Consider the following 144,179-nt stretch of genomic DNA (forward strand, 5'->3'; position numbering starts at 1 on the left):
TCTCGTTTTTAATATACTGTAGTTTGTCCTAAGTCAGGATTAGTGATGGGCACGAACCTTGGTTCAGAGGTTCATGTTGGTTTGCTTCCTCCCCCCACCCCAGTGCCAGCCATCTCCCCCACTCACCAACTGGTACATGCTACTCTTCTTCTCCTCTTCACATCATCATCCAGTTGTGGCAGGAGCATGGACTTCCCTTCTCTGCTTCCTCCATTAGCTGCCCACTTGGATGAGGACGTGGGGCAGGGATGCCTGCAGCACTTCCTTTGAGTGGGCAGCTGCTGGAGGAGGCAGAGAAGGGACATCTGTGCTCCTGCCACGACTGAACAATTGTGCAAAGAGAAGGAGAAGAACTAGCGTACACCAGCTGATGAAAGGGGGAGCCAGCTGAAGTGGGGGCGGAGAAAAGGAACACATGATACCTGTGGTGCCATACTGATGAACTGACACTAACCTCCAAAGCGAGGTTCATGCTCATCTCCAGTCAGGATACTTTTGCATGGAGGGGTACTAATGCTAACACCTTTGTAGAGCTATGCTGTCTTTCTTTTGTCTTAATGAATTTATTTGGTAAGAAGAAAGACAGGTGAAATGGTGGAGAAACCTGGGAAGGCTACAATTGGAAGACGACAAAATCCATGTGTGAGGGAATGCAATTGCACAATGAATGCCCCATCTAGAAGCATCTTTAGTAAATTTCATTGACCAGAGATTATTGTGATTATTGTGTATGACTACATAACAGACAAAGCCAAGTCAGAACCTAAGCAATATTCCCACAGTGATTTGTTCATCTTAAGGACATTCTCCCAGGAGATCTTTAAGGGATGGGAACTGATTTCCTATGTCACACAAAAGGTTCCCTAGGACTGCTGTAATCATACCCAGAAGTCGAATCAGTTCCTTGGATTGTAAGTCAAGTCCTGAAGTTTCTTTGCCTCTTTTCCTTTACAGGCTTCAACCCTTTGCTTCTCACGTCTGGAGGCTATGAAAGAGGCAGGAGTTTCTCTCCAGTTCTCTCCAGGAAAGGGTATCAGGCTGCCTCAGTCTCAGCCTTCAGTTTGGTTTGGAAAACACCAACCCTCTCATGCCTGCTCATTCCAAATCCCTCTTAGATGGTATCTCCGTTCAACTGCCTCCCATTAAGCTGCTCCTGCAGGAGCCAGAGATAGGCAAGGAACAATGGGTGGAGAGCAGGAAATGCTGCATGGGAAACAGGATTTCATGTCACTGCTCTGCTGTCTACAAGGGCTGTTAGTCTTTCCTCCTCCCCCCCCCCATCCCCATCTCCAGCTTCCAGTTCCACAAGGGAACTGGGACAGCTCATGCCATGCCCAAACCATTCCCTGTATTGCCTGGAAGCTTTCTTTTGTGCTCCTGCTGAGACTCCCCAACCAGCCCTGGAACAAATAGTGGGGCCATATTAGCTCTGTAGCTAGACAACGGCATGGAACACCAAACAGTAAAGGATGGAAAGTATATTTTTGAAGTGCTGTGCTAAACTTTTGGGCACATTTGGAGAAAAACCTGGTTTTCAGGAGCTGGCCTGTGTGGAACTACCTCTTGTTTTTAATTGAGATTCTATACCTGAAGCTGAAATCACACATTCTGTGGAGTGTCTAGAGAAGCTGGGCTGGACAAACAAGAAATGTTTCATCTTTAATCGGAGAGAAAAAAACATTACACTTTGTCCCCCCGTGGTTTTGTGTGGACCTCCTTCTAGCTGCTCTGACTCCTGGAAAGCGATGGAAGACACGGGAGTACCAACCATAGGAAATGTACGATGCGGATAAAGAATCACATGAATAATCCCTATAAAGTTTCCCTCGTCTGAATCAGTGATGTCTGAGTTCTCCTGACAATAGGCACATTAAGGAAAAATGGGATTGGACAGAATTTGCCTTTTAAGCCTCTTTTTGCAGCTGGCAGGTATAGTATTCTCTTATTTACTTGTTTTAATTATATAATGCATATTCATTTATGCCCTGTGGGGATATATGAAAAACTGTCAGGGCAGATAATATAATAAGGTTAAGATTGTGAAAGGCACACAAAAATGCTCATTCTCATTCTCTCTCTCTCTCTCTCTCTCTCTCTCTCTTGTTCATGTGTGTGCATGTGTAAATATATAAAACAAATCAAACAACCCAAGAATAAAACCAAGGACAAAGCAGAAGCAAAGGACAAATTCTTAAACCTGGAAGACTAAAACAACTGGGAAAATAAAAATATTGTCAAAAGGTGTGCAAATTTCCCTGGAGAGGGCATTCCATAGCAAAGTAACACTACTGAAAAGCCCTTGCCCCCCCCCCCAATTAGAGTTCTCTCTAATTGCATTCTGCCACTGGGGGTACTTAGAGAAGATCCTCTGGGAAGGGGGTTTGGTATAGCTTTGGGTGGCAAAGCAAATGGTGCCTTAAGGGGATTCTAGAACTGAGACTGGGTCTAGAGTTCTGTGCCAAGGTAGATCTTATACTGTATTGAGAAGACCTCTAGAACTGAAGACACAGTTTCAGTAAGTTATACTAGCAATTCCAACTGAGAATTTCTTACAAGCTAGAAATATTTATGTATGCCTGTTTTGTCTCTAATTTGGAGCAGGGAGTCCAGCCACCTCTGCATGCTCTTGACTTGGGAAGCTGTGTAGCCACAATGAAAATGCACAAGATTCGTAAGAGGCATTGCGGGGGGGGGGGGCTCACTAAGTGACATTGCAGGGTACAGGTCCTGTTCAAAACATCCTCCTTTGTGGTATTGTTTCTATTCATGTCTAAATTGGCATTTGGTACCCTTGGGACCAGTTTTTTGTTTTGTTTTTTTAAATCCTCCCAACAACCTGAACCGTGCTCAGCTATGTTTGGCTATGCTCTGGATAGGTGTAGATCCAACCCCACGTGCAGGTTTTCAGAGAAGCTCATAACCCCATGTGTTATTTTGGTACATCTTCTTTGTATTTTCCAGCCAGTAACTAATTCATGTAAAGTAGAGCTACACATGAATGGATTAGTAGTTGTCTCTTTCTGGTCTATTTCTCTTTCACACGTATTCCCTAATGAACTTTTCAAAAATCTGTTCAGAAATTTACACTGTTAAATTCACACATTGTATCAGAGGAAGTGGATTGTAACCCACGAACGTTCATACTCAAATGAAGCTATTAGTCTTAAATGTGCCACAATATTTTTGTTTTTGTTATACATTTACATATCAATTTATCTATGTATTTTAAAGTATTTTCTCTCAAAATGCATATGTTTAAATATATTCTGGATGCAGTTATTGAACCAAGGACTGAATTAGAACATTTGGGAAGTTCAGGATCCAATCAGTAACTAATTTCTAATCTAAACTTTAGACCAGACGGTTCCAATTACTTCAGTCCACACTAGAATCCACAAGACGGAACCATGCCAGCCTGACATGGAGCATAGGACATACAGAACAGCAGAAAAACTGCCCAAGTAATGCTAGTCTAAGAACATGCAAAATGTGACCACTTGAGCCATTGATGCAACCCTCAGGCATCCCAACCCAAAATGAATTTGGCCTCTACAAAATGGGACTATTTTCCAGAGGGGTGATCTTAGATGTTTCCTATCCCACAGTAGCTCATTGTTGTTCCATGGGCAATAGGCTACCTAAGAGCATTCTGATGGCTATTTGTGATACAAAGAAAAGACATGTGTGGGTGAAATACAGAATCGCCATATTGCTGAGTACAATTTTAAGAGAATTGAAATCAGGACTCTCTCTCTCTATATATATATATATTATAAAGTTTTGCAACTTTTTGAAACATTATTGTATCCAGTAAATCCCTTCTCCCAATGGAGACAGTGCTATGGATGTACAGTACATCATAAACAACCTATGCAGTGAAAAAAAAGGAGTACATGTGCAACACAAAGAGGGCACAAAGATATGATTTATAGCCCTGCTCCACCTGGGTATTTGAATGCAAGCCTATATGCCTATAAGTGGATCATTAGTTCCCAAACTGGTGTGTGTGTGTGTGTGTGTGTGTGTGTGTGTGTGTGTGTGTGTGTGTGTGTGTGTGTGTCCCACCCCACCCCCTGGAGCAGTGTTTGAAGAATGTCTAAGGATAGTGTGCAACACTATGTGTTTTTAATAACAACACACATTTTTAGCAAATAAAGCAATTATTTCAATATTTATACCACAAAATTAATTTAAAATATTTTACTAGGCTTTTGAGGGTTTTTTTAAATTTTAAATTAACCTTTTATTTGTTGCTATTATAAAGAATTGGATGATGCTAAAGGAGAGCTGAAGGCTTCTCAAAAATCAAAAAGGGGACTTGATGTGGATAAATTGACACATGGCAACTGCACATATTTATTTTAATGCAAGGTGTTCAGAAGGAGGCATGTTTACCATAAAGGAATTTTGTCATATTTGTAGATCATTAGAACTACAGTACCTTCAAAATACCCTCAGAACTCAGAAAAATGCATGGATAAATAGTTTGCTGAGTGAATTAGTTCTATTTCCAAACTAGAGGTTATGTGTACGGAGATAAAAGAATAATATTATTTTTCTGTATTAGATAAGAACTTCCTCTGATACTAGGAGTAAAAAACTCAACAAATCAAGCATCCAGAATAGATTTAGGTGCATTAAATTAAATTTGTAGTCTCTTATTAATAATATAAAATATTCAAAAAGTACAGAATCCAGAACGCTGACATATTTTTGTGGCTGGAATAGATTTATACAGTGTAAAATATTTAAGAGCCAACAAATTGTCATCCTATATTAGATGGTTCAAACTAGATAAAATAAGGTATTTGGTCAAATACAGGTCAGGATGTTAACAGACCCAAAAGCTGCAAAAAGAAGTTCATTTATATAAAGGTATTAAAATCAGTAATCATAATCCCACTGTGCAACACAATGCCTTTTGAAACCAAAAGTAGTTTTTAACCATATATTTCTTTCATACAAGGTAATAGAATGTTTCATTTTTTTCCTCATGACTTGTTTTTTCATGTTCCATGTTGGTGAAGGGTAGGTGGAGTTGGTCTCCCAAAATCTGGCGAGCCATGATTTCCAAAACCTGGTATTGATGGGTTGGGATTTTTGTTTTTCAAGGAAGTGGGGAAAGAATAGAAATGAGTGACGTAATGGAAGTAGTAGAAATTGTTGATATCAATGTTTTTTCCTCTGGTTGTGAGATATATTTCAATTTGCTGTGACTTTATATAGATTTTGTATTATTAGACTGCATGTTGTTCTATCCCTTCAAATGATTTCTCACTAATGCTGACACTATAAATCAATTACATCCATCTGTTCTATTGTTAACAGACCTGCTCATGTCTTACTTCAGAATAAAAGCTGTGGATTCCTTTATTGATACTCAGTCCATCTCAGGCTAGGTTGTCCTCTTTTCCTGCTGCCTTCCAATTTTCTCATTATTTTCTTTTCTTTTCTTGTGTGTCTTGCCTTCTAATGATTTACCCAGGTATGACAGCCTCAGTTCAGTTATTTCAGCTTCTAGTGAGAGTTTATGCTTTCTTGACCCAGAACCATTTTAGTTGTCTTTCTGGCTGTCTATGATGCCCATGTAACTCTTCTCGACCACATTTTGAATGAACCTATTTTTGGTTTTGTCTAAGTGTTATAATTTATAGCCATTGTAAATCATTTGTAATGAGTTTCTAAACTGTGGGAGATAGACTATTATGCGGTTCTTAGAATTTTAAACTATATATTGCTGCTTTAGGTTGTAGATTTCATATGTGCATGGAAACACAGTGAAAGATTTTGGTTGCAATGATTTGATGAGCAATATTTGAGTGTAAATATGAATAACAGTCATAGAGATGTCAACTTGCTAGTCGCTGCAGAATTGGGAGGCAATTGTTTAAACCCTTGCCTTGCTGCACCATTTCATTCATTCTACATTTAGTTTAACACTCACAGCCAGCTGCTCTTACCCTTTCCCCTCTGTACAGCAAATTGCAGAGGATGTATGCATGGAATTAGGGATATATAGGGAAAAGACACAAGAAAAGGGTTTATGCAATTTTACTTTCAGTACTGCCACTAGAATTAAATTAATACCTCTCTGCAGTTTCATCTCAGCAATAATAGTAATAATTTAAAGCAATCTAGTAATAACCATACATCCCCATGTGGACCCAGAAAATTTGAGAGGTTGAGGAATACAGTATTAGATATGTGGCTAGCTGATACATTCTTGTAAAGATGGGAGGGCAAGGGGCATATCTGTAGGTGCTGTGTTTCAATGACTTTGCCTCTTGAAGGAGGACACGCTTGAGTGTGCATGCACACACACATACGCACACAAGCAACACCAGCACTCATCTCTCTCCACAAAGCTTTTCTTCCCCCAAGCCACTTTTTAAATATATATATAAATAGTTTCCCCTGGGTGGTTTGCTGCAAAGCTGCTTTCTCATTTAAAGCTTTTCAGACTACTACATTTCTGAAAAATCTTTCTGCAGAACATTAACATGGAAAGGCACTTCACAGTCTCAGAATACAGAACATCAAATGTTTTAACAGTAATTTTGCAAAATATATCATGATTCACAACTCAAGAATTTTTCAATTCAGGATCAACACTTCCCACCATCCATCTGTTACTCATTTCCCTTTCTATCAAGGAACACATATATGAATTACTGATATCTGGTGACATATCATTTTAAACTAGTTTAATGCCAATATGTATTCCAAGTACCGAGACAGTTGTGGTTCTTCTGGGGCAGGGATCTTCTTCCACATGGAATCCTTCAACCAGGTTCTCTAAGACATTCCCCCCCCCCATGGGAACCCTCCTCTTCCAGCTCCTCCTCCTCCTCAATTATCACACTTGAGAGCAGGTCTCCCATCTGCATGTGCTGCTCCCCCTTCTCTTTTCCTCCACTGGCTGGTATTTGGGTCTCTGCCTTCAGTGCCTCCCTTATATCCTCTTCCTCCCAAGGGCCCCCTTTCCCCTCTAGTGGACGCTCATCCATCACTGGGCATTCAGCCAATGCCACCCCTCCAAGGACTTCAGTCTGGGTCCCTCCTCCTGTTGTTTGGGTTCCCCTGAAGAGTCGGCTAACCCAATGCTCCCCAGATCCACTGGCGAGTTCATGGTCTGGAACTTGGTGGATCCTGGGTGAAGGTGGGATAGCCCACTGACCAGGGCACCTGTGCTGCTGTCACCCTCTCACAGACCCATAATGTACTTATTCAAAGTACAAACCTAGTTGTTGCTATACGAATAAAACATCCACATTAGTTATCATCAAATAATGGATATGATACCAAAGAAAGCCTATAACAGATTTTCCCCCCAAAAAAGAGTGGCTATGTTGTTCTGCTGTGGTAAAAGCAACAGAATTTATTTATTTATTTATTTATTTATTTATTTATTTATTTATTTATTTATTTATTTATTTATTTATTTATTTATTTAATTTATATCCCGCCTATCTGGCCCACCGGACCACTCTAGGCGGCTTCCAAATATAAAATCAAATAATAAAACATAGACAAATACATAATAATCAAACAAGAACAGCAGTAAAGATAAAAAGGAAAAGTAAGAAAAAAATCAAGAGTTGGCTGGAGGGAAGGCCTGAATAAACAGCCATGTTTTTAATTGGGTTTTAAAGGTGCCCAGCGTGGGGGCCGCGCGAATCGCCGGAGGGAGATTGTTCCAGAGGCGAGGAGCCACCGCCGAGAAGGCCCGGTTTCGTGTCTTCTCCTTCCGGGCCTCTCTCGGCGTCAGGCTCCTCAGCCTCACCTCCTGACTCGCGCGGGTGATCCGGGTAGACCTTGGTGGGAGGAGGCGTTCCGCCAAATATCGAGGTCCTAAACCGTTTAGGGCCTTATAAGTAAGCATTAAAACTTTGAAGTTGACACGGAAACAGATGGGCAGCCAATGCAATGCGGCCAGCATTGGAGAGATGTGTTGATATTTTCTCACTCCTGTAAGGAGCCTGGCCGCTGCATTCTGCACCACTTGAAGTTTCCGTGTCAGCCTCAAAGGCAGCCCCACGTAGAGCGCGTTACAGTGATCTAATCTTGAGATTACGAGCGCATGCACCAAGGTAGTGAGCGCCCCCATGTCAAGATAGTGTCGCAGCCGGGCAATCCGCCAAAGATGGAAAAATGCGGTGCGGACTACCGACGCCACCTGAGTTTCCTTGGTGAGCGTCGGGTCCAAATATATGCCGAGGCTGCGGACCCCACTCTTTGCGGCCAAGGTGGTCCCCCCAAATGTGAGAGAGCCACCCAAGCCACCTACCATGGGGGCACCCACCCTCAGAACTTCCGTCTTATCCGGATTCAGCCTCAGTCCGTTCTCCTGCATCCATTGCAGTACGGCCCCCAGGCAACGCTGAAGGGAAAGGACAGCATCACCTACAGTTGGTGAAAAGGAGATATAGAGCTGGGTGTCATCGGCATATTGATGACACGAAGCCCCACATCCCCTAATGACCCCACCCAGCGGCCTCATATAGATGTTAAACAGCATTGGGGAGATAATCGACCCCTGTGGAACCCCACAATTGAGACTCCATGGGGCCGAGACGCTCTCCCCAAGCTGAACTCTCTGGGGACGGTCCCCCAAGAAGGAACGGAGCCAGGCAAGTGCCAAGCCACCAATTCCCAACTCAGAGAGCCTCCCCAGGAGGATACCGTGGTCGACGGTATCAAAGGCCGCCGAGATGTCGAGGAGGACCAGCAGGGAGATTTTGCCACTGTCGGCCTCCCTCAGCAGGTCATCGTACAGGGCAACCAATGCCGTCTCAGCACCGTGGCGCGGCCTGAAGCCCGACTGAAATGGATCCAGGGCATCTGTTTCGTCCAGGTGAGCCTGGAGCTGATCGGCCACCACCCTCTCAACCACTTTGCTCATGAAGGAAACATTGGCGACAGGCCTATAATTGCCAATTTCGTCCGCTGCCAAACTAGGTTTCTTTCTTATGGGCCTAATGAGTGTCTCCTTGAGGGCGGATGGAAATCTACCCTCAAGGAAAGACTCATTTATTATTACTGTGGCCCATTCTATTGTTATCGGCCTGGCTGCTTTGATTAACCAGGCCGGGCAAGGGTCCAAGGAGGAGGTGGTGGCTCGGCAGCGGTCAAGCACCCTGGAGACGGAATCAGGCGTTACAGGCTGAAAAGAATCGAAATTCACTGGGTAAGACGGAGCGCTGGACATCTCTGCTCGACTCACCGTTTTTAAAAATGGAGAGAGCTCCCGGCGGATGGCTTCCACTTTAGATTTTAAAAAGGCTGCAAACTGGTCAGGGGAAAAACTAGGGGGAGGCATATCACCTGAACCAGTTCCAGATAGGTCGCACACTATACGGAATAATTCCGCCTGCTGGTTGGACGCTTCGCTTATCCGGTTAGCGAAGAATGATCTACATGCAGCCTTTACCTTAGTCAGGTAAAGGTTAGTTGCGACCCTGACAGCTGTCCAATTGTAATCCGTCGGGTTCTTCCTCCACCTACGCTCTAGCCATCTCCTATGTCGCTTCATCGCTCGGAGCTCCTGGTTAAACCAGGGCGCAGGCCGAGCTCTGAGCCGGAGAGGGCATTTAGGTGCGATCGTGTCTATAGCCCTAGTGGCAGCGATGGACCAGCTGTCAACCAGAGCCTCGACAGGAGCGCCAGCCAGGTCAGCCGGAACACCTCTCATGGCCTCCTGGAATCCAACAGGGTCCAGTAGCCTTCGAGGTCGGACCATAGAAATAGGTCCTTGCTCCCTGCGAGGGGGGAGTGCCACTGAGAGGTTGCATTTTATTAGGTGGTGATCTGACCATGACAAGGGGACTGACACGAGGTCAGTCACCACCAGACCACACTCGCTCCAGTTGGTGGAAAAAAACAGGTCTAACGTATGGCCACCCACGTGGGTGGGGCTGATGACATGTTGGGACATGTTCAAGGAAGCCATGGTTTCCAAGAACTCAAGAGCTGGCCCTGTGGTCTCTGCCCCCGCATGCACGTTGAAATCACCCAAGACCAAAAGCCTCGGGGATCCCAACAATGCCGTGGAGACAAAGTCGACCAGCTCCGGTAGAGAAGTGGCTGGGTTGCAGGGAGCGGGGTAACCCAGCAAAATCCCGATACCATCCCTAGCCCCTATCGACACGTGGAGTGCCTCTAGACCTGGCTTTACCACTGAGGAGCGCCTAGTAACCTCTAAGTTGGATTTGTAGACAATGGCTACTCCCCCGCCCCCCCCCTCCAGTCTACCCTGGTGCTGGACAGCATAACCGGGCGGGCAGATGAGAGCCAGAGGAGGACCCCCCTCCCCATTAATCCACGTCTCGGTTATGCATGCCAGGTCTGCATCCTCCTCTAGGATAAGGTTGTAAATCACCTGAGGTTTGTTGGCTTCAGACCTGGCATTCAACAGTACCAGATTTAGAGTGGAGGGCTGGCTGATCCGGCTACCTCGATATTGGGGTTTGGTCACAGTCTCAGAACAATGAACAACTTTCAAACAGAGAGACCAATTAACCTAAATTAATAAACCAAACAAACTTAGATACAAAGCAGGTACATGAATCAAATATATGCAATAAAACAGGAAAATTACAAAAAAAAAAATAATCCCAAAATTATGAACCCCCTGTGTAACATTAAAATAAATTATTGAGAAATCACATTCTGGAAAACGGAGGGAGATAGAGCCAAACTCCGGATGGCAGTTGACAACAGCCCAGCCACAGTTCTTACTTTCTCTCACCCAGTGAGATTGTGGCAGGCAGAAGATCTTCCGCTCCCCCAAAGGCAGGAATGTTGGTCCGGTGAGGCCCTGAGAACACCTTCGGCTTAAAAGCCTTCACTCACCCTAAGCCAGGTGGCTGATGTTAGGGGGGGTGAGGCAATCAGTAGTAGCAGGGCCTAGTCCTGGAAAACGGAGGAAGATAGAGCCAAACTCCGGATGGCAGTTGACAACAGCCCAGCCACAGTTCTTACTGTCTCTCACCCAGTGAGATTGTGGCAGGCAGAAGATCTTCCGCTCCCCCAAAGGCAGGAATGTTGGTCCGGTGAATCCTGTGGCACTTTAAAGACTTAACATATTTACTCTACTGTGAGTCTTTGTGGACCATAGACCACCTCATCAAATGTGGGTGTATATGCCATACTGCATCATGATGTGCTAAATCCCATCACTTCTTCCAGTTTTCTTAATAGTCTCCATCATCCCATGATGCTGGGTTCGTAGAGTTCTTCATAATCTGATGGCATGTAGCATTCTATTTGCATGTCTTTATGCTATAGAAATATAATCTCCTCTTTCCTACTTTATCTTCACCATCTGTATTATGACTTTGTCTGCTTAACGTCACCAGTAGAGAATCTCCCCAGGCTTTTCTAAAGAGGATGGCTCACATGCCACATATTTGACTATGCTATGAGATAAACTGACGTAGTTTATGGAATAGCTACTACCCTGGAAGACATAAACTAAATTCAGAATGATCCTGATAGGCTTCAGCACTGGGCTGAAAACAACAGAATGAATTCAACAGGGAAAAAACTGCACCTAGGAAAAAGAAATCAAATGCACAGTTACAAGATGGGAGATACCTGGCTCAGCAATACTACACATGAGAAGGATCTTGGAATTCTTCTAAATCAAAAGCTGAATATGAGCCAACACTGTGATGTTGCTACAAAAAAAGGCAAATGCGATATTAGGCTAGATTAACAGAAGTACAATATAGTTTCCAAATCCAGTGAGGTGCTAGTTCCCCTCTATTCAGCACTGGTTGGGCCTCTCTTTAAGTATTGTGTCCAATTCTGGACACCACACTTCAAGAAAGATGCTGACAAATTGGAACAAATTCAGAGGAGGGCAACAAGATGATCAGGGGGCTGGAAACCTATGAGGAAAGACTGAAAGAATTGGGCATGTTTATCCTTGAGAAAAGAAGACAGAGGGGTGATATGATGGCATTTTTCAAATACATGAATGGCTGCCATACAGAGGAGGGGGAAGATCTTTTCTCGATCATCCCAGAGTGCAAGACATGCAACAATGGGCTCAAGTTACAGGAAACCAGATTTCGGTTGAATATCAGGAAAACATGTTAAAACAGTACGACAGTGGAGCCAGTTGCCTTGAGAGGTGGTGAGTGCTCCAACATTGGAGGCGTTCAAGAGAAATTTAGACAACCACCTGGCAGATACCCTTCAATCTGTATTCCTGCATCAAGCTGGGGGTTGGACTTGATTGCTGATAGGCCCCTTCCAACTTCACTATTCTATGATTCTATGGCTATTACTGGAAAGTTGTGTCCATAAGGTTGTTAAATCACCAGCATTCTGTTCCCTGAGATTTCAGGGCCAACTCCTGAGGTGTGACTCAGCTCCTTGTGTCATAAAGACACTGCAGGAAAGGGTTGAGATGGCCAGAACATTTTAGTCATCAGACTGCAATAGAGTGTGCTGAACCCTATCCGCAAAACAGGTCCACTTATTTTGGATAACTCCTGCATCATGCAAACTAAAACCTAGAGTGGATTCACAGCAGCTCCGAAATTGGAGTCACCAGCTGCTACTTGGTCCAAGTGCATGCAGGCTCTCTCCCCAGTCCTTCCCCCTCCTTCCTAGCTATTTGCTGTACCAACATTGCAAAAGTACAATACACATACCGTGTCTTTCATGCTGACCCAAACAGGCCTAGTGCCACCAAGAAACGTGGAGAGTTGTTTTAAAGCCACCTCATAGAATACATCAACATTATACATTCTTTTCCTCCAGCAATGCTCACCCTACGTTTTTCTTCTTGCCTGAAGACCTGGGGATATGAAACAATTCCCTGAGACATGAGCCAGCATCCTGAGACCTGGTAACTCCACACCATGTATCAATACACAGGCTGATGGTATAAAGTCACTACAGACAAAGAGGAACAGTAACCAGCAATAAGAATTAGTGCTGAACCCAATTTTTCAAACATGACATTTCTGACACTTGGATGTTTGAGAAAGAGACAGCACTTGAAAATGTTATATTATTTAGATGAGACTTCCCTTGATTCCCTCAGTAGCAGGCCATGGCACTAGCTATGCTAGATGGGAGATTCTAGAATGTGTAATCTCAAAAAGTAACTTTTCTTAGTCTTGCTAGGATCTGTTCCACTTAAAAGCAAAATACTTTATCTTTTCTAGGAATGAGCCAAATATTTTTTGTTAGACTCTAGAGCTGAGATTGGCAGTTTTGGGCCTGTATGTATTATTGGAATGCAAAACTCAGAAGGCTCCGTCATTACAGCCAACGATAAGGATTGGATTCTAGCAACTTCTGGAAGGCCTTGGCTCTCCTTCTAGAGCCACTACAGAACCTGCTCAGTATGACTTGTATCAGGTGAATTATGCTCATGTTTGCTCTCCCAATACACAACATCATCCCTTTCCTTCTCTGCTTCTTCTCATGCAGGAGCAATTCTGGATATCACCCTCATTGCCAACGTTCTGAGCCACTCTCACACAAGTTTCTACCTTTCCTGTGTGACAAGTGAGCGGAATGCCAGCCTCCTGGTTGAAAGAGAAAACAGAATTGTCATGACCCATCCCAAATCCAAGTTCCAGGTCTACAAGAACAGCAGCAATGAGGTGCAGATACGAGGCTTCTCCCGGGCAGAACTTGTGGGTATCATATACTGTTTGGGGAAGACCCAATCAGAACAAACCAGAGTGGTGTATGTACACAACAACATTTATGGTAAGTATTTTTTTTAAAAAAAAAGGTGTACATGAAAAGGCATACAGATACAGGGCATCTAAAGGCAAACACCTCCACATCATTCTGTGTAATGGGAGAGACACCTACAGTATTTTGAAATTAGTATGTCTCAGTGCTTACTTTCTCACTGATTGTGATAAGACCAGGGTTGATGCAATCAAGTCCTCCCTCTGTTTCTGCACAAACCCAGATCCAGACTGTGGGATCATTTTGTCAGCCTATTTACATACACACCAGCTCCAGGAACAATATAAAAGGATCAGCCAGTCTTTAATCTTCAGGTCTTCCCTTAATTTTTAACCCTGCAGATTGATTTACAGCTGTCACATGCAAAATCTGGAGCTACTTCAGGCACCATGTTTTAGGAAAGGAGGTCCTGACACAAATATTCTCTCTCTAGCTGCCACGGGTGTCACTGCCCCTTAATTTGCCTCTTTCTCTGGCACCTTCTCCCCTTATACACCATGCGGAGTTCACTGCACATTTGCCTTGCCTTTCTCTCTGCTTGATAACTTGGAAAAAGTAGATGGACACAGAACAAGGAAGATGTACTAGTGGTACAGTATGTCTGAGCCTCATAATGCCAGTCCCTGCCACCATTCATGACATCAGGGCAATTAATCTTACTAGAAAGAGTGGCACGTTCCTTCACTCCCTAAAGCCAACAAATGTTTACCAGTGTCAGACCTGTCCTCAAATACTATAAAGCAGGGATTCACAACTGACAGCCATTGGCTCCTTGACTGTGAATTGTGCAACCTTCACTCCACCCTCCTCAGTTTCTGGCTGATTAGCTGGACTGTATTGGGGTAGGGGAGACCATTGCCGTTTGCAGCCTCTGCTTCCAAGCTAGGATAGGGGAAAAGGCTCTTAGCATCTGCTAAGCAGAAAAGTACTGTATGTTTGTATCTCCAGTCACTGATCAGAATCTTATTAAAGCCATTTACAATTTAATTACCATGAAGAAAATCCTATTCAATTTTTATGCTAGTGCAATGCAGTTGATTTCAATTTCATTGCCAAAGTGTTCAGAGTTAGAAATTTAGCATAGGCATTTGTTGTTGTCCATCAAATCACGTGACTTGGTACAAACAGCAAATGCCCATGCCAACTTTTTCACCGGCAGGTGTAACTAATAGGATTTGGGGACATGAACTTTCAGTATGGCATTTGAACTTTAAGTACCTTCCTCTCTAAATGCCTTTAGTTCCACTTTGCATGTCTCAGACCTGTTGCACCAGGACTTCTGGGTGTAAGGTGGGGATGATGGGATTTGTAGTCAAACACATCTGGAAGGCACTAAATTGGGAAATGGTAACACAAATGAGGGATGTGGTGGTGCTGCGGGCTAAACCACAGAAGCCTCTGTGGTGCAGGGTTAGAAGACCAGCAGTCATAAGACTGAATCCACGTGACAGAGTGAGCTCCTGTCGCTTTGTCCCAGCTCCTCGCCAACCTAGCAGTTTGAAAGCATGCAAATGCAAGTAGATCAATAGGGACCACCTCGGTGGGAAGGTAACTGCATTCCGGGTCTAAGTCGCGCTGGCCACGTGACAAAGGAAACTGTCTTCAGACAAACGCTGGCTCTACAGCTTGGAAACGGGGATGAGCACCATGCCCTAGAGTCGGACACAACTGACTAAATGTCAAGGGGAACCTTTACCTTTTACCTAACACAAATAAATAGAGTGAGCTGGCATTAAGTGGGAGAACTCAAGTTACATGTTTCCTGCACATGTAAGACAGGGTTTTCTATAAAGCAGAGTTTTGAATTTTATGGCTCTGTGATAAAGAATGTTAACTGTGACCTTCTGGATATTACTGGACTGCAATTCCCAGGCCAGTAGAGGAAATGGTGGAAGGTCAAATGACATCTTACACAACCTTGCTCTTTGAATTTTATTCACTTTAAGCATGTGGATGATTCACTTAAGAGAGCCATCACTTGAGTTAATCTTAGCAAAGAACTCAAGAGAAATAAATGACAACAAACACATTTTCCTTTTTTAGCAACCTTTGAAGTAAGGGGATATTGAACTGGTGAGGCAGAACAAAGACGCCATTGGAAATCAAAGCGGTGCATGCCTTGTCAAGGTTACTGGTGCAGTCTAAAGTCTAGATTTGCAAGATATTTTCCTAGGGAGGTTTTTATTATTATTATTATTATTTATTTATTTAATTTATATCCCGCCTATCTGGTCGGTGAAGACCACTCTAGGCGGCTAACAATGAAGAGTAACAATGAATTAATATACAGAATTCTAAAATCACCTCAAATTCTAAAAAGGTAATATCCCAAAAAGCAAGGCTGTTTTCACTTCACATGCACTGCTTCATAAGAGTTCATCCTACCGTTTCTACTTTCCCCTTGGAACATTGGTAGGCCAAATCTATGAACTTGATGGACTTATAGGCCTCTTTCAACTCAATTATTCTATGAATCTATTAGCTATATTATTATTTTAGTTTTACAGTGTGGTAGGGAGAGGTGCTTCTGGGATTTTTCTGTCATGACCCAAAAGTATTAGGGTACTATGCCCTTTGATGGGGAAAGGAGGAGAGGTGTCATGTACTGTTCCTCCTCAGGACACAAAAATGTCTTGGTCAGTCTTATGCATGAGCATTCATACAAATGTCAGAATGAGGTGTTCAGGCATACGCTGAGAGGCCCAGATAGGGATGCAACAGGAGAACTAAGGTATCCTCCCAGCCAAAGGGCAATCCAGAAGAGGATGATCTTCCAATCAGGAAGGAGGAGTAAACATTGGAGGTTCTCCTGTCTAATTCAGTACCAATTTCTGTCCAACTCTGCAGCCAACCTCATCCCAGACAAGGTGACAACGACAGTCAGCCTCTATCAGCCAGCTGCACTTGTCGCCAAGATCAAGTATGCGAAGAATGCAGACATCTGGTGGAAAAGGAATGGCAAGTGCACCCCTCCTTCCAACTTCATGCCCCTGGTGAGATCTGCCCTGCCTCCAGATCTCTGCTTCTCCTTCAGACAATACACAAAGTCTCACATTTCCCATGGACACCCAGCTATCCTCTTGTAGGAGCTGCTGGTCCATTGATGCTGATCTGCTGCACCAGTGGTTCTTGATCTTTCACATCTTATGTCATTTCAGTTACTCTGAAGAGACATAAGTTATGAAATGTGGGTCCCACCATGATAGAAGCAAAAACACACCTTGTTTTTGAGAAAGACATTTGTACATTTGTAGGCACTGCTGCTGTTGTTCAGCTATTATGTTTATCATCTTTCAATATTAGAGTCATAAAAAGGTTACAGTGGTGTTAATGGGACCCATCACAAACAAAAATAGTATTTTAGTGGTAGTTGAAAATTGCAATATGACTGTTGAGTATAAATGTTACTGCTACTGTAGCTGCAACACAAAGATAACAAATGAAAAACAGCATGTCATACATGCAGAAGGACGTGGCAAAAGAAGGAAAGTGAGTAAATTTTGTGTCTTACCTAGACTACTTCTACTTGTCAAATGAAAATATTCAGTCTACACAAAGCCCTCAGAAGCTTGATAGGGGCTGATGTGTACTTCTTGGTACTTCCAGAAAATGGCTAGTTACTTTTTTTTCAACTACAACTCCTAGAATTCTTGGTCGTTATGTTTGTGTTCACTGCAGAATTATGGGAATTGTAGTTCAAGGAGGTATCTTTCACCAAACTCTGTGTTCTCCTGCTCTGATGCAGCAAGCATGGTCCTCTCATTCCATGATATTTAAAAATATTTTATCCCATCTTTCTCTTTAAAAAGGACCCTCTTGCATGCCAAGGCTGGAGTGGATTGAGCCAGAGCCATAAGTAGGGAAGATTGACTGGGGTTTTGACCCAGGACACTAAAATTTAGAGCAGTGGTTCTTAACCTTGGGTAACCCAGGTGTTCTCGGACTGCAGATCCCAGAAGCCCCAACCAGCATAGCTGGTGGTGAAGGCTTCTGGGAATTGCAGTTCAAGAACACCTGGGTTACCCAAGGTTAAGAACCACTGATTTAGAGAGTGCAAACTTTCCTACTGGAAGGACATGAACCTGCCTATTCCAGGTGTGTCTACCACTGCCAGCTGTTCCTCCCCAGGCAGAAAGAAATACAGAACAGGCAAAGTTCATCATAGAACCACTCAGCCCTAGTTACTTTCTAGATACGACTCCGGCTGGAGCTCTCCAACTCAAGGAGGACCTTCCAGAGGTAGGTCTTGAGGTCTCATACTTTTATATTCCCTTTTCTGTTTCTCTTCCAGGGACCTACCATAACATCATGGACCAGTGTGAGGTGAAGGAGGGTCAGTCCACTCTGACCTTGCCATCTGTGACCATTGCCGATGCTGGGATTTATAGTGCAACATTCATAGGGGACAGTCCTTTGTCAAGTGCCTTCTTCAGGCTGATTGTGCGAGGTGAGGCAACACAAAGCTGAAGCAATGACTTAATCCTCTTCCAACATGTCTTCTTGTGTGAACAGAATAGGGTTTTCTCTGAAGAGAAAGTAATAAAGAAAAAGCTCTAATGTTCTCTACAGGGAAGATTAAATGTAGGAGAGGACAAGGCTTTTGTGCCTTCAAGTGCTAAATACGAGAGGAGATTCTCACAGCTGCAGTTTTTTCTACATTTGCATGATGGTCTCCCTCAGATTAAATTCCTGGACAACTAACAAAGATTTTGGGGGTCTTTCTTTTTGTCCAAGGATGCTTCTTGAGAAGTTTCTATTATGCAGTTGTCTTCTTTCACAAAATTGTATGGCTTTTTTTCTCTGGGTTACCATTGACTTCCATTTGTAACCCTCGCATGTTTTCTCATCACTTCCTTCATCTTTTTTACTACATATCCACCAAAATAAAAATAAAACACAGTACAGAAGAAAAGACAAAACAGCTATAGGATTTGACTGGAGAATTCTAGGGGTTCTGGGTTGTTGTTCTTAAAGTAGCTTTTGCCAAGTTCTACATCTCCTAATTGCCTTTTGATTAGTGGCCCAGAAGTACATTTACTGGGACATGTATGGAAGCCAGTGATCAATCTATATCTACCATATGCATCTCTCCAGTCAAGTCTCATACAAGAATTTCATGATGTGATATTATGTCCTTCAACATTGGCCTCACCTTTCAGGTGGTGTCAGCAAACCAAAACAGAGGTGTGCCAAATGCAAGATCTCTATTGTGTGTGTCTTTTATGAGGGAGATGCATGGGGGAGGAGACCAAAGATGTCCCCAAAATGTCTAGTTAAATCCCCTGTTATGGTACATAAGTGTTTCATACTTATGTACCATAAGTGAGTATAACACTTATGTACTCATAAGGACAAGTACAACACTACTTATCTCACCATGGCTGTCTCCTAAATATGTCACCAGCTTTCCTTGAAAACTATTTTCTATTGTGATATGAAAACTTTGTCTGTTCATGCCTGAGGCAGAGAAGCAAATTAGTCCCCTGAGGGACATACACAAGATAAGGTTTCCAAAATCACCCACATCAGTTTAGCACATGAGGCAGAAAATCCAAAAGCATTTTCCCTATTTCTTGCAGTAATAAGAAGCAAAATAACTTCACTAAAAACTTTCTGCCCTTCCATGGCTCCCAAAGTTTTCTGCCTGAAGCAGCTGCCTCAGTGTGCCTAATGTTAGGGCCAATTTAACATATGCAAGTGATCGCTTGAGATTGCTGCCAAAGAGCCATGACTGCACGAGTGTAAATTTGCTCTGAGTCTAATGGCTGTTCAAGTCTGAACATGACTGTGTTGTGGTCATAGCTCCATGATGCCACCTGGGCATTTTTACACGTCTCTCTCTCTCTCTCTCTCTTTCTCCCCCTGGGGCCACCTTTCTCCCTCTGTGTGTCTTTCCAGGTTGCACAGCCAAGAAATGGGGATCCTTTTGTGACAAGGACTGCCCTGACTGCCTGAATGGGGGCATCTGCCACCATGTTGAAGGAGAATGCATCTGCCCACCAGGTTTCATGGGCACCCGTTGCGAGAAAGGTTAGAGATGCCATGCAGTTCATGAGATGGGAGTGACTTTATTGGATGAAGTTGCAGAAATAGTAACTGGAATGGTCACTTGCTGCTACATTCATGCCACCTAAAATGAATGTTGAACTAAGTCTTTGCTTAAACGGGTGTCTTTCAAAGGCCACACCGTCTCGTGTTGATGCCCTACTTGGGTTTTTTCCTGCCATGTTCAGCTCCTGACTTTGGCTTGGACTCCCCTCCCTTAATATCCCAAAATGCTGGGACAGCTCATTTTTAGGGAATTGTCTTTTCACAAAATCCATTTGGCACTGTTGAGTAACATGGGAGGCATGTAAAGTACTTGTGCAAAGTTCTGGAGTCAAAAAGGTCATTTTCCTTCTTCTTTAAAAGTGGAAATCCAATCAGCTCCTTCAAAACCAGTTTCTTTGATACTGGCCATCCAGTCAGCCAATGCTGATACTGGCTAGACCTCTTGTGGTTTGCCCAGGAAATGAAGGGGGGCAGGAGAGGGTCTACACCTTCCTGCTTGTGCAGAACAAGTTCCCAAACTTCAAGTGGATGCGTCTCTTTAGGAAGCAGAGCTGACATTCTGCTCTGTCCTGCTGCTATTCTTGGAACATGGAGAAAGGACCATTTCCGCCAGTTTTCCTTCTTTATGGCCACATTTCCTGGTTTGGCAGGGAAAAAATCAGTACACTCATTTTTATAGCTGATCAACTGTGTCTTAGGGAAAGTACATTGAGGAAGCTATGTTGATTGACTTGTATTTTTCTGTGTAAGCATGAAACGAATGACTAGAATTATAGATGAGATTGCTGGCTTTAGTCTTCTTAAATGTTCAGGAAGGACCTGCCATGAGGTTTGACAGCCACTGCAACTGGGGCAAATCTGCATGTGACAGTGGAGGTCTCCAAGGGTTCCATGTGATCTATGATCTATGGGTGGATCCTTTTTAGCATGTAAGCCTGCACAGCTGTGACTCCCCACCACTACACAGAGAGAGCAACTGAGGTGTTGTTTTTTTTTAATGCGTTGATGCCCCAGGAAGCTTTTTTTGATAGCCTGATCATAGTACCTGTTGTAGATGGTGCTGAAGAGAAGGAGAGATGCGGGATAGATGGGTCTGTGGGCTTAATCCTTCTGATGAGCTGTCAGTTCCACACCCATGCTCTTTGGAATCCTCTGGTGAACGCAGGAAGCATTCTCAGATTTAGACAAGCCTAATGAGATTGTGGGTGGATGGCCTGCAGAGATATCAATTCGTGCTCTTCAAGAAAAGGCACAGTGACTTCGGCTTAAACCCAGAAGTCACAGGGAAAAGCTTGGCATCAAAGCAAAGGGAGCAACCTATTGTGGGAATTATTGTGACACAGCCCTGTGGGAACACAAAGGCACAATCACTGCATGACTCAAACAGATGGCTGTAGTAGAAGCAGATCCCTGACAGGATCCTTTCTGCCTTGCAGCATGTAAGGAAGGCATGTTTGGGCGAAACTGCCAAGAGAGATGCCCTAATGAGCAGGGCTGCAGGGGCTTGGCCTTCTGCCTCCCTGATCCATATGGCTGTTCCTGTGCTGCTGGATGGAGTGGCTTACAATGCAATTCAGGTATGTCTACCTATTGTTTCCTTGCCCTTGCCCTGAGGTCTGACCTTGGAAACATTGCTTATTTGGACTACAACTCCCAAAAAGTTCCCAGTGGCCATACTAGTTAGGGCATTCTGGGAGTTGTAGTCCCAAAGTTCTGATTGTGACCCTTCTGAATGCTAGAACAACATATGAGATCCGGGGTGGAGCTAACATTAAAAAGGAATAACAAGGTAACCTGTGGACACTCCTAGACTGGTCTTCTAACACAATCTACAGTTATCTTGTGCACAGGTATGGGCATATGGTGAAGAGTAGCAGGCTTGTTGGGGTACAGTGCAATATTGCAGAAATAATGGGAACATTCAAACACATTACTGCCCCAATGTATGGAAGTGTTCCTATAGCCAATTGTTATGCAGCACTACCAAATGGTAGAAAGTAAAATGGCAACAGTGCTTTAAAAAAAACAGTATTTCTGGAGGTACTCCTTGTCTTCAGATCTATAGGATTAAAACTCCTTGGTGTCATTTTCTCCCTTTTGCCAATGAAACGTATAAATGCATAGAAACAAACTTTACTGAATTCTTGGCACCGTCAAATATCCATGTCATCATTTTTCAAAATAGTAACAGGGCCTTGCTTTATAAAGGCTCTACAGTGTTGGACAAGATAGTTGGTGTGTAGCTTCTTGACAAAAATGAGTAAAACAAAATGTTAGAAAATGGCCTCAGCATGCAAGCAAGAATTCAAATGAAATATTACCTAAAGGTAAAGGTTCCCTATGACATTTTTAGTCCAGTTGTGTCTGACTCTATGGGGCGGTGCTCATCCCGTTTTTCAAGCCATAGAGCCAGCACTTGTCCGAAGACAGTTTCCATTGTCACGTGGCCAGCGCAACTAGACACAGAACACCATTACCTTCACACCGAGATGGTACCTATTTATTTGCTCGCATTTACATGCTTTTAAACTGCTAGGTTGGCGAGGAGCTGGGACAAAGCGACGGGAGCTCACTCCGTTGCATGGATTCAATCTTATGACTGCTGGTCTTCTGAGCCTTAGGTTTAGCCCACAGCGCCACAATTATTAAATGAAATCACTGAAAGTTTACTGTTATCTAGTAGCTACCCTCTTTCCCTGAAAATAAACCCTAGTATGATTTTTCAGGATGCTCATAATATAAGCCCTACCCCAAAAATAAGCCCCAGTTAACTGAACCCCCACCCTCCACCATTGTGCAGCAACCAGAAGAAGATGACATGACTGTATTTGAATAAATGTTGTACCTGAAAAAAGCATCCCTTGAAAATAAGTCCTAGTGCATTTTTAGAGCAAAAATTAATATAAAACCCTGTCTTATTTTCGGGGAAACACAGTAATAGGACAATTGGACATTTCCAATGTCCAATGAAGGGACTGGCTAAGTCCATGAGAAGAAAGAGTTTGAACGCAAGAGGTGAGAAACAATGCCAACAGGAATTGTGTCAAGAAAAGCAAATTTCACCAAGTTGCCTTTTATTGGTTTTCATGTGAACTTGCAGTTTTGTTTTTATTACCAATTTATTACCAACAGTTGCAACACTTGCATGGTTTCTGAGGAACCTCTATGTGGAAAAACAAACAAACAAACAAACTCAAGAACCCTGTCTCCATCATAGACACACAACCTTGCTTACTATGTTTATCCAGTTTTTGTTGCGTTTCTGTTGGGACTCTGCCTGGCTTGTGGCCAGGAGAGAATAGCTTCCTCCCTTTGTTTCTTTAGAATTGTTTCCCTCCTGCTTGGCCCCAACATACTAACAGAAATCCTGTCACATATCCTTGTGAGCAGGAATTTCCACAGCAAAGGGAATCTTAAATGGAACTCCTTCCTTTCTGTGGCGTCTAGTATTTCATTCTGGCCCTCCCCATCGTTGTGGAGCCTATTCTTGCCCCCTTCCCCCAAAGTGGACAGTGAGATATTCTGAAGTGAATAAGTTATCCCAAAGCCCTGAAAATATGAGATTTGGGAAGCAGACTAGGTGAATCATAGAATTTACAGTACTTTGTTCTTCCTTGAGTCAAAGATAAAATAACAGAGTTTTTTTTAAAAAAAATTACACTTGCATTTTAAATTGGTTCAATTATTCTCTCCCTTCTCCAACCAGCTTTTCTGTGATGTAATAACAGTTCATAAATTATACCTTTCCTCTCCAAAATGTAGGGATGCATCACTCTCTCTTGCACAGAAGGCATTCTGCACTTGCTTTTTATTATTATTATTATTATTATTATTATTATTATTATTATTATTATTATTATTATTATTATTATTATTATTATTATTATTATTATTATTATTATTATTATTATTATTATTATTATTATTATTATTATTATTATTATTATTATTATTTATTTATTTATTTATTTATTTATTTATTTATTTATTTATTTATTTATTTATTTATTTATTTATTTATTTATTTATTTATTTATTTATTTATTTGATTTATACCCTGCCTATCTGGACCACCGGACCACTCTAGACGGTCCAGTGATCTGCATTGGCCTTTGACAGAACCTTGCGATTCTAGATTTGAAAATTAGTTAAAGTTATTCATTAACATGTTAATTAAACACTTGTTTGTGTGTCGTCTCTGTGCAGACACACCCTATCCCCAAAGGGAAAGGGGCCAATACCTCCCTTTCAAAATTAAATATATAGGTAGCCCTAAGAAGACCAAGTGCAGTTTTACAATATGAAAATGAATCAATAGCTGGATTGGTGGGAGGTGAAATTGGGTTAAAGTCACATGATAGTTATATGGTATTTGAGGGTGGGGGAGGGAACTGCTGACAAGAGGGAAAATAAGAGGAATTGACCAAAGATACTGTATTGACAAAGCCCAGCAGCTTCAAGAAGGAGGGAGCACTTTCCCCTTCACAGCTGGCTGCCTTTTTTTTCAAACTAGCATTTTGTTATGTCAGTATTGCAGATGGGAAAATTACCGTATTTTTCGCACCATAAGACGCACTTTTTCCCCACAAAACAGGGGGGTGGAAAGTCTGTGCGTCTTATAGAGTGAAGAAAACAGATTATATTTTCCTGTTTTCTTCTCCTAAAAAATTGGTGCGTCTTATGGAAAGGTGCATCTTATGGAGCGAGTATATTATTTGAAGTAAAACTACAAAGTATCGATTTCTGTGCAAGATAAAGTAAGGATGGTTTGCATGACCTCTCTCTGAAATGTTTCTGTAGATTGGGAGGCAAACCCAGCCTACTGCAGAAGATGTCTTAGGGTTTGTCAAGACAGCCATTTTGTTCCCTCTGTTTAGTGTATCACTAGGGCTGGTTGTTGTGCTCTAGTCTAGTCCATTCCTCTGTGTCTGGTCTTTGCGAACAAACTAAAATCAAGCCTTGCAGCTGTCAGAGCTGCCAAGGCACCTTCCAGTTAGAATGTCTGGTATAGTGATGTGCTTAATGATCAAGCTGCTTCAGAATAGTGGCAGATTAACGATTTAAAAAGCAAAGAAATACCTGTTACTCTTTTCCTTTTTTCTTCCTCTTTTTTTCATGGGGGACAGGTTGCCTGTTTGCATCCAAAAGAGAGGCGAGCATGGCTGGAAAGCAAATTACTCATTTTCTAAAAGATTCAAAAACTTGAAGATATACCTCATTGTATTCACGCGAAGGCTTTCACGGTGGGGATCTAATGGTTGTTGTGGGTTTTTCTGGGCTCTTTGGCTGTGTTCTGAAGGTTGTTCTTCCTAACATTTCACCAGTCTCTGTGGCCAGCATTTTCAGAGGGCAGTGCTGTCCTCTGAAGATGCCGGCCACAGAGACTGGCAAAACATTAGGAAGAACAACCTTCAGAACACAGCCAAAGAGCCCGAAAAACCCACAACAACCATTATACCTCATTGTCTTTCTCTGCTGTACATTTCCCAGTCTTAAAAACTGGAAAAACCTTTCTTATCCCAATGAGACACTTAACATGTTGCAATCTAATTGAGCTACATACAGGACTTCATTTGCTGTGTTCTGAGTTATTTCATCTGGCAATCTACAGTGCAGAATTCTGGACCTTTTTCCTGCTGTGTCCGTAGAGTTTCCATTAGCAATTTTAATTGATCCATCAACCTCACTATCTAGATTTAGGGCTGGGCGAGGGATCCTTCGTGGGTACAGTGTCAGGTATAACCACTATGATCCAGTTATTTTGTGAATTTTGTTTAACGTCGTAGGCCATGAATGCCTTTTGTTTAAACTCGGCTGCCTTGCTGGATTTTTCTTCCTTCCTCTGTTTTTATCAGCGCCTGCATTCTGTTTTCCCACTGATCTGTTCCCCAAAACAGTAGACCTCCCATTGGCTGAACAATTTCATCCTTGAGCAAAAAAAAAAAAAAAAAAAAAAATGCAAGCAAATTGGTGAAAGGGGGACATTTCCACAGCCATAGTGAAACTAACATTTTCCACAATTGTGACAGGAATTCCCTCTGAACTTGTCAGTCCTAACAGAGGGCAGAGACAGGACAGAGGAAATCCACACTGGTGGATCAAACAAGCTTGCCCTCTCCTCCTTCATCTCTGTCTCTCACACATGAACACCCATCTCTACAGTGAGATTAAAATTAGAAGAAGCCATTCTTACATTTGTAGCTCACAATAGGTTGAGTTGGAGGATAAAAATGTTCTTCATACAAACAGTATGTGTTTACAGATGAAACAAAAAATGCAGAAATCCTGAACTACTATTGCAAATTGACCTTCTTGCCTGGCCTTCAGGTCTTTTAAACAAAATCTGAGTCCAAGTGCATTAAAATTTTATTATCTGACTTTTCAATGCCCCAGCACCAACTGTGAGAGAAATATGATAAATCTGTTCCATAGTTTTGAGCAATAAGTACAGTCTCTGCAACAAAGCCTGTTCTTCCCACAGCTTGTTCCCCTGGAATGTATGGACCTGATTGTGCCCTGGAATGTCAATGTCAGAATGGAGGCACCTGTAACCGGTTCAGTGGCTGCATTTGCCCATCTGGTTGGCATGGACAACACTGTGAAAAGTCAGGTAAAACCACCTTGGAGAAGTGTCAATTGTTAGGCATAGTTGGGCACCATGCCAGATGAGTTCCAAATAGGGAGGACCCAAAGGATTGAGGATCTGTTTACTGAATTGTTGTGTACATTACTCCTGCTGGAGAACAGCAATGGGCCACTGCCACATGACAGCCCCCCAGACTTGAAACCTCCCATGTCCCATAATCCTGATACCTCCTTGTCTCCCTGCCTCCCCCCCCCAATCCCTTAAATAATGAAGAGTCCTTTTGTGGTCTTAGGAGGACAATTTGCCATGTTTTTGCTCATGCTCCAAAATATTTTAGGGTGGGAGGGGTTTTTTTTCATACTGAGAAATTACTGGAAGGGTGCATGTGGAAAAACCACTTTTTCTGTGTTCCCAGAGCATGAAATGGGACTTCTAAGCAAAACAGACTGAGGGTGTCAGGGGGGCTGCCACATCTGTGGAGCACATTTTGGTTGCCCAAATATAGTGCTTCTTCACTACATTTCTAATACTGTATCTTTATGTCCTATGTGAAGACCGGATACCCCAAATCATCGACTTGCGCTCTCACTTGGAGTTTAACCTAGGCTCCCAACCCATAGTTACCTGCATAGCAACAGGCAACCCACTCCCTGTACGTGACAACATTGAACTGCGCAAGGCTGATGGAAGAGTGATCACGGTAAGATACTGTTCATATAGCTTTTTTTTCATGTTAATTACACTAAGTGTTGTCAAGTATAGTTTTTTAGCTGCATGTAAGAAGGATAAATAAGGATCAGACTCAGAGTTTGGGAAAATTACATCTTCACAATACAGGTCTCGAAGTCCCCCAGCCAGCGTGGCCATTGGGAGATGTACTGTCTCCAAAAAAGTAACTTTTCCAAGCTTTGTTCCAACTACATGTTACATTAATTGTGTGAGCACCCTTGGATTCTTAAGAATCACTGCTTAATGAACTGTCCTGGCCTGACTGAAGCTTGAGGTGAACAATATGCTACCCAAAGCTTGCTGCTATTCAAAATAAGTTCTTGTCAAGGTGAAATTTAGCGAAGCAATCAATATCCAGGATTCTTTGGGTCCTGCTGCCCTAGCGTAATAATTGTTTCCCATGCACTGGACCTAGCAAAGATGGGGCGGAAGCCAACTCTGACATGTCCCAGGAAAACAACTATGCCCCTGATAAATGTTCCTAAACAGGAGACTTTTATAGGATGTCATCATGTCTTCTCTCCTGTCTAGCCTACAAAAGCCATTATGGAAAAGGACAAGACGACCTGTGAATTTCAAGTGCTACCACTCACCCTCTTGGACACAGGCCTCTGGGAATGCCGTGTCTCTACTAGTGGGGGACAGGACAGTGGCAAATTCAAGGTCACTGTGAAAGGTGAGACCTCATTGTGAGAGGTATTAATGCTGTGCTTCTGTGAACTGCAAAATCACCAGGATGGGTTTTGTTAGTTTCACAGGATTGGGGTTCTAATGTATTCCTGCAGAACCAGGAATTATCCAGTCTATCATTTAGTGTATCTGTCAAAATAATCCATTTTTGCTAGTTCCAAAATCTTCTCAATAAATCCCTCCTTTTCCTTTCCATAGTGCCTCCTGTGCCACTAAGCCCTCCTAGGCTCCTGGCCAAGCAGAGTCAGCAGCTTTTGATCTCCCCTGTTGGGCAAGCCTCAGGTGACGGACCCATTGTCTCCACCAAGGTTCTGTACAAACCCCAAATGGGTCCTTCTCCCTGGTCATCCATTGTAGGTAAGCGGTTGTTGGGTGCTTATGCCATTGCCTTTCCACTCTGTCTGCTTCCTCTAGGAGTCTTCTAACTCTGTGGGTTGGGTCCTGGTTAGCTGTTCCAAGTAAAAAAAAGGGGTTCATTCTGTCCAAGGAAGGCACTGGGAGGTGAGCAGGGCAGCCATCTTTGTCATTTCGGTCTCCCCCTGAAGTTCCTTGCATTGTTTTTCATGCTGCTCCAGAGGGTCCCTAGCCCTGCAAAGCAGCTTTTCAAAGGGTTGTGAGGGAAGATGAAATTGCAAAGTTCACTTTTCTCCTCTTTTGTTGTACTGCAGTGAGAACTTCACTAAATTCTACTTTTGTTTTAACTCTGTGCCTGGTTTTAGTTGGCTAATCAATTTACCAATATCCGAAGGATGGAAGGCTGAGAACCTTGAGCCAGCTACCTAGGACTGAACCTGGGTCATGAGCAGAGTTTTGGTTGCAGTACTGCAGTTTAACCACTGCGTAACCAAGGTTGCATACATTGGCTCCTGGAGTCCTGAATGAAGAGATATATTTCATCCCCCTTTTATAATCTCACTGCTCCTCCATACACCTCTGGAATTAGTTATTCATCAGTTTCGTACACACCAGACTGGCCTTATAACACAGTTGTGCAATTATCTATGCATGAAAATGTTCCTCTCTTGGAACTTGACATTATTCATTCAAAGGGAGCTGGACTCAGATTTAATAAACAGAAAGCCTTTATAAACAGAGCTAACAAAAGTGCAATACTCACAGTCTGTATTTTGATCTCATGATAACATGTAATGAAGTTTTATTCTTAATATGGAATGTGCTGTTTACATGTTTACATTTTATATGTGTGTGAATTTATTTGACTAGAGGTTGTACAATATAATAATTCAACTGTATGAAATGCTTAAAATGTTGTCCCTAGAAAAAATGATGCTATAAATATTTTCTTTCTGTTCTATTTCATGTGATATAGTCCTTGAAGAAGGCTGAAAAGGCTAATCCAAAACATGTTGGGCTTTTAATTTGGAATAAAGTGCATACTATAATTTTTACATCATGGGACCACAGTCTCTTCTTGCCTAAGAGCTTTGGTGGATGTAGCAGCCCCTTTTCATTATTGTTCTGAAACAATTTTGAGAATATTTATTTATACAGCTAATGTTATACAGAATGGAATTATTAAAGAAGTTCTGATAAGAGTCTTGTGCATAGCAGAAAATGTGTGGTTCAAGGTCCCTCTCACGAGAGTAATGGATGTTAATCTGATCAACAGTTGAGAATATCCAGAACATCACCCTGGTGAATCTGCGACCTGTCACGGCCTATCTTGTAAAGGTTCAACTAACACGCCCTGGAGACAACGGGGAAGGTGTACCTGGCCCTGAAGCTGTCATGGTAACAGAGTGCCAAGGTGAGTCTTTGATGCCTAGTGAGCCTAAACTGGATTGTACAATTTGGTCAAGAGAAGATAGAAAGAAAAGAAAAGGGGGAAAAAGAGGGAGAAGGCTCCACTGTAAGCCTCCACAGGGTGTGGGTACTATTTGCTATACATCTCACAGCAGATTATATATCTCATAGTTTGGTCTTTAGGAGCAGCTGTTTCCAGGATGCAGAGAAGGAAATGGATCAACTGTATTTAGTATGGCCTGAATCCAATCAGGATATGGTCCTTACAGAGCCATCTTCCCAGGTGGAGAAGCTATACTCAGAGCTCTGTATATATCTGGTGCTTGCCTTCTATAAACCATACACACAGACACACTATTGTTTAACAATCGCAGCAACTTAAAAGCTTTCCCTAGTTCCCTAAACTAAATTGCTGAAGAAGAATTCTTAGCAGGAAGCCAGGAGGAGATTTTCATGTTCACATTCTTTTGAATTGGATTCCGGTGCTACTGATCACAAATTCCCTTGGCTGGTTGTGTACTCTGAGGCATCTCCCGGGCAGATCAGTTTCCTGCCTGACTATTTTGCAGCATACTCTGATGGGTGGACCTGAGAATCTACTTAAAAGAACAAAGGAAAAGAGGTCCAACAAGGCAGATCTTTCTTGCAACATCTGACTTATTATTGTCACTAAATGTTAAGGAGCAAGACTAGTCTCCAGGTGCTGCTGGCAACAGAGCCAAGCTGATGAGTTCCCTGTTTCACACAGAGCCAACGGCCAAGCCTGTGATTGAAGGTTCGTTTGATGAAGGCAGCAACAATCTGCGTGTGAATTGGAATTTGCCAAATAGTAACACTGTGGGCTCCGGTTTTCTTGTCCGGCTCTATGATGCAGCCAAAGAGCTTGTACATCAGGAGAACATCACTTCCATGATTGTGCAGTCTGCCTATATTCCAAATCTTAAGTTTAAAAAGGAGTATTACCTGGAAGTGGTGGTCTACCACTGTTCCAGTCTGGGGCCACCGTCTGATCTCCACATGGTCAAGATCAACAGCAAAGGTGAGCAAGTAGGATATGCCATTGTTTGGGAGAAAATTTGCCTCTGAGATAGAAACATTCAGCACCCTTCTATTTGAAGATGAATATCTACCATACTTGGAAAGTTCCAGTTGGATCTGGGTTCTTCAATGCTTTGTAATGCCCTGGTTAGCCCCTTTGTTGTGTGATGGGTGGATCTAAAACCTCAGCTTCCCCATTGTATTACATAATTTACTATTAACTCCAAATGCTCCCTACTATGCAGATTTTATCTCCACCAGGAGCATGTCTTTTGTAAAGCTAATGGGTCTTAACTGCTCATTAAGGAGCAAGTGGTCACAAGTATCTTGGATTACAACAGAGACTGCTGGGTAACTCAGTGGTTTAGGTCTCTGGCTGTGGAGCCAGATGTTGGGAGTCCAGCTCCCCACTGTGCCTTCTTCACAGAGGCTGGACTCCATGATCCACAGGATCCCTTCCAGTTCTGCAGTATTAAAATAAGGAAGAGGAGAAGGAGAAGGAGGTATTGGTCAAAACAATATGTAGCTGTTTATGGTAACTTTTCCTTCAGCTACAAAAAAAAATACTGTAAATTAAACTCAAAAAAGGATAGGAAAGCTTATGATGGCAGATATTTTCAGTGTCCCTGCTAATCCAATCAGTTCTGGCTCTACTACAACACCGCTTACTGTTCTTCTTTTCAAATTGTTGTCACTGTTGTTGCATACAGCCAAGTCAACTCCATCTTATGGTGACCCTCTTCAGGGTTTTTTAAGGTACAGAATACACAGAAGCAGCTTACATTCCCTTCCTCTGGGGTCACCTGGAACCGTGTGGTGCTGAATTTCTCTAAGCTCCCAAGGAAGGATTGGTAGCATGTGCTGCAGGGGAAGCTAAGCAACTTACCTTCAATTCCTCGATTTTTCCAAACAACGTGATAGGCCTGAGAAAGAACAACAGGATGTGGTGTGCTTCAGAAGTCCCAGAATACTTTGTCCACCTTGGTGTAGTCTACCTTCCAGGTAGCGATTTGAAACCTAACAGTGCTAAACGCCTTGCCCCACAGGCCCGTCTTCCCCACGTTCCCTCTCTGTGGAACCACTCTCTGACAACACCATCCGGCTGGTGTGGCTGCCCCCTGAATATCCCAACGGTGGCATCATCAAGTACATTGTAGAAGTGCAGCAGTTGGGAGGGAACAATGAACCACAGTGGATGGACACAGAAAATGGCAGGGATACCACAAAGATCATCTCTGGGCTCAACGGCAGCACATCTTACCAGTTCCGGGTGCGAGCCAACTCATACGTACCCGGCGAGTGGAGCAAACCCGTGAAAGCCGAGATCCTGGGTGATGGTGAGTGAACACCAAGTGGGTGCTGCCAGGAGCGCGGAATCAAGTGACGGGATTCGCTGTCAAGTCAGACTTAAGTCACACTGGAGACTTGACCTGGACTCAACTCAGTTTCCCCCCCCCCCAATGACTCAGACTCAACTTGTAACTCAGAACCCACCCACCCCTCCCTTTTTTTCTGGGGGAAAAAGCTTGTTTGTAATAGGGACTCAGGCTTGGGATGTGGGACTTGGTACCAAAGACTTGGATTCAGACTTGGAACTTGGGCCCAAAAACTGAGTCAAGCCCAAGTCAAGTAGCCAGTGTGATTTAAAACCGACTTTACAGCGAGTCGCACAACTCGAGTCCCCATCCCTGGCAGCAAAGATTTGCCAACATCCCTGAGTGCTGCAGTAGTGGCTGATGCCCATTCTGGTTGGTGGGGTGAAAGACAGAGTAAACATCAGTGGGCATTGCTGGGGCAAAAGGCTAATATTCATACACATGCATAGGCATACATGTGCCAAAATGTAGACAAACAAGCAGGCAGACATTCATCCATGAACACATATAGAAGTCTTCTTCTTCTGATAAGGAGGCAGATAGGAGTGAGATGTCTGAGTCAGTGTGGTGGGTAGGGTGCACAGGAGAAGCAGAAAGGCGGTGGCATGAATTAGCCATCCTCTCTCTGACAGCACAGTGTACTATCAACACATAGGATAACCAGGACGCAGGCAGAAGCAGCAACTGCTGGGGCCATCAATCCATCCTGTGGCGTCCACCCATCCTGGAGGTAGAAAAGCTAGAGTTGATGCCGGTGGTTCTGCAGGTGCTGTGAAATGGCTGGCTGTGTTATCAACCAAGAGCCATTGTAGGACGGTGGCATCTTTCTCTACTTAACAGGGTTAAGCAGAGCTTAAGGAAATTCCTTTTTGGGATTGCAGCTCCCAGAATCTCCAGGCAACATGATCACCAGAGGATTCTGGGAGATGTTGTCATAAAAAAAATAACACTTTGAAGCTCTAGAAGAGGTAGGAAAGTACAGGAAGGCTAAGAATTGAATAAGTCACCATCTGGACCCCAATACAACTCCATAAATGAGGCAGGATGACTGCACAAAAAAGGCAGGAAGCACCCCATGCCTCTTGTGCCCTGTGCATTTCCCATCTCCTCCTACTTTTTTCTTCCCCTGCAGGAGCCCTGATTCAAGTGCCCACCCTGGACAGCAAGAATTTGCCTCCATCCAATGTGGACCAGCAGCTGCTCTTGGCCATTGTGGGTTCTGTCTCTGTCACCTGCGTGACTATCTTGCTTGCCCTCCTGGCCCTTTTCCTCATCAAGAAGAACTTCTTTCACCGGCGCCGCACATTCACCTACCAGTCCGGCTCTGTGAGTGATGGTGCCCCTGACCCAGCCCATCGCTGCTTCTCCTCTCCTCTTGGTTCTCTACCTTCTGCATCCCCGCCTTTCAGCAGGCACCTTTTGGCACTGCCAGTGCCCAGTGCTGCTGCCAAACCTCCTCTCCACAAAACCTCTCTCTTACAGGGTGAAGAGACCATCCTACAGTTCAACTCAGGCACACTAACCCTGACACGCCGACCCAAGCCACAGCCTGAGCACCTCAGCTATCCTATCCTGGAGTGGGAAGACATCAAGTTTGAGGACATGATAGGGGAAGGAAACTTCGGGCAAGTCATCCGGGCCATGATCAAGAAAGACGGGCTCAGAATGAATGCAGCCATCAAGATGCTGAAAGGTGGGATGTCCCACATAAATACCAAACCAGCAGTTTCAAAGTTCCAGGCCTGGGAGCTGTCACATAACAGAAATTGCTATGCTACAGCTTCCAGAATCCTTCACCCTTGGCCTTGCTGGTTAGAGCTTTTGGGAACCTAAGTCCAGCAGCATCTAGGTTGGGAAGCACTGAAGTGGCCCAAATTGACACAGAGGCTAGGCCCAGGCAAACCATCATCCTTTTCCTCCCTGGTCCAGCTGCAGGGACAACTCCTGCTCTCCTCCCTCCTGGTGATGGTGAAGCCTGCACAGACCAGCAGATGCACACACACACATACTTTCTTTAGTGTCCAAGACAATTAACTATTACTCAGGGTGTGTAGTGGATGCCCCAGTGCCAAATATATATACTGTATATATTTGGAGAGGGAAACCATGTCATAACAGAACTGATGATGTTTGTAGTGAGAACATGCCTCTTAGAAGAAAGTCACAGAGGAAAGTCCATTCACCTGCATCCAATAAAAAAGTTAGAATGTCATTTCCAAGCAATTGCTTTCCATTTTTTTTGCCACGCATTCGGTGCTGTGTGATGTCCAAAACTTGAATGTACTGAATCATTGAAACCGACACTCCCTAAACCTTTTTTGTGTTTATAATGTCAAGGCCATCTTCTAGTCCAGCCTTCAGGATTAAAGAGGAAAAAATGGTAGGCAGGATAAGATAAGAAGGTGCTTTCTAACATGTCAGGTGGCAGATACTGTTAGTTTGGTTCAGCATTATTCGCTCTGACCAACAGTGGCTTTCATACATGAGTTTTCCTGTCAGAGGTTAAATCTAGGATTTGTATCACACAGTAGCCCTGTCTCTGAGCTATGGTTAAAGATACTCACTGTCACTTCGTGCCTTACAGTATTTTTGATATGCTTATATCCTTTATTGTTACAGGCTTACACATTCATAAAATGTGTTGCATAATGCTAGAAAAAAATTGAAAATGACAGGAAAAAAGAAGATCTAACATGAGGTAGACTTAGTTTATAAAAGAAGCTACAGTACAGCCTGTAGTTTGCAAGACCTGAGCTGTTAACGACAGGGTCTTTTGGAGGCTACTAATTTATAATGGCATCAAAAGCTGGAAGTGACTTGAAAACACATCACAACAGCAAACCTGTAACATATGCAGCAATGTGTGTTTTCCGTTACATCTAGAATGATGCACACATACATAACCACACAGCAGAATGTTAGACTGGCTTGCATGTCCTCATCATGCACAACAGCAACTGAGCTGACATCGGCTTGCCACCAACAAATATGTGAAGAGCAGACAGCACCTGTCCCTCATTTCTGCTCTGGAATGTTTCCCTGCTGGGTTCCTCCCTGACCTCCCTTTCCTGGCCAAGTGCTACAGCTCTGGCATCCCCATCTGTATTTCAGAATTTGCCTCTGAGAATGATCACCGGGACTTTGCTGGAGAGCTGGAGGTTCTCTGCAAGCTGGGCCACCATCCCAATATCATCAACTTGCTGGGTGCCTGTGAGAACAAAGGTGAGAGCTAGTGATGCACGGTCATTTATCCACGGTTGCTCTGCCTCTTCCACACCTCATTCTCCACCTCAACATTCTGAGTCCGAAATAGATGCTAGAGACAGCCCGTGACTGGGAGAGAGGCGTGCATAACTATTATGAGCATCTCAGTGTCATAGGATTTTTTTTGACTTCTCAAATTGTGCAAATTAGTTAGTTTTGTTCTGCTATTGGTCTTTGGAATGTAAACATGGGATTCCTGTTTAGTCTGATTTCACAAACATGGAAAGACTGCCTCAGTCACCTCTCTACAACACCAACGTGCTTTCAGCTTTAATTACAGGCTATCTTTACCGTCTCTTTCTGGGCTTGTATGCTGGTCAAATGCTGGCACCACCTGGTGGCGGACATAACCTAAAACATGGCAATGTGCATTTCACTTTCTCTGTCAGCACTTGCAGAGAGAAGCAATATCACATGCCTTACCATCTTTCCATAATTGAGGGTTTTCACGTCTCTATTCCTTTTCTCCACTTTCATCAGCACTTCACTGTTACGTGGAGCTGACAGTTAGCCCACCTGACAGTTTCTCTCCCAATCTACCAGGCTACTTGTACATTGCTATTGAATATGCACCCTATGGGAACTTGCTGGATTTCCTGCGCAAGAGTCGAGTCCTAGAAACAGATCCTGCCTTTGCCAGAGAGCATGGAACAGCCTCAACCCTCACATCCCAGCAGCTCTTGCAGTTTGCCTCTGATGTGGCCAAAGGCATGCAGTATTTGAGTGAAAAACAGGTCCGTATATTCACCTTGCCTTGTTTTCTCATTGGCTGGGCCCACACATTGTCTTTTTTGTAGGGATCAGCAAGAAAGTCTGGAAAGGGAAGAGCTCAAAACATTGTGCATTTGGTATTATTCAGCTGCATTTACAAAAACTGCAGTTCTGTCATCACGCTAAAGACTGATTCCCCAGGGCTATAACACTAAGAGTGACTCTGGAATTACAGGCATATAGGTAGAGCTGGGAGCAACCAGATTTCAATATGATTCAGAGTATGGCTACAATAGCAGCAGGAAGCCAGCTAGCGGGGCCCCTTGGGAATAGTCAGGCTTGATTAGAATGTGCTAATCAAGCCTAACCACAAAGAAACGGCTCCTGCTAATATTGTGAAGTGGCTTAATAAGTGAACCATTTCAGGATATTGGCTAAATGACTGGTTCTTAACCTTGGGTTACTCAGGAGTTTTGGACTGCAACTCCCAGAAGCCATCACCACCAACTGTGCTGGCTGGGGTTTCTGGGAGTTGCAGTTCAAAAACATCCGAGTAACAAAGGTTAAGAACCACTGGGCTAAACAATCACTTCTCCTGTCTTGCAGAGGTCAGGGGAAGTGTAAAAATGTTTTTTAACTGTATATAAACTATTGTTGATGTGCTGCATCAGTGATGATGATGATGCCTTCTTTGAAAGGGCTGGTCAAGAAACTGCCTGCAGCTGAAACCATTGCCATGGATTCAACTGTGGGTGTTTTCTCAACCAGCCCTGCAAGGCAAGGCAAGGCAAAGATTTCTCTTTGATTTTTTTTTAAACTGACGCAGTGCATCAGCAATACTCTACATACAATCCAATATTTTTTTCACTTTCCCTGCCCTCTGCTGAGTAGGAGAAGTAATTAATCTGCCAATATCCTAAAATGGCTTGCTTATTAAACCACTTCACAATATTGGCAAATTGAAAGATGAAGGCTTACTTTGGGTTGGTTCCAATGATCACATGTGCTGGAACTGATCCAAACCAGAATGATCCTACCCACAAAAAAAGTAGAAGCCCCTTGCCAGGGGCCAGAATGTTGAGGGTGGCCACACTCTGGTGCGCTCTAGCAAAGACATCATCTGATTGCCATCTTCAAGCGAGCACCATTCCCTCCCTGCAGTGCTCCAAACAACAGGCTAAGTAGCCCATGTCACCAGCCTCTGAGTCAGGAGCAGGGTTTTAAAAAGTGACTTCTTGGATTATTACTCCAAGTACCTACCAGTGGCCTATGTTGACTGCAGGATTCTGGGAACTGTAGTCCAACACAACACCTTTTTCAGGTTTTAGTAAAGTCCACTCAATACTGAAGCACTATAGGAGATGGAATATAAGTTGCTATTTGGAGTTTACAGATGATTTTGATTTGCCAAAGTAGCTCATGAGACATTTCTGGCTCAGATGTCACATGGATACTATATTTTTTGCATGGTAGTAACATGGCTGTCAGTGATTGGATTGGTTGAGAGCCTTGAGGTCATCACTTCCACTAGTTGAGTTGCTCTCTTTTTTCTTTCTAGTTTATCCATAGAGACCTGGCTGCCAGAAATATCCTAGTGGGGGAAAACTTGACTTCAAAGATTGCTGATTTTGGCTTGTCCAGAGGGGAGGAGGTATATGTAAAGAAGACTATGGTAGGTCTGGATGAAGAGTCACTCCAGAATCAAATTGGGCCTCTTAAAGTATCTCTGTACATGCCTTCCCCATGTTTTTCATATTTCATTGAGTAGTATAATGCTCTAGCTTGTTTTCTGTTCAACCCCAAATGGGTTTCTGTTCATTTAATGGTGTCTCTTATTGTTGTTGTTTTTCCCAGGGCCGCTTGCCAGTTCGGTGGATGGCCATCGAATCCTTGAATTACAGTGTATACACAACCAAGAGTGATGTGTGAGTGACTCATGTACATGATTGAGGGAGCAATGCCTGGTATTTTGGTCCTTTACACAACTGCTTACCCCTTTTCCAGATTAGCAACAAAGAAAAACAACATAACAAGAAATGTCCACAGAAAAGCAGTTAGCTGTGTTTTGCCTTTTTAAACAGTCTATTAAACTAAACTAAATGTGAATAATGCCAGAAAATAAAACCTGAAGTCTTTTGAGATATTGAAGTAAGTATAAAATAACAGTTAATAAGCATAAGCTACTGACTTGAAAATTTCCTTTTCATATGGCATTAGAGAAACAGGACAGAACCCAAAATAACCTTCAAAAATCAACATGTCCTAAAGCAGAGTTGAGTGCATTGATGGACCTCAACCCACATCCTGACTTATCTTTTTCTTGCAGGTGGTCATTTGGGGTCCTCTTGTGGGAAATTGTCAGCCTGGGTAAGTTCCTATCTAGCGGGAACAGACTGGACTTCTTGTCCTCATTGTCCTTTATTACATTGCAACCCATTTGGGCCTCACATTGTTTTGTACTATTTGTTGTTCTCTCTAAGTCCACCTCTATTTTCTGCCTGTGGCATCAGAGTGACCTAACACTTGTTTTGTTACAGCAACAGGAACATCTCTGAGCCCAGCAAGCCTAGCAGAATAGTAAAGATAAGAACCTTCACTGGTGGTCAGGACAGAACTTTGAATAGTTACTTTCTTGAATTACAGCTGTTAGAATCCCCGAATTAGCATAGTAATTCTGGGAAAACCTATTCAGTGCACTTCAGGCATGCTAGCATCCCACTTCCGATCTAGCTACATCTTTCACTAAAGGAGAGGGAGGGTGTGGAGAGACACATTGGATCCTAGTGAGTGTGGTGCTCTTTCATCTGATGTGGTTTCCAATTGCTTAGGGGGAACACCGTACTGTGGCATGACATGTGCTGAACTCTATGAAAAGCTGCCCCAAGGATACCGCATGGAAAAGCCCCTCAACTGTGATGATGAAGTGTAAGTACAAGCTCATAGTTCAAGGAAGAGGGTGGGTGCCTCATTCCGACCTTGTAGGATTAGGAGGAACCCCACCACCACCATCACCATATGTCTCTGCCTCCTAAGAGTCTATAAAGGAAGTCCTATAGAATCAGGGCACAGAACTACCTTATCCAGCATTCTGTTTGCACAGCCAGTTGCCTATGAGAAGCCTATAAACTGCACAAGAGTGAAACAAGTCTCTTTACCACTCGTGTTCCTCAGCAGGTACAGAGGCACAATGCCTCAAATGCTAGGCGTGACATATTGCTATCATAACTCATATTCATTAATGGCTTGCTTATTTATTTATTTATTTATTTATTTATTTATTTATTTATTTATTTGTTTGTTTGTTTGTTTGTTTGTTTGTTTGTTTGTTCGTTCGTACGTTCGTACGTACGTACGTACGTACGTACGTACATACATACATACATACATACATACATACATACATACATACATACATACATACATACATACATACATACATACCCTGCCCATCTAGACCAAAGTCTTCTCCTCCTTGAATTGGTCTGATTTCTTTTAACGATACCCAAGCAGGTGAGCACTGGTGCATTTGAATGTCATATGTGAAGAAGTGCATCCTTTTCTTCATCCACTCTTTCCTCTCCTGAAAGAGGTAAAGGGATGTGAATAAGTAGGCCCTTTTCCTATGTTCCTGGCAACTTCTCTGCCCTCCTATGTTTGCTTGCCTCTGACTTCTTGTCTTCTCATGCAGGTATGAGCTAATGCGACAGTGCTGGCGGGACCGGCCCTATGAGCGTCCACCCTTTGCTCAGATCTCCGTGCAACTCATTCGCATGTTGGAGGCTAGGAAGGTACCATTGTAGGGGACAATGCCTGATGTGCTTTGTGTATACGCAAAACCATTCCTCATCTTAGATTCTGTGTTTATATAACCAGTCAACATAGGCCAGGATTACTACTAGGATGCCTTCATTTGTGCCCTATCGCTAAGGAAGACGCTTGGTTTGGCTGCAGGGTCTCCAGTTCCCTCACTAAAGCAGGATGCAGGTGGTCCTTAGAGATTATAAAGAGCTGGGTCCTATGCCAGGAAATTCTTTTGAGATATTACAATGGAACTTTCTCTGGGCAAGGTCATGGTGGTAGGCTGAAATATGGGCTTGCATTACTTTCCCTTTTCTAATCAGAGCACAGAGGGAAAATGTGCACAAAAAGGAAAGGAGGTGGAAAGGGAGCCAAATATTTATTAGGTCTGAAACTTCATTCTGGTTTTCTTTTTCTTTTGACAGGCCTATGTGAACATGGCATTGTTTGAAAACTTCACCTATGCAGGGATCGATGCCACAGCAGAGGAGGCATGACAGGCCAGAGCATTGAACCTTTCCACCTCTAGGCACAAGTAGGATCCACAGGAGACAGGAGCTTTCTGTACATATTCCACTATCTTATTATGCAGACTGTGCTGAGCATAGAGCATACCTGGAAACTGCTAATCTAGAGGATCTCACATGAACATAGCTCTCGTGCCAACTACTCCTTCCCTAACCACAATGAAAGGACTGTTTGCATGATGAATAACCAAGACTGTCTTGTGTTGAAAGGAGGCGAAAGGATCACCGAGGTGGCACACGGTTATGAAATGTGCTAGGATCTGATCTGCATTGTGTCCTCCCATTCTGTAGCATTGACTGACCCATATTACTGCTCCCACCCTCTGTCTACAAACAGCATGGAGAGCCTTCAAGCTGCCCATGCAATCTCCAACCTCCCCTCAAGATGGACAACATGGGATGTGCATGAATGGAGCAAACGAGCTGGACGTGTACAGTATCTTCAACTCATACGGAGACCAAAGTGCCTGTTGGTCTCAGAATTCAGCACAGAGATGAGCTGAGAAGAACCAGGCAGTGCCTTGTTCAGGAAATGAAGAATCCCCATTTTCTGTGGCATGTACATAATACATACATAATACATTCTGCCATTAGGCAGAATGAGTTATCTTTCCCAGGCAGCAAACGTTGGGGAAAGTGGAGAATTGTGGCAAGGAGGACAGAACACTGTGGACCATGTGATCTGCCCTATGTCTCCCATTGAACTGCTCTCAAGGGGATTCTCTCCCACTGAAAAACAATGCTAAACTGGCTTGGAGTTACAGTTCAGAAAAGTAACTTTTCATACAGTGGTTTTGAGCTGTAATTCCTCTTGAATGTTCTTCTGCCTGAGAAGTAAATTCCCCTCTTTCCCTTCTCTTCTTTTTCTTCCTGTTATGTAGTTTCTCCCTGATGCCTTTTCAGCAGGCTATTAGGTATATGTCATGTATTCACACAAATGGAACATAGTACCAGACAAGATGAACCGATAGTCTAACCCCTTAGGGCTCTGCTTAGGCTCTCATGTACAGTACAGGCAAACAGCTTGTTACAGTACCAGAGAGAGTACAGCTCAGCAGGCTCATTGCGTAGGCCCTAGGTTCAGTCTGTAGCTTGATCTTCAGTCAAAAGGATGAGCTAACAAGTGATGGGAAAGACTTGGGAAAGCAGCTGCCTGCCAGAGTGCACAATACTGCGCAATACTGAACAAATACTTTGACTTAGTACAAAGCAGTTCCCTAACAACACAGGAATATCTTGCCAAACTGAGGCTTTCGCACCAAGATCACAACAAAATTATAATTCCCTTGCCAGGCAGAACACTAGACAGGGATTGCCATGGGATAGCCTGTAGATTTAAAGCCTCTGATTTTTTGAGAATGATACTGAACAAGCATGAGTGGTTGGTGGGAAAGAAGGAACGTGGCAGTCAGAAATCAAAATGATGAAATGGATGCTGCCTTGGAGGGAACTATGGCCATTGTATTAAAATAAGAAACCTTAGGAGAAGAGCCACAGAACAAGTGCTGTTGCAGTTTCTCCCTTGGGATCATTTCTTCTGTTGTATCAAGATTTTGCTAGGATTACCGTACATCTCATATAATATATGCTACAGAGAGAGATGCAAAAGTGGACTATATGTGACTGTTTATGCCTCTAGCAATTCTAAGCTGGTTTTGTCTCAGATTTCTGCCTAATAAAAGAAGTGTAAAAAGCTTTGTGAAATGGAGTAATGGACCCAATTAGAAGTTACCACATCCATGCAGAAACTATAGCAACAACATGAGCTCCATGGATCAAGTAAGCAAGCCTCCAAAACCACACGTGCTAACTTAGCCCACCTCTTGACTTCTATGCATACAGCATGAACTGCTGGAAGAACAGTTGGTGCCCACATATATAGGCAGACACAAAAAGGCATTGTGCTCCATGGCATAGGTATTCATGGTGCATGTGCAGATGCTGTGGGTGGAAAAAGCAGTCAGCAGACATGATGTCAAGAATGTGACTACTAAGCTTTCGTGGACCAGTCCACTTCCTCAGACATACGATTGTAATATGTTACACTAATCAATAGGAATTTGGTGAGCCAATTCCTCCATAAGTTCCATTAATTCAAATGTGCCTACTCTAGTCATGACTTACTTCTGTGTAGTAAGTTACAGATAGAGTAGACCCACTTGAATCAATGGAATACAGAGAAGATGACTCACTAAATCCCAGTTGATTAGTGGGTCTACTCTAGTGTGACTTCACCAAGCAAAGCATTTCAGCCAGAGTTTTTGAAAATGACTTTTTTCTCTTTAATTTTTTGAATGAAACTATGGACTAAATATTTGCCTTTGGTAAGGCCTTGGGCCCCAGAGAACTGCCTCATGAAATCCCATCATAAAAACGAAACCACAGGCTCTGATCCATTGGCAGGGGTGATGATAATAATACTGCTGCCTGTCCCTCTTCCCGTAAATTGCAAGGCCGTTGTCTTAGTGCTTTTATAAATGTTTGCTATTTGTTTTGTTCTTGACTTGTCTATGATTTCTTCATGCTTGGTATCAAAATCTGCCATGCATTTCCTCATACCCGGGAAACTTGCATTAAAAATGCTTCGGTCTCCCATTCACACCATTATTTGCACCGACACAGGTCTCCTAGGTTTGATCTTTAGTTTGTCACCTAGCTCCGTCACACCTGGTGAGAGTTTGCAATCAACCCCTTCTTTGGTTAGCAACCTTAGCAATTATTGTCCTCCTAGCAGCCCTGCCTATAGCAACAGGTGGACTTTACTCTAAGAAGGGGAGATGAGCTGTGAGCTGCTTATTAAGTGTGCATAACCTACTCATTTTATTTTAGTCAGAAGAAGGAAATGCAATCCACACCCCTAACTTTAGCAATCAGTTCCTTCAGTTATCTCTTGTGGTGGAATACTTAAAGGATGGTCCTCCCAGCTGCCATCTACTGCCCATGGGTTAGGGCTGAGAAGATATTAAGCTCATGGAATTTCCTTTGCTTTGTATTAGAACTGTGAGATCTGGTACCAGCTAGTTTCAGAAGCAAATGGTATGTAGAATGAAGGAATTCTTAGCTTCTAAATCTATTATCATAGCTAAGCAATGCTTGTCGTTGTTCCTCTTAAAAATCCACTCAGGGTTGCCCCAAACTTTCTTCAGTTCAGCAATATACTGTAGTTTAAGGCAAAGGATGAGGGCAAGCTAGGGGTGTAAATGGTGTTTGCTGGTCTTGTTAAAAAAACCAGGAACTAAAAATCCTTTCTAATTCCCTGCAACTTATCAAAAGAAACGTAACACTTGATCTAGATTTACTTTCTTCCTATTCCTGCTGAATTTATTTTATTTATTTATTTATTTATTTATTGGACTTATATACCGCCCCATAGCGCTACAAGCACTCTCCGGGCGGTTTACAATTTTAATTATACAGGCTACACATTGCCCCCCCAGCAAGCTGGGTACTCATTTTACCGACCTCGGAAGGATGGAAGGCTGAGTCAACCTTGAGCCGGCTACCTGGAATTTGAACCCCAGGTCGTGAGCACAGTTTTAGCTGCAGTACAGCGTTTTAACCACTGCGCCACGAGGCTCTGAATCTGGATCTAGAGCTACCTTCTGTCTACTCCTCTTTGCAGGAGATTGGTAACTCGTCCCTCCAGATCATATTAATAGTTATGGATATACAGTATGTCAATGTCATTTTAATCTTTTATCTTGAACTTCCAGGAACAACTGCCTAGGAATTCTCTTGAGAACTTGGCTGCAGACTCTCTACAGAGCAAGTACAAACAGAACCATCTCTGCTTGCTTCACTTCACATTTGAACTCCTGATAATAAGAGAAGAAGCTCTGGAAAACCCCTCTCTCTCTCTCTCTTTGTACTATGGCTCCCAAAATCCGCCAAGACAGATGGCCACGCTGTCTGGGGATTCTGGGAGCCATCGTCCAAAAAAAGAGAACCTTCCCATGCCGTTGGCTATCTTGACAAAGACGTCAGTATATCAGGGCAAGGGAAAACAACACCCTTCCTCCACCAATACAAAATTAGGCCTGCCATCAGCCCTTCAGACTGTTTATGGACTGCATCTGTTTTTAAGAACAGCCCCTGCCCCTAGAGCCTCTGCACCACCCTCCACAGGGACAGGGATGTTTGCTTCCTGACCAAAGGCTTTGTCCTCCAAGACACCACCACAAGGGCAGGACATTCTGCCTATCTGATCAAAGCAGCCTTCAGGCAAGGGTCTCCCACCCGCACAGACCATGGCTTAGTGGTTTAGAGCTGGGGAAGTGGTGGGGCTGGGGCTGGAGGAGGTTTTTAGTCAGGCTTCCTGAGCAGCTGCTGGGCTGGCATTTTCCAGATTAGTTTTCCCTGCAGAGGTCCAGTAACAAAGTTTCGGAGCTGGAGGGCTGGTTGCTTCCTTCATGGGCACCCAAAGCGGGCAGTCTGCTGCTGCCGCCTTGCAAGAGTCCACTCTTCTGCCAGTCCATGTCATCAGCACCACCTGTTCAAAGGTACAAACCTCTGACCCAGCTCTAGTCCTGGAGGTACTCTAGCCCCAATAGGATGGTGATACGTCCGTGCTCAGTGAGGCCATTTCCCCTGCTTGTTCTGTTCGTCCTCTTACCCACATTCAGCTTTGTCCTCATCTCAGATGAAGGTAAGATAACTACATTTCATGATGGCCATAATGGTATGAGTTGGGGGGGGCGGGCGGTGAAGAATAGACAGGCAGAAACACAGGTATTGCTGACTTTTCCACAACTCTGAAAAATCTGTATTTTATGTTTGGGTCAAACAAAGTTAGCAAGTCATTAGAAATGGCGCTCTTTAGAAAGTTGAATGCATTTGTTTATCTTAGTGCAAGGTTGCTCAGCTCCACAAGTTGCAAATTAGCTTGCTTCTATTCTGTGGTTAGTTGCTAGGAAGTATATACAGGCTTCATTTGCAAGCATGGTTGCTGAGGCACAAGTGTTTGCCAGAATGAAGCCTCTGATGGGAAAAATTTTACCTCCTATCTGTGATGCTGGATGCTGGCACCTTGTCTAATTCTGCCATTTGTTTGTTTTGTTTCTCACCTTTCCTCATCCAGGTTCAGGGAGGCAGACTTGGTTCACCTCCTTTTCATTTTATCTTTACAACAACCCTATGAGATACATAAGGGTACCCAGTGTAGTATAGAGCAATACATTAGGACTCAGGTAGGTCTTCGTTCAAATTCTCACTCAGGCATGGAGACTCACTGGGGGAGAGGGATCAGCAAAGCCACTCCTTATATATCTCACTTACCTTGACAGCCCTCTTGGGTCACTCTAAGTCATCACGTTGTTTTTCAATTTGGCGACACATATCAACAACAAATGGGGCTGAAAAGAGCCTAATAATTGGCTTGGCCTAATAAAAGTATTGCTTTAATAGGGATTTTTAAAATTTTGATCCCATAAAAATTATCCCTAGGCTATGACTTGAGGATAATTGGTTCTATTCTGTGATTTGGAAGATGATTATCTTCCTCTATATTTACTGCACTCCGCATGATGCAATCTTCTGTCATTCCGAGTCAAATTCTCTCCCACAGACTCCCTTTCTTCTGGTTAAACCAGTGGAACAGCTCATGGCAAAGTTACATACATAAATGAACCCATGAAATCTCTGGCCCAAAAATACTATAGCCCAAGAGTGAAGACAGCCGATGTGCTCCAAAAATTGGAGCTGTCAATAAATATAGGTTTATTTAGAAAATATTTACATGGCTTCTAGCCCCATGGCCTTCATATAATCAGATGATTTTGAGATGGAATTCCATCTCTTTCCAAAACCTCTGTACTCCAAAACCAGACAAATATAGTCACTTGAATTATGCTGATGGATGCTCTAAAGTCAGGAATGATGGAAGGACTGAGAAGACAACTAGATATATATATTTTCTTGACTGAATATGACACTGAACCTTAAATGAAAGTCTACCATGGGTAAGACATGAAATTATTGTTTTAATTGCATGTACTATCCAGATTTCACAGATCCCATATGTTCTGCAATGGTATTCCTCAGACCTTATTTGCTTTTAATATTTTGCTGTGGTTGATCCTTTGATTTTTTTAATTGCCATGCCAAACTAATAATTCCACCCTTTCTCTTTGACATTATAATCCTTGGCTTTGCTTAGTGGGAATCTTTGTAAATTCTCTCCTTAGTAAGGAGAACATGGGCATGGAGAGAGATGTCCCCTCTGGGGTTTGGTGTTAAAGATGAAACTAGATTGTATCACTTCAGAAGGGATTATCCTAGAAAAGCCAGTTTGCCATCCTTGTAATTAGCGATGAGCCAAATGAACCTACCTGCTCAAATACTAAGAAGCTTTTGTCAGTTTGAGATGGGCTGTGGCAAAGCTACAAAGTTGCACCCAAAGACCTTGGGCTAATGACTTCTTTGAACAGCTTTTACCACTGGCTGTTCTGGCCGGTGCTTCTGGGGCATCCAAAACATCTGGAAGACCAAACCAACAAAACAAAACAAAAAGTATTGTATCTTTGAAACTAAAACATTTTCACTGTGAATGTTTGTGGATATAATGTACAGTACTTGAGTTGTTTTTTTGTTGTTCTGTTTCTGCTGCTGCAGAAACAGACTGATCTACCTATGTCTCTAGAAAGTGGAAGCGGAAGTCCAAAGGTTTCTACCTCGGTGTTAGGAAACACTCCTCCTTCCTTGCTTGAGATTGGGGTAGAAAACTGCTTGGGCCATGTTCAGGAAAGACACGTTGAGAATGAATGTAATGGTCATGATAGTGAAAGGTGGTGTGTCCACAGAAACACCAAGCCAGTGGTTCCAAAGATTTGGTCTCCTGGATGTTGTTATAACACAGTCTCTAGAAAACTTTCACACATGGCTTGACCCATTATCATACTTCCCCCTTTTTAAAAAAATTACTTTTATTAGCCATAATCCTGTTGGTGCTTGCATAAGGTTAGTGAAAACTGCCATGGCTTGCAAAGGTAAAGGTTCCCCTTGACATTTAGTCCAGTTGTGTCCGATTCTAGGGTGTGGTGCTCATCCCTGTTTCCAAGCCATAGAGCCAGCGTTAGTCCATAGACAATTTCCGTGGTCATGTGGCCAACGCGACTAGACACGGAACGCTGTTACCTTCCCACCGTGGTAGTATCTATTTATCTACTCACATTTTTACATGCTTTCGAACTGCTAGGTTGACAGGAGCTGGGACAAGCGACAGGAGCTCACTCCGGCACATGGATTCGATCTTACGACTGTTGGTCTTTTGACCTTGCAGCACAGAGGCTTCTGTGGTTTAACCCGCAGCGCCACCATGTCCCTTTTTATGGTGCTTGCATAAGGTTAGTGAAAACTGCCATGGCCAATGATAGCTAATTGACAAGGTACCATTGTACATCATGATTGCATAATCAGTTATATGGCCAAGCACATGACCAAGACTTAACCTGGAACATTGACAGTTAGCCACAAGTAGCTGTGACAAATTATACAAATCTTATGCGAAAACCAGCTGGATCCTGGCCATTGTTTCTGTAGGCTCATCAAGATGCCTGGAGCTTTATGCTGCAAAAGACAAGTCTCTGCTCAGAAAACCTACCCTCTTAATGTCGGTAGGGTAGAGAACAAGAAATCAAGGGTTGAGTTGTGCAGAGGTAAATTTATTGAGAAAAATACTAACAAATGTTATAAAAAGTTTGAAATTTTGCAGTTCATTACTATGAAAGCTGTAATTAAAGAAAACCTTTCCCCTGGTTTTCACAGGCAACTAAAATATTTACTTTTAGTTACTGCTTTCCTTTCAAAGAATGCCACAGGTTTTGGGCCTGCGATTCAATGTACAATCTCCTTTGTCTGTCTGCCTGTTTGTTAGCTGAACACCTGCAACAGAAGGTGAGACACTATACAAGCCAATACTATAACTATGTGACATTCCTCCTTTGCCTACTAGGAACGCCACAAACCATAATGAAAAACACATCCTGTTTCATCCATGGAATTTTTATATGAGTTTCAAATGATAACATCTTCCATTTGTAACTCCTCCTGTTTTCCCACTACTGTATGTCTTCTAAACAATAAAGTTATTTACACATCAGCCTTTTTTCATGTTAGAACACATGGGTATGTTTCATTTTTTCTAACACACAAAATCACCAGTGGCTTCTCTTTTCCACTGGAGTTTCCCAATGCATTATTTACCTTTATAAAATATGTATCTGGAAAGCAATTTGAGGATGAGCAAGAAAATAATCCTTAGGGGAATAATCAATTCTCTCATATGTCATACCTTTACTCAAAAGCACAACCTCCTGAGATTGCTTTTCATTTTTTTTCCTAAATAGATTTTTGTTAGGTGCATTTGTATGTAACATGTAGTTTGCCCTGTTATCTTCCTTCCTCTCACTCTCAACTGGAAGCTCTATCTTCCAGGAGCAGGAAGCTTCCCAAGTTTGCCACAAAGCCACATGGTTATTTTAGAATGTTTGTTTGTTGAAAAAAAAGGGCCCTCCCACTTTCTGGAGGCAGAGAAAATGGAGATGGGAGCTAATCATTAGACCCCCCCTTCCTTTACCTAATTGTCTCCAGAGTCATTATCACAATTGCTGACAAAATAGAGTTATTTACCTCAGTGTTCAAAGGAGTGATCAAACTCGCTGTTCACATATGTGGCTTATGGGCATCAATAAAGGAACTAAAATGTATGACACAGCAAGGCTCTACTGCTCTGCTTTAGTCTCATAAGTATACTGTGGGGTAACCAGGATGAGGAAAACCTGAGGCATTGTGTGAGATTCATGGCTCAGTAGGGCTTATGCCAAAAACTGACACAGCACCTGCTTGCTGACAAACTGTTGTGATCTGCTGGTTGAAATGCTACAAGATAGGGAATGGGGATAAGATGTGATTGAATAATTGAACATTGTTCTATTGCCATATAATAACTATAAATGTATGAATAAAGACTGTAAATGATCCTGAAAGGGCAAGATCATCCAGACCACCACCATCTCACACACACATAACAATATGGAAGGAGTGAGTGCTTTGGGGTATATGCTTGACACCTTGCTCACCAAATTTGCAAATGACACCAACTAAGAGAGATAGTTAATGTTTCAGAAGACAGAATTAGGATTCAAGATGGCCATAACAGGTTGGAAAACTGAGCTAAAGCAAAACAAAATAAATTTCAACAAAGGTATATTTAGGCAGGAAAGAAGAAATGCTTAAGACTGGGTGGGTGGCAACTGACCTGGCAATGTTACATGTGAAAAGGATTTATTTATTTATTTATTTATTTATTTTATTTTTGGACTTATATATCGCCCCATAGTGCTACAAGCACTCTCCGTGCAGTTTACAATTTAATTATACAGGCTACACATTGCCCCCCCCCCAGCAAGCTGGGTACTCATTTTACCGACCTCGGAAGGACGGAAGGCTGAGTCAACCTTGAGCCGGCTACCTGGGATTTGAACCCCAGGTCGTGAGCACAGTTTTAGCTGCAGTACAGCGTTTTAACCACTGCGCCACGAGGCAGAGCATAAGCTAAAGTCAAAGCTATGGTTTTTCCTGTAGTGATGTATGGAAGTGAGAGCTGGACCATAAAGAAAGCTGACTGCAGAAGAACTGATGCTTTTGAATTGTGGTGCTGGAGGAGGCTCTTCAGAGTCCCCTGGACTGCAAGGAGAACAAGCATATCCATTTTGAAGGAAATCAACCCTGAGTGCTCACTGGAAGGACAGATCCTGAAGCTGAAGCTCCAATACTCCGGCCATCTCATGAGAACAGAAGACTCCCTGGAAAAGACCCTGATGTTGGGGAAGTGTGAAGGCAGGAAGAGAAGGGGACGACAAAGGATGAGATGGTTAGACAGTGTAATCAAAGCGAACATCATGAATATGACCCAACTCTGGGAGGCAGTGGAAGACAGGAGGGTCTGACATGCTCTGGTCCATGGGATCACGAAGAGTCAGACATGACTAAACGACTAAACAACAACAACAAGCTGAAGAGCACAAGGCAAACATAAGCCAGCAGTTCCATGCAGTAGCCCCCCTCAAAAGAAAGAAAGAAAGAAAGAAAGAAAGAAAGAAAGAAAGAAAGAAAGAAAGAAAGAAAGAAAGAAAGAAAGAAAGAAAGAAAGAAAGAAAGAAAGAAAGAACTAGTACACTTGGAGGCTGTATCAACGTTAGTGAAATGTCCAGATTAAGCAACGTATACATAATTTTTAATTATTATAATTATAAATCATTTTTATTATGAGCTATCATGGCAATTCTGACCATTCTTTCCAGGGGTTACAAAGAAGTACCTGACTATTCTCTTTCTTTGAGTGTGTTCTGGGACTGTGTCACTTGCCCATGACTACACAGGCAGGCTCTTTTCCTTGGATGCCCAGTAAAGAATCAAACTGCCAGCACCTAGCTGCACAGTTAGGTATCTCAACCACTGAGCTATCCAACCAACAAAGTATTGATCTGGTCAGCTCAAGACCTGGACATCACAGTTCAAAAAGGACATCAACAGGTGTGAACATATCTAGGGGAGGGTGACAAAGGTACTAACAGGTCTGGAAACTAAGCCCTATGAGGAATAGCTGAGGGAGCTGAGTTTGTTTTGCTTGGAGAAGAGAAGATTGAGAAGGTCATATGATATTCATCTTTAGGTATCGAATAGCTATCATATGGAAGAAGAAACAAGCTTGTTTTCTACTGATCCAGAAGGCAGAATGTGAACCAGTGGGTTCAAATGGGAAGAAAGGGGATTTAGACTCAACATTAGGAAGAACATTATGATGTTGGGAGTTGTTTGACTGTGGAATGGACTATCTTGAACAGTGGCAGACTCTCCTTCACTGGAGGTTTTTAAATGAAGCTTGGATAGTCATTTGCTGAGGATGCTATCTAATCTTTGGGGTATCTTGCAATTACAGTTCTTTTATACCATGATTCACCTCTGAGGCAATGTCCTGCACTTGCATAGGATCAGGTGTTCTGACAATGTTTCGAGGTTTGCAAGTCACATGCATTCTACCTTGCTGATCTACACCTAGTTCCATGGCAGAAGGGGATCATAACAGAGTCCCCAAATCTCTTCTGAATGTTAAGATACATCACTGGGGGACATGGGGTTGTTTTTAGTGTTAATATTCCTTACACAGTTGGCCTATAGTCTAATTGGAAAGGATATCACCCTGAGATTGTAGAACAAGACACCCCTTGCTTGAACCACAAGCTGCCACTATTTTTATTTATCACCGTAAAGGGGGAAAAGATTTGAAGGTGCATGGCATGACATTTTTTACAATGTTAGCTGCCAAGGTGGACACAAGCATAACTGGCAACACATTCAGTATCATGGATCAGATTTCCACCTGTGTTATATGAAGAACATGACTGTATTTCTTTTTCACAATCTGTTATATCCATAAAACTTTCTTTCAAACCCACACTCTATTTCCTCTCTCAGCTGTCTTTCTTTTACAACATGCACATCCATGCTATGAATATCATAGTCTAGAATGAACTTAAATTTGGTTTCAGTGACACACCCCTACACTATAGGATCTTTTCTGTTCCTTCCTGGCTGCCCTTTCAAATCTCAACCTCAATCTTGATAGCTGTCTCCATTTTGGTTAATACCTGAATCAGGGCACAGTAAATCTTTAACATCAATTTCTCCATTGTCAACATTAATAATAATGTTATTATTATTACAATAAATACTGCTACATATTGTCAAGATGACTCCAGCTTATGCCAATTCTCTCAGAGTTTTCTAGGTATAAAATACTCAGAAGGGGTTCACCAGTCCCTCCATTGGCTAGCTAGAGCACTTGCCCAGAGAACAGGATAATCAGGATAATCAAATGTTTTGCTGAGCTATAACAGTCCAAAGCTTCTTCATGCAGACAAGGGATTAGTGTCATTTATAAGATACAAATTGATTTTCTCCTGAAATTCTTTAGCACGCGCCATTGGACAATATGGCTGTTTTGGAACATTTTGCAAGAAATGAGTCAGATTTCCTGGGGATGAGACATGGATGTACTGTTATGATCCTGAGACAAAGGAACAGTCTAAGGAATGGAGGCACAGTGGTTCCCCCAGGCCAAAGAAGTTCCGAGTGCAAAGGTTGGTGTAGAAGCAAATGGCAGCAGTTTTTTGGGCTATGAAGGGTGTTCTTCTGGTGGACTACCTCCAACAGGGTTCAACCGTCAATGCAAAATATTACTGTGCTTTATTGACGAAGTTGAGGTAAAACATCAAGGAAAAATGTCAAGGAAAGCTCTCCAAATGTGTCATCCTGTTGCATAACAACGCCTCGTCACACACTGCAGGTGAAACAATGACAAAACCGACATCCTTAGGCTTTCAAGTGATGCCTTATCCACCCTATTCTCCTGACCTGGCTCCTTTTGACTATTATCTGTTCCCCAAACTCAAAAAACACCTAAAGGGACAAGGATTTGGGAGTGTTCTGGAGGCAACTAATGCTGCAAATGAGTGGTTACACCAGCAGTCGGAAGAATTTTGTTTGCAGGGACTTAAGAAGCTGCAGGATAGATGTCGCAAGTGCATTTACTTCCTGGGGGAATATGTAGAATCGTGTGGCAGTTACAGCTTCCTAACTCAATTTTTTCTGGGAAAGGCTCAATACTTATCAGCACCCCCTCGTATGATATCCAGCATGTCTTCCTTCTCTGAATCCCAGCTTGAACATTTAGCATTTCTCACTCCTTACACAGTGAAAGTCTTCATTGCAAAACCTTCAGCATCACTTTCCTTTCATGGGAAATCAATGCAATGGCCCAACAGTTGCTGCAATCTTTGACGTCTCCTTTTTTTTTGAGAGCACAGTTTATATTAAATGTTCCCTGTCTCCAAGCCTTTCTGCTGATTTCCATATGTCCAGGCAGGTTATTTTCAGGATTTTCATAGACTTAGTTTCTACAGCTGGAAACAACTCTGCTGCCATCCCATCTGCTCTGGGTGCATTATTCGTTTGAATCCGTATTTTTCGCACTATAAGACACACTTTCCCCCCACAAAACAGGGGGATGGAAAGTCTGTGCGTCGTATGGAGCGAAGAAAACAGATTATTTTTTCCTATTTTCTTCTCCTAAAAATTTGGTGTGTCTTATGGAGAGGTGCGTCTTATGGAGCAAAAAATACGGTACTTTAAATGCAGGTTCCACGTTAATTTCTAAAATTAAAGGTTCTTCCTGAGGAGAATCCTCTTTGGGGGAATCTGTTATCTTTATATATCTTCCATATACTTCTTTAACATATTGTTTCCATATTCTCTTTGCTTTATACAGTTCAGATAAAATATTACCATTCTGACCATATACCATCTCTGTGCCTCATTTAATTTTCCCTTTGTTTTCTTGATTCTTATGAAATACATCTCTTGATATTCATTTTTTGTTGTTGTTGTTGGCATCTTATTTATTTGAAATGATTATTATGTTCTTTTTGTCACTAGGTATTGGCCACTGAAAAGTTGCATTTAGAACTCTGACTCCATTTCTATCAATTTTCACTTTTAGTATAAACTGAGAAGAGTGTAATTGCTGCAGATTAGCTGCAAACAGGCACAATTCTGGTAGTAACCCACACCTAAGTTGTAGTGCTTTTTGGTTTTGATCTGGTGTGGGTAGGTGTGCACACTGTTGTTGTGGGCATGACAGGGCTGGTACAATGTTTTAAAACATGAATGTTTACCCCTCCCATCAGCTCCCCCTTTTTATTTTTATTTAAAAAGCTGTTTATGCACATGGGCAGCCAATTAATCTCATTTGTTTTTGCCTTCAAGCCTATGTATCTGCCTGCATACATTAGAATAAACAAATTAATTTAGGATTACATTTTAATCTTAGACCTGAAGAGCTGAAAGGATCCCCATGGATCATGGAGTTCAGCCCTTGTCAAGGAGTCACGTTGGGGAGTTGAACTTCCAAACTTTGGGTCCACAGCTAGATACCTAAACGACTGAGTTAGGTGAGAGGCACCACTTCCTTTTCAACCACAGCAGAAACCCACATAATAAATACATCACAAATAGCTTAAATTGCTTATTGATTGTGGTTCTTCCAACACTGCACTTCCTGTCACTGCAACTGTGTACACAAGATTTCTCTACCAGTGTCATCTCCCAATACTGCTGCCAGGTAGCTAGTCCTCAGGATTTTTTTTCCTCCATTGCTACTGCAACTATCAGTTTTCTTCTGCTGATGAACCATTACTACCTGTAGAGTGGATCAATGTGTTTTGGTCCGATATCTCAGCTTTGATCATTTCATTTCGGGCAACCCTGTGAGAAGCCAGACTCTAAAGACAGTGATGCCTCCATATTTCTTTGATAGAAAAATCCACACTCCCAGAAGGTGCCAACAGTAGTGATTCTCTAAAACAGGGAACAGCGCCTTACCTGTACGTTTTTTAAATCCAGAAGTAAAGTCCTGGATAGTTCCAATTTTGGGGAGGAAAGGGGAAAAGTTGCTTGCTTGTATGCGATGTGGCCTGTGAAGGATTTCCAGGACTTGTTCAACTCTACCCTAAAGACTGGCTTTAATTATTCTGAATGAGGTGGTGGACTTAGGGAGATGTGTGCTCTGGAGTTTCTTAAAACTCCTATCACCCTACTACACATAGAGTGTGATCAGATAGGCATTTGTCTTACAACTCAGGTCCAGGCTGGTTTGCTCCTTATCCTGACGACCACATGACATATGTGCTGCCATGAACCAGCCCTCCCAGTCAATGCCTACCCACACTTTTTGGGGTCTCTTGCCACTTGCCTTTGAAGGGAAAGGGAAGTTTTCCACTTCATTTTTATTGTTATTCAGCAAAACAATGTATCAACTATGCTTTCAAAGCAACAATTAAGCATCTTTCTACTCCATGCCTTGCTTAAGCTACTTAATGATTTTAAGAAATTGAAAGCTGTAGGGGAAAAAAGCTTGACCTTACTAAACAGCATCACTTGCATTGTGGTGTGATTGATCTTTGAATGTGAATGGGAAATTGCCTCAAATGACATACCACATGTCACTGTGACTTTGTTTGGACTGACTCAGGGCAGGATTGTGGGGGAATGCCCCTCCCAAAAGTTGCTACAGTAGTAGAATCAGCCAACAGTTTAGCAACTTTGGGGAGGGGCATTCCCACACACAGGATAATTTGGCCTTCTTGTCACACCCATAGTTGCATCTGCATAAGAAGGAATGTGAAATGGACAGCTTTTACCTTCCCTTCCTCCAAGAAGATCCTGGCCCCTGTCATATAATGCTATGACCCAGAAACCTTAGTACTCCTTGTGCCCAGGATACCTGAGGGCATGTTTTCTCCTGTAAAAGCTTGTGTGGGCTTCAAGAGGTTTCAGGGAGAACCTTCTCTCTGTCCTGCCACCCCCACAGCTATACCTGAACAGAAAGACAGGAGAGAGTTCTTTCTGAATGGCTGCTCCCAGGCTATTGGAATTCCCTATGAAGGATGGAAGGACCCCTTCTCCTCCTGTGTCTTTATCCTGGCAGACAAAGAATTTTAAATCTTTTCATTTCCTTCTGAGCTTGCTTGCTGAAAAAAGAGCTTTTGAATGAACGGTTACTATGTTGGCTTCTATAGGTGTCTTCCTCCTTGTACTGGACCAATACCCTGTTGGGAACTCATTCCTTGCCAATCTTTCTTTTTTAAACTCTCTCTACGCAGAGGCTGCTGTTCTGGCCAAAACTGAGCAGGAGAATCTCTTCTGCTTTTCTCGAACCTTTGAGGATCTCACCTGCTTCTGGGATGAACCAATTCATGTAAAAGGGTCATATCACTTCTTCTACACATATGAAGGGTAGGAAGTCCTTCTTTATATTATTATGCCCAGAAGATAGATTGGGTTCTAATCCTAGATCTCTGGGTGATTTGTCATAGTCTGGCATGCATTTCTGACACTTCATGGTTTGACAGCAATAACAGAATGATTCACCCCTACCTTAATTATACTGTTGAAATGAAAAGAAAAGTGGGTGGTAACAAATAAGCCACAAGATCCAGTGGAGTGGAGTGGGTAGAGTATTGGACAAGGACTCAGGAGACCTGGTTTCAAATCTCCACTGCACCATGGAAACTTACGGGGGAATGGCAATGATAATCCATTTCTTGAACATCACACACACACAAATAGATTTTGCATGCTTGAAGTGTGTTCCCTTATACTTCTGGCCTGGACCCATTGCCTGGGATGGAAGTCCTGGAAAAGCATCTATCAGCTTGATGCTCCTTCTGAAGAGATGATTAGGGAGTCTGGGAGTAGAAAGTTGCTTGCAGATAGTTGGGATGCTCACTGGAAGCTGAGGCTCTAATACTTTGGCCATCTCATGAGAAGAGAAGACTCCCTCGAAAAGACCCTGATGTTGGGAAAGTGTGAAGGCAAGAGGATAAGGGGACGACAGAGGACGAGATGGTTGGACAGTGTCATCGAAGCTACCAACATGAATTTGACCCAACTCTGGGAGGCAGTGGAAGACAGGAGAGCCTGGCATGCTCTGGTCCATGGGGTCACGAAGAGTCGGACACAACTTAACGACTAAACAACAACAACAGTTGGGATGGGATTTGAAACTTGATCTCCTTCAAGCTAGGACCAGCCTAAAAAATTTCATGGTCTGAAGCAGAACAGCAAATGACAACCCTTTCCAGACATACATACACTCAAATCAAGGTATACTGTATCCAAAACCAGACATGTTATTTTGATATATGGGGCAGAAAATCCATAAATACATCTCACAATCCTTGGCAATTAAAATACATTAACAACAAATTAATTAGCTGGCAGCTTGCTTCCTTGCCCCAAAGACAGTTGCCTCATAGGTACGTAAGCCCAATCAGGGTAAGGAGATGTTGAAGTGGAGAAATACTATAGCACTGTTCTTTCCCACAGAGATGTAAAACGAGAATGTAACCTGACCACAGGCAAAAGCACTGATGGAAGGTGGCGCCATGTCTGCATCTTCCCCAATGACCATCACAGCATTCAGGTCTTCAGTGAACTCTTCATTGAAGTGCTAGACACCATCACCAATCACACCACCCTTTCGCAGAAACTGTCAGTGGAGAATGTTGGTAAGTCTGCTTCCCAGACTTGGAAGGGAATATGTGGAGAACTTTTTGGTCAGGCTGGAGATTACGCAGGATCTTGAAATACACTGATGCCATCTGTGGCCAAATCCTCTACTGGCATATGATTTTCTGTGTAATAATTCTCATGTTTCATGGTTTGGAGTGCACCAGCTCCTGGACCTCATAGACTCCATTGCCATCTGGAAAACATTCTTTTTTCCCCCTTCCATATTCTGCCTAGCAGTAACCTTTTGTCTAGAACAGGCTTGTCCAACCTGCGGCCCAAGGGCCGCATGCGGCCCAGGTCAGCTCATAATGTGGCCCAGTGTAATTTTTTATTTCTAAAGAAATTCCAAAGTTTCAAGTTACACTGCCGGCGCTTGCGCCTGGAATGTGGCCGGGGCATGTCACAACAGTAAAGGGGGAAAGAGGGAAGGAAGGAAGGAGTGGGAGGGGCACAGGACAGAGGGGCTGCATGACTGCATTGCGCCATCCCCGTCAATAGGTGGACCCCCTCCCAGCCCCATAAGGCCACAGGAGTCGAAGCTGGCAGCCTCTGCTGTCTGAGATCACAGCTGCCAGTAAGCGTGCTTGGAGTGGGGCTGCGGAGGATGGCTAGGGCTGCACCCCCATGCGGCCCAAACCAAATGTATGTGCGGCACAAACCAAATTTTCATCTTCTAATGTGGCCCAGGGGAGGTGAAAGGTTGGACACCCCTGGTCTAGAGCATGTAGATTAGCCAACAAGATGATCACATGTTATGGTAATTCTTTTAGAACAATCCATAAATTTTCATCATCTGTACAGTACAGTCAAAGGTTTTATTGTAAGACACAAATTGATTCCCCCCCCCCAAAAAAATTATATTCCAGTAGTCAATGTATATTTAGAATATGATCTCTAAGACTTTTTCGTTCACTGAATCCAACTTAAATATCTAGCATTTCTCACTCAAAATATGGTAAATGCATGGCTAATATGTTTGATTTGACCAAACTTGGGGAGGCAGTGGAAGACAGGAGGGCCTGGTGTGCTCTGGTCCATGGGGTCACAAAGAGTTGGACACAACTTGACAACTAAACAACAACAATGTGTTTGATAACCCACCTGTACCAGAATAGGATTTAACGTACTCTTGCACTCCATTTATTCTGGGTCTGAGTTAGTGAGGGTAGAGAAGAACAGATGAGGGGTTTGGACATTGAGAATGTGATCCAAGTGTTGAACTGGCATTATAACTAAAAATAGAGCAAAATGAAAATGTGAAAATATTATTTCAAATAGTAATTACAGACATGATGTGTCAAATTTAACGTCCTATATTGAGTTAAATATATTGAACTCAAAATATTTAATAACAAATGATTCCAAAATTTACTCATTACATTGAGAGTGGGAAGCAAATTCAATTCAGATGGTGGCATTCCAGACAAGGTGGTAAAACATGGGCTGTTCTGCTTCTTTGATATTATCTGCATTCTAGATGGAAATTCAGTTGAATTTTGTCCTGATCTGTAAAGAGACTGTCTGGGAAAATCAGAAACTGACAGGCTAGGCCTAAACACCAGATTTTGGGGTTTCCTTATTTTCTATACTATTAATCTACAAATTTTGAAATCAGATTGAAATAAGGTCAATGAGCTCTTTCGAAAGCTGCCCAGCCCAGTTCAAAACTCAAAGTGCAATGCCACCGTTAAATTGCCCTGGTGGAGGTGACTAACCCAAAGGAAATTACATAGTTCTAAGGGCAAACTAAGGATCCTATTAAGTGTATTGCATGCACAGCTTAAGAAAGAAAGACAGGAAGAAAGCAAACAATTGCTGGGAGGACTGGAGCACTGTCATGTGAACAAGTTCTATGAGGCCTGGATTGTTGAGGGGCACTGTATAATGCCATATAATGATCTTTGCCAGAAGGAGAGAGTCGGGATCATTCACCAGAGAGCAATGACATAGCCATATAACCACAACGTTTGTTTGCTAGCTAGGCTGCGGCCACACATGCGCACATCAAGAGGGACTAAGGTGTGCTTTGCATGTAGGCAGGATTTTAAAACTGACCCAGAATAAAATGGCATCCTTGATTTATCTTTTTCTATGTCGCAATGCAAGCTGTTCTCATGAACCACAACTCAGCTGAGGCCTCTTTTGCACTATGTACAAACATCTACATTTGCAATTAAAGGACATTATGCCATAGAAATTGTCCTGAAAACAGGCTTTTCTGATATAACTGTTTTTTTCTACGATACTGCATTCCCAGTTTTGTCTGTGTTGTTATCACGAAAAAGGGGGGGGGGGAGCTATGCAGTCTTTGCATATAATTCAAAGGTAAAGGTAGGTGAACCTGAATTAGATTGCTAAAATATCGTCAGTGAATGCTAGCTTTTGGCCTGTATGAGCCTTGATTAGGCTGGGCAGCACTTATCTTTGGATAGTGCAGAAAAAAAAACACAAGAGTTCCCAAAATCATAGCTAGATTTCTATGCCAGTTTAAAATGAGAGCTGTAAAGTTGATCCAGGAGTGTTGGTTTTAAATTTCACCTCTGGTAATATGGATTGAATTCACCAGACAGAAGGAGTCTAAAACCAACATCCAGGGCTTGACTTTGCAACCCTCATTTTGAAACAGGGATAGACATCTAGCCATGATTCTGGGAACTCTTGTGTTTTATCTTTACCATCAACAGAAAGATGGTGCCCAGCCAGATGAAGGCCCACATGGCTGACATTTGCCTGTGATTTTGGGTGGTCTGACAGAGGTATCACCTATCCTTGCCTTTGGATTTTGTTCTTATGGTCTTAGATGTGAAGACCATAATTGGGGAATGCTTCTGACAACAGTGCTGTGCCATCAGTCAACAAGGAAGCACATGTTCATTACCACACCTTATCTCTCAGATTTCAGCTCCAGCAGTTTGTGAAACCTAGCCATCAGAATCCTTTGTAATCAGTTCACAAGGTCACAAAGGATACGCCCCAGTGCAGTCTTCTCCCCATGGCTGGTAAACAGAAATGAACAAGAGCTTAGGGTTTTCTGTGTATTTAAAAATATATATGTTTTTCTTTTTAGGTCTCATTGCTCCACCAGTGAATGTATCAGTTGAGTGGCCTGGGTTGGCCAGACAATTGTGTGTGACCTGGGTTCCCCCACCTATCTACCATGTGGATGTCTTGATCTATGAGGTTCTTTATGGTGTTGAAGCTTCCACCGAGCCACCATCCAGGGTATGGCTTTTGATGGGATGGACGGCTTTTGCATGCTGTCTCTTTCTCTCTCAACAGAAAACTTGGGAGATTCTTTTGCTATCAAGAACCAGTGGGCTATTGAGAAAAATTGCTTCCCCAAATCTTTATGTTTGCCTGTCTCTTTCTCCTATAGATAGAAGTGAAGAATAGCCACACATGTCTCCATGATCTGCTTCCTGGGCAGTGGTATCGCATCCAAATCCGCACCAAGCCTGATGGCATCTCTCTTAATGGGTTCTGGGGACCCTGGTCTCCAGCAGTGTTAGCAGAGATGCCCCATCTCCCAGGTGAGTGTGTCTGACAGATTTGACAGCTGATCTCAGTGGACCTATTTTGTTCTTACATAGAAAATGGAACAGCAACATCATGCTTGTGGAGTGCGCCACATGCAGCTGTTGTGATTTGTGCAGTTGTGTTCGCACAACACTACAGTTGCATGTAAAAAGGGTAGAAAGAGCAAAACAGTTACAGGTCTGACTTTGTGAGGCCCTTCTCAAATTAAATTCTCCCTACACAGAAGGCCTTTCAAGGTAAGAAAACACATGGGAAAAATATATAAAATACTTCATTTGATAACCGTGTGTATTTTCACAAAATGTGTATTTTCACTGCACATTGGGCCCTTTCTACATAATGCTGCTTAAAAGGGTACTGTGGGCAAATACTACAATACAAATGCTTAGAACTGGTCTGGGAAGGATGATGGGTACAATGAAATTATGTAAGACAACATGATCTTTTAAAAAATGAACTGGAACTACAGTATTGCTTAATAATACTGTATATCCTAATACGTAATTCAGTGATTTCTTGGGCTTTTGCAGTGTTAGAGCATTTTTGTATCTGGAAGGACACATGCTACAAAACGGCTCCCTATTTTATAGCTGGAGTGCGACTTCTAGAATCTTCCAGTCGTCCCAGATGTATTGTAGCCCTTTTCCTAACTTTGTATTCTGGAAGGCAAGCCCCTGTTCCAAGCCCTAGTGAAACAACATGTTAGTTCTTTTCCACAGCACAGTTCAGCTCCCAGCTTTATAGCAGCTGGCTGCTTGGGCATGGAGAACAGGCTGTACTATTTCCTCTTGTGAATACATTTAATGTTGGCATCAGAGTAGCTATTAATTCAGGTTAATGGGACATACATTTCATCTGAACAAAAACAAAGTGATAAGTGGAATGCATTATTAATTAACTATGCAATCTGAAAGTAACCTAGATCCAACTTCTGATGTTATCTGTTCTCATAATCTACATTTTCCTCGCTAACCCATTTATAAAACTGAGTGAAGATTTTTTTTAACTTAAAAGAAAATGTAAAGCCATTAAAAAAAATTTCCAGGGCCTAAAACTCCTGTAAGAAAACATATGGGCCCCTCTGGCTATTTGGGTGGTAGACTGCTAAGCCTCCCATTTACCTAAAAACATTAATGATTTGCCATCCATTTCATTAAAAATTCATCGTAAGCATCTGTTTATATACGCCAACATGAATTAACATTTGAAAAATTGGAAATCACCTTCTCTTTCAGTATGGGAAGCGAAGCATTTGATCTTTATCAGGACAGGAGGAACTGATCCTGGCCTTGGAAGGAACAGATATCTGAGCCATAAGGAGCAGGCCAAAAAGAACAGCCCATATTTTAGGGAAGGAAGCTGCAGACCTGAGTTTTCCATGAGGCAGAAGGCAGTTACCTCAGACAGCAGGTGCTGGCAGGGCAGGGAGACACAACAGCCTTCTGGCTGTTTCTCCTAGACTCCTCAGCTGGTGACTTCTGAAACATAACTTTTTGTGAGTTTTCAAATTAGCCTAATGAACCCAAGTCAAGTCTAGCTGAAAGTACTCTCCCACCACCATTGTTGAATTTAAATTGAACTGCCAGTTCAACTGGCTTCTGCATATGGAATTGAATGAGACTTCCTTCCTTCCTTCCTTCCACATATATACCACCTCATATTGTTAGAACAGTTTACAACATAATTAACCAAGGAATACTTTGACCCCCGGCAAGCTCGGTGCTCATTTTACCAATCTCAGAAGGATGGAAGGCTGAGTCAACCTTAAGCCAGTCACCTGAACCAGTCAGGATTGAACTCAGGTTGTGTGCAGAGGCTTAACTGCAGTACTGCAGTTTAACCACTGTGCCACAGGTCTTAAGTGTGAGGGTGCCAAAGTTCCCTTGTGAGAGTCTGGGAAGACAGAATATATTAAAAAAATTAGGTTTGGCCTATATGGTCCAGTGCTGGGTTCAAGAAGCTGCTGCCTTGCTCTCATAACTGCACTTTTCTCTTCTGGCCAGGGGAAATCAACTTGCATTGCTTCACTCCTGACCTGCGACAACTGCATTGCCAGTGGGAGTGGATGTCCATGGAACCTGACACCTACTCTAGCTGTTTGTACTGGGCGGAATACAACAGCATCAGTACAAGGTAACAGAAGGGATTAGTGGTGGGTGAATTGTATGCACACAAAGAATCCTGGTTTGCTGTGCTCCGATATTTCTGATCTTTGCTCCAATAGCAAACCCCTAAAAGTGCCCTCTTATTCTCCCAATATTCTCCTGCACACATGAGGCAAGACTTTGAATTACCATTCAGGAAGTATCTGTAGAGATGAAACCTTGGTAGATACAAATATTGTATATCTGCCCATTAATATTTTTATTTTAAAAATATTATCTCACATTTTCTCCAAAAAAAGAGCACAAGGTGGCATATGTTGTTCCCACCCACATTTTTTTTTATCATCACAGAACTGTGACATGAAGTAGGCTGAAATGTAACAATTGGCTGAAGCCAGTGAGCCTTAGTAGGAATTTGAAGCTACCTGGATCTCCTCAAGTCCTAGTTCATTACCACCCCCACAGTGTTCTCTTCCTGTATTAGAAATGGAAGATTCTGATCTTTCTGATCTCCTCAAGCTGCCTCTTACTTCTTGAGTCTTTGATAAGGTCTTCAAAAATCTCCTGACTATCATGAGCTTGTCATTATTGCTGCACAAGTATTCAGCAACAGATATTGTGCTACCGCCCAATTCAGCATTCAATAAAGCAATTTAAAAACTAGGAGGACTCCAAACAAGAAATTATGACTTTGAAACTAGACCTCAGATCAACACCAAACTGGGCAAAGACGTAGCAGATAGTCTGCTCTTATTCTCTGCCAAATCTGGGGATGTTTGGGCATATGGTTTGCAAGTTATGATTTTTTTAAAATAGTAAAACCGGCCCACTGTGCAGGCAACAGCAGCAGATTTAAACAAATCAAATACATTGAAAAGACCAAATTTGCTCATCTTGACAGAGAGTGGTTAGTCCTAGCTCCCCTTTTTTTTATTTGGAAGGAATCCGGGCATCCATGACTCTAATACTGATTTTGAAAATAGCCATTTCAAGCAGAGAAAAAGTCTTGAGTTTCTGAGTTTCTTATACATGCCAACATTGTAAACATAAATATAAACACTGTATCACCAGGATGAAACTTTTGACCCTGCTAGTCAGGACCAAATTAAATGACTCTGAGAAAGAAAACACTAAACTTTCATCCTGGCTAAACAGACATTTCAAAGAGTTTCTATTTCTGATATAAAAATATGTTTAAAATGTTTTTTTTAATGGAGAATAAATATTTGGAAGCTCACTTCCTTCAGCTGTAAAATTATTGGTTTTTTGCTTTGTGGCTGGCGATCGTCTGCCTCGGTGTTAGCAGAGCTTGCATGCTTATTTCACCCATCTTGTCACTATACCATTGTTTGGTATTAAGAAATCATTAAGGGAAAAATTCCAAATATGCTATGTGTCATCAAGTCATTTTTGTGTGTGTGTGGTGACTACATGAGTTACTGATTTCCAAAATATCTTATCATTAACAGTTCTGCTCACGTCTTGCAAACCAAGAACAACTCGTATTAGGTTGTTTTCTCTTCCTACTGTACGTCCTTCCTCTCAATATTGTCATTTCTATGAAGTTCTGCTCAGATCTTACAAACTAACAGCGGTGACATCCTTTATTAAGTCAACCTATCTCATGTTCAATCTTTCTCCTTTTGTGCTGCTCACTTCCATTCACACTTGTTGAAAAACAGCCCTGGCAATTGCTTTGTGTTTGGGTGAGAAGTGGTTAACTGATGAAAAGAGGAGTCAACTTCTAGGATTTTCCCTAGTGTTATGTCACTTTGTGAATGGTAGCAAGGAGCAGAGGGTATCCTATATACCAGGGGTCCCCAACCCCCGTTCCGTGGCCTGGTGCCGTTCCGTGGCCATGGCAGGACTGGGCCGCAGAGACAGATCTCCCGCCCCCCTGCATGCACTCCACCCAACCACCCCACCCGCATGCACGGCCCACCACCTGCACGCATGGGTGCCCCTCCGCACATGCACACCCCTCCCCCCCACACATGTGCGTGAGTGCATTCCGCCCTTCCGTGCATGCGTGCAAGAGCGGTCCACCCCTCTGCTCATGTGCACACATGTGCTTAACCCCTCTGCGAGCACACCCCAGCCCCCAACCGGTCTGCAACTCAGAAAAGGTTGGGTACCACGGCTATATACCATCTTGATTGCTGCCATTGGTGTTGTCAACATTCAAGCTGCCCTTTGCTATGTAAGGCTTGTCATATTTCATTCTTCTGGCAATGCGGGCACAATATCGTGCAGCAATATTGAGCCATTTCCTGGCTTTTTGAATCATGAGTACAGAAGCACAATATTCCTCATACATAAACCAGTGTTTTGTTGTTGTTGTTTTGAAGAACGGAATTAAATTTCCAGATCATTGGCAAATAATCGAAATTGGAGCAGGCAAAGTGCAGCCCTCCAGATTTCGTTGGACAGCAACTTCTAGCTTTCCTTACCACTGTCTCTGCTGGATAGGGCTGACAGAAGTTGTACTCCAAGGACTTTTGGAGTATTACTCTTTGCCTACCCTTGTTCTTAATGCTTAGGCTGACTTCTGTAACTACGGTCTTACACTGCCCTGGCTGAGGAGAGTGTATTGCATGCCTTCAAGCCATAATGTCTGTGTCTTGGCTGAGGGAATAAGTCTTTTTAGCAACTATATCCCTATTGCCAAGATTCACAAAATACCACGTGACTGTCAGTGTTGACATTGATTGTTATTCTTGAAAATGGTCTGTCGTCAAGATGGGATTTACCTCTTACTGTTCAGAACTGAACCCTTGGAGGCATAACTGAGGTTACCTTTCACATCTGAGAAATCAGATCTGAATGCTCTTACTATGTCCCAAAGACCTATCACAAAATAGAACAAACTAATTTGCAAATTATGGAAAGTGAGAAAGGCACCACACACATTCAATACTTAAGGGATCCCCTCTTCTGTTGATGGGTTGTTTATAATGTACAATTTGGGTTGCAGTGATCAGTTCGAGTCTCATTAAAGAAGACTGCTTCTAATCATTCAATAAGCAAACTCGATATATCTGACTTCATCCTGATTTTTAATTCCCAGACCACATGTCTGGCATAAATGTGAGGAGAAAGAAGAGAGAAGCAGGCCAGACTATAACTCCTATTCTTATGTCTGCACCTTCTGTCCTAAGAACACTAGCTACATATCTGTTCTGGTGACTGTTACCCAAGGTCAGCAAAAACAAAACTACTTTGAAGAACCATTTCAACTGCACCACATGGGTAAGAATCTCCAATATGTGTAAACCATACTGTTTTGGTAAGAACAGAAGTTTGTATTATATAAAGTAGCAAATTTTTCATTCTGCTTTTCTTCCCTGAAAAACTGCATGTATGAATCATGTTTTTACATGTTCTGACTTGTTGCTGAACCTTTATGGGAAACTGTTTTTTTTTTCTAACATTTCTTATTTAAGCTACCACCTGTGAATAAAGTGCCTGGTTTTAAAATAGTGCTAGAAATTTTAATATAGCATTTAAAAAAATTGAACTGCAGTGATAAACATTAATGAATCAAATTTGTGTAATAGTCTGCATTTCTGTACCATCAAACTGTCTCTGGAGAGTTTGGCAGCATTATTGGGTTTGTAGTGTTGTAGGCTGATGCGGAGACTTCAACTGGTCCAGACTTCGGCGGCCAGATTAATAACTGGGGTGAAGAAATTCCAGCACATCTCCCCCACTCTTGCCGTCCTTCGTTGGTTACTGGTTCTTTTCCGCATCGACTTCAAGGTTCTGATGATAACATTCAAAGCCCTAAATGGTCTAGGACCTAGGTACCTATCAGAACACCTGCTCCCAGCCAGATCTGTCCGTAATACTCATTCTTCACAGGCAGGGCGGTTCAGGGCCTTGACCCCGAAGGAGGCCCAGAGGGAAAGAACAAGAAACCGGGCCTTCTTGGTGGTTGCCCCCCACCTATGGAACAGCCTGCCTACCAAGATCCGCCTGGCACCCTCGCTGGATGGATTCAAAAGAGCATTGAAGATCTGGCTCTTCCACCAGGCTTTCCCGGAGCACTAGGATCTTGCCCTCCCTTTTTACCATTCTTTTTGCCATCCTCTCCATCACCCTTTTTACCACTTTTGCTGCCATCTGTTTTAATTTCCCTATTTGTTATTTATTAATTTATTTTCAAATATAATTCAATTTATTTTTATTGTGTTTTAATTCTTTTCCTTATATTGTTGTTAGCCACCCAGAGTGGCCTGGTTGCCAGATGGTGCTGGATATAAATTCAAATAATAAACAAATAATAAATAAGTCATGTATTTAGACCACGATGAGCCCCAAATGCCATAGGAAGCTGACCTGACTTGACTAATCCAATCTCTGTCTTTCTGTGTGTATGTGTGTGTATGTATGCGTATAGTGCTTACTGCTCCACCAAAGATTTTGCAAGCTACGGTAGACAGAGGGATTCTAAAGATGGAGTGGAACCCACCATTGGAAGAGTTAGCTGAACATATGGTGTATCAAATACAATATGGAGCAAAAGACACCTTGAAATGGAAGGTAAAACATGGTGTGGAAAGGATGCATAAAAGCATTAGGATACATTTTGTACCTGCTACTACTTCTTAAATTTGGCACTTCAGACCACTACCAGCAATATAAGAGCAGTAAAATATAAGCTTTCCCAGTGAACTTATTAATGACATAAATGAACATGTTAATACGATTTTATCTTGCATCAGGACAACTATAGTTTCCAAGTAACAAGAAGTATAGTTATATTTTCTGCAGTACTGTTTCCCCTTGCATGTGTTGCACCTTCTGCAAAGGATATAGATAAAGTGGAACAGGGAGGTTTAAATTAACATATGAGCTCTACTGGATCAGACCTAAGGCCTGTCTAGTCTAACATTTATTCACAAACTGGCCAGCTGATTGCCTTTGGGGAGCAGAATATGAATGTAACTGCACCTTGATTTTGTGTTCCCCACCATCTGATATGCAGAGACACTGTTACTGAAGAGAAATTCATAGATACTTTATTGAATAAGACCATTTCAATTTCGAATATAAACACAAACTAATAACAAAAATAACAGCAAATGTTCAACTCACCAAGGGTTAAAATGACACAATACAAACATTATGTGTACAGTTGAGCTAGTTGATTAATCATAAAACAATATACATCTTTTATTTCAACAGACCCTCACTAGGAATAGAAACATTAATCATCATCATGTGCTGTCAAGTCAATTCCGACCTCTGGTGACCCTTTTCGGGGTTTTCCAGGTAGTGAATACACAGAAGTGGTTTCCCATTCACTTCTTCTGGGGACATCCTGGGACTGTGCAGCTTGCCCAAGGCCACACAGGCTGCCTCTGCTCGCTGGCGGCACGGTGGGAATTGAACTCCCAATCTCTGGCTCTAGACGCTTAAATCACTGGGCTAGCCTGCCATAACTGGTCAAGCTTTCTTCTTTTTTTTCCCCCTGAGAGTAGCCACTTCAACTGCAAAGAGGGTAACTCTCTGTGTCACAAGTTCAGTTTGTTCTCAACTTCCCAGTCTTTCATGCTGAGGACGAAAGAGGCTATATAAGGTTCTCTGATGCTGGAATATAGCTGGCAATGTAGTAAATTGTAGGCTAGGTCTTCTACTGTGGCTGCTCCACATATGCAGTCTATCTAGTAAAGGCTGCATGTAAATTGTTTTTTAATGGGAAAGCAAGCATTTTTTCCATCTGAATTTGGGTTTTAGTCCTTGCCAGCCATTTTATAAGTCTTGCAGATGACAGGTCAGCTCTGTGCAACTGTGTTCTGATATCTAATACTCATTGTCTGAAAGCATTTCTCATACTGAAATGGAACACACTTACAGCCTCAACACTAAGCTATAATTTGAAAGCAATTCTGAAAAATTAAAGGACCAAGTTTTTTCTGGTGTTTTAATCACCTGTTCATTTAAATATAGCTTGGGAAGCCTGGCATTACTCATTTGAACTAGCTTATTCCAATACAGTAATTAAATATCCTAAGAAGGCAAAGATCTGGCACAGAAGCCATTCCCAGACTCAGCTCTAATCGCTTGGGCTGGGGAGTTTCTTGACACTCTTCTGTTACTGAAGAGAATATACATCCATCCTGACTGGTGGCTATGGACAGCCTTCCCTTCCACGAATTTGTCCAATCCCCTTTTCAAAAACATTTAAGCTGGCGACCCTTCTTGTAGTAGCAAATTGCCAGTTTGACTCTGTCAAGTATAAAGAAATATTTCCTTTCTTTTGTCCTGAACTTCCCAGTCCTCCGTTTCAATAGGCAAACCCAGGTTCTAATACGGTGAGACATAACAGAACGTTCCTCCCTATGCCCTTCCTCTGTACCATGTACAACTTCATGACACTCTATCATGTCTTTCCTGACACGTCATTTCTCCTCGTTGGGGAGTTGCTCCACTCCACTCTGCTCATTTTGATTGCCCATTCCTGAACAACTTCCTAGTTCCACAATGTCCTTTTCCAGGTGCAAGAAACAGTACTATGCACAGTTTTCCAGATGTGATTGCCTAATAGTAGTATGAGAATCAGCAGATTTATTTTAGTTCCCCCCCCCCTTTCAACCTTTCTCTTTCTCAACCTCTCTTTTTTACAGCCACATAGTGGAAACACATTTTCATTATCTACCAAATCCAAGGTCCCTTTCTTGATCAGTTGCTACCAGCTCAAATTACATCAGAGTATATCTGAAACTGGAGTTTTGAGGAGGGCCCATATGCATGACTTTACACTTGCTTACATTTAGCATCCTTTGCCATGTCAAGTTCTGAGAGATCCTATTGAATCTCTCCACAGTCTGCTTTTGTTCTCAACATCATAAATAATGTGGTGATACCAGCGAACATGATCACCTCACCCTCAACTTTAGGCCATCCGTGAACAGTCTCAATATAAATACTGAAGAACAACATGGCTAGGGGTTGCATCCTTCAAGTGAAGTCTGAAAGGCTTTGTCCCACAATTTTGTCTAGATTGGAGATGGGCTGGTTTGTTCCTTTTCCCAGTGACCACGTATCATACATACCATGACAAACCAGCCCAACCCTGATCTGCACATTTTTGGGTCCCTGTCAGGAACTACTAATGCCACCTTCTCAGCAGTTTCAAAGAATTAAAAAAAAAGTTAATGGGACAGGACTTTGGAGGCCTGTGTATACTTTTTCAGCATGGCTTGCACTTCTGCATGTTTGCAAGTTTTTTCTTAATAACACTTTCTGCCAATTAACATGGGAGAAATAAATTGTTAAATAAAGTATCTTGTTTGTTCCTAGATTTTTCTTAGATTTCCTGTTTAAAAACTAGTATTATTTTGGCATGTCTCCAGTCCTCTAATCCAGAGACTGCTAGTAGGGACATGTGACATGTCATGCCATACTGCCTTTTTCTGGTTATTGAAGGATTTTAGCAGCCAGGAATGTAAAGAGTGTCCGGTAAATAAAGAGACTTTTAAAAAGCTAAAGGACCCTCCATTTCTTCAAAGCAAAGTGGAGAGGTGCTACATGTTTCTGCTGGGCCCAGGTAAATAAGCTGAGACATTGCTGCGTACGAATGAGAAGACTTGAAACTCTCTGATCAAATAGCACAATGCTTGAAATCCAGTAAGAAGTCTCCACTACAAGAGGTCCATTGAATCAATGAAACTTCCAGAGGAGTTGGCTCATCAAACACCTACCAATTCAATGGGCCTTCTCTAGTTGTAACTTCCTACTGGATTTCAGCAATTGGTGCCCAGCGCTCTGCTTTAAGTTTTTGGATATGAATCCCAGGAATCTTATGATGGGCCATTCTCTGGGCAGGCTCTGCAGGTGCAGTATTCAAACAACAGTGAAATCCATCTGGCCACTGGGGATCACTACTGTCTTCAGCTGCGTACTCAGCCAGATGGACAGAAGTTCCGAGGGCACTGGAGTGCCTGGTCAGAATGTGTATGTGTTGAAATCCCACCTGACACAGGTAAGCTAGGCCATCAGTATAAGAGCAAGAATGTAGGAGTGGGTTGATAGAGATGTCAGATGTGGCTGATGAGGCACAAAGAATGTTGAGCCCCAGATAGTCATTCAGAAAAAAACTGGTTTAATTTGAACCATAACCTCACCTTGTGTCTTTTCCCCCTAGATTCAACCATCATGAACATGGCAATTGCACTGCTGCTCTGTGCAGCGCTTGTGTTAGGGTTGAGCTGTACCTGCCTTTCCACTTTCAGGTAACTGAACTCTTAGTGCAAGTAAGCAAAAAAATAATAAATAAATAAATAAATAAATAAATAAATAAATAAATAAATAAATAAATAAATAAATAAATAAATAAATAAATAAATAAATAAGTAAATAAATAAGTAAATAAGTAAATAAGTAAATAAGTAAATAAGTAAATAAACCAACCAACCTCTAGCATTTGGGAGGGGAGGATGGAGGATCTGTGGTAAAGGCAGATGTCTACTTGTTAGTAGGATCCATGCCAAATACTGTACTGCAGAGAACCATGGTTACACTTTGAAAGTCACAGTCCATGTTTTCATTGTTAAGCAGTGTGAAACAAAAGCTCTGGCCGCCCATCCCAGACCTTCACCGTATTCTGGATGCATTCCTTGAAGACAACAGCAAGCAACACCAACAGGAGCAGGAGAATGTGAGGCCTCTTTCTTCCCTACAAATATTAATTTAGTGCAGGATCTGAGTGGGAGAGTAATATTTTCTACAAGCAGGGTGAGGGAGAAAAAGTGTCTGTGTGTGCGCGTGTGCACACATGCGTGCACCACACACAATGTGTAGATTGCCATTTTGTGTTTCTGATATGGCTCTTTTCTATCTTCTAGGTGAATGCTTTATTCTGTGACAAAAGTTTGGAGGACACGCCTTTAACTTGCCTGCTAGAAGTGTTGCCTGAAATGCCTCAGGAAACACCAATTTATGAGAGCCTTCTAGATACTATCCCACTGGAGCAGGCAGAATGGGACAGCGAGCCTTCTTCCCACCAACACTACATGGTGCTGAGCCCCAATGATCCTCAAGGGAGCCATAATGGGAATGAGTATTTTGATAGCAACGGTAATGGGTGTGACACCCTCCCACTGCCCTTGGAACATGATCAACACATAACTCCAGAGCATAAGAGCCGGCTAAGTTCCTTCACCTTGTTTGATCCTCCACATTTGGGCCCTGAATTAAAAGAGGAAAGAAAATGGGAAGATTCTGCAAACCAGTCTACATCTGCCACCCATATTTCAAACCAGTCTTATCTGCTGATGGGTTAATCATACAGGTGTATTAGTGGACATTAGAAAATTAAATAGTGGAGAGGGCTGTAACATTTTACTTTATGAAAGATAACTACGTGTAGTGTTATTCCAGAGAAACTATCTCTTTATTAGTTTACCTCCATCCATAGACTTTGCATTCTGAGGGCCAAAGACTCATAAAACATGCCCTTTAAAGCTTTTTTTCAACATGAAGGAGAAAGGCAACCTGGTTAGTGGTATGGGTTGATAAGGAAAGAGCCGGTTGCAAGAATAAGCACATAGCTTTACAGCATGTCCACAGTAGGAGCCATGTGGTAAACATGTGGTCAAAAGCATAACACAATTAGCATGTGAGAGAATTAATTCTTTTCATGATACGTATCTACCCATCTGGATCAAGCCTCACCATATGTCTTTCTTTCTTCTACCTCTAGTAATTTTAAAGTCATGGTAAGCACTTTTGCATGCTATTGCATACAGATATTCATGTAGTGCAATTTCTGTGCAAAGACACTCTCAGTGGTCAGTTCAATACTTGTGATTTTGCAAATTTTTTAATGTTTAAGTGAATAACAGAACAAATCTATGTTGTGGAGGGATGAAGTAGGGAATGATCTGCCACTTTCAAATCCCTGCTGGCTCAGTCCAGTGAAAGTAGAAGGGGGTATCTCCCCCATTAGCTTCATGGAAAGGGGGATTAACAATGCCAGTCCAGGTTGGCAAAGTTAATGGACTTGATCCTGTCACCAGTAGCACTTTGGGATATTTGGGTCCAGCAGATCTAAGGTTACCCTGTTATTCCAACAGCTGGTATTTGCAGATCAGTCTTAAAAGTTATCAGGTCAGCACTATCCCATTCCTGGAAATTCAGGACCAAACACAGAAGTGGATCCTTTTAATGACGCTGGCTGAGGCCTTATGATGTGACAGAGGGGGACTAGGGTGGCCAGTCTCCCAGTAAGTTTCCTTGGCCAAGCAAGGAAAGCAGGGGTTTGGATTGGTAAATGTATCTAAGCATCCGTCTCTCATTTCTTAAGTAAAATGGTTAGGGGGAAGTGGCATTCTGTAAGAAAAGATGGAAATTCTGTTAGGAGATCTCTTAGCAGAGCAAACAACAAGTGTCCCTGTGAGTTTTTAAACTCACATTGTTCTATTCTCTGGACAATAAACTAGGTAGAAGGTTAAACTTAAACAAAAGTCATTAGGTTTATTTAGAAAAAAAACATTTGCTAGAAAAGCCTATCCTAAACTCGATTGAAGTCCACGTCTCAAGGCCTGATCATATGGCTTAAAGAGGGCTTTAGCCCACTCTCTGAAAAGAAATGGTTGCATGGGAGTTAGAAAGCACTGAAAGGAGGAGATAGGAGGTGGTGAATCTTTAACTCTATAGGAAGGACAATAGGACAGTGAGAGATAGCCAACAAAAGGACACCAATGTAAGCATAGGGTGATACCTTTATTGGACCGCTAAAAAAAATCAAACAAATTGCAAGCTTTTGTGGAGGAAATTCCCTTCAAAAGGCTGGGCACCACCACTTCATGGATAGCACAGAAAAACTGTGGAGAAGATTCCCAAAAATTCACAGCAGAGGTCTATGCCAGGTCTGCCTGGGTGAGGTAAGTTTAGACGCAGGTTGCAAATGTGGTTCAAATTTCCTGTCCTAATCACCAGACAACAAGTTTGCTAATTGCAGTACTCTGTTTCCCTCAGTCCCACAGTCAAAAAGAAACTTCGTGTTCCTGAAGCAAGCAACGTTTTTGCCCAAGAGGGGTACACAGTACAGTAATTAGCAAATGAAAGCTTGCAATTTGTTTGAATTTTTTAGTGGCCAAATAAAGGTACACCCTACTCTTATGTTTGTGTAATCATAAGCACCACAAGGCTCTGTCCTAATTCCAATTAAAAGAGTAGTTACAGCCTACTGTTACATCCAGAATGCACCTATTGGACATCCACAGGGAGGGGTGCAAAAGAGGAGATGTTCTGGAACACCTTGAAAGTCTTACTAGTGTATATGCACAAACACATAAACACACTTGTGTAGCAGTTTCCCGCTAGCAGATCAAAAGATGTGATTGCAAGAGTGTAATAAATGCTGCCCACAGCTAGAATTGCTTAGAAGTCAAATTCCATTTCCCTGTGTTCTCACTGGAGCCGTTCTCACTGGTGTGTAGGCCAAGTCCACAAGTAGAAAAACAACATTTATTCTTTTTCTAATCGGACCTGCATTTCTTGCTTTTCAATTATGTTTGGCATCACAGGATTACATTGACTAAATAAGGATAATGTACTTACATCCAATATTTTTGCCTCCATGATCCTTATATAGAGGTAATTGTAATCACACTGTGCCACTCTAGTTATTTGCTAGAATGCGAACTACACCCCAATAAAATCAGGATAAGAATGTAGACAATCACTACAAATTTTCCCAGGGGACATTTTTGTATTTGAGGTATAAGAGAAAAAAATTGCAAAATGGTCATAAGAGTAGGTATGTTACCCTCAAATTTAAGTTTGGATCTCCAGCAAAGACAGGCAGGCTAAGACGTATCAACAGCTGATACAAAGCCAATCTTTATTGAAAAGTACAGCTGGGCCTTTCCTCTTAAAAGCAGAGGACTGGCCCCGGGCAACAAGAGAATAGACATTTTAATACATTTCTACACAAAGAGCAATAAAGCAAGCATTCCTTATTGGTTCCCTGAACCCCAACTTTGGATACCGTTTCTTATTGGATAGAAGATGATAAAAGATGCCAATAAAATGCAGCTATTGGCTATACGTGAATATCCATATTGTGCCCCCATGTTCACTTGACCTAAGGTCAGAATGTACCCAGGATGTGCATGGATGTTGCCTGAATGTCTGAAGAGATATTTTCTCTGTTCCCCTTATCTCATTGAGATGTTGATGTTACTCCTTCCTGGGCCCTGGTATATGGCCTTCATGCCTTATAATTTGCCCCCCTAACAGGTAAAAAGTTACAAAATACTAGGGGAGAGAGTGAGAAGAGGGCATTGCAGGGAAGGTAATGTATACTATTTCCCATAGCAACCCTTCTCAAAGTCTTACTGAAATAAGATGGACCATAGGAACCTTCCTTCAAAATGCCTGCTGTCTATACAGTACAGTACTAGCTTTTTATAGCTCTTCCCTCTATATATAGCCCTGTGTTTTTAGTGATATTGTTGAACAATGGTAAAGTTCCATCAGCTGGCATAGGCTAACTTTGTTGGTTTGTGATATAAATGAGTATAATAATAATCTTAGATCTGCAGAGGTGAAGGGGCCATATGCATCATCAAGTCCTGCCCCTGTCAAGGAAGCACAGTTAGAAACTGAACTCCCGGCCTCCAGCTCCACAGCCAGATACTTAAACGAAAGCAGCAGTGACGAAATCAATCCTGTCAAGAGGAATTAATCTATTTCAGCCCCTGGGAAAACTGAAGGAAGGGCCCTGAGATTTAATAAAATCATTTTATGGATACAATCCTATAAACATCTCCCTGGAAATAATTCTTATTGGACTCATTAGGGATGTATATGAGATTGCTTTTCACAATGATTTGATAAAACAGTGCGAGCCATCTGTATCAAGCATAAAGTAGCCTTTGGTTTGGCATTCTAGGCATAAGCCGTCCAGTACATAGGAATGATGGAGTGGGAGCAAAAAGAATGCAGTGAGTGTAGCCAATTATCAGGGAGATGGGATTAAATGCTGGTGAAGGAAGAGGGAGATCAGTTACAGTGGACAGTAGGAGAGAAAGAAGGGGAATGAGAGGTTCAGAGAAAATTTATGTGATTTATGTAGCTGTTCTTACAGAGTCCAGATACCGTATACTGTATTTCATTTACTATAAATATTTTTATTCTGTTATTTGTAAAATAAAACCTTTTCTTGAATTGAAAAAAGAACCAGGAGGCACTCTTTCTCAGACATAACTTATTTTATTTATTTATTTATTGAATTTATATGCTGCCCACTCTACCCAGAGGTCTCTGGGCGGCTTAACTGATGTAATTAGGATTTGGCGAAGCTTCACACAAAAATATTTTAAATTTAAGGGACTGCCAGTGATGGGATCTCTTTGGAGGAACAAATTACTGTTAAAATATCAGTCCAGGTATGTATTTCAAATTATTTTACTGGCAAATGCTTCAGCATTATGAGTTGTAAGAATCCCTATATTGGAATTGTTCCAAAGGCAATTTAGCAGCCTGTATTTAATTCCTGTCCCTCTAATAATAAATAGTGTATTTGGACTGATTGGTGGCCAATCACTGGTATAAATGGTAGCACTCAGGTCATCAAACAAAATTATTGGCCTTGTTGAGGAACAGGAAAGCTTGTGAGGCTTATTTGAAGAGAGTGAGTCGTCTCCTCAAACATCCACTGTGGAGGGATACGAGACCGTTTACACCATGTTGCCAGTCATGGCCCAATTAGAAGTACAGGAGGAAAAGAGCGGGAAAGGAGAAAAAGGCGAAGGAAAAGGGGGAGGAGCCAATAGTAGAGGGGTATCTGATGACTGAGGTGGAAGAGAGGAAGGAGAGAGAGTTAGACTGGGAGACAGGGGTAGCATGGAGGAAGAAGAGAAAAAGAAAAAGAAGAGTGAGAAGGAAGAAGAGATTCCTATAGGATGGGGATGGTTAGAGATGGAAGATCCCTGGACCTGGGAAAAGGTCAGAATGAAACTGCCAAATGAGGAAATTGAGGGAAGGCAGCAATACCATATACCTCAGTCAGAGGTCAAGAGAAAAATATAGCGGTACATTTGGGGGTCTGAAGCTCAACATCAAAAAAACTAAGATCATGGCCACTGGTCCCATCACCTCCTGGCAAATACGGAGGCAGTGACAAATTTCACTTTCTTGGATTCCATGATCACTGTAGATGGTGACAGCAGCCATGAAATCAAAAGACACCTGCTTCTTGGGAGGAAAGCAATGACAAACCTAGACAGCATCTTAAAAAAAACAGAGACATCACCATGGCGACAAAGGTCTGCATAGTCAAAGCTATGTTTTTTTCAGTAGCGATGTACGGAAGTGAGAGCTGGACCATAGAGAGGAAGGATGACCACCAAAGAATTGATGCTTTTGAATTGTGGTGCTGGAGGAGATTCTTGAGAGTCCCCGGAACTGCAAGGAGAACAAACCTATCCATTCTAAAGGAAATCAACCCTGAGTTCTCACTGGAAGGATAGATCCTGAAGCTGAAGCTCCAATACTTTGGCCATCTCATGAGAAGAGAAGACTCCCTGGAAAAGATCCTGATGCTGGGAAAAAGTGAAGGCAAGAGAAGGGGACGACAGAGGATGAGATGGTTGGAGGCAGTGGAAGACAGGAGGGCCTGGTGTGCTCTGGTCCCTGGGATCACGAAGAGTTGGACACGACTTAATGATTAAACAACAACAAAACCGTTGGGGGAGGCAGAGTCCATAGAATGGATTTTATATGTGTATCCGAAGGGAGATCTCTGGAGGAAGGCAGTAACACCGACTCCAACCAATCGACCCACGACACCCACAGGAGAGTGGACTCAGCATCCCCATTGTGGCACCATATGTCCCAACCTGAGGAACCCGACAAGAACATCAACTGATCGCGAGTGCTTTGAAGTGAACCCCCACTGGTGAACTCTTTCATCACACCTGAGTTAAAAGACAGTAATATAAAATAAAATGTGTTAGAAGGACCAGTTGGTCCCTCGGACGTTGTTGTTCATAGTTCTCCTATGTTAGAAAATAAAAAAAGCCTTTTGTCAAAAAGAGTTGTCACCAGTTTTTGGGGAACAAAATGGAGGATGGAGATTGCCCAAGCTTGAACCCACTCACAATTACGGAAAAAAATATTATAGAGCCAATAGGTAAGGTAAAGGTTCCTCTTAACATTTAGTCCAGTCATGGACTAGGGCGCAGTGCTCATCCCCATCTCCATGCCATAGAACCAGCGTTTGTCCGTAGACAGTTTCTGTGATCACGTGGCCAGTGCGACTAGACACGGAATGCTCTTACCTTCCCACCAAGGTGGTACCTATTTATCAACTCACATTTGCATGCTTTCAAACTGATAGGTTGGCAGGTGCTGGGACAAGCGATGGGAGCTCACTCCGTTGCATGGATTCGATCTTACGACTGCTGGTCTTCTGACCTTGCAGCAACGAGGCTTCTGTGGTTTAAACCACAGCGCCACCACGTCCCTTAAATGAGCCAATAGCATCATTTAAATGGTACTGTACTAGTCTATCTTACTGAACCATGAACAGAAAACAGAAAAAAGAGTGACTCACTTTGCTATTCTGATAGTGCTTTAGGACAGTTGGATGCTGGCAGCCTATCCAGATGTCAAATCAACTTATTTTTAATTGTTTTGGCATGCATCAACCCCTCTGTCAATGTCAATTATGTCTGTAGGGTTTGCCACTCACTGGTGTGCCTTCCATGCTCCTTTTCCTTTTCCACTCTGTATGTATATGTGTGTCCCTACTCAATGCCCCCCTTACATGACTAAAGTTTGAACACCAGCTGGGTGTCTTCACAAGTCCAATATTTGCTTGCACCTTCACCTTTTCCTTTTCAGCAGCAGCAGATGAGCTGGTAAGAAGTGGGCTCCAACACTGGCAGCAGTGTAGAGCAGATGAGTGGGCAGGAGAGCCCTCCAGACAGCTGAGTGGCACACCCCCTGAACACTAATCATCACACAGTAGGAGGGAGCAAGCAGCGGGGGGGGGGGGGCGAGACTACTAAACAGCTGATGGAAATTTCACAGAGGGAATGAGGAGCTAGTGCTAGGTGCTGCAAAGACCAGGCAACTGGGCAGGCAAGCCTGCTAAACAGCTGATCAGCACACTGTGGTACAGCTGACCAGCACACAATACAAGCTGCAGAGCAGATCTTGCCCAGTAGTGGAAACCTAGATCCTCTGGGAGGGCTGAGCAATGGTGGCGCTGACAGAAAACAGGACATGAGGGATCTCCTGGCCTTGATAGTAATGGAGACCCCATGGCAGAACAGCTGGAACAGCTATATACACAGCCTGGGTGGGCCAGCTGAAGACTCAGCCAACATAAGCCAACCTGGGTTCAGCTGGGCTCCATTTCTCCTCCTCGTCTCTCTCTCTCTGTGTATCTCCATATATGCTGAGCTCTGTTTTATTTATTTTTTCATTCCCTTTTAGCACTATTTCAGATTGCAAGGAACAAAAAGAAAAAGAAAACATGAAAAATCACAGCAGCAATGGCTAGTGGCTGTGAGAAGCAGCCAGTGTGAGGGTGGGCAGGTGCAGGAAAAGCCTCAAATGCAACAATTCTACAAGCTCATGTAGCCCCCTTGACCAATGTACAGTAATACAGTTTAGAAACAGATTTAAAGTTTTCCCAAGAGGACCCAAAACCATGTGACTTTAAACAAAATTCAAAAGTCCTGATCCCCCACCTCCTCACTTTCTGCCATCAGAAAGTGAGGAGGAATTAAGGAACCTTGTAATGAGGGTGAAAGAGGAGAGTGCAAAAAACAGTCTGAAGCTCAACATCAAAAAAACAAAGATCATAGCCACTGGTCCCATCATCACCTTGCAAACTGAAGGGGAAGATATGGAAGCAGTGCCAGATTTTACTTTCTTGGGCTCCATGATCACTGCAGATGGAGACAGCAGCCACGAAATTAAAAGATGCCTGCTTCTTGGGAGGAAACCAATGACAAACCTTGATAGCATCTTAAAAAGCAGAGACATCACCTTGCCAACAAAGGTCCGCATAGTCAAAGTTATGGTTTTTCCTGTAGTGATGTATGGAAGTGAGAGCTGGACCATAAGGAAAGCTGACCGCCGAAGAATTGATGCTTTTGAAGGACCCACACAGCATCACCTACGGCTGAAGAGGAGAGACAGAGCTGTGTGTATTAATAACAAACAATGTACAGTATTGATAACAACAAACTCCAAATTTCTCAATGACTTCTCTCAGTAGCTTCATATAGATATTTAAAATCATTTGGGAGATGTCTGATACTTTTGGGACTGCGTAATGGAGGTCCGAAGTGGTGGACAATACTTCTCCAAGCTGTACCATCTAGGATCAGACCTCGAGAAAGGACTAAAACCATTGAAAAACAAATCCTCCAGGTTGCAAACTCAATAGCCATCTCTGTTCTGCCTGATCAATATCCAGAAGGATATTGTAGCTGATGGTATCAAAGACTGCAGAAAGATCCAGAAGGACCAGCAGAGACCTTTGGGTAGTGTGGGCGGCATATAAATAAAATAAAATAAAATAAAATAAAATAAATATTTCCCCTGTCTGCCTCCCTCAAGAGATTGTCTTGCAGGGCAAACAGTACTGTGTGGCATAGCTTGAACCCCAAATGAAATGGATCTAGGCTCCCCATTTCCTTTGGGAATGCCTATAACTGGTCAGACACCACTCTAACAATCAACTTGCCCAGGAATGGAAAGTTGGCAATGGGCTTATCATTGTTAAGATCATCCATTGCTAAATCAGATTTATTTGGAATGGGCCTTGCAATAATTTGCTTTAGATAGGAAGATAATGCACAGGGGTGCGTTAATTATGTAAATAGCCCATCCCACAGTAATTTCCTTTCCTGGTTTTAAGAGCACCTCCTCTAAATAGGAGGCGTTCGCTTTGCAGCATGCAAGTGACTCATCCACAACCTCAGGCCATACTAGCTGAAACTGATCCAATTTAACCTGAATAGGTGGTGCATTGGACATATCCATCAGATCTTCTGATATCAACAAGGAGTCAAGGTCCTGACAAATGCTTTCAAAACTGAGATCAAAAGGGGGCTGATTATGCCACCAGTGGCGGCAATTTTTCAGAAGTTAATCTCTTCCCACTTCAGTCCCAAGGCTCCAACAGCCTTTGTGTAATCCTCATCATCATCAAGAACAAGAGAAGGAAATCTTTAATTTCAAAATATTACTGCAGCAGCATAACATTATGATTAGCAGCAATCTTCCGTAATTATAAAGGCTTCCTACCATCTTGCAGATGCCATGGCTACCTGATGATGAATAAGGATCCATTTAACTAGTTAATCTGGCAATTTAGAGTCAGGGTGGATATAATTTTTGGCAGTTGGCCAGGCATCAAAATACATCTGCAGGAGTTGCCACCAAAAACACAGTGGTAAACACTAGTCCTGCTAAGGCTTCCATCCTGCATGGCCTTACCTATGGAACATATGACACATGCAGAGTTTTTCAAGGCCCTGTGCTGCTACTCCCAAGGGAAAAAAAACAGGAAGTTTTCTTCTAGGCCCTGTGCCAGTGCTGACAAGGTTTGTGCAACAAGAAGCCTTACAAGACATGATGCTGGCACTTGCTCCAAATGCCACTTCTACTTATTAACATTCCCAGTCCACTCCTCTCACTTTTGGTTTTTTGGTGTGTTGACTCTGTAGAAATGCAATACACATAGAAACAACTTTGTGCTGATCCAGTGAAGTCTGATGCCAGCTAAGAATTGGGAAGATGGACACCCAGGCTTTAAAGCCATTTTACATATAAAAATCAGTCCTTCTTTTGCTCCAATGCTACTCATTTCGAGCTGTGTCTCCTTGCCTAGAAATCTAGGAAAGCAAAGCAATTCTCTAAGATTTCAGCCAGCTCCTTGAGACCTAACAACACTGGAACTGTGTTGGTACATGTGATCATTCTCCCAAGAATGGAAATGAGTTCATGGGAATTTGAAAAGAGGAAGTCCAGGATGAGCAGGTGGTGCTTCTGGATGCTTAACTTTACAAGCAGAAATGGGAGACTTGGCAAACGAGGCACTTCAAGGATATGGCCAATCCCTAAGATTTTAACAGGTGAACAAACTATACATTACAGATAACCCACCATGAGAAGAGGGAAATTCTTAAGTACTGGTTGGGTAACAGATTGTGACAGCATGATTTTTTCCCTCAGTTCCCATAGTCTGCAAATTATCCTGTTTTGTTTTTCTTGTTCAGCACATAAGAATGTTTTTCATTTACAAGTCTGATTTTTCAAACACAAATGTCCTCACCTGTATCATATCTCAGGAAGGGGGCAGAGAAAAAAGGAGAAACAAGCAGCTTTGCAATTAGAAACATAGCTGGTTTACGCAGTAAAGTATGTCTGGTCATCCTCAACTGGCTTTCACAGCTTTGGAACCTGCAAATGAGTTTACTTTCATTTGACAATTGATCATCAGGACAAATGGACTCTATCAGTGTGTTGTTTTTGCAAACACGACAGCTTTGAAAATGAGTCACTAGTAGTGTATAGGCCTTGAAATCAGGCATTTTCTAGTACTTGTTTCTTACAAAAGTGATTTCATCTGTGGAAGGATTTACAGTGTAGCCAGTGCTCTCTCTGTTCTGCCTGATCAAAAACTGTGATGAGATCTTTTGGATCTCACCAAAATCTGTCCTTGTTTGGCATATGTGGATTCAGCATTACCTCTATACCAGTGGCAGATACCAGCAAAGTCAGCATTGAACTTGTTTTATAAGGCTGAAGTACAAGGAATTGTGAAATATTAATCATATTATACACCATACAGGCTCTAGGCCCTATATTTAAAAGAATTAAGAGCAACACTTTATTTTGTAGCATTAGACACATTTTCCTCCACAACTTGTGCTTTTTAATCTCAACTGCTCCTTTTTTTCTCAGTCTTTATTCAAATGATTTACACCTCCCCTTAAATCCTTTGCAATTAAATAGGAATTAGCTTGTCAAATAACCTTTATCACTATGGGATAAACTGCTCAGATTGCAGTCTCTTCAGCAGCACAATGATGATTCAGACTATTTTATTTATTTAATTTATTTATTTATTGCATTTATATGCCGCCCATCTAGACATAGTCTACTCTGGGCGGCTCACAACATGCAAGATAAAAACAATTTAAAATATACACGATTTTACATTTTAAAAAAATGATATAAAAATAATATCGTAAATTTACAATTACCAATGCATTTTAAGAAATTGGAAATGTTAATGTCATTTATAATCTTGGGCTGTGGCCACTATGTCTCAGTTAAGAAAAAAAGAAGGAATTAAAATTTGATGAATTAAGTTTAATGAATAGTTTATTAATTTCTTGTAGTCTGGCATAGTGATGGAACAGGATGACAGATATAAAAAAATTAAAGCAGGTTTCCCTGTAGTCTGGCACACAGGCAGAAAGGCAGACATATATACAGAGGGGGTGGAGTAGGAGAGAAAGTAAGGGAGCCAAGGGTGAAAGTGATCAAAGACATTTTGAGTAGGTTTGCAAAGCAGGGAGACACAGAGCAGGGATGAAACTGACCAGAGGCATTTTGACTAGATCAACTAGGCCTGCCAAGGAGGGATCCCGAGCAGTGCTGAAATTGACCAGATATTGATTAGGATTGCAAAGAAGTGGGGGAAAACACAAACACAAGGATGAAGAAAGAGAGGGAGGTCAGAACCATCAGCCAGGGCTGAAACTGACCAGAGACATTTTGACTAGGTTGGCATTCCTAGGTTTGTGAAGGAAGGAGCATGGAAGGCACACCAATGAGTGGCAAACCACATGGACACAATTTACACTGATAGAGGCATTAATGTAAGCCAAAACGATCAAAAATAAATCAATTTCAGAAGCAATCTAAAATAAACATCCCCCTAACAGTCAAGTAAATATCTCACTTTCAAACAACCCCCCGCCACATTTCCCAGGCAAAAATATCGGTGCTTCCATGTGCGTCCTATAGTCACCTTTTTAAAAACCGATTTCAGTCATACTAAACCCAATCCAAATACAATTTTTCTACATGTAACCATATTCTGCTTGAAGCAATTGTTGCAACATGTCTGTCCCACTGTGCTAAGACACTGAAAATGCTGAAGCTCCTGACATTTGAGGGGCAGTATAAATGCCCCTTCATGAATTGCTGCCTTGTCATGGCAAAGGGGCTTCAGTAATTCAGAGAAGCTATGGGCTATGCTGTGCAGGGACACCCAAGACAGAAAGGTCATCGCGGAGACTTCTGACTAAACATGATCCACCTGGAGCAGGAACTGGAAAGCCACTTCAGTATCTTTGCCAAGAAAACTCCATGGACAGAAACAAAAGGCTAAAAATATGATACTGGAAGATGAGCCCCTCATGTCAGAAAGCGTCCAATATACTACTGAGGAAGAGCGGAAGACAAGTACAAGTAGCTCCAGAGCTAATGAAGTGGTTAGGCCAAAGTCGAAAGGACGCTCAGCTGTGGACGTGCCTGGAAGTGAAAGGACAGTCCGATGCTGCAAAGAAAAATACTGCGTAGGAACCTAGACTGTAAGATCTATGAACCTTGGTAAGCTGGATGTGGTCAAACAGGAGATGGCAAGAATAAACATTGACATCCTGGGCGTCAGGGAACTAAAATGAATAGGAATGGGTGAATTTAATTCAGACGATTATCATACCTCCTATTGTGAGCAAGAATCCCGTAGAAGAAATGGAGTAACCCTCATAGTCTGCAAAAGAGTGGGAAAAGTTGTACTGGGATACAATCTCAAAAATGATAAAATGATTTCAATATGAATCCAAGGCAGACCTTTCAACATGACAGTCATCCAAGTTTATGCACCAACCACTGATGTTGAAGAGGCTGAAATCTGCCAATTCTATGAAGAATTACAACTCAACTTAAACTGAAGAAAGTAGGAAAAACCACTGGGCTACTCAGGTATAATCTAAACCAAATCCCTTATGAATACACAGTGGAAGTGAAGAACACATTTAAGGAACTAGATTTGGTGGGCAGAGTGCCTGAAGAACTATGGATGGAGGCTCGTAGCATTGTACACGAGGCAGCAATAAAAAACATCCCAAAGAAAAGGAAATGCAAGAAAGCAAAGTGGCTGTCCAATGAGGCCTTACAAATAGCAGAGAAGAGAAGAGAAACAAAATGCAAGGGAGCTAGGGAAAGTTACAGAAAACTGAGTGCAGGCTTCCAAAGAATAGCAAGGAGAGACAAGAGGGCCTTCTTAAATTAACACTGCAAAGATATAGAGGAAAATAATAGAAAGGGAAAAACCAGAGATCTGTTCAAGAAAATTGGAGATATTAAAGGAACATTTTGTGCAAAGATGGACATGATAAAGGACAAAAATGGGAGGGACCTAACAGAAGCAGAAGACATCAAGAAGAGGTGGTGAGAATACACAGAGGAATTATACCAGAAGGATTTGGATATCCCGGACAACCCAGATAGTATGTTTGTCAAGTGCAAAGTAGTGGCACTGTTAGAAAAAAAAGTGTGAGAACTGGAGCAGCAAGAAGCCACACTCAAGGCTATAATGGAAGATGAAGCATACATTGACAGAACTCTTGAGCAACAGCAGCTGTAAGAGATGGCACCGGAGATGGAAGAAAAGAAAAGAAAAGCAGTGGAGGAGGGTGTTGAGGAGAGTACAAACATAGTGGAGAACCCACTATGGAAAAGAGTCACAGTTAGGAACCCTCTGTGATCCTCACACCCTTTCCCGGCTGCCTTTCCCACTTTCTAAGCCCTGCAGAGTTTAGGAAATGGCTAATGCAGCCATGAAAAGGCGGCATGTGCGCACCCCTTCAGGATCAAAGGGGTCCAAGTGTGCTGCCCTTTCACGGCTGCTTTACTCTGTAGCTTCGCAAAAGGCAGGGAAAGCGGCTACCCTATATAAAACAACCCTCAATTTTTGGTCCAATTATTTAAGTAAAAAGTCTTGTCTTATACATGGAAAAATACGGTAATCTGATCTCATTTTTTGAGGAGGTAACCTCCCTGATAGACAGAGGGAATGCTGTAGCCATCATATATCTTGACTTCAGCAAAGCTTTTGACAGTGCCCCATATTATGCTGATTACCACGCTAACTAGATGTGGGCTGAGTAGATGAAGTGTCAAGTGAATACATAATTGGCAACACAGTCATACTCAGAGGATGATGATTAATGGCTTCTTCTCCAACTGGAAATAGGTAACAAGTGAGGCACTTCAAGACTCAGCCCTGGGTCTGGTGCTCTTCAATATTTTAATTATTTTAATTATTGACTTGGATGAGGGAGTGCAGGAAATGCTTGCCAGATCTGCAGATGACACAAAATTGGGTGGAACAGATAATAAACTGGAAGACAGAAACAAAATTCAAAATGATCTAGATAGGCTTCTGCACTGGATTGAAAACAACAGAATGGCATTCATCAAGAATAAGTGCAGAGTACTGCACATCAGTACTCTGATTGGAACAACTGATTGGTTCAAAATTGGGAAAGGAGTACGACAAGGCTGTATATTGTCTCCCTGCTTATTTAACTTATATGCAGAATACATCATGCTGAAGGCTGGACTGGAGGAATCCCAAGCCGGAATTAAGATTGCCGGAAGAAATGTCAACAACCTCCGATATGCAGATGATACCACTCTGATGGCAGAAAGTGAGGAGGAATTAAAGAACCTTGTAATGAGGGTGAAAGAGGAGAGTGCAAAAAACGGTCTGAAACTCAACATCAAAAAAATTAAGATCATGGCCACTGGTCCCATCACCTCCTGGGAAATAGAAGGGGAAGATATGGAGGCAGTGTCAGATTTTATCTTCCTGGGCTCCATGATCACTGCAGATGGAGACAGCAGCCACGAAATTAAAAGACGGCTGCTTCTTGGGAGGAAAGCGATGACAAATCTTGACAGTATCTTAAAAAGCAGAGACATCACCTTGCCAACGAAAGTCCGAATAGTCAAAGCTATGGTTTTTCCAGTAGCGATGTATGGAAGTGAGAGCTGGACCATAAAGAAAGCAGACCGCCGAAGAATTGATGCCTTTGAATTGTGGTGCTGGAGGAGGCTCTTGAGAATCCCCTGGACTGCAAGGAGAACAAACCTATCGATTCTAAAGGAAATCAACTCTGAGTGCTCACTGGAAGGACAGATCCTGAAGCTGAGGCTCCAGTACTTCGGCCATCTCATGAGAAGAGAAGATTCCTTGGGAAAGACCTTGATGTTAGGAAAGTGCGACGGCAAGAGGAGAAGGGGACGACCGAAGATGAGATGGCTGGACAGTGTCTGCGAAGCAACCAACATGAATTTGACCCAGCTGCGGGAGGCAGTGGAAGATAGGAGGTCCTGGCGTGCTCTGTTCCATGGGGTCACAAAGAGTCGGACACAACTAAACGACGACTGCACATCAGGAAAAAAAAATACAGTTACAAGATGGGGGGGGGGGATATCTGGCTCAACAATACAAGCGATAAGGATCTTGGAATTGTGGTAGATCACAAGCTGAATATGAGGCAACAGTGTGATATGGCTACCAAAAAGGCAAATGCTATATTAGGCTGCGTAAACAGAAAAGTATAGTTTCCAAATCCCGTGATGTACTAGTTCCCCTCTATCTGGCACTGGTTAGGCCTCGCCCTGAGTATTGTGTCCAATTCTAGACACCACATTTCAAGAAGGATCGGATTCAAATTGAAACAAGTTCAGAGGAGGGCAACAAGAATGATCAGGGGGCTGGAAACCATTCCCTATAGGGAAAGACTGAAAGAATTAGGCATGTTTATCCTTGAGAAAAGAAGACAGAAGGGTGATATGATAACACTTTTCAAATACTTGAAAGGCTGTCTGTCATACAGAGGAGCAGCAGAGTCTGTACTTGATCATCCCAGAGTGCAGGACACATAATAATGGGCTCAAGTTAGAGCAAGCCAGGTTTCGATTGAATACCAGAAAAAACATCCTGTTAGAGAAGTAAGACATGGAACCAATTATCTCAAGAGGTGGTGAGTGCTCCAACACTGGAGGCATTCAAGAGAAACTTAAGACAACCACCTAGCAGATATTCATTGATCTATATTCCTGCATCCAACAGGGGGTTGGATCTGAGGGTCTTATAAGCCCCTTCCAACTTCACTATTCCATATCTCTCCATCTTTGTTCTCATATTATTGTTTAGATTTATATACAGTAGTAGATGTGGGAGTTCCTCATCTATTCCTGGCAGTTCACTTCTTCCCATGACTTTGACCGCAGCTTTCACTTCACTTGCCAAAACTGTAGGTTCTATCTGCAAATTGTCCTTTGTAGAGACAGTAATTTTTAAATGTGCACCATATTTTGCACCTTTTCTACCAGTCTAATAACATTACCGCCCTGTGTTTTTTTGTTTGGTGTTTCTTTTTAACCACTCTTCCCAGAACTCCCAGTTACTGGCCATACCAGCTAGGAGATTTTACAGGTTTCAGTCCCCAAAAAGCATCTTTCCTACACTCTGGCCTCTGTCAGCCACACTTCCACGCTCTGTCTAACGCTCATAGCTCTCTTCCGACGCGCTTGCAAGGTTCGTCGCGCAAACAGCGCCATGGAAACGACTCCCTTCCTGGCAAGGAGTTCGGAAAAGCACGCGCGCGCTTATTCTATCACTAGGCCAACAGGCGGGGGGAGGGAGCCGCCCCGGTCTTTCCGCACACGCCCCTCCCAGCTCTTCCCGTGAGAAAAGTCCCGCCTCCTTCGCGCAGGAAAACCAATGAGCGTGACGAATGAGGGTGGGCCGCTGCGGGAGCCAACGGCTGTTATGTTCGAAATGACCAATAGTTGATCAAAGTGGCGAGTTTAAATCTTGAATGGCGGAAGTGGCCGGAAAAGTTGCAGCCAAAGTGAGACAAACGGTGAGTAGGAACCGTTTGTACAGCCAAACTTTTGGGTCACTGCCGGGGCCCCCGCAGGTCCTCTATTTCCATTGATGCGCTCTTGTCTTCTTCGGGTTTTCCGCTTCATCACCGCAGCGTTTTCCGACGTATAGCTAGCTATCCGGGGCTGATAGTTTGTGGTGCACAAGGTAATCCTCAACAATCCAGTAATGTAACCAGAAACCGCCTTACGAGGCACATTTAGCAGAGGGGCGAGCGGGTGGGAATTAGCATTTCCCTTGAAATTAGGTGTTTGTTGCTTAGAGAGTTGTGCCTTTAATTCCATGCCCTTCGTCTGACTGAAATGGAGAGGCCACGTGTGCGCGTAGCTTTAGGGTCTTGGGTTTGCTAGCTTTTCTTCCTTGCATACTAATGTATCTACTTTCTTTTGCTGTGCTTATTCATTCAGCGCCCCATCCCCATGGCGCAGTTCCTTTTTGAAAGTGACTTGCACGGCCTTTTGAAACTCGATGCTCCCATACCCAATGCACCCCCTGCCCGATGGCAGCGTAAAGCTAAGGAGGCAGTTGGTGTAAGTTCTGGACCTCCCTCAGATGCCACAGCTCCCTCACCCATGAAGCCAGCTAACAGGCCCCGGAGTACCAGCAAGACTCCCTCCAAAACGCCAGGTAAGGCCCAGGTCTGTCTAGTATACGGAGACTATGCAACTTGGGTTTTAGGTTCAACAAGAAGTACCTACTCCTTGTTTTGATTCTAGCATTTTTTTTTCCAAGGGGATCTTTGCATTAGCGAGGTATATCTATTTTTGTTGCATCCTTGTCCTGTAGGCAAGTCTGCCTCCAAAGCACAAAATACTCCAAACAAAACTGGAGGGGATAGATACATCCCCAATCGCAGTGCTATGCAAATGGATGTGGCCAATTTTCTTTTGACCAAAGAGGACTCATCTGATGACACACCTACCAAAAAGGTAAGGAGCAAGTTTGTACACACAATCTTCAAGCATTTTTGTTCAAGGAAATTTCTCCTGCCTCTGGCCAGGTAAAAGTGGTCCATAGCAAGGCTTTGAACCCCTAAAAATTCGCAGAGAAGGCTTTTTGATGGTGAGCTAGTAATCAGTAGATATCTTATACACACATACCTATTGGCTCAAATCCTCTTGTACAACTTTATGTCACTCAAGTAGGATGATGTCATCATCTCGCAATGGGAATATTTATTTTAAATAGAAAGTTGCCCTCCCCTCATTCTGGTTCAGACGCTCTCTAGGGCTCCCTTTTGCCCTGTGGAAAATTCTGGGAGACTTGGGACAGGAAAGAGTGAGCCTTTAATAGCCAAAAATCACTGCTGGTGGGACCAGGACTTCTGGTGGTGATGCAGTGGTGATTTGGGGCTATTAAAGTCCCCTGTTGTCTCCCAAGGCTCCCAAAAGTTTCCTCAGGGCAAAAAGGGAGCCTAGGGAGCTTTGGAACCTGAAAAAGGGAGATAGGAAGCTTTCAATTAATTTTAAATATTCCTATTGCCAGATGACAATGTTTAGACGGTATCAATTATGCCAAGAGGATTTAGGTCATAATTTATACATGTGCAACTATGGAAATATCCTACAGCAAGGTTTCTCAGCCTTTGCTTTCTAGAAATCATAGACTGATGCTCTGATCATCTCTCACCATTGGCAATGATGGCTAAGGCATCTGTGATTTGAACTCCAAAATCATCTGTTCTACAAACACTGTATTCACTTCCTGTTATGATACATATTTTGTGTCGATTGAGTGAGGAGATGGGCTAGATCAGTGATGGTGAACCTATGGCACATGTGCCACAGCTGACACATGGAGCCCTTTCTGCTGGCACGCGAGCCATAGGTTGCCAGATCGCTGCTCCCCCCCCGCCCCCCCTCCGCACAGCCAAATCTCAGGAGGCGGCTGCAGCCGTGGTGCTAGCACTTCGGCAGGCGGATCGGGAGCAACTGGTGCTGGCAGCGGAGAGGTATTGAGGCACCTCCATGCCAGGATTCCTCCTGCTGCCACTTCCAGTTCCGGGTCCACACTTCCGGTTCCGCTGGCACACCGCCCGCTGTTTTTTGTTTTTCCCCAGTTTGGGCACGCGAGCCCAAAAAGGTTCGCCACCACTGGACTAGATGAGCTTACATGCCTTTCCAACTGTGACACAGTCTTTGTCTCACATGGAAATGTAGGCTTAGAGCTGCTGCGCTCCTTGTTCTGTACAGCTACCTACCACTGATCTTTTACTGTCCTGTTTCTCCTCCCACTCCAGGAGCATCAGAAAGCCTGGGCAATGAATCTTAATGGCTATGATGTAGAAGAGGCAAAAATCCTGCGGCTGAGTGGCAAGCGTCTGAATGCCCCAGAAGGTAGGTCTGCACTGGGCAAATTCAGCATAAGGTTGTTTGGAAAGTATGTTGATGAGCTACAATTATTTATCTCAGAAATGATATTCTGCCATAAATGTTCCCAGAGCAGGGTATAAAGATCATCAGTATGACAGTTCCTGCCTTAGCATTACAATCTAAATTTAAGATACAAAAATTAAGCTTGGGGGAAGCAGGAATAAAAAAACAACTTTGGGCCACAGTTATTACGATAGGCAGCTGGGGTAGAAATCGATCAAATCAGTTGCTTGAATGGTTGTTGTTAAGTGCCTGGCAAGAAACAATGGAAAGCATCTGCACTCTTGTCAGATATGCTTAGCAGAGGCACTGGAATAGCATTCATAACGTGTGCTGCTTAAATACTGCCCCATAGCACTTAAAGCACTTTTTGGGCAGTTCACAAATTAATTATGCAGGCTACATATCCCCCATCTCTAGTGATCTGGGTACTCACTTTGCCAACCTTGAAAGAATGGAAAGCTGAGCCAGTATCAAGCTGGCTACCTGAGCCTGTCAGGATTGAGCTCAGGTTGTGAGCAGAGTCTTGACTGCAGTACTGCAGAGTCTTGACTGCAGTTTAATCATTGCACCACAAGGCTCTGTCTCCCTTTTGTGTCAATCACTCCCGTAAGGTATTTAGACTAGCCTGTTCAAGACCGAAGGCTCTTGCATTATTAGTATTGTGTAAATAATTAATAATGATCTAGCCACCTATAGATGTCATTCTCTTACCTACTGTGTTACTATACCTTTAAGTCAGAAATGGTTCAGGGAAATGATAGTGTCATCTTGGGTGGCAGACAAGTGAGTCTTTGCCTTGTCAATTATCTGTGGATTGGTGAATATCTTCAGCAGAATCATGGAGGGGATGGATAAAGTGTTAGGAGAGTGAGAACAGACAAAGGAAAATATTTCTTTACCCAGCATGTTGTTAGTCTGTGGAACTCCTTAGCATTGGATGTGGTGATGGCATCTGGTCTAGATGCCTTTAAAGGGGGATTGGACAGATTCCGGGAGGAAAAGTCCAACACAGGTTACAAGCCATGATGGGGATGTATAATCTCTCCAGGCTTAAAAAGGAAGGTACCTCCAAAGGCCAGGTGCAGGAGAGGAGTATCAAGAGACAGGTATCTAGTTGTCTCGTGTGCTCCCAGAGGCATCTGTTGGGGCCACTGTGAGATACAGGAAGCTGGACTAGATGGGTCCTTGGCCTGATCCAGCAGGGCTCTTCTTATTTTCCAAGCTTATAGGCTTCTCATGTAGCTATCTTAGGCCAATACTTCCCAAGACTGGATGTCCACCTCGACTCCTCAACTCCATCAGGTCCTTTCACAAGGAAATGAAGGGCACTGTAGTTTTTGATGGCTCAGCATCAGATTGCTTTGACATCTGAAGCGGAGTGAAACAGAGCTGTGTCCTTGTGCCAACCCTGTTTGGGAACTTCTTTGCTGTCATGCTGGAACTGCAACAGAAGGTGTCTATCTCCAGACTAGATCAGATGGAAAGCTCTTTAATCTCTCTAGATTGAGAGTGAAGACCAAAGTCTAGCTGAAATGCATTGCAGGACTTCCTCTTCGCTGATGATGCAGCTGTTGTTGCCCATTCTGCTGAAGGCCTCCAACAACTCATGAATTGTTTTAGCAAGGCCTGCCAAAGACTTTGGATTGACAATCAGTCTGAAGAAAACACAAGTCATGGGCCAGGGTGTGGACTCACCTCCCTCTATTACCATCTCCACACAAGAATTGGAGGTTGTTCATGACTTTGTGTACTTTGGCTCAACAATCTCTGACGTTCTTTCCCTAGATGTCGAGCTGGATAAACGCATTGGCAAAGCAGCTACCATGTTCTCTAGACTCACAAAGAGAGTATGGCTTAATAAGAAGCTGACAGCATATACCAAGATCCAGGTCTATAGAGCCTGTGTCCTGAGCACACTCCTGTACTCCAGTGAGTCCTGGACCCTTTGTGCACAGCAGGAGAGGAAGCTGAACACGTTCCATATGCATTGTCTCTGACACATTTTTGGTATCACCTGGCAGGACAAAGTTCCAAATAGAGTAGTCCTAGAACGAGCTGGAATTTTTAGCATGTATACATTACTGAAACAGCGACGTCTACGTTGGCTTGGGCACGTCGTGAGAATGGCTGACTGTTGGATTCTGAAAGATCTCCTGTATGGAGTATTAGTGCAGGGAAATTGCCCCAGAAGGGAGACCACAGCTGCAGTACAAGGATATCTGCAAGCGGGATCTGAAGGCCCTAGGAATGGACCTCAGCAGATGGGAAACCTTGACATCTGAGTGTTCAGCCTGGAGGCAGGCGGTGCATCATGGCCTCTCCCATTTTGAAGAGACACTTGTCCAGCAGGCCGAGGTAAAGAGGCAGTCCTGAAAGCAGCAAAATCAGGGAGCTGGACAGGGGAGAAGACTGTATTTGTCTTCAGCATGGAAGGGATTGCCACTCTCGAATTGGCCTTCTCAGCTACACTAGATGCTGTTCCAGGTCCTCCATTCAGAGCATGTTACCATAGTCTCTCGAGACTGAAAAATGCCTAATTTAATCCTAGGCCAATAAAACAATGTTGGCTGTTTCCTTTTTGCTCCAGTGGGAGCTACTTAGCACTGCCTTGGCTGAGGGCACTAATTGGGGCCCTGGGGGAAGTTTTTTTTGTGTGTGTGTGTAAATGGCATTGGCTCATTTGGATTAGTCTCTGCTCTATCACTTGAAAAAACAAAGATTTGAACTATAGTGCAGTTTTGTGTATGATAAATTGGAAGGAAATCCTATGAATTAGTAAGTATAGCACTGCAGCCTTTGTTGAGATAGCAGTATAGTTGGATTTTTAAGTGCAAAGCAACTTTCACATATAGTTAGATCCAAGTCTGATGGGGCTACAACAGGTAACTGTTAGGCAAGGAGAGACTACGGTCCCAGGATCTATAAATTATAGTATGCACTTTACTCCAAATTCAAAGTCTGATGAGTTTCAGCTTAGCCTTTTCAGCCTTCTTGAATGGCTCTATCACATGAAATGGAACAGGGGAAAACATTTATATTACCATTTTTTTCTAAGGACAACATTTTAAGCATTTAATACAGTTGAATTATTGTACAATCTCTTAGATGTTCTTTTCCCTACGTATTATGAGAAGTATTTGCTTAGAAAAGAGGTAGTTTGGATAATAAGATTGCATACATTGGCTCCTGGAGGCCTCAATGAAGAGATAGATTTCATTCCCCTTTTATAGTCTGACTGCTGCTCCCCCACATTGCTGAAGTTAGTTAATCAGCAGTTTCATGAATACCAGTCTGGCCTTGTAACACAGCTGTGCAATTTATCTGTGCATAAAAATACACCAAAAAAAAACCCCCTCTCTCACAACCTGACTGTTACATACAGCACTGATGTTACCTGTCTGTCATGGGTTTGGAGGGAAAGTTCCATCCTATGGGGAGTGGAAGGCGGGACATCAGGAGGAGGGGCTGTACTGTATATATATGTGGAGCTTGTGTGAAGAGAAGCTGGGAAAGAAGCTGAGGAGAAGAAGCTGGTGTGGGAGTCTGTGTGTCAGACAGGGTACTACTGTGTGTCAGTCAGTACCTACCTGATAGGTTCAGGTGTATGTATGGGTAGCCAGAACTGATAGGTTCAGGGTCTGTGCTTTATTGAAAGGTGTTCTGGGTGAACCAAACTGGTGTATGTATGATTGAGACTAAGCCACGTTACTGTATCTTATTCACTTGTTCATTTTATTTTCCCTGTGTGTGATTTAAATAAACCTTATTCTTTTATTTGTTAAAAATCCATCCCTGGTCTGTGTGACTTCTTATAGGGAATGGTTGGTGGCAGCTTAGTGAAACTGTGGCATCTCCCAGTAGGTCTGGGTTTGTCACATTATGAGAAGTATTTGCTTAGAAAAGAGGTAGTTTGGATAATAAGATTGCATACATTGGCTCCTGGAGGCCTCAATGAAGAGATAGATTTCATTCCCCTTTTATAGTCTGACTGCTGCTCCCCCACATTGCTGAAGTTAGTTAATCAGCAGTTTCATGAATACCAGTCTGGCCTTGTAACACAGCTGTGCAATTTATCTGTGCATAAAAATACACCAAAAAAAAAACCCCTCTCTCACAACCTGACATTATTCATTCAAAACAAACTGGACCTAATAAACAAAAAGTATTTCTTAACACAGCTAACAAAAATGTGATGTTCACTATGTAGATTGATCTCATGCTAACACATGACATTTTATTCTTAATATGCAATATGCTATGCTAATGAAATTGGATAAATTATACTGTACATGTGCAAATATGTTTATTTGTCTAGAGGTTGTATAATATAATTCAACTCTGATTTGCTTTAAATGTCCCTAGAAAAAATGATGCTGTAAATGGGTTTTTTTCGTTCTATTTCATCTGATAGAGCCTCAAAGAAGGCTGAAAAGGCTAAGCCAGAATGTGTTGGGCTTTGAATTTGGAATAATGTCCATATTATAATTTTTACATCCTGGGACCATGGTCTCTTCTTGCCTAATAACTTTCGCGGATGTACCAGTTCCTTTTCGTTATTGTGCTACAATAGGTAGCTCTGATTGCTTTGCATTCGGGTAGACCTGGCTGAAAGTCCAAATGTGGAAGATAGTATATCAAAATTTGGCAGAGAAGCAAAGAAAGACTTTGACTTTGTGATCAATAATTCTCTTTCAGGATACCAGAACAACCTCAAAGTACTTTATAGCCAGAAGAGCACACCAGGTTCCACTCGAAAGAATGGTAGATACATTGCCTCTATGTCAGACCGCATACTGGATGCTCCTGATATCCGCAATGACTACTGTAAGGAAACCATGGACACAGGATATAAGTTGAAGTGTGCAAAAGTATATGTTGTCCCATGTCAGGTTCTGCCATGCTGTAGCTTACTTTAAAATAGCTGTGTGTGTGCTTTGCATTAAAGCTGGCCATTGGGAGGTGGGGAAACTTTGCTGGACTTTACCCGACATTGCCTGGTTTCCATTTTATGTTATGTGTTGGGTGGATCGGGGCAAGGGGACAAAATACTGCCATAAGTGAATATTGTGTCTTTTATTTAGATCTGAATCTCATTGACTGGAGCTCCCTCAACTTCCTGGCTGTTGTTCTGGATAAAACTGTGTATCTCTGGAACTATGACTCCCGAGAAATAATACAGCTCATGCAGATGGAACACCCAGATGACTATATATCCTCTGTGTCATGGATCAAAGAGGGAAACTATCTGGCAGTTGGCACAAGTAATGCTGAAGTCCAGGTGAGAAGAGGGGCTGTAACTTAGTGATAAGGCAGGTATTTTGCATGCAGAAGATGCCAGGTATACCATCCAGCATCTTCAGCTAGGACTGAGGGCAGAGGAGGAAAGAATTCTGAAAAGCTACTGCCAGTGTCAATAATGCTTATGGACCAGTCATCTGACTTATGGGTTATCATAACTTGAGTAGGCCCATTGAATCAGTGAAACGTACAGAGGAGTTGTCTCATCAGATCTCTGCTGATTCGGTGGGCCTATGCTAGTTGCAACTTAATTTTGGATTTTAGCCAATGCAAAATACTTCCGTTTCCCTAATGAGCCCAGGTGGTGGTGGTGGTAGAGCAGTGGTATGTATTTTGGCCTTGATTCCTTGACAGTGGAATGAGGAAGGATAGAGAAAAGTAAGTATAGATTGTTTTAATACAGTATAGTATTCAGAATGTTTAATGTAGATGTGCATTTTGTGAGGTGAAGGCTTCCAGCAGAGTCCTCTACTTTCTAATTGCTGCCATGGGATAAAGTCTAGTGAAGCATGGTGTATTCAGAGTTGAACTTTGACTAACAGGCTTCACTTTATTGCTCTTCTGATGTTGTTTGATACCCTTTTCTCATCCATTTAATTTTAAATGCATCAGGGTCATGTGGCTAGCCTTTGCATGTTCTCCTGTACCATATGGTGTCTAAAGCACTGGTTCTTAACCTTGGGTTACTCAGGAGTTTTGGACTGCAAATCCCAGAAGCCTTCACCACCAGCTGTCCTGACTGGGGTTTCTGGGAGTTGCAGTTCAAAAGCATCCGAGTAACAAAGGTTAAGAACCACTGGTCTAAAGCACACTAGAGACTAGTAACTGAGTGTGCTAACTCTTTGATTGTGATGGTGGTTTTAGTTATGGGACATTCAGCAGAAGAAACGTCTACGAAATATGGTCAGTCAGTCATCCCGTGTGAGTTCTCTGAGCTGGAACAACTACATCCTGTCCAGGTAAGAACAAAGGAGCTATCAAATGTTATTTCTGAGGAGTATTAGAAGACAACGACAAAATGAGAAAGTTTCTCTAGACCACTTGATGGGGAGAAGTGGGTATTACATGGCCTTTGGCTGTATGTACTTCGCTAAAGGAGTATACTAATCTTCCCCCTTAACAGTGGATCTCGGACTGGTCACATCCATCACCATGATGTTCGTGTGGCAGAGCACCATGTGGCAACCCTCACTGGCCATACGCAAGAAGTGTGTGGACTCAAGTGGGCACCTGATGGCCGTTATCTGGCTAGTGGAGGGAATGACAACCTGGTAAATATCTGGCCAGCCACTCAAGGAGATAGTGTATCCCTGCGTCCTGTGCAGACCTTCACACAACATCAGGGAGCAGTTAAGGTGAGTAGATCGTTGTATTATTCTGATATTATATGTTTTGCTGACAGTTGGATATGTGACATACTATTAATACCTTTCCTTAGGCTGTGGCTTGGAGTCCATGGCAGTCTAATGTGCTGGCAACAGGAGGCGGAACAAGTGACCGACACATCAGGATCTGGAATGTGTGCTCTGGTACCTGCCTAAATGCTGTGGATGCACAGTCCCAGGTATATTTCAATAACACGGTGAAAGCAAAACAAGGAGCATTTCACCTTGACCAAATATCTGGGCTGTTTCTGTTTTATTTACTGCAGGCTTTCCCTTGTCCCAACAGGTGTGTGCAGTACTTTGGTCTACAAATTACAAAGAACTTGTGTCCGGTCATGGCTTTGCTCAGAACCAGCTTGTTGTGTGGAAATACCCATCCATGTCTAAGGTCACTGAGCTGAAAGGTGAGTTGAAGAGATATGAAACGGTTCAGGGGCGAAGGATACATTACAATTTTAATCAAGCATGCATCAACTATTTGTTTAGTGTTGTCTGTAGTTAAATATGCACACTGAGTGCATCTTGGGTTTTTTTTATTTTTTGTTAGGTCACACTGCTAGAGTACTGAGTTTAACAATGAGCCCAGATGGATCCACAGTGGCATCAGCAGCAGCAGATGAAACTTTGAGACTTTGGCGATGCTTTGAGCTGGACCCAGCGCGGAAGAAAGAGAAAGAGAGCAGCACAAAGAGCAGCATTATCCACCAAGGCATCCGTTAAGCTCATTCAGCTCCTTCCCAAAGTTTTGCTTTATGTACAGAATTTTAAATAATTAATAAATATTTCACATTCCGTGTACAAATGGTATTGGTATATGGTATTGGTGTTTGGAATGGAGGATGAATTATAAGGTGATGGGGAACATGCCTTTAATTTATGCTCATTTTCTGCAAGATCATGGTTTATATGCAACTGTAATAGGATATAAATAAAGCAAAAATTATTGATGGAAAGTTAAGATCAGTGTTCATTTTGAATCTAGTGTTCCAGTGGTTTCTAAACCAAACTTACAGCTCAACCTGCAGGCAATATGAAACTTGCTGGTTTCAGTAAACTGTCCTTTTGCATGGTAGTTTTTAAAACTTATTATATGAAATGAGCATATTATTTATTTATTTATTCTATTTGTACCTCACCTATCTGGTCAAATAACCACTCTAGGCAGCTTCCAGACAGATAAAAATACAAACACATATACATATAACAAAAAATAAAAATATCCAGGAATAGACAATTAATAAGGAATAAACAATAAGCAAATTCTTCAAGATGGCGAAAATAACAAGGAATAGATAAAGAAGGAAAATTTATTGTTGTCTCGAGGGAAGGTCTGCTTAAACATCCGTTAGATGGGTCTTAAAAATACCCAGCAACGGGGCCTCACGAATCTCTGGAGGCAAGTTGTTCCAGAGGCGAGGAGCCACCGCCGAGAAGGCCCGATTTCTTGTTTTTTCCTTTCGGGCCTCCCTCGGCGTCAGGCTCACCTCCTGACTTGATTGAGTGATATGGGTAGTTCTTGGTGCAAAAAAAAGGGGGGGATCTAGACTTGCTCTGTAGGGGACTGCATAATGTAAGCTAACTCGATTGAATAGGTCCAGAGATGCAAAAGTGTTTGCAAATGATATACTAATTTTGGATTTTTGTATGCCATTTTTCAAATCATAGGCCTCCCAAAGTAGCTTGCCTGGAACTGGTATCAGGGAGTGGAAGATTTTTTTCTCTATATGCACATATGGTGGGGGAGCAGTAATAGTGCAAGGGGCTATATTGCATCACTAGAATTGAGAGCAAGAATTAGGATTGAGGTAGCCAGGCCTGCTTTCCCACTTCCTCCTATAGATGTGCTTATCCAACACAAACTGTAGGAAACAGTTATCACATGGGACTTCTAAGGTGTGCCTCTGCTTCCATCTGTGCAGCTTTTATACTCCTCCATGCAGTGATAATTTTCAGCTCCTCTGGTTCCTGTCATAACGGAATCCTGCAAAGAACGGGGTTGAGTCACGTGCAAGAGAGAGAGAGGGTATGTTGGTTTGTACATAATTGTAGACCGATTCCTGCTCTTGAATGAGCAGGGATACTATAGCAGTAGGTGATCTGCAAAGAATTTACAACTGAAAATTCCATGTATTCCATCTGTTTTACTACATACATGCCTGGATCCAGACTTTATCTTCACTAACAAGCTCCTGTCCATAGAAGACTTGATTTAGTGGAGGGATCTTGCTGGTGGAAACAGGAAAGTGTTTAACTTCCAGCACCAATGCCAGGTTATTTTCCTTCTTAGTAGTATTTAGGTTATGTTAGGATTAAGTATTATAGCTTGTCAGTGGTGCAAGCACAATGCAGTCACAAATGGCAGAGTCCTATTCTTATATGACAATTGTGAAGTGAGAAAATATCATGAAGACTCAGACATAATAGCTATATCTGCAGAAAACAAACGGTGTAACTCTCAGTGATTTCTTACTGCTCATTAATAAATTCCTACTTGATTGGCATGCACCCAAAAATCCAAGTAGGAACTCATTAGTTGCCAGTCAGAAGCCTCCCAGGTATACTGTTTGTTTTTCCACAGATATAACCACATAATAGAATTTTAGCCAATGACTTGGAAAAGTTGAATCAAATTTTGCATTTCAAGTTTCACTGCATATTCCTAGGATGTCTTAATGCATTCACAGGGTATATAATATTTTGTCTACCAGTCATATTTTGTTGCAGAATGCATACAGCTGTAATCCTACAGTGTATGTGCTCCATGACATTGTCAAGATTATTCCGACAAATTCATTCAGTGGTTTGTCCTAACCATTATATAAGAACGTGGGGTTTTTGTTTTAGCAAATAATGATGCTGCAAACCAGAAGTGATATGATCTTATTGTCAGTTCTATTGTGAGTATGAGGACACTGAAATTCTCACTGAGTTTACAAAACTAAGGGCATGTAATTTAAACTCTAACCACAACTTCAACTCTGTCTTTAATATTTCAAAATTCTTCAAAATTTTCTGACTCATGGAGTCAGAAAATATGCCAGAATTCACGCCATGCAAAGGTTTGGATCTGGGTGGATGAAGATTAAAACTGCTGCAATGGAAGGGATCAAGATATGAACATATTTGATCTGTTGTGTTTTTTTTTTTTTTGGTTCATCTCTACAGTAGTTTAATAGTCCATGAGAAAACAGGCAAACTAACTGCTTAAGCCATATTAAAGCGGAAACTATCCAGTTCATGTAAATCTGCTCCAGTGTTTTTTTAAGCAGGGATATATAAAATAAGATAGCTGTCCAGTTAGAACCAGCTAAACCTGTGTATGTATTCCAGCCTGTAATCATGATTTCATCTAATATGATTTCGGCATGCTGGACATTTTACCCCTTAAGAGTTGTTAGACCACCACTGGGAACTTGTGGCCCTCCAGCTGTTCGATTAATACTCCCATCTAGAGTTAGCATGCTAAGTGACCATGGATGATGAGAGTTGTAGTCTACTAAAGGGACAGCCACATATTCCATATTCCTGCTTTAGACCGCACCATGTGGTTTGTTTTTATAGTTTAAATAGTTTATCTGCCATCAGATTTGCAGAAGGAGGGTCTGTGAAAAGATGTGTAATGAAGGACATTTAGCAGTGGAAAAATATATACTTTCCAGATCTTCTGTATAACCGAAGTATAGGGAGATCAATTCTGATGGTAGCCATGTAGTGAGTATAAGAATGCACATGTGTTTGAAATAGATCACAAACCTAGGCCCTATAATATGTGAGTTCTGTGTAATCCACGTATGTCTCTAGCTTTCTGTGGCATGGTATTATTATTATTATTTATTGTATTTATACCCCACCTATCTAGTCATTTCAACCACTCTAGGCGGCTATGCAACCTACATGACAAAATACTGGGAGAAAAACAAGTACAGTGGTGCCTTGACTTACGAACGTTCCGACTTGCGTCCAATTTGACTTATGACCAGCTCCAGCCGCAAAATTTTGCTTCAACTTGCAACCGGAGCTTTGAATTATGATCAGAGAAAAGGTGGGGAATTTAAATTGCTAACCATTCGTTGGTGAAGAGCTCTTTCGCCCCAACGGTTAGTGTGTGCATTCGGAGGAAGCTTCAGACTGCCTGGTGCCGCTTTCTGCTTCTGAGTGAGTACATACAGGGTTTTGCAGCATGGGTTTGGGGTGGGAGGGGGTTACGTTTCTGTGCTGTGATGGTTTGAGTTTTTTGTGTGTGTATGTGTGGTTTCCCCTAGCACATTCCGATGGGGCTTGCAATATTGTGTATTTTTTGGTGATTTCCCCCCCCCCGGCCCCAGTGCGTTACAGTGGGGCTTGCTGTGCTGTTGTGGGGTTTTTGGTGATTCCCCCCCCCAGCCAGAACGGATTAATGAGGTTTTAATACATTCCTATGGGAAATGGTGTTTCAACTTACGACCAATTCGAGTTACGGCCATCTTCGGGAATGGATTAAGTTCACAAGTCGAGGCACCACTGTAATTACCTGATATTGCTTCCTTATGACAATGCTGTTTCTCATGTTGAATCTCAAGAATCACCTCTTGAGATACAACATGTGAAAGTGCAGTTTATAGAATTGCACAATAATGACTAGAATATACTTTGTATACAGTTGTAGATAGAGAATACTAAATTAATTTGTAGTATTCTATTTGTGCTATAACTTCCACTATTATGAAGAAGCTATGTCATGATAGAGACTGTTGCTGTTGTAACCTGTTACTGCAATACATGATGGAATTTTGAACTTCTTCAAAAGGCTGACAGCATAGATAATGAATGCCTGTTCTGTTTATTGAATGGGATAAGAAATAGTGTCAGAAGAGAATCTTTGAAAACTCTTGTCTCTTCTGTCTGTGGAAGACACAATCATTGATCTAGTTCATTGGAATTCAAAGCATGAGTTTAAGTACGGAATTGCTATTAGCACTATACACTTGTCAAGATGCAATTTCCAAAGATCTTGACACACACATGCCCATCCTTGGACCTTGGAAGGCTGCACCTTTTCCATGAACTATACATGTAATGTGTTTTTAACAATTAAAAAGGAACCTGAAAAAGCCTCCTTATGGACTCCAGTTGCAAAAGAAAATTTTAAAGTATGTTGGGACATTTGGGGGCTTATAAAACATGGCATAAATGCCCTCCATACTCCCTATACGGCACAAAGAGACTTTCTGTGCTTAAAAAGGAATTCCAACATTTTTTTAAAAATGGAGAGGGAGGGGTACTGGAGGCCCTGGAGTTTGGCGTGTGACCTGCATGCCACATACAGTGGTGCCTCGACTTCTGAACAACCCTAGTTACGACCAGCTCCGGCTGCAAAATTTTGCTTCTACAGCAATATGAAGAGCTGTGTACCTGATAGTTCATTATGTGTGCATCTAATAATGCAACCAGCATCTTGTTTGTGGCAGATCACCTGAGCAAGTCAATGCAATTTAACTTACATATATGTAAATCACCAACAGAATCCTGCCCAAATAATTTTTGTTTTAAGTAAGTGTAAGGTCTGACAATAAATTAATGAAAATTGACTGCCAAATAGTGGTCAATGTTTTATTTCAATCTAGAGTTTCATGGGAAGAGGAATAGATGTTTTCCTAGTGAAAAGCAAACAGCCTATAAGTGAGTCAAGTGGAAGTTCACTAATGACTGAATTGTCCTACAGGCTGATGTCTGCAATTATTTGTGAGAAAGTTGTTCCATTACACTTTGCAAAAAACAGAACTACAAAAACTACAGGGCTATGCATGCCACTTTTAAAATGTTATCCCACAGGAACTTGCACTCTTAACCATTCTGAAGATTGAAGTTCGGGTTACAATGGGCTTGTACAACAGGTAATTTGGATCAAGAATCATGAGCAGCATAAACTGAAGAGTTGGTTATTAATGCTTTCAATGGGGAAAATATTACTAATGTTGTGAATGAGCATCCCTCCACACACAAACTTTTCATGCAGAATCTTTAGGATTTCAATGAGCAGCTTGTGACCCTTGTTACCCACAGATTTCCCTAGTGACTTTTTTATGTGTGTTTCAACCATATATTGCAGTACTGCAACATACTAATAAAGCTCTGATACACAGCCTCCATCAGCTCATGAAAACATTATGCTTTTCCAAATACGCTTAGCCATTTATAGAGAAGCAGTTAGCTACATATCATAATTAGAGTAGCTGTTTCATATTTATAACTCTGAGGAGGTAGCATATCAGGAATCTGAGGAACACCAGCAGGATATGAGGCCAAAGCTTTTAAACTAATACTATCTGACTCATTTGAGCTACAATGAGAACTTGCAATAAGATATGATAAATATTAAATAAACTAAAAACAATGCATGTAAAATTGTTCAATAGGGTCTTGATCAGATGATGCCTGGCCCACTTCTCCAGCTGTCCAAATAAAAAAGACATTCCTGAGTAGACAAGGTGAAATAATTCTAGTGCAAAGTGACACCGGTAAAACCTCATTTAGAATACATGTTTATTCTTTAGTACTCCTGCATGGTGGGTGATCTGAGGTTAACGTTTTAAAACACAATCAAAAATGTTGAGAACAGGAATGCAAAGGAGAACAAGTAAACTTCTTTGTTATTTCAAATTGTACCCCTAAGTATCCCTAGCACAAGATTTTCATTCAAAACAGGTGTATCTATTTGGAAGGCTACTCTAAGCATTAAATTAGGGTTTCTCAGGAATGGATTGGAAGTGGAGAGAACAAGACAGTATATAAAAAGATAAGTGGGAGTAGAAAGATATTAAGTAAGGTTATAAAAGCTGCTATTTCAACTTAACAACTTTGCTAAAAGGCTTTAATACAGGATTGCCATATTTGACAAACAGTAAATATGTTATCAAAATATTGTGGTGGTAAAATTTCTCCAGCAGTGCACCTTGTATTGTTTTATGTAAAATAATCCAGGCTGTGTTTAGTCTGTCCCAGGACAAGATTGATTCCAACAAAAGACAGGTGTTCTACAGTACTTTAGATTACCACATCTAACAAGATGTACTCAGATACATTCAGCATTCTACGCACAGAATACAGAGTAAATCTAGGATGTGATATGAATATTACCTTTCTAAATATTTTTAACCACAGGCTCGTTCCTTGTGCCATATACAGTTACAGTAGTCACATCCAACCAGAGTACTCAAAACAGAACCAAAGAAGAGGGTTTCTTTAGACTCAGCAGTTGAAGCTTGGGTAAAAAAAAAGGAACCAGTGCAAGAGAGAAAAGTTGCTGGCCTCAAAATAACTTCCATATAAGGAAAGATTGGGGATAAACATTCTTGTGACTGAACTGGCAGTCGGGAAAGACAGGAGTCTAGGAAATAAACAGTGCACAGAACTTTTGAGCAAATATACTCTGCACACTGAGAAGACATTACTAAAGATTTGATGTTTAATTACTAGGTTCTCAAGCAGAAGCCATCCAAGGTGTGCCACTATACACTGTGGACAAACAGAATTCAGGTCACCAACACTACTCTGACACTTCATGGGATTTCCATCTGAGTTTTTCAACTCTTCCCTGCCCAAACAACTTAAATCTCAGCTAAGGCTCACTACAAGACAACACTAGTAGTTGGAACTGAAAGTCAACATCTGTTTGGCAAGTAACATAGTTATTTGTGGCCCATGGAAATGTTCACTTTGCTTCTCAGACAGGCCTGACCAGTATTAGGTTCTAAGCCTTGAAATCAAGAAAAGAGCCACTATTCTTTCTGTCCATTTATTTCTGCATATACAAGTGGGGAATTCAGGTAGAATGAAAGCATATCCCCCTGATGACTTCTTCCCAAGCTTTACATTACAGGGAGATTTGGCTCCAATAGTAATATATTGGATCAAATCCAATAATAATAATGATAAAAAGGCACACAGAGCAACAGCATGCAAAACAGACAACAGAGTCCTATTTTTTTTTCTCCCTCGGCCTCAGTGCAGCAGGAACCTGTGGTCATCAACCCGTAGGGAGCAAAGTCCAGAGTTATTGCTAAGGTCTGGGAAACAGAGCAATCAAAGGTTGGGGAGTTATGTGAAGGGAAGGCAGCAAAAGTTAAACCTTTGACCTATAGCACCCCACCTGCATAAAAAGCAGGAAAACATCTCTCTGGGAGATTCAGACCCTACAGCAACAAGGGACCACTGACTTTCTGGTTGAAAATGGCAGGCCACAAGTTGGTGAAAGAAGATGAAGGGAATACAGGGCAAAATAAACCTGGAGGCGAGGACCAAAAATTCCCACTTGGATTGCATGGAGTACATAGAACTAAATGGATAGATGTGCCCAATCTGGCAAGGTTCTGCTTTGGTCCAGCTCTGGAGGGAGCCCAGCCCAGGGCAGACACAGGCACTTTGGAGACCTTGGGCTGGATCCAGCACCAACAGCACAGGCAGTCTCTCTCTCCCCTGGGACAGGTGAAGACCAGACAATGAGGGATATAGGGCAGTTGGGAAGGTGGTTTGGAATTGCAAGACAACAGTCTGTAGGCACTTGGTCTGGTTAACAGGCCCAGATATGGCGCCAGTTGGTCCACCCCCTAGTTGATTTTGGCTTTGCCATTAGCAACGACACCATTCTCATGTAAGCCATTCTGCTGGGGTTGTGTCATAACCTTGGGCAGACGCTTGCCTTTGGTATACGACTGGTACCAGAAGTTGGAGAAAAGTATGAAGAAGATAACGCCATACATCCAGATGAGATGGATGAAGATTGGAAACTGGTAGTTGCAGGTGGGCATGAAGTAGTACTGGGAGATGTGGATGGAGACAAGCACAAACTGCAGCTGAGAGAAGAAACAAAGGAGAGGTTAAAGGAGTGAAAATGACAGCCGCAGCCCCTTCCCAATCCACCCACAAAACTGCACAAACAGATCTAGTGACAGCTGAAGATGGGAAAAGCTAAGACAAGCACAGACATCTAACACCACATTAAGTCCCATCATTCTCAGTCATTCACAAGCCAAAAGACCAGGAATAAGACAGTGTGCCAGACTAGTGGCCCAGTCCTTTGTAGCATTTGTTCCAGTTTAGAGATGGCAGCCTAGCTGGCCTGGTCCATCCTCATTACTCACCAGCTGAATGGCAGTGATGTGCTTCTTCCACCACAGGTACTTGTGGTAGGCAGGCCCTAAAGCTGAGAGTCCATAGTAAAAGTACATCACAACATGTACTAAAGAGTTTACCATAGCATGGAAGGAGCCCATTCCTCCTGAAAGGCAAGACAAAGAAAGAAAGGTTAAATACACACATAAAACACACATTAAAAAGAAGCGGTTCATCTGGAGCATTAGAGAATATAAATGTCATGTTATCAATGTAAACCATTTCAAAAGTTCCTATTACAAACTTATACAATTCACTCAATCCATATCAATTAAAATCTGAGATTTTAAGTAACTGGAGTAAAGCTATCTCAAAATATTTTATGGCATGAACCTGGAGTATTAATAATAAAGACAATATGAGTTTCTATACATATTTAAAAAGTTTAAATACTAGTTTTAAAGCAGACTTTATAACTACACATTTTGCAGACAAAAATGAGAACAAGTAGAAAGCAAAGCTAACATTTCAAAATAGTGCCATTATAAAGTAAAGTGGCTGGATACATTTCAGTCAAATAAAAAATAAAGCCTGCAAAAATAACTTATACCACTTCTTAATTTCCACCATACTCAAAGCTTTGAACACAGTCCAGAAATTACCAATGTCTAAATACAATTATATATTATTAGAACTACAGTGGTGCCTTGCTTAACAGGTGCTCCGTTTAGCGATGAAATTGCTTAGCGACGACTTTTTTGGAGCATTTTTGTGCTTCGTTTAGCGATGGTCCCTATGGGCGATTTTCGCTTAGCGATGGTTGGGACCATGCTTCGCATAGCGATTAAATTTTGGGTCCCCTGTTTCGCTTAACGATGGTTTAAACAGCCTCATGTTTGCTGTTTTTAAAATGTTTTTCTGTTATTTATAAAGTTAAAGTTTACTGTTTAAAATGTTTGAAATCATAAAGAGCACTTATTAACCAAATTTGACTTTGTTCTAACTCTTTTTGAATTTGTTGTTGTATTTTTTCCCCCATTGAGATGCATTGAATAGGTTTCAATGCATTTCAATTGGGGAACCGCGTTTCGCTTAGCAATGTTTCCTATGGCGATTTTCGCTTAAGGAGAGCAATTCGTTCCTACTGGAACGGATTATCCGGTTTTCAATACATTTCAATGGGAAACTGTGTTTCGCTTAGCGATGAAATCGCTTAGCAGCGATTTTTTCGGAACGAATTAACGTTGCTAAGCTAGGCACCACTGTACATTCCTCTACATTGGCAGGCTTCTGCTTTGTTACATGTAGATCAATTATGGATGCAGTGCCCACAGCAGATACAGTAAAAGCTATTCTGTGTCACTCATCCACCCCACATCTGTGGAACTTCTTTATCTGAGACTTGTATTTTGCATTATTTCCTGTTCGTTTAAATGTACTTCTGCGAGTTTATGCATGTGCTCTGAGATCATACTGATAACAATACATGCACATGACAGAGATTGTTTTAGAGAGCCAAGCACTTGGGAACAGCAATATGCATCTGGTTGTCGGAATATGGAGCAAAGGACCATAGTATAGCCCTTCCCTGTATCTCACCTGGGCCAAACTTCACACCCCACCACCAGCTCCATGGCAGTACTGAATGATGGAACACATGGAGGAAAGTTACTTGTTCATTCTTCTTTCTTAAGATAAAGATCACCTGGAAGCAACAGAGCATTATGTGAGATAAGGTTTCTGTATATGGCCATTTGTTTGGCTACAAGCCTGTTTCTACCTCAAGATGTCTGAACTAGAGAGAAAAATCATCATGGCAGAGAAACAAATAACTGACAGTCAAATCATCCCCAAGAGGCATCTTACACTTCAGCTATATTTATTAGAAAATATGTACAATATGCCATCCTGTTTCTTCTAAAATAATTTAATGTATTACTGTCATCAGCCACTATTTATTATAGTAATCCGTATCATGAGGAAAACTAGAGCAAATTGACTATTACCCTCTCAATGAGAAAGGTATACTATCTGTGCTACAGTTAAAATATGTGAAGCCTGACAGGAGCCAGTGTTAATGAAACATAGTCACTTACTGTGTCCATCAGTTCAATGAATTTGGAGAAGATAAAGATCCATGCCACACAAACCATCTACCAAGAGACAGAGCAGAAGTCAGAGGTCATAGTCACCAAACCATCAATTTGAATCTCTCCCTCCATTATTCTGCCTAGCTTCTGTACCCCTGGGTCATCAATCCTCTTAGACAAACCCAACCACAGGATTATGATAAACACTATGCTAAGATAATGCTTCAATTAAAAAAAAGTAAACACAACACACAGGAATTAAGGCATGAAAGGCACAACTTATTATGAATTGTGGGGAGGGAGAGAAACAGGATGGAACATACCCGAAGAGCCTTAGGATCCTGGGATGTGTCCACAGGGTCACACCTCCAGGTGTAACCATTCAACCAGCCTGACATGAGGAACTGCAAGAAGAAGCCAGTTAGAGCACACAATTCATGCATTTTCCCAATTAATGCACCTTGCCAATGATACCACGTTCACCCAGCTGCATGTCATACTGCCTTTCTGTCACACAATATGTCCTCCAGGCAGTCTTCCCATGAGTATAAGCACAAGCAAGACAAAACCTTGTGGAATTTTTAGCCATGTAACTGCTTACTGACCACTAGGAGCCTCGTGGCACAGTGGTTAAAACGCTGTACTGCAGCTAAAATTGTTCACGACCTGGGGTTCAAATCCCAGGTAGCCGGCTCAAGGTTGACTCAGCCTTCCATCCTTCCGAGGTTGGTAAAATGAGTACCCAGCTTACTGGGGGGGGGGGGCGCAATGTGTAGGCTGTATAATGAAATTGTAAACCGCCCGGAGAGTGCTTGTAGCACTATGGGGCGGTATATAAGTCCAAAAATAAATAAAATAAATAAAAATAAAATATCTGCCTTGTTCCCTTGAGGTTTTCACCGATATATTTTTAACGAAGGAATGCTCTAATACACCCAGTTTCTGCAGTGCCAACTGTTTTAGCATTATAGAATGCTAAACAATGCTATAATACTAAAGCAGCAGCAGCTTTTAAGATGCAGTTTCCTTAACTGACTCCTTGAACTTTGATAACATTGCCTGGTGTAAGTTTGTGAAATGAAAGCCAGTAAGAATGTTGCATTCCCGTACCCAAAAAATGAAACAACAAATTTACAACCAGACACACAAGTACAGTGGTGTCTCGCATAGCGATCGCTCTGCATAGCGAAGAAATCGCTTTGCGACACTGTTTTTGCGATCACAAAAGTGATTGCTTTGCGATGGCCCCTATGGGGAAAATTCGCTTTGTGATGATCATGGGGAAGCGATCATCGCAAAGCCCCCATTTTCGGCCAACTGATCGGCGGTTCCAAAATGGCCGCCCGCTGTTTTGCCTCACTTTAGAGGCACCGAAAATGGCCACCGAAATGGAGGATTTTCACTTAAGGTGAGTTTTGGAGCCCATAGGAACACATTGAAGGGGTTTCTGGAGTCTTGGTGCAGGTTTAGACATTCTGGAAAATGTGCAAGGGCACACAGAAACAACTGATACTCCTATCTCATGCTTACAGGTCCTTTAGAGTCAGAAGGGTGAAAAGAGACAAATATCTCTTTTACACGTTTACTCTTTATCCACATAGAACAGGGGTCTCAAACATGCGGCCCGCCAGACGATAGTTTGTGGCCCCCGCCTTGCCTGCCCCTCTGAAGCACGCACACGTCCTCTGCTGTCAAGAGTTTAAAAAAAAGCCCAGCCTCGCTCGCCGGCTCTCTCCGAAAGGAGGGTGCAAGAGGCGCTGTCTTGGCAGAGAGCTGGCGAGTGAGGTGCGCTGCCAGCCCTTTTCCCCTGAGCCGCCACCAAGCGATGCCCGAGAGCGGAGCTCGCTCCTGGCCCTTTCTCGAAGAATGCCTCCAACAGCACCGCCAACAGCAGCTGCCACCGCTGCCTCTTTCAGGGAAGGGACCCTCTGGCTCTCTTTCTCTCTCAGCACCCCCCAGCACCAGCCCAGCCAGCAGCCGCTTCAGCGCCCAGTGGTGCTTCTTCTTCCTCCTCCTCCTCGGAGCACCAGCTGGGCTAAGGTAACTCCTAGGTGGCTTCCTCTGGCTCTTGCTCCGCTTGGCGGAAAAATCAGATGCAGCCCAGCCTCACCCAGACTCTGCCTCCAGCGGCCCCCAGGTAAATTGAGTTTGAGACCCCTGACATAGAAGAACATCCCTTCCATCTAAACTACAGAGTCAATTCTTCCTGTCATTAGAACGTAAATTGCTCAGAAAGTTGCAGAACCTCTCCTGAAGGTTTTTTGGGAAGCATTTACATGCACATTCCAAATGTCAAACAACATTTAAGAAATAATGATTACAGTCCAAACCATTTACAGACAGATGAACTTTTTTGGAGTTTAAGGTACACCACCACCATCCCGCCTTCTGCAGAAGCTCAACAACTGCTTCTGTATCCACAATGTTTTCAGAGATTAGAAAAACACTACAAGTAACGATGTCCATGCCACATCACTAGCAGTTAGATCCAACAAGGAAAGAAGAAGCTCACCTCATAGACTATGTAGATTGATAGTGCTACCATGGAGAAGTTGTAAACAACCATGAATGTCTTGAGGTTCATGGGTTTTCGGTTGGCCATGAGCCGTGGTCCCAGAGACAGTACGAAGTAAGCATAGCTCAGCAAGATGCCAGTCATTAGCCATGGAGAGCCCATAAGTGGATATGAGGCTACCCGAGGATCTGCAGAAAAACATGGATTGTTCACCAGGTAGGCAGGCAGACACAAAGGCTAACCATTGCCTCCACTGTACTATTATCGGCAACTCTGTACCAGGACTGAGATGTGATTCAAATGTTTTGAATGACAAGTACTTAAGATACCACAAGGAAAAAGATAGCAATCATGAGGCAACCATAGACTTGCCTTCATTAGGAGGGGGAGGGGGAGAGGAAAAGTAGGTAAGGCCTGCATCACTTAGTTCTTTGGTTGAATAACCTAAGCTTACCTGCTCCCTTCATGAATTCTCGATACATATTCACCAGTGACTCCATGGCTCCTTTATTGGCACCTGTTCTGTACAAAAAGGACCTGTGTTAGTCAACCCATTAGGAATGGGACAACCTGCAAGTTATGCTTTAGCCCTCTGCAACATCACCCATTCCCATATAGAATGCTATCAACTATTCTGACTTCCTGTCTTCTCAGTTCTTGCACCTACATATCATTTGTCTGGACAGCAACACATCATAGGAAACTTCAACTACAAACATGTTGCTCCTGCTAATAGCTAGGAAGGCAAAAAAGGTAGGGCTTAAGTGCTGCGAAAAAGTGCTGTGCCATATCATCAGAATAACTTTGAAAAAATAATAACTTTTAAAAAACAAATCAAATTTATATAATTAAGCAGAAGCATCATAGTTTTATTCTCTACAAAACACAGCTCTGTGGATGCCATTTGTTTCATGTTCAAGGGGAGGGGAAGGGGGATCACCAGCAGCACATGCCTTCTTAAGAGGGAAAAGACAGATATCATGTTTCCCCGAAAATAAGCCCTACCCTGAAAATAAGCCCTAGTTAAGTGAAGCCCTGCCCTCCACCAGGGACTCGCTGGGATCCTCCCAAGACCTCAAAAGAGACTTAAAACGTCTTCCCCATCTCTCCCACTTCCCTCGCTTGCAGAGGGGCTGGGCAGCCAGGGAGGAAGGAGCTACGTGCCACCAGGAACTTGCTTCTTGGTTGGAATTTGCTTCTTGAAAAAAATAAAACATCCCCCGAAAATAAGCCCTAATGCATTCTTTTTAGCAAAAATTAATATAAGACCCTATCTCATTTTCGGGGAAACACGGTACTAGTATATACTCTACAAGAAACTGCCAAGTAGCAACAATTAGCATTTGGCCCATTCATTTTCTCCAAAAGAAAACACTTTCTTCTGTCACCTGCAAATAAAGGGCAACCTCTCCCTTAAGGTCTAGAAGATGAAGGAAAGATCGCATACTAGCTATATGCAAAAGGAAATGGGACCAGTTCTGCCATATTCTTCAAGCCAGGCATGGAGCACAGATATATCTGGAGCCCTCCAGATATTATTGGACTGCAAGTCTCATCAGCCCTAGCTTGCAAAGTCACAATGGAAGCTGGAGCTGAACAACTTATGAAGTATGGAATGTTCTCCCACCCCAGCCCTAAGGTTTGGCAGCTCCCAATAATTCACTTTGAGATGGTATATCCCATATTCTCTTGCTCCTGATCCCACATAAGTGATGTTTGGTCTTTGCACGCCAAGATAGTTCTAGATCTCCATGGCTGACAGTGCAGCATCAGTTCTTACAAAATGGAAGGTCTTACAAAGTTTACTTGTCAGGATTTCAGCTAGGCATGTATAAATAATTCAGACAGACTAAGTAGGGCTGATTCAGATTCGATCCAAAGGTGAGTAGATTGGTCCCAATCTCTTCATTCATTCAGACACTAACACCAGGGTATGTGATAAAGAGGAGATCAGGACTTTCTTCATGGACAACTTTGGTTTGGAATTTCTGACAAAAATCTCACGAGCCCTTTCCAGTCACAGTGTTTGCAGTTGGACTGTGTGCAGTCACTGAAATTACCATGTTTCCCCCAAAATAAGACAAGGCCTTACATTAATTTTTGCTCAAAAAAGCGCATTAGGACTTATTTTCAGGGGATGTTTTATTTTTTTCACATACAACAATCTACATTTATTCAAATACACCCATATCTTCTGGTTGCTGCACAATGGTGGAGAGTGGGGTTTCATTTAACTGGGGCTTATTTTTGGAGCACGACTTATATTACGAACATCCTGAAAAATCATACTAGGGCTTATTTTCAGGTTAGATCTTATTTTTGAGAAAACAGGGTATATACAGTATTTTGTTCTCTCATGCACCTCTTCATTTTGTTTTTCTTCAGCTGTTAGAAGCATATAATTAAAAAACTGCTATCAAAACATTGTTGATTATCAGTAGTTTATTATCCTGATTATCACGAGCCTTTGCCTCTTCACTTCCAAACCTTTTGCATTGTTAATCTACATGGCCCACACTAATTCTCTTTTGCCTTTTCTTCTGTTACTTTGCCTATTTCAGTAGTAAACCTTAGCTTGTTAGTAGTCATATTTACCCTTCCCCTACATATCATCTACTTTCACTTTGGGCTGGGCAAGACTCTCTCATAGTTTTAAAAATAATTTTATTGGAGTTTTGAAGGTAGTTTTTTTTTTATTACTGTAGCCTGTATTTCACCTTCATTCATCCTATTAGTACCTACCCATCACTTATTTCTTATTTCTCTTCCAAACCAATTTTCTTATTTATTTCTGTTGCTTATTTGAGTGAATCTGTTATGTTGTTCTCAGTGTTATTTCAGAAATAAATCATAGACACAATCATACTGTATGTAGAAAATCAGCACTCATAATGAGCAAAATTTGCAAGCTAAAGCAAATTTTAAAGGTGGATGAACAAAAATATTGGACTTCTCTGTATGAAACACTTCAGGAATCATCAACTCAGAAGAAACAGGAATATCTCTGAATTCCATAGACTAAACCAAAAAGGTTACAACCTTTTAAATACTTAATGGAAATCAAATTGAGGTGTGAAAATTCAGTTTACTGAATTTTGATTTCGATCTGAATTGGATCAGGTCCAAATCAACCCAAACCAAACCAGGCCTGAACCTGAATCATATCCCAAAATCGGAGAACTCTTGCATAGCCCTAATTTCAGCATTCTGTAGATACTTACATGCATGCACATGCAAAGCTTGCCCTCCCTAAAGCCCATAGCAGATTTAAAGACAGCAAGGAAGATCGCCAAACCAGATAGCAAAGCTCAGACAACTGATGTAATTTGTAATGGTAGTATTTTTTTTCCAGGCCGCCTGGTATCTACAATAGTTTCCTGCTGTTCATAATAGCTGCCTACAGATACAAGATATTCAATACAATTAATTCATTCATATTACAAAGACAAGGGAGAGCAACAACCAAACAAACCTAAGAATTAAAAAAAAATTCCAATAGAAATTTCATATCTTCTCTTGCACAAACAGGAGAGTTTCCATGTTTTCCATAAATCTTGTTTTTAAAAAAATTCAAACTATTAAGGAAAACACAGAAAAAGAACAGGAATAACCTTACATTGTTATAACATAGTCTGTACAGCCTAGAAGATATAAAGAAGTCAAAATTATAAGCAAAATCAGAGGAAAAATTAACGTTAGATGGATGACAATCAGTACACCAATAGGGGGCACATTTAATAAAGATATTTCCTCAGTCAAAAATAAATAGATCATTGTCTAGTATGTATGGTTTGATTAAACTTCTAGAAAAGAGTGTATTCAGGGCATGCATTTTAATATATCAACTTCTCAGACACCAAGCCACTGGACTTAGATGTCTTTTATAGTACTGAGTAACTACACTAACAACCAGAAAAATAATTAATTCTTTAGGAATCAAGTTCTGCAAGATCTCTAAAAAGGTAAGTTAAGAGCCTTAGAAACAAGATAAATAGAATAAGAGATGTCACTAATCATGATTAGAGACAGACACAAACCAGGATGTTTGTCAAAATTTGCTGGTTCGAGTTAGTTTGAGTTCATCAAAAGTGATGAATCAAAACAACAAACTTTTAAAGCGATTTTTGTTTTGTTCAGTTGATTTTTCCCATTTTTCTCTCCCCCTGCTCCCCACAACCTGCTCCTGTCACTCAGAAGCACTAGGCCAGTGGTTCTTAACGTGGGCGATAATGCCCCCCAGGGGGCGATTTCATTTTTCAGGGGGGCGGTAGAACAAAAAGGGGCGGTGTGGGGGCGGTAGGGGGGCGCTGGAGCAAGCCAAACCTGTGAAGATGGCTGCAGCCTTTTTACAATGTGCATGAATATATATTTTCCTCCAATCTTAATTTAGTTTCAGATTTTTCGTCTTGAAATTTTTAGTTCCTGCATTGTGGTTTGTTTTTATGCCCTTTTTATATTTCTTTTTGAGGCTTAAAATTCGCTTGCAACTAAATCATTAAATGTTACTTTTGGGGGGCATTTCATTTTCTTGGAATTGAATTTTGTTTTCAGGGGTCATTGGATTTAAGTGTCTTAAATAAATAAATAAATAAATAAATAAATAAATAAATAAATAAATAAATAAATAAATAAATAAATAAATAAATAAATACGATATCACCGCGGGGAGGGGGGCGATGATAACTTCCTCAATGGCTCAAGGGGGCGTTTCTTTCAAAAAGGTTAAGAACCACTGCACTAGGCAACCCTGCGAAGGACCTAGAGACTACTGGATTGGCAGAGCAGCCAGCCAAACATGCAGCTCAAAGGGTTCTGAGGGAGTTGTTTGTTTTTATTTATAAAACCAATTCACACGAGCCATTTTACCCTCAGAGCCAATTCTGCCATTCAGAGGAACCCATCTAACTCAGAACCAGGTTAACTCAGATCTCCAGTGGTACGCTGCTTCCTTGCCAGGCAGCCTGTCTCTCCCACCACCACCACTGACCACACAACAACCTCTGTACCTCAGCTCAGACCTCCAGTGTGGCATTGTCCACAGTTTTACTCCCCTTGTGAACAGTGCCTCAGGTTTTAAAGGTTCAAAACAGGCTGAGTATATGTTAAGAACTACTGTACACAGTAAAAAGGCTATCAGTCCACCTGAGAATAAGCCTCAGCATTTTACTTGTTTGTAGGAGGCACCAAGATCCACATGCAACTGGAACAGAAAGGAATTAAACACAGAATCACTCTGAGCGAGTGATGGCCCATTGTTCTTTCCAGAAACTGTAAAGGAGTAAGCAGAGAAAACCCAGAAGAAAGAGGAAGAGACAATAACTACAGCATGCTAGGAATCCAGTGACAACAAACTGTCAATTCTGTTCCTGGTTCCCAAATTTAATAAATAAATCAAGGAGGCTGGAAAAAGAGAAGAGTCCAACAGTCATAGGACAGCCAGGGATATTATAGTAAGAATATTATACCCAATACATTTAGTTCTTGAAGATGCCCATAAAAATGAAGTGCTTAAGGAAACACAAAGAAAGATAATGGTCTGCCTTCTCCAACCTGATGTTCTTGAAATGTGCTCGTAATTCCCTTCATTTTCAGTATCCAATGGCCACTAACATTTTCTCTGTGTCAGTCCACTTTTGGGAACACTTCTGAAAGTGCTATCACTAAACATCTCATACAAGACTACAACTCAGCTCAAACCAGAAACACCATGTTCACAGAGGAAACACACTATTGATTCTGGCAGGTAGTCTTACGTATGCTTGGCCATTTGACTACTGAGCAAGCCTGTAAGGACTCTCAGCACCGTGTCTGCCAATGACAAAGGGCCCCAACATCTAGTTGTCCACAGTATACGAGAAAATTAAACTGTAAAAAGCTATATTTTCATACTTAATTATCACATGAACCAGTATGAGCCTCAAGTCTAGAGGGGCAGCACTGCTCTTTTCATGCAAAACACACACAAATGCATGTAGCATTTTGTGTGTTTTGCATGAAAGGAGCTACTTTGCTGAAACAACACTGCACTGAGACAGATTAACAACTCCATCCCAACCTGCTTAGCCTGTTTGGAAGCAGGAGGGCATTCCACATGCTGCTACAATACAGCCCAGCCCAACTTTTAGCCATTCAGACACTCAGGCCACATACCCAGAGTAGTCTTCCATGTTCCACAAACAGACCTGTAAGGACCAGAAGTCTACTCTCATACAAATGGATCATATCTATACTGCCTAACTACCATCCTCTTCATAACATAATACATAACAAGATGTCAAACTGGAGCAGCCGTTTTAGAAGGAATCTTTCCCAGACACATCCTGTGCTCAAATGGCTGTGAAAACTGGATCCCAGCCTAAAAGAGGAAACTAAACCATTATCCATGCATCAAAACTGGGGTTCCAAAGAATCTCAAAGCAAATTATGTACAGTATTAACCTACTGGTACTTAATCAATGAAAAAAGTGACGGTCAGGACAGCATCCAAGAATCAAAGAATGCATTATGGAGCCAGGAAAAAACTTCCTGAGATATGAAGAGGTCAAAGTTGTGTATCTCAATAGGAACCCATGAGCGTGCTTCTCAGTTAGCCCTCAAAAAGAGATTATGTACACATGCATATAGGGATTAACCTGAGTGTCTCTACTTCTGCTACTGCAATCTTTTATCCCTGAATTCCAGCCCTGCAAAACAGGGTCTCAGCAATATCACAGCAGGACGTATCAGGCTCCTAGCTCTGTCGCATCACTAACCCACAGACGTTCCAAAGCCAACAACACAAAGCCTCACACCCACATGAGTGGCCTGCATAGAAATGTTGTGCCTGGTACTGCCACCCACATGGGAGCTGGGAGGAATCTCTCAATAGCATATTGATGCACAGGATGGAGGAGGGGATTGGAATGCTTTAATGACTGGCTTTCCAGGGAGCTGTATGGAATATCCAAAGAAATTGATGGTTGATCACATTGGTATATCAATTCAAAAAGAAAAAAATTATTATAAAGAGACTACAGTGGTGCCCCGCATGACGACGATAATCTGTCCCGGGAAAATCGCTGTTTAGCGAAATCGTCATCATACGAAAACCCTTTCCCCATTGGAATGCATTGAAACTCAGTTTACTATGTTCCAATGGGGAAAATACCTCGTTGTCCAGTGAAGATCGCTCATAGGGAAGCCATTTTGCGAGCGCCGATCAGCTGTAAAAATGGCTGCTCTGTGAAGCATGGGTCCGGAAAACACAGGGCAGCCAATTTAGGAGCTGAAAAAATCATCGTCTTGAGAACAAACAGTTTGCGAAGCACAGACCAAATTGATGTCCAGTGAAAATCCCCCCATAGGAATGACTGTTTTGTGAATCGCTATAGCGATCGCAAAAAGTCGTTATGTGGATTTGTCATTTAGCGGGGTCGTCGTCTTGTGAGGTACCACTGTATGTGGAAGATCTTGAAGCTTGTACGGCAGTTGTAGTTTCCTGTTTCAGACACTTGCTTCTCTGGGTCCTAAACTATCACTGCTTCTAAAAAAGCTCTCCACTCTGTATATTGACTGGTTAGGTGAGCTTTATGGATTTAGAAGGGTGTATCTTCTAAAGGACCTATCTGGCTCACACTTGTGGCATCTGGACAGACAGGCTCAAGAACTACATCCATAAATTGTCCTTGCAAATGAGACAGAAATGCCTTTTTTAGTTCTCCAGTAACCCACCCCCATCCTTATATTTTGTCTTAAGAAAAATCTCAAATCCTTCAGCTCAAGGCTTAGGCAACTTTACCTCATATGTGACATTCTCTGTGGGACTATTGTACTTAAAGTTAACCTATATATTTATAGAAGGAGAGCAGAGCTTGGCAATAATTCCTCAAAGAGCTACCATACAGCATTCTCATACTCCAGTCATGTAAAAGAGCCACTCTCTTTTTTCCAACTCAGTGAAAGGTGGCAGTAACTGTGCTACAATTATCAGGACAATATTCCTTGTCCTCTATTGGCCTCCAATAAAGGCCAAACTACTTACAAAGAGAAGTACGTAGTTTGACCTCTATTGGCAGTAACCAAACATGGTTGATTTCCCTTCAGAAATTCTAAATAACTGCTTTACTAGCTCTACCATGGTATGGCAGCCACTTGGGGTTACACCCTCTCTCTTCCTCCCAGCTGCAACTCATGGAGACTGTGTCTATAAAGAAAATCATATGCATTCCCTGAGTAATAATCCTGGCTTGATCTAGATAGGGCAATTCTGCCTAACCCAAGGCAACAGATATTTCACAACAGCCTGCAGTCAAAATGCTAAGTTTACTATGTGCTAAACTGTACATAGTCAACATAATGTAGTTCAGTAATGCTAGCAACAGAGAAAGACAGCCAGCAGCCAAAGGCCTTGTACACCACCTATAAACTGGGCAGCTAGTTTATGTATCAAATAGGAATACCTAAAGTATTTCACCAGGACTCCAGTATGCAAAAGGATGGCTAAAAGGTAGGTAGATGATTACAGTGCTCAGGAACATTTACTACTCCTGTTGCCTCTACAACAAATAATCTAGACTGACTGGGCGAGATGACTCATCCATGAGAGGGCTTAGCAAGAATATTTGCTCCTGGTGACCAGATCCACCAGTCACTTGTTAATGGAATGGGGGCAAGGAACATATTAGAGGGGTATGTATAGGACTGTATTCAAGCTCAATATAGAGCAGTATAAGCCAGCATTAGTATGAGACAGATGAGGAATAACTTCTTCCACAAAATCTGGAGAGGGTGGGAACACCTGAAACTAAAAAAATCATTACTTGTGAACAGAAGTAATGCGTACTTAACTGAAGCATTGAGACATTCTCTGGGTGACAATTAAAGTTTATTTAGAATGCAAATATTATTTTATCTTCACTCAAATGTGTGCACTGATCTTGCTACACAATCGCAAAGCTTCTCTGATCTGAGCAAAGTATTGATCTAGTGCAACTATGTGCCAGGAACAGCAGTCTCCCTCATAGGTACATTCCACACACTTGGCTCTAGTACAGAATACAGTGTACAGGCGGACAGACTTTATGCTATTTAGAGGGAAAAGCTTCTGTTCTACCTTTCAGAAGGATAACTATTAGTATGTTGCAGGAAAAACAACAACAAATCATCTGGCACTTTAAAGACCAATGTTTATGCCATTATGAATCTGTTAATTTTTAATATGCCAAAACAGTTTCTATTATAATTACAGTAGTTTGTTTCTAGCTGTACAAATGAGTAGGGTTATTATGCTGCCACAGTGCTGACAACTTCCATGCAACCCTCGGCTCAGGCCAGAGATATGTAAAGGCATAATCTATTTTGATGGCTTAGTCAGATCTTTCATTTTCAGCACCAATATGGAATATGGTTTTTCCACACTGACTGTCCCAATAGTATGTAAAAAAAAATAACCTGTCAGAATGATGCCATAATATGAAAATACATATAAATCCGTTGTCTAGAGGGGCGGGGTAAAAATCAAATAAATAAATAAATAAATAAATTCAAAATAATATAAGCCCTACTATTGATTTCACATAATAATTTAATGTGTAAATCCAAATTCCACACTACACAATGGATATTTAATCCCTGCTGAATTAATAGACTTTCTTCCACATGTTATGAGTCCCAATTGAATAGAACAGACATTCTCAATGGGGGCCATATGGCCCCCTGAGTGGCCCTGGCACATTTGAAGGGGACCACAGACTGAAAAATGTAAGACGTTTCTGAAATAAATGTGTTTGTGTTGTATCCTTGTTCAATGGGGGAGGGTTTAAATCTGAGAAGAGCTCCTAAGAGGGCCATGGCCAAAAAAAGGTTGAGAATACACAGGATTTTGAAAAGTTACTTTTATGGACTACAAGTCCAAAAAAATCACCAGCCAAAAAGCTGCAGTCCAGTAGGGGGCACCCCTTTTCCAAGCTCTGTTTCTGCACAGAGTGAGCCTGGTTTGGCCCTGCATTTGAAGTTGGTCTTAAGACTTCAGGGAGAAAATTAGATTATGGGTGACTGTCAGGTTTCCCGCATGGTTTCTGGCAGGTTTTTTCTTAGTTGACTTGTCCAACATCAAAGAAGTATCTTTCTGCAGATTATAGTATCACTGTAGGGTAAAAAGTCACAATCCTAGCACTTGCGGTACAACTGATGCCATAAAGTGCATGCATTTCACCAAACAGTCATCTCCAAACAAGATTATGGCATAGACTAAAAACAACTTGTAGTCACATGCATCTTTACCAATTTTTAAATCCACCAACTACCCTCTGGTGTTTTTAAACCCCTACAATTGCTTGACAGCTATAGAAGCCTTCAGTCTTCTCCTGCAGGTACAACTAGTTGCACATTAAAGGGGAAAGCGGAGGAGGAGATGTTAAACTCCTTCTTTTCTAGCTGTTTTTCACCAATCAGCATCATGCACACACCCAACTATTTGCTGGCTCTCATTTCCACTATTCCTATCTGCAAATACAGTCACTGTTTTTTGAGATGGTGCCCCTCCTAGACAAATGACAAGGCAATTGTGAAAGAGAAAAAAATGCAGCAGAGAAAGAATTCAGCAACCTAGTTTTCCTTTGCTTAAAAATGGCATTGAAAAACCATGAAACAAACGTCATACAGAAAGGCACCAGTGATAAAGTGCAACATCTAATCTAAACCCAAGACCTCAGCTATTGCAGGAGACATTTTAAAATATTAAGGTGGAGAAATAATATATACATGATGGATAAAAGTCCATCTCCAGAAGAGACCAGTTAAGAAATCACAGATGGCAAGACTCCTAGAGATTTGATGTGGGCACCTGTGATTTCAACTATTTTTAAGACCCCAATCTCTTTTGTAGGTCACCCTCCCAAGATGGCAGCCACTGCAGAGCAGCATTATACTTTTTAACAATTACGAGAAATAGCCATGTCTGTTGTTTTTGCTGCAGTACAACTCAGACTGGCACATTAAAGATGAATATGTTTATTACAGTACAATGTGGGTTTTATTTAAACAATACATTTATTTAGAACAGCATAATCTCTGTGTTTGTCTCTCTCTGTGTGTGATGTGCTGTCAAGCTGGAACCAACTTATAGCAATACTAAAAAGGCTTTCAAGTTAGTTAGATATTTAACGGTGGTTTTTCCAGTTCCACCTGGCCCCAGTGAGTTTCCATAGCCAAGTAGAGATTTGAACCCTGGGCTCCTGAGTCACAGCCTGTCACTGTATCCACTTACACCATGGTAGGTATCACAGAATAGCCACCTATAGTGGTCCTTGCTTGACCAGATAGGCGGGATATAAAATAAACAAACAAACAAACAACATGATAAACTTTTACTGATTAGGCTCTGCATCTAATGCAAGGCTTATGATATCATGAATTTGTTCCTCTTTAAGGTGCCCCAAAACTGTTGGTCCTTATGGAACAAGTTGTCTGTTGACTGCCAATGAATTAAAGGCAGTTATTAGTACTAAGGTTGTAAAAATTATTAATGTGTCAATCTCCACAAATAGAAATGCATTTAAAAATCTTAAAAGACCTTGGGAACAGAGGTTTAGGTCGTTTTTCTAGGTTCACTCTAAAACAATACACAGTAGAGCAGAAGACTTGGCTTTTCTTTTTCTTTCCATAGTGAGTGGGATAGTATCAGTTGCTAATCATACCTTACTGTTATTCCCATTCCTACCTTACACAGCCTGCTATTAAACTCTTTGCGCAACAAGATCACAACTGAATGGCATGGATTTGTGGTTTGACTGGTTTGTCTTATAAAACAGGCCTTCAGCCCTTGCCTGCAGGTACAACTAATTTTATCCTCTGCAGAAACAAATTTGCTAAAAAAGGGTGCCTCACAGAACTGAAAAGATGTGAGGGGAATAAAGGAGGGAAGTAAAGATGCATCAGCCGGTATTGACTAAATTCCAGCATTGACAGAAACCAAAGGAACTCCACAAGGCTAAGCGTAGCCTGTGCGTAACTGGGAAATGGAAGTTATCTGTGAATGATTTTCCTCATCACTACATCTCGGTATTACGAAAAACGTCACCTGTTGAGATTCTGCCTGTCACATTAACGACAGACAGAGACTGGGAGGGGAAGGTAACTCTGTCCCCACTCAGTCTTACCCATACCTTTGGGCGAGGTAAAATGATTCCTTCTGTTCCCCTGTGTAATACCTTAATTTAAGTTTTGTCTCCCAGAAAACCGTAACGAAGGGGAGCACTCCCTCAAACTCCCGTTTTAGTCTCTGTAATCTAGTCTCACCATCTAGTCTCGACTCTTTCTAGGCCGTGTGTGTTTTCCCCTCGTGATTTTCCACTCCACCCGGTCACAGGGCTCGCACGACACCATGACCGCACAAGTCTGTCCCTGGCAAGGGGTGGGGGGGGGAGAGAGACTCTCCACAGCCGCCACCCCCATGGCTCTGTTAGAGGGCACCGGCCTCTGAGGCCCGCGAACTGGTTCCTGTCAAGCTGGCGCGCAAGGTTACCTCGGCGGCCTGCGCCCGGCGTTCCCGCCGGGGGAATGAAACCATTTCCCCGTGGGTTGAGCGAAAGCCCTGAAAGACAGGCCGCCGGGCGCGGCTCGCCTCCTAACCCGAGGCAGGAAAGCAGAAATGGGGCCCAGGCAAAGCGTCCGACAGGGCGTGGCAGGCAGGACCGAGCGAAGCCCCACGCTGCGCCGCGACCCCTTGGCGGGCCCAGAGGCGCCGCTTCTCGCGACCACCGCCAACAGCCACCCGCTCGCCCAACCTTCCCCCCCCCCCGCAGGACTCTCCTCCCAGCGGCGGCCACGCTCACTCACCCGCCCGACAAATGAGGGGGAAGAACTCAACGCGTCCCTGAGAAGGTGCCAAAGCCCTCACTTCCTCCTCTGCGGACCCGCTTCGGACTCACCCCAGAGTTAAAGGGGACCGCCCCGAGCGCTCCGCTGGCGGTGATTGGCAGAGCGGCGCTGAGTAGAAGTTACCTCACTGAGGTGGAGCCAGTTGTCTTTTTCACCCCCATAGAAAACGCGCTCGGTGGGTTGAGAGGCCAGCAGTCGGCGGGGGGCGGGGGCACGGCGGTGCCCTCCCTCCCTCCGTCCCTCCCTCCCTCCGATGTCCTGTGGTGCGTGGTGCCAGCCTACGAGCGCCGCCGCTTGGGCTTCTTCGTGACGGCCCAGAGAAGGAGGACCTTGTTGCAGACAGACGGGCAAAGAGCCGCCCGACTCTGGCGTGTTTTCAGACGCGGGATACCGGCCGCGCCAGATCTTTTCTTCAGCCGCCCGATCGCGTGCGCGGTTGATTAATTGGTACGCTTTCCCTGGGCTGAGCGGCCACCCAAGACCGCGACGCGTGCACTAGATGTGTGTCAGGATTTAAAAGTGGAAGGAGCAGTGGAAATGGTCTTATCGTGATCGGAGGGTGAGGAAAGGGGGGGGCCGATGCTTTCCCTCCAGCTGCTCCCCACTCCGTTATTATTTCTTGACCCGGCAGATTCCAGTGGGGGCGACTTACTCCTAAGTAAGTGTGCAAAGTTTTGTACACTCCGACGTGTTTTCTCGACGCTGCTTTATCCCGAGGCTTCGAAAGTGAAGTTTATGATCCGTTTTTAGATCGTACAGTACTGGACTTTTCCTTCGGGTGTCGGACGGATAGGATTGAAATTTTTTGCGCACGCATGCACGCCTTTGGAGTACACTAGTTTTCAGGGCCTTTTTGTTCATCCATTTGAAAAGGCGATTGAAACTATGCAACCTGATTCTGTTTGCCACCGTTATTAAAATATAGTAATCATGACTGAAAATGTTTTTTCCTTATTTTTACCACGTAAATTACTTAAGGATATAGCACAAATAGATAGTTTGCAATTGATTTGTGAAAGCAAAAAACGAAGTATTGTGAAACACTTTACTAACCAATTAATTTCACTGTGAGTTTTTGAAATGGTTTGTGATATATGAAAGTTCACACTGATGTACGTTTATTAAGTTAAGGGTGCCACAGTACTTTAGTTTTATTTTCCATTGGCTTTTTTAATGTTTTAAAATAGTTGAATCCAGCCAGAATCCTGTTGATTATTTATACTGAAGAGCTCCACAAAGGGAGTTTAAGTGAAGGACAATCTAAATACTGTACGATATAGTGAATGTCTTCTTGATATGTTCAGCTGCCCAGTAAATCACAACTCTTCTTAAAGGATAGGTGGGATTCAACCAATCATAAAATATATAATAATGTTGTTATTGAGAGGGCACTTGGAAAACCTATCCATATCATGTGGAAGGTCATCTATAAGTCATCTTACAGCATAAAAGCAATAGTTTATTGAAGCCTCTTTGTTTTAAAGTTCCTCAAGCTCCTACTGAAATTAAGGTACCATGAACACTGCTTTTCTACACTGTGTTGGCTCAGGGAACATCTAATTTTATGCCTTAAACATAAAGCAATGCATTTTCTTACCTTCATTTTTACTTGTAATGTGCCAGTTACAAACTATAGTAGAAAAATGCTTCCTAAAACAGTTGAGATAATTGCTTATATTGAACTCTTTTTATTTAAACAGTGGTCATTTTTGCCACCTTTAACAAAATGAGAACAGTTTTACTTAGACTGAGACTGCAACTTAACTCTATCTTATTACACCCATTTTATTTGGTGGGATTGGGGAGTTAGTAATGTGCAACATCCATGCAGTTTAACCTAGTTCACTATTGCTATCCAATTTCCTGGTATGTTGGCTTTTTGTCAGGAATACAGTGAGTGAGCCATTAGTGTGGAGTTTATCTCATTAGAGGAGTACACTTCATGACTTTGCTTTTTATCCGCTCCCTCGTTTTTATAATACTTTGCCTGATAAATAAATCTAGTGATCTCAAACCCTTGTACATTTTTGTGACCCCTAAGGTCTAAGAAATATACTGTAATTTTTTAAAATTTTGTTTTCTTAAAGCTAACACATTGGGAACATGCCCTGAATCCTTTGGGTATTGTTTGGAGAGCACAGCCTACAGATAGACTGGAAACTGAGAGGGTAACTTCACTTCTTAATCTATTAACTACTCCTAAGGGCCATCACAGCAGTGAAATTAACCTGGCAAAGGAATTAGGGCTTTAAGGCAGTCACGTAGAACGGCACTGGGTGTCCGCTGTGAACCACAAACGGTAAATCTACTATATACAGTTAATTTGTCAGAGGATGGATCTGTCTGTCTTTGGAAAATCAGTGCCCAGGCCTTGTTGCTGCTCAGTTACTACAGCTGCCAAAAATGATAAACCTGTTCTGTGATGCTATCAAGATTTTTAGAATATGTGCTATCACATATTCAGAAATTTGTCCAATGTTTAAAGAACATCAGTGTGCAACTCAAACTTTGAGTAATGCATATGTGTTGGCCAAGAAAGAAGGTGGCAGGCAATAATATGAAAAATAAAGTGAGCATGCTGTTTAGGTTACAAACTGAATCTCAGATCTTGATCAAGTATGCCCGTTTCTCTTTCCCCTGCCAGTAACCCCCTGCAGACTCTGCAGAGTATCCACCAGTATCTTCAAGATGGAGAGGAATCATTATAGACATAAGGATCTGTTTTCTAAGAGGTCATGTGAAATAGTTGTTACAGTAAGCATAGCAATGCCAGAATATATCCAACGTGACATTCATAAGAAGCTATACTGTGTGTATGTGAATCTATTTTTATCATTGCTTGTTCTTTAGAGTTTTTTTCATTTGTGACTCCAAATAAAGTTTCATTAACATTCATGGTACTTCTGAAACTTGAATACTGTATAACACTATTCTGCATTACATGTGTCAAATTCCCAGGATTTTCTACTAAACTACAGATTTCTAAGATTTTTAAAATGCAGCTCAATGCACACAAACAAGTACATGCAAGTGTCCCATTGTGCAACTTTACTTGCTCAGTGGAAAAATTCTTCTGGCCATCCATATTTAAAAACATTGAAAACCAGCCTGGTTTTATTTGCTTTTAATTAAAGTGTTTTATTAGTGGTGTTGCTGTTTTATTTATGGTCCTGAATTTTTAAAATATATACATATACATTACATTACATTACATAACATACATACATACATACATACATACATACATATGCATGTATGTATATGTATGTATATGTGTATATGTATATATTTTATATACATACATATATATACATATATATACATATATATATATACATATACATATACATATATATATATATATATATATATATATATATATATATATATATATATATATATATATATATATATATATATATATATATATATATATATATATACACATACACACACACACACATATATACCTATATATATATATACCTCTGTGTGTGTGTATGCATGTATGTATGTATGTATGTATGTATGTACACACAGTATTAATGTTTTGAGGGGTTTTAGTTCAGTCTTTGAGATTTTAATTATATTATTAAATTTCTGTGTTTTCATTTGAATTTTACCTTGGCTAGACTTGGTTCACAAAAACAGCTTGTAGATATTTAATTAAATAAGGTAAAAGTCCAAACATGCAAGCAGTTTTCTGCTGATTTCAAGGAAAAGAAATGTTTCAGGCCTTTTATACAACTTTACTTGCTATCACAGAATCACATATAAGAAAGAAGGCGGAATGCTCCTTGGCTGTTTTCTACATTACAAAGGAACAGTAATTCAAGTGTACAACAGCCAGCTTATCACTGTGTCAGTACTGTAATCATATGCCTTCTACAGTAAAACCTCAGTGCAACTTAATGCAAGTTTAGTATGAACTTTATATATTACTTTCTTCTCAGTGTCCAGAGGCTCGTCATGCTGATACACATCCTGCCCATCTTTGCATTTATACAGAGAAAGAAAACAACATGAATGCCTTACAATACACAATTGTCTCCTAACACTGCAGTTAGAAGAAATGAGGAGTTCACAATTGCTGCAGTTTGTCTATGTGGGTGGAACTGGGAATGCTAGTGGAAGGAGGAATGAAAAACTTACACCATTGTTCTCTTATCAGTAGAACAGAGGTTCTCTCAATTCACTTGAATGTCCATGTAAGAATTACATAGAAACTGTTGAGCCCATTAGTGTCTCGCTTGACGACATTGATTCGTTCCAGCAAAATCACTGTAGAGCGAAAACGTCATCAAACGAAATTTAAAAACCCATTGAATGCATTGAAAACCGTTCAGTGTGTTCCAATGGGCTGAATACCTGCTCGTCCAGCAAAGATCCTCCATAGGGTGGCCATTTTCCGGTGCCTGTAGTGCGAAAAATCAGTCCTAAAAACAGCGGGGGCCATTTTCTTCAGCCGGCAGCCATTTTGAAACCCAATGACCAGCTGTTTGCTGATCGTCGTAAAGCGAAAATCGGTTCCCGAATCAGGGAACCGATCATCGCACAGCGAAAAAATCCCATTTAAACCATCGTTTGTGATCGCAAAAGCGATTGCAAAAACGTCAACATTAAGCGGATTGATCATTAAATGAGGTAATCGTCCACTGGGGCACAACTGTACTTATATGAACTGAAGCTCAGTTCAGCCAAAACCTGAGTGTCCCTAAGCATGGCTTGAACACAAACTAGAAGCTTGCACAGAATCATAGAACTGTGGAGTTGAAAGGAAATTCAAGACCCACCTACTCCAACCTGTTGCCAATCCAGGAACTGATTGACAGGTGGCCATCCAGCCTCTAATTATAACCACCTAATGAAAGCAATCTGTCACTTTCCAAGGTGCTCTAAGCCAGTGGTCCCCAACCTTGGGCCTCCAGATGTTCTTGGACTACAACTCCCAGAAGCCTTCAGCAACACTTCTGCTGGCCAGAATTTTTGGGAGTTGAAATTCAAAAACATCTGGAGGCCCAAGGTTGGGGACTGCTCTAAGCCATTGTTGAACAGCAGTTTAATATCAAGGTTGCTTAGTGCTGCAGCATATGAAGTCAAAATAGCAGTGATGATTCCCAATATTTGATAAGAATTGAAAGACTATTCTTCTAGCATCCATGGAACACTGCCAGTGTGCATGATCAGACTGTGCTGAGGATAATCAACTCATGTTAGGTCATGTCCTTTAGGACATTTCCTTCCTTCCTTTCCCACCTTATTAGTGCAAAAGCACTACAATATTTTGGGCGGTTTAACAAATAAAATTCAAGGACAACTAAAACACACACGGAGTTTTTAAAAATCCAATGGCACAGAAACAATTTACAATGTAGCAGGACAGGAGATTGAGAAGAAATAAAAATAATAAAAATATAAATAAGAAAAAAATCCATGCAACCCAGCAGGACATACAGCAGTGATACTGCTTCCAGTCAAAATACATCCCTGTAGATGAGGATCTGAGTCCTCACAAACACTGTTTACAAGTGCAGCATTTAAAGGGAAGGAATGCAGAATATGAATATATTAACTAAAATATTTCTTTTTCAGACAATACCAGGTCTTACAAAACAATACTTCAAGAACTTACCAAAAATATTGAAGTTTGCCTGGCAAGGAAAAAAAACCTAGAATAAAAATCAAAGCACTTCAAGATGCAAAACAAAGAGCAAGCGTTGGACTTCCAGATTGGTTTTTATATTATAAAAACTGTGCTCTAGTTTGAATAAAGGAATGGATAGTTTTAGAAAATGACAGGATATTAAAACTAGAAGGACATGATTTAAATCTAGGATGGCACGCCTTCCTATAGCAAAAGATAATAAACAGTTAAAAAAGCATCTGATAAGGAAAGCTTTAAACTGTGTATGAAAACTACCAAAAAGTTCCTCAATGGGTCTCATTCACTCTTCTGCATTACTGGTATCAGATTCCCAGGATTTTCTGCTTAACTACTGATTTCTAGGATTTTGAAAATGCAGTTCTAAGCACACAAACAATAAATATATGCAAGTGTCTCACAGCAGTGGGTAATTCACATGTGCATTGTGTGTGTGAATTACAGTCCTATCCCATTGTGCAACTTTACTTGCTCAGTGGAAAAATTCTTCTGGCCATTCATGTTTAAAAACATTGAAAATCAGCCTGGTTTTAATTAAAGTTTATTAGTGATGTTGCTGTTTTATTTATGGCTCTGAATTTTTTTAATTACTGTATATTTTAATGTTTTGAATGGGTCTCACCAATGGAAGCATTTACACAACCAACATTAGTGGAATAAACTCTTGAGATACAGAGATTTGTTAAAGCAAAGCATGCTGCTTATATACTGCCCCATAGCACTTCAAGTACTCTCTGGGTGGTTTACAATTTAATTATGCAGGCTACACATTGCCCCCCTACAAAGAGGACTTAAGTATGAAATCAAGGGAAGAACTAGAAGAACAAGGTACAATACTTGATTGATGGACAAAGACACAAATAGATTCCAGATACAGTGGTGCCTCAACTTATGACCATAATCTGTTCCAGAAGATGGACGTAAATCGAAATAGTTGTAAGTCAAAGCACCATTTTCCATTGAAATGCATGGGAATGTAATTAATCTATTCCAGCATTTTAAAAAATACCAAAAATAAAAAATGAAACACTGCAAGCCCCACAGGAACGCACTGGGGCTGCAAAAAAAAAAACAAACAAACCTACAAATAAACATTGGAGCAAGTTCCACTCTGGGACTGCAAACAACAACAACACAGCACAGAAACATAAACTCCCCCCAGCCCAAACCCACCAAGCAAAAGCCACCCAGAACAGTTTTAAAAGAGCAAAAAAAAAAAAAAAAAAAAAAGCAGCTTAATTTACCAGCCCGAAGTTTCCTCTGATTGTACTCATTCACCGGTGGGGCTGGCCATGGCAGAGGGCGAGGCCGGGGCGAGCGGCCAGACCATCCCGGCCAGGTTCAGCGTCCCGCCGCTGGGCCCCGCTTCCGCCACTGTCGGGAGGCGAGCAGCTAGACCATCCTGGCCAGGCTCAGCCTTCCGCCGCTGGGCCCCGCTTCCACCGCCGTTATTTGGGTTTTTTTGTTGTTGTTGTTTTTGGTGATTTTTTTTCAGCCGCAGCACGTTCTGTTTAGTAAGAAACATATTGATAAATGTAATAATGATATATACTGTTCTGTATCACATTCTGTATTTTTTTATTTACCCCAATACCCTGATCCAAATCCCCTTCCCTATGATTCTCCCTTACCTAATAGAAAATGAATAAAAAAAAATTGTTTTAAAGGAGGGATTGCAGTAGGATGCAGGGAGGACTCCACTACCCCTTGGACAAAAAAAAAATTGAGAACAACTGATAATGGAAAAGACATCTGCCAAGGAAAGAAAGGGAGTCAGGCAGGAGAGGCAACAAGGGGAGCCATGATCATATTGACAGCAGTAATCTTTAATCAGAGAACAAAATGTTTGCAAGACAAATTGCAAGACCTTATCTTGTCTTTCTCAATATAAAAGTAACACCTCTTCTAAAACAATGGCTGGAATCCTGTTGCTTTCTTGCACATGGAGATGGCAAAAGGTGTGGCATTCATTCTTTCTAGCCATCAAATAAGGAATCCCCATTGGGATTTTTGACAATGCACCAGCACAGTGGATGCACACACCCCAGGGAAACAATTCTCATACACAATCTACATACATCTCCCCATACACACATATATACATAATATATAAAGTATTCTCCTTCCCTCCATATGTATGCAAGGCCTTCCACTCATTCATTCAGTCACAAGCATTTGCTCTCATACATACTGTATTTTAGACATTTCTCCACTCACTCCCATTGAATGTGTAAACATGCATCCTTGTACATTGCAATCTCAGGACTCATCAACTGGGCAGGGGGGAAGGGGAAGGGTTTTCTGGCTCCCCAAACTAGTCTGTGAATGCATCCTAGCTATGTGCAAGATTCTCATCTCTTTGAGATAGCTATCATTTCTGTCTTGTTTTGATGCAGCACATTGTAAATTCTAATATTACACTTCATGCAAATTTGGACCTAAAAAGGCTCCCAGTTTTTGAGGCTGTTTTAGAAGGACAGAGGGAACATTGTCCCAACAGTGAATTCTGTTGCCACACAATACATTGGCTATTTCTTTGTGAAATCAAACTTTGGCAGCCTTTATGCTGTTCAAGCTTTGCTCTCATTTTGTCAGGACACTCAGAGCTGCCTGTAGCTCTGAACAGTAGGCAGGAGTGCTTAGAAAGGGGTTGCTATTGTTTACTGCTATGACATTATTGTAAAGGGCACCATTACCACTCTGCATGGCACACACAGCCTCAAAATCTAAAAAGCAGAATAGGACATCCTTCGGGCTGCTGAACTATGATGAAAATGGCAAAAAAACAAAAGGAACTGGTACGTCCGGCAAATATGGTTACATAGGAGAAATTGCAGTCTCAGGGTATAAGAAAATAAATAACACCTTCCTTCAATTTTAAATTGCCCAAATTTTAAAAGGCAATTGTAAACTGAAATAATGTGTTACATATTTTCTTACATTGTGAGACTGGTTTCTTTTGTAGAATCATAAAAATGACAAAGCCAGCTGCCTCACATGATATTTGTGAGTAAAGATTTCACGAGATATATACTTAAGCATTTACCATTTATACATCTAACATATCAGATGGTCAGACTGTTTCACATATGATGTCACACTAATTGCAAGAACCCTGTAATAAGGTTAGTATCTGTCAATATAGCTGGCCTTATATTGTAGACAAAGATAGTGTCAAACAACCATGTCGATAGGGAATGAATGTTTATATAAACTTTCAAGGTTTTTTTTGTCAAGGTCCTTCACCTGAGGAATCCTAGCTATCATGAGATAAGAGGGGAAGTCTTCCAAATATTGGTAACTTGTTAAAAGCAGAACGCAGAGAGTATGAAACAAAGGCAGTTCCAAACAAAGAAGAATAGTGAAAATCTCCAAAAAGTTACTATCTCTGGACTAAGAGACTGGTTGATTAAAATAGAATATATGGTTCAACATAAACAAATGTAAAGTGATTTATATTAGGGCAAAAATGTACACTTTAACACTTACGTTTAGTTATAGTTCACATATCTCCTAAGAAGTTCTGAGATGGCTATTATTGACCAAGAAAGGTATCAGGGTTGCGATGGACAGCTTAACTAAAACATCAAAACAGTGTGTAGCTACTTCACAAAACAAATCATCTGGGGAATTATTATGAAAATAAACCTGCAAATATCCTAATGCATTGATACACATTTATGAGGCAGTAACATTTGGAACACTTTGTAGAGTTCTAGTCACTACACCTCAGAAAGGATATTGTAGAACAGAAAAGCATGTCAGAAAAAAACAACCAGAAAGATCAAGAAAGTAAAGGATTTCCCATATGAGGAACAAGGGTAACATCTGAGTCTTTTTGGCTTAAAAAAGGTTAAGTATAAAATTATGTTCGCGAAGGCTTTCACAGCCAGGATCTAAGGAAGAACAACCTTCAGAACACGGCCAAAGAGCCCGAAAAACCCAGAACAACTGTAAAATTATGCCTCATGTGAAAAAAAAAACATGGAAAATTACCATGATCATAATATCAAGAACTCACAATCATTCAGTTATGCTAAATTCTGGTAGATTAGAGGCAGATGAAAGGAAGGTCTTTATACAGAATATACTTAAACTATGACATTTACTGTAAGAGCTGTAGCCACTGGTTAGGAGGGCTTTAAAAGAAGATTATATAATTCCTACAGGCTACTTGAAGCAGTCTTGTTGGTGATATATTCCCACCAGTATCACAGGCAGTAGAAACCAGTGGCAGGAACACGGAGTGGGTGCCCTTGTGCTTTTGTTCTGCTTATAGGCTTCCCCTGGGCATCTGGCTGGTCATTGTGTTAAAATGCAATGTTTCCCAGCCTAGGGTAACCCAGGTATTTTTGGACTGCAACTTCCAGAAACCCTGGCCAGCAAAGCTGGTGGTGAAGGCTTCTGGGAACTGCAGTCCAGGAGCACCAGCATCACAGTTACAGTTGGGAACCAATATGTTAACAAAATGCTGGACCAGATGTGCCAGAGTCTCACCTCTTCCCTTTAATATCATGTATCAGTTACCAAATAATTTGGAGACATGTCAAAAGCTTGCTAGAGTAATGTATAGAAATCTTGGACACAAAACTTATAGATAGAACAGAGTATTGAAGATTGCTACGCTATATACTACAGAAGCCACATTGTCCAATAAATCACAAATCTCTAAACAAAAAAAATTAGGCTGAGAAAATATTATGCTTGATAAGTATTACTACTGAATGACAGAAGGAGAGCTTGAAATGTACAATAATTTTTTTAAAAAATAAACAGCTACAGAAAAAAAAATGTATCAGTGCATGACTTCATGCTAACTAGGGTAAAGATAAAATGAGGCATTCATGACACATTAATTCCACAACTGTGGAAATGTTGCAACGCAATCTTGTGTCCGTAGGAAGGCTACTGAGGAGCTGACAAGGTGATATTTATCTGCTGGGTGGGACAGGACTGTTCCTGAATAATTCTAAGATTAACATAGTGAATGTAATTGTTCTGTGGCCTGATGCTGCACCTTAATGGTTAGGTGTGCAAAGATGGAAACAGATAAGCAGCTACAATTAAATAAGAATCAAGTATGGGCTTGTCCACCCAGGAGAATTTGGATCGGTCTGGTTCACACTTAAAAACTTAAAAATCGCTGGATAGCTTAGCGGTTTAGGCATCTGGCTGCAGAACCAGAGGTTGGAAGTTCAATTCTCCACTGGGCCTCCTTGACAGAGGCTAGACTACATGAACAGCTCTGCAGTTCTAAGGTGGTTGTGGTGGTTATTATCTATTTTATCTCTCACTTGAGTGATCCTTCTGTTCACACTGGAGATGTTTATTTTCCTGTGAGAAGGGTCCACACAAGTCTTTTGATCACTGGTTTACTCACAATTAAGTTTTCCAGGTTTACTCATGAATAAGGAGGCAACAGCAGAGGACAGCAGCGGCAGTACTGATGGCAAGGGGAAGGTGTTGGAGTGAAGGTTGGGGAGAGGGAAGAGAGGCAACTGCCCCTCCCCCTGCCTCTCAACTGGGGTTGTGCTGTTTTGTGGGAGCAGATCTCATGGAGTCAACGTAGCTGCCTTCTCTTCCTTTTCTTGTAGCTGTTATTCTGCTGTCTGCAGTGGTGTTCCCTTTTTTGTTGATGATGATGTTAAAATAAATGGCATATTGAAAGAGCAATGCATGATATTAGAACTGTGCTGCATCAGTTAGAAAAATATTTTCAAAAAGATTAAAATAGAAGAGGGGGTTCCCTCTGTCCTCCCTTTTTAATGTCACAACCCAACTAATACTTCACAGGGTTGTCATATCTGATAATACTACCCACAGCTCCATTTGGGTGTGAGCTAACCACAGAGGCTACACAATTAGCTAATTAGGATCACACTGAGTCATACCAAAAATACATGCCCTACCACTGTGACAGAAAGGTATGTAACAACTCTAAGTAGAAACATATGTGAACACCATCATTCGGTTCAAACCAAAATATACTAACAGCGATACATATATTGATTTATTTGCCAGTGTACATAGGCCCTTATGTTGAAGGACATGGTGAGAAAGAAAATTACAACAAGAAGCATGAAATACAGGTGGGACTCCTAAATTCTGGCAGGTGCTCCAAATCCCATGAGGTACTAGTTCTCCTCTATTTGGCACTAGTTGGGCCTCATCTACAGGACACAACAAGAAGGATGCTGACAGATTCAGAGGAGGGCAACAAGGATAATCAAGGGACTGGAAACAAAGTACTGTGAAGAAATACTGAAAGAACTGCGCATGTTTGGGCCATCCCGCCACCGTGGCTACCCATTCGAAAGTATGCAAATATGCTTTAGGATCGTCTGTAGCACTCATTTTTTGAATACGGATAGGCGTGGGTCCTGCAACATTTAATTGTATTTTAAATGTTGAATACTTATTGTATTTTAAATGTTGTAAGCCGCCCAGAGACCTTTGGGTAGTGTGGGCGGCATAGAAATTAAATAAATAAATAAATAAATAAATAAATAAATAAATAAATAAATAAATAAATAAATAAATAAATAAATAAATGTTTAGCCTTAAGAGAAGAAGGGGAATGGAGAGATAAAATAGCACTTTTCAAATACTTGCAACATTGTCATACATTAAGCATTTGATTCAGTGGATAAAGCATTTGATTCAGTGGAATGGGATACATTAAAGCTATTAATTATATATTTAGGGTTTGGACTCAATTTTAGGCAGATACTGCGGTGCCTCAACTTATGACCATTTTGAGTTATGACCAGCTCCGGCTGCAAAATTTTGCTTCTACTTGCGACCGGAGCTTTCACTTATGAACAGAAAAAGTCAGGAGAAAAAGGCGGGAAATTCAAATTGCTAACTGTAGGTGGTGAAAGAGGCTGCTTCTTTGTAGCTCTTTCACCCCGGCAGTTAGAGAGTGTGCAATCTGAGCATGTGTGTTTTTACAGGGAGGCCTGAAACTGCCTGTTAAGGCAAGGGCTGTTTTCTGCTTTTTAAAAACTGTTCCGGGTGTTTTTGCACTGTGGTTTTGGGGTGGGGAGGGTTATGTTTCTGTGCTGTGATGGGTCTTGGGGGGTTTCCTTGCTTTTTGGATTCCCCCCCATTTCCGATCTTGCACAATCTCGATTCCTTTTTGCTTTGTCTTGTTTCCATTTGCAATGAGTCTTGCACAGTTGATTGTTTTTTTGTTTGTTTTCTTTGAATTAGGTCTTGCACCCTTGATAGCTTTTTTTGGTGTTCTTTGCATTTGCAATGGGTCTTGCACGGTTGATTGCTTTTCTCTCCCCACCTTGCCTTCGGCTGGATGGGATTAATCGCCTTTCTGACCGGTCTTGCAGTGATTTTGTGTGTGTGTGATTTTTTTCTTCGGCTGGAATGAATTAATTGAATTTCAATGCATTCCTATGGGAAATAGTGCTTCAAATTATGACCATTTCAAGTTACGACCATCTTCCTGAACCAATTAAGTTCATAAGTTGAGGCACCACTGTAATGCACCAACTATATTCACAGAATACAGCTAGAGCAATAGTTAATGATGGAATAACTAAGATGATACACCTAGACTGAAGTACAAGACAAGGTTGCCCCTTATCTCCAGTATTATTTACATTGATAATAGAATTATTGGCACAGATAATTAGAGATGATAAACAGATTGTAGGGATAGAGCATAAAGAAAATGGTAAGATAAATTTGTTTGCTGATGACAGATTATTAATAGTTAAAAATCCAATAGAAACAACAGAAAGGCTTAAATCACATTTTGAGGGATTCGAGGATATAACGGGGTTAAAAGTAAATTGGGGAAAGTCAGGATGTTTATTGTTAAACCACTCGGAAGAGAAGAAAAGAAGAATGAAAACAATATTTGAAGGGAAAATGGGAATTGTTATTAAATATTTAGGGGTTAATATTACCTGGAACTTACAGGATATAATTAAAATAAATCTGGATAGATTGAAAAACAGATAACTGGAAGGATAAAAGATGATCAGAAATTAAAGATTTCCTGGTTTGGTAGAATTGCATTATGCAAAATGAAAATTTTTTCTAAATTAAATTTTATATTTTGGATGCTTCCTATAAAGATTACAGAAAAATAACTTAAAGAATGGCAGATAATGATAAATTGTTACTGTAATGGAAATCAATAAGTGAGGATTAATAAGAAATTATGGTATGTAACACCGAAAAAGGGAGGTCTTGGATTTACCTAATTTAAAATTATATTATACAGCAAATCAATTTAGACATATCCCAGATATTATTAAAGGTAATAAAAATTTAATTTGGGCAGAAATAGAAATGCAGAGTAAAGAAGAAAGAAAATGAAAGTATGTTGTTTAAAGAAAAAATGGAGAAGAGATTTACTAACCCTTTCGTTAAAAATATGTTAGAAAATTGGAAAAAGTTTAATCGCTCCTTAATCTCAGGTAGTGGATTTAAAGAATTTTCCAGAACATCTTTAAAAAACCTTTAAGAATATATTAAAAGACAAAGAGATAAAGAGGATAAAAGATTGGATGGAGAAGATAAAGATAAAGGAAATATAAAAGAGACTTTGGGAGGAGAGGGGATTTCATGATTCAAATAGAAAGGTAGACAAGAGAATGGAAAAGTAAGGAAGGGAAATGTAGAAAATGACAAAATTTGAAGAGATTATTGAAAAACAGACTGAAGTTAGAGAAAAAGATAGAAAGAAAGGGAACTGTAAGTCAAATATATAAATTATTAATTCAGGCTGAACAGGATACAAAAGGATTAAAAGCACAGTGGCAACATGATTTGGATAAAGAAGTACTAGGAGAAGAATGGAATAAAACGTGGGACCAAAGAATTATGAAGAACATGTCTGTAAGGATAAAGGAAAATTGTTACAAGGTAATATGGAGGTGGTATTTAATGCCGGTAAAACTGAGTACTCACTGAGGGAGCCTTGGTGACAATTAAGTTAAATCCCTTCATCCCTGTGGAAGTGATTATGTTCTATTGGCTTTGTCATCAAGCATGGGTGCGTCTGGATGCATTGCCAAAGTACTGTACAGTAGCAAAGAACTGGATGGTTGCAGGGAGTCCGGAATGCAATTCTTGGCTGCATATTGTGAGGAGCAGGGATAGAAAGTCTGCTGGAAACATATGGTTTTAGCTGTGGCTGAAACTAATTCATTATGCCTTTAACTGATTTCTACATGTGGAAGAATCTTTATTTTCAAACCTTCACCAGGCAGGATGAATGAACAGTGCAATAAGCCAGTGACAGGTATCTTGGGCTGTCTGATGATCTTTGGAAATTCTTTATGGTGACTGGCATCCAATATATACAATCATCCTTAGGCCATCCTGCAACTGATGGCTTGGTTAGATATTTCAAACAGATGTTTTTAAATTACCTGTGTGTTGCCTGATTTTTTTTTTTTTAGTTACTAGCAAAAACTGGCTAACTTATTACTTCTGTACAAAACCACACTAGCTGCCATCAGTCATGAATCCTTTGCCTCTCTTCTTCTAAGAGAACTTTCCGCATCTGTTAGGACATCTAATATCCTGATGTCATCACAAATGTAGTAAAATAAGTGTAAAGGTAAAGGTTCCCCTTGACAATTTTTGTCCAGTTGTGTTCGACTCTAGGGGGCGATGTTCATCCCCGTTTCCAAGCCACAGAGCCAGTGTTTGTCCGAAGACAATCCGTGGTCACATAGCCAGTGCGACTTAGACACAGAACACTGTTAACTTCCCACCGAGGTTGTCCCTATTTATCTACTTGCATTTGCATGCTTTCAAACTGCTAGGTTGGCGGGAGCTGGGACAAGCGATGGGCGCTCACTAGGTCACGTAGATTCGATCTTAGGACTGCTTGGCCTTCTGACCCTGCAGCACAGGCTTCTACGATTTAGCCCGCAGCGCCACCACGTTCCCAGTAAAATGTGAGGCACAGCAAATTGTTCACCTTTTGTAAGGATGGGCAGCTTTTTGTTGGCAACTACATTCCTTCAGAGGTCACATACCAGCAACTGACAGAACCAAAGTTTACAGTAGGTGAATCAACTTCCCTTAGTTTTGACATTTTTTCCTTCTATTTCTTTCTGCTATCCCTTCTTTTTCTTTCTCTTCCCCTGCTGCACAATGGACACAGGGCTTTTACAGAGACCTGAACACTTGCCAATGTCTTCTAAAGTTCCACTAATGGTACAGGCTTTCCGCCCTTCTTTCTTGCAAAAGGCTTAAATTTGGTCACAAATGTATTCGCGAAGGCTTTCACGGCCGGGATCTAATGGTTGTTGTGGGTTTTTCGGGCTTCTTGGCCATGTTCTGAAAGTGGTTCTTCCTAACGTTTCGCCAGTCTCTGTGGCCGGCATCTTCAGAGGACAGCAAACTGTGCTCTGGGTAGGCTTGAGAGTGGGTGGAGTATTTATGGCTGTGAGAAGGCTAGTTTGTGAGATAGGCTATTGTCCTGATCAGGAGATGGTTGATTTCCACGTGGAATCAGCATTATATCATCTTCCAGAAGAAAAAGCAGAGGAAATAAGAGGGGAAGTGACCAGGATCCTACGGAAAGCAAAACTCCCCAAAAGTAACATAACAAGAAAGGAGAGAAATGCCATCAAGTCCCTGAACTCAGACCCAAACATCATCATCCTACCAGCAGACAAAGGCAACACTACAGTAATCATGGAAACAGACGAATACAGAGACAAAATCAGAGAACTACTAGACCCCATCACCTACAGAAAACTGAAACAGGACCCAACTAACAAAATCACAAAACAAACAAACATGCTGATCAGGAGTTCCTCCCTGCATCCCAACGTCCTCCAACAAATTTGCAAGACAGAAGCTCTCCCACCTAGACTATACAGACTCCCCAAAATCCACAAGGACTCTACCCCACTCAGGCCCATTGTAAGTGCCATCGGCTCCCCAACATATGAATTAGCCAAACACCTAGCAACCCTTCTACAGACCTACATTGGACAAACCTCATCCTACATCAAGGACTCAGGGCATTTCATAAGCAAGTTCAGCACCCTAAAACTCAACCCTGGGGATAGACTGGTCAGTTTTGATGTAGTATCCCGGTTCACTAAGGTACCGGTAAAGGACACTCTGATACTCATCCAGCAGATATTCCCAGAAGACATCAAGGCCCTCTTCCAGCACTGCCTTACAACCAACTATTTCCAGTGGGATAATGAATTCTACTGGAAATAGCTGGTTGTAAGGCAGTGCTGGAAGAGGGCCTTGATGTCTTCTGGGAATATCTGCTGGATGAGTATCAGAGTGTCCTTTACCGGTACCTTAGTGAACAGGGATACTACATCAAAACTGACCAGTCTATCCCCAGGGTTGGTTTGAAAGCAAGCAAATGCGAGTAGATAAATAGGTACCATCTCGGTGGGAAGGTAAACAGCATTCCGTGTCTAAATCACACTGGCCATGTGACCACGGAAAGATTGTCTTCGGACAAACGCTGGCTCTATGGCTTGAAGAGCGGGATGAGTGCCGCCCCCTAGAGTCGGACACGAATGGACAAAAATTGTCAAGGGGAACCTTTACCTTTTTAATGAATTCTACAAACAGACAGATGGAGTGGCCATGGGCAGCCCTCTCAGCCCGGTTATAGCAAATTTCTACATGGAGCATTTTGAAAAACTTGCCCTGGCTTCAGCACCCCTTGCACCCACAGTCTGGTTCCGATATGTGGATGACACCTTTACAATCTGGAGTCACGGTGAAGAAAAATTGGAAGAATTTCTCAACCATCTCAACAGCATCCATCCAAATATACAATTCACCATGGAAAAAGAAACAGAGGGCCAACTCCCGTTCCTAGATGTCATGGTCCTACTCAAAACTGACCTCCGACTGGGACACAAGGTCTACAGAAAACCCACCCACACAGACTGGTACCTACACAAACTCCAACCACCACCCACGGCAAAAAAGAGGCACAATCAAAACACTGGTAGACCGTGCAAATTGGAACTGTGAAGCTCAGTTTCTCAACGCTGAACTCGACCACCTGAATTGGGCCCTACAGGCAAATGGCTACTCCAAAAATGAAATCACAAGAGCCATCAAACCAAGAAAACAACACCGAACTGAAGAAGAGAAACAGCCACCCACAAACAAAGTATTCCTGCCATACATCAAAGGGGTCACAGACCGCATGGGGAAACTTCTGGAAAAACACAACTTACAAACAGTATTCAAGCCCACCACAAAAATACAACAAATGTTACGGTCAGCAAAGGACAGAAGGGACCCCCTCATCACTGCAGGAGTATACCGGATACCTTGCAGTTATGGCCAGGTATACATTGGAACCACAAAACGAAGCATCCACACCAGAGTCAAAGAACATGAGAGACACCGCAGACTAAAACAACCAGAAAAATCTGCAGTAGCTGAATATGCCATAAAACAAACTGGACATGAAATTCTATTTCAAAATACTGAAATACTGGACAACACCAACAATCATTACGTTAGACTGCACAGGGAAGCCATTGAAATCCACAAGCATCAACAAAACTTCAACCGGAAGGAGGAATGTCTGAAACTCAACAAAACCTGGCTCCCAGCTCTCAAAAACACAGAGTGCAAAAGGTCAAGGAACTCCACCCAGCCACAAGGTCAAGGGATTACTGCACACAAAAAAACAGCTAATGACACCCATCAACCACAGGGACAGATAATCTCCCCTCCTTATCAAAACAATACAGCCACAACAAAACACACTAATCAACCATCTCCTGATCAGGACAATAGCCTATCTCACAAACTAGCTTTCTCACAGCCATAAATACTCCACCCACTCTCAAGCCTACCCAGAGCACAGTTTGCTGTCCTCTGAAGATGCCGGCCGCAGAGACTGGCGAAACGTTAGGAAGAACCACTTTCAGAACACGGCCAAGAAGCCCGAAAAACCCACAACAACCATTGGTCACAAATGTTACTACTAAGGCAGTGAGACTCTGAAAGATTTCTAAATGTACAAGTTTGTTTGTGGCACAACTTACTGATGGTATCTGACCAAGCTTTATCTAAAGCCAGAGTCTAAGAACGACATAGTGGGACATTCTTCTTCACAGTGTATGAAGGAATTGTGGAAAGAATGGGCTGTACACCATTATAAAGGGTGGATAATATATTAACCTGGGGATATGTTTCTGCTGCCAGGATAAAATGGAAGAAATCAAAACTTTGAATAAGTTTTTCATGCCTTGCACCCTCTGTCAACTGTGATTGCCAGGACAAATTGGCCAGGATGTGTGACAACCCCAGACCTACTGGGATATGCCACAGTTTCACTAAGCTGCCACCAACCATTCCCTATAAGAAGTCACACAGACCAGGGATGGATTTTTAACAAATAAAAGAATAAGGTTTATTTAAACAACACACAGGGAAAATAAAATGATCAAGTGAATAGGATACAATAACGTGGCTTAGTCTCAATCATACATACACTAGTTTGGTTCTCACAGAACGCATTTAACTAAAGCACAGACCCTGAACCTATCAGTTCTGGCTAACCCTACAGACACCTGAACCTATCAGGTTGGTACTGACTGACACACAGTAGTACCCTGTCTGACACACAGACTCCCACTCAAGCTTCTTCTCTCAGCTCTTCTCCAGCTTCTAAACTTCTTCACACAGGCTTCACATATATATACAGTACAGCCCCTCCTCCTGATGTCCCGCCTTCCACTCCCCATAGGATGGAACTTTCCCTCCAACCCATGACAGACAGGTAACATCAGTGCTGTATGTAACACCTCCCCTCTTTATAAGTTGTTTTGTAGGGGGAAAGCTAAGGTGCTTTTCACCAAAAAACAACCTGGTTAAAACACACAAAAACAGTTATACATACCATATCATACTTACTTATACTTACACTCTAAGTTAAACATTT

The 144,179-nt window shown here is 42.0% G+C and overlaps 4 protein-coding genes and 1 long non-coding RNA gene across 15 annotated transcripts; 4 read left to right on the forward strand and 1 right to left on the reverse strand.

Moving 5' to 3' along the window:
* Window positions 1–1,243: 1,243 nt before the first annotated feature.
* Window positions 1,244–41,949, forward strand: TIE1 (tyrosine kinase with immunoglobulin like and EGF like domains 1). 3 transcript variants are annotated; one of them, XM_020783208.3, is made up of 23 exons: window positions 1,244–1,929; window positions 13,450–13,734; window positions 16,570–16,680; window positions 18,014–18,169; window positions 19,621–19,752; window positions 21,210–21,350; window positions 26,255–26,383; window positions 26,914–27,059; window positions 27,620–27,764; window positions 27,977–28,135; window positions 29,409–29,546; window positions 30,291–30,581; window positions 31,627–31,917; window positions 33,089–33,282; window positions 33,439–33,649; window positions 35,068–35,178; window positions 35,764–35,954; window positions 37,490–37,603; window positions 37,786–37,856; window positions 38,258–38,298; window positions 38,760–38,856; window positions 39,620–39,719; window positions 40,155–41,949. In XM_020783208.3, exons 1-23 carry the CDS (start codon window positions 1,881–1,883, stop codon window positions 40,224–40,226), a joined length of 3,375 nt encoding a protein of 1,124 aa, XP_020638867.3. In that variant the 5' UTR covers window positions 1,244–1,880; the 3' UTR covers window positions 40,227–41,949. The 3 variants fall into 3 exon arrangements, with proteins under 3 accessions (XP_020638867.3, XP_020638866.3, XP_078248907.1); XM_020783207.3 differs by having other exon boundaries at window positions 33,089–33,649; XM_078392781.1 differs by having other exon boundaries at window positions 1,276–1,929; window positions 16,570–16,715; window positions 33,089–33,649.
* Window positions 41,950–44,520: 2,571 nt separating this feature from the next.
* Window positions 44,521–76,213, forward strand: MPL (MPL proto-oncogene, thrombopoietin receptor). 2 transcript variants are annotated; one of them, XM_020783376.3, is made up of 12 exons: window positions 44,521–44,901; window positions 55,973–56,105; window positions 57,198–57,379; window positions 60,451–60,605; window positions 60,760–60,913; window positions 62,924–63,053; window positions 66,093–66,274; window positions 67,425–67,567; window positions 70,856–71,012; window positions 71,175–71,262; window positions 71,585–71,687; window positions 71,875–76,213. In XM_020783376.3, exons 1-12 carry the CDS (start codon window positions 44,808–44,810, stop codon window positions 72,310–72,312), a joined length of 1,959 nt encoding a protein of 652 aa, XP_020639035.3. In that variant the 5' UTR covers window positions 44,521–44,807; the 3' UTR covers window positions 72,313–76,213. The 2 variants fall into 2 exon arrangements, with proteins under 2 accessions (XP_020639035.3, XP_072853605.2); XM_072997504.2 differs by having other exon boundaries at window positions 71,588–71,687.
* A 12,593-nt stretch (window positions 76,214–88,806) lies between these two features.
* On the forward strand, window positions 88,807–98,839 carry CDC20 (cell division cycle 20). 2 transcript variants are annotated; one of them, XM_020783186.3, is made up of 11 exons: window positions 88,807–88,956; window positions 89,387–89,606; window positions 89,766–89,908; window positions 91,219–91,315; window positions 96,050–96,178; window positions 96,436–96,632; window positions 97,517–97,611; window positions 97,776–98,007; window positions 98,091–98,216; window positions 98,324–98,441; window positions 98,585–98,839. In XM_020783186.3, the coding sequence occupies exons 1-11, from the start codon at window positions 88,912–88,914 to the stop codon at window positions 98,755–98,757; spliced, it is 1,575 nt and encodes a 524-aa protein (XP_020638845.1). In that variant the 5' UTR covers window positions 88,807–88,911; the 3' UTR covers window positions 98,758–98,839. The 2 variants fall into 2 exon arrangements, with proteins under 2 accessions (XP_020638845.1, XP_020638846.1); XM_020783187.3 differs by having other exon boundaries at window positions 88,955–89,126.
* Window positions 98,840–104,542: 5,703 nt separating this feature from the next.
* On the reverse strand, window positions 104,543–124,837 carry ELOVL1 (ELOVL fatty acid elongase 1). 6 transcript variants are annotated; one of them, XM_020783210.3, is made up of 8 exons: window positions 124,714–124,837; window positions 112,187–112,254; window positions 111,730–111,920; window positions 109,541–109,621; window positions 109,224–109,280; window positions 108,727–108,832; window positions 107,157–107,293; window positions 104,543–106,868 (listed from the first exon to the last, which is right to left on the reverse strand). In XM_020783210.3, the coding sequence occupies exons 1-8, from the start codon at window positions 124,749–124,751 to the stop codon at window positions 106,623–106,625; spliced, it is 924 nt and encodes a 307-aa protein (XP_020638869.1). In that variant the 5' UTR covers window positions 124,752–124,837; the 3' UTR covers window positions 104,543–106,622. The 6 variants fall into 6 exon arrangements, with proteins under 6 accessions (XP_020638869.1, XP_020638872.1, XP_020638873.1 ...); XM_020783213.3 differs by having other exon boundaries at window positions 124,641–124,819; XM_020783214.3 differs by having other exon boundaries at window positions 112,187–112,249; window positions 124,641–124,801.
* A 270-nt stretch (window positions 124,838–125,107) lies between these two features.
* LOC140706610 (uncharacterized) lies at window positions 125,108–127,311 on the forward strand. 2 transcript variants are annotated; one of them, XR_012086358.2, is made up of 3 exons: window positions 125,120–125,248; window positions 126,678–126,758; window positions 127,235–127,311. It is a non-coding gene; the product is annotated as an uncharacterized LOC140706610 (long non-coding RNA). The 2 variants fall into 2 exon arrangements; XR_013544862.1 differs by lacking the exon at window positions 126,678–126,758 and having other exon boundaries at window positions 125,108–125,248.
* Window positions 127,312–144,179: the final 16,868 nt, after the last annotated feature.

Source organism: Pogona vitticeps, chromosome 4, assembly GCF_051106095.1.
Source record: "Pogona vitticeps strain Pit_001003342236 chromosome 4, PviZW2.1, whole genome shotgun sequence".
Classification (NCBI taxonomy): Eukaryota; Metazoa; Chordata; class Lepidosauria; order Squamata; family Agamidae; genus Pogona; species Pogona vitticeps.

What these genes read in the sequence shown, in the direction of transcription:
- MPL (XM_020783376.3), top strand. Translation starts at nt 44,808, where the DNA reads ATGGTGATACGTCCGTGCTCAGTGAGGCCATTTCCCCTGCTTGTTCTG. An exon ending in ACTGTCAGTGGAGAATGTTG is followed by an intron (nt 57,380 to 60,450) that starts GTAAGTCTGCTT and finishes TTTTCTTTTTAG; the next exon opens with GTCTCATTGCTCCACCAGTG. An exon ending in CCACCGAGCCACCATCCAGG is followed by an intron (nt 60,606 to 60,759) that starts GTATGGCTTTTG and finishes TTTCTCCTATAG; the next exon opens with ATAGAAGTGAAGAATAGCCA.
- TIE1 (XM_020783207.3), top strand. Translation starts at nt 1,881, where the DNA reads ATGGGATTGGACAGAATTTGCCTTTTAAGCCTCTTTTTGCAGCTGGCA. An exon ending in CCTCTTTTTGCAGCTGGCAG is followed by an intron (nt 1,930 to 13,449) that starts GTATAGTATTCT and finishes CTTCTCATGCAG; the next exon opens with GAGCAATTCTGGATATCACC. An exon ending in AGCCATCAAGATGCTGAAAG is followed by an intron (nt 33,650 to 35,067) that starts GTGGGATGTCCC and finishes TCTGTATTTCAG; the next exon opens with AATTTGCCTCTGAGAATGAT.
- ELOVL1 (XM_020783210.3), bottom strand. Translation starts at nt 124,751, where the DNA reads ATGGGGGTGAAAAAGACAACTGGCTCCACCTCAGTGAG. An exon ending in AGAATTCATGAAGGGAGCAG is followed by an intron (nt 111,921 to 112,186) that starts GTAAGCTTAGGT and finishes GTTTTTCTGCAG; the next exon opens with ATCCTCGGGTAGCCTCATAT. An exon ending in GGGTGTGAAGTTTGGCCCAG is followed by an intron (nt 107,294 to 108,726) that starts GTGAGATACAGG and finishes CTTGCCTTTCAG; the next exon opens with GAGGAATGGGCTCCTTCCAT.
- CDC20 (XM_020783186.3), top strand. Translation starts at nt 88,912, where the DNA reads ATGGCGGAAGTGGCCGGAAAAGTTGCAGCCAAAGTGAGACAAACG. An exon ending in CAGCCAAAGTGAGACAAACG is followed by an intron (nt 88,957 to 89,386) that starts GTGAGTAGGAAC and finishes TTATTCATTCAG; the next exon opens with CGCCCCATCCCCATGGCGCA. An exon ending in ATGACACACCTACCAAAAAG is followed by an intron (nt 89,909 to 91,218) that starts GTAAGGAGCAAG and finishes CTCCCACTCCAG; the next exon opens with GAGCATCAGAAAGCCTGGGC.